Source organism: Parambassis ranga, chromosome 15 (genome assembly GCF_900634625.1).
Source record: "Parambassis ranga chromosome 15, fParRan2.1, whole genome shotgun sequence".
NCBI lineage: Eukaryota > Metazoa > Chordata > Actinopteri > Ambassidae > Parambassis > Parambassis ranga.
Window position 1 is genome coordinate 15,340,558 of NC_041035.1, and position 120,020 is coordinate 15,460,577.

The following is a 120,020-nucleotide window of genomic DNA, read 5'->3' on the forward strand; positions in this document are numbered from 1 at the left end:
TCATCACACGTCCTAAATCATCATTTCTAACACATTAACATGCTGTTTTTAAATATAGAAAATTGAAGATCTGTTATATTATGTTATATTATTCAGAATCTGTGGCATGCAAAGCTGCAGCCTGGTAGCTTAGCTTAGCTTTACAGGAAAGAAGGGGGAAACAGGGACAGAGCTAGGCCCTAGGCTAATTAGTTTTTCAGTAATTTTTCCCCAAACGTTCATCTACTGATCTTCCAAAACACTGATGAGGAAAAAAAGATCCACTTATTTATTTCCTTAGTGTGTGTTTTTTGTTTTTAATTTTCCTTCCTGCATACTGGAGCAGGAATGTTTGAATTATGATCCACATACACCTGCTGATAATACAGACTCGCTAACATCCATGAGCCATATCTACTCTGTAAGTTTTTTTTGTTGTTGTTTTTTTTTAATTTCCCGCCACCTGCTGCAGCTCTTCCATTGTACACAGTAACTGTGTTGAAGGTAACATGTTCATTAAGGAGCAGGATCAGCATTAAAACATCCCTGTAACTGACAAAACCCAAGGAAGCATACAGGTCTGTAATGAGATATGAAATTTGTAATAAATAAATATATTCTGAAATCTGAGGTAAACCTGGGTTAACATGATGTGACTCATGATTAACTTGCTGTAACACAATAAAAACATTTTTTTTCCTAAAATTCTACATGCTACAAATATTACAACAATTTCTACAGATAGCTTTCATTAAATGGCTGGTGAACCATTGACATCATGACATGACATGACATGTTGTGTTAGGCTAACACAGCGGTCTGAACACATGAAGATTTTCCAAACCGAGGATTGTTTCCCTGTTTTTCTTAGTGAGCTTTGTGCTCTTGGGGCATTTTTGGCATGCTTGGTCATAAAAATGTGATCTCGCCTGAATTAAGTGACTCTGTATTGGATCAGTTTTAATTGATTTTGTTTATTAAGTGGCAGAAAAACAGCTGCTCAGAGTGTTTTCTCTATGCAGCCGCCACGTCTAAGCCAGTGATCTATGTCGAGACAGACAGCCCACCTTCACTCCACTGAGTCCTTCTACTTAAGTGGCATCTCTCATGATGTGCACACAAAGGACAGAGCGACTGTTTGTGGAGCTTCAGCGGCATGTCTGCTGGCCAGCCACTGTTCAAACAAAGACTTACTTACTGACTTTCAGAGGCCATGGCCTCAGGGAGTTAGGAGAGGGCGGGGTGCAGTGTCCAGGTTTGTCCCTGAAAACAGCAGAACTGTCAGAACTGTGCCACCCAGCTCTTTATGTTTTAGGTGACTCTTTAGCATCTCTACATTAGGTAATGTAAAGGTCATATCTTTCACAAACCAGGCTACAAAGAGCATTAGTATTAGTTGCTTAGAGACAAAACTATTTAGAGGATTTACTTCCATGTTTTTGCAGAGAATTGTCAAACTATAGGTTCTGTAGGACATTGAAAAAAAAAACCGCTGTAGTGAAATCACAAATTATTTTAGTCTAATCCGACAACTTTCACATCTATTATTTTTTTTCTCTGCAAATCCTGTTTGATCTGTCCATGCTCGGTTCCCAGAAAATGTAATGCGTGGATTATATGAGTGTGTCCTCAGCAAGACAAATGAAGTAGGAGTCTGAAAACATCTGCAATGTCTTTTCACTCGGATTGTGCAATAGAACGTAACTACACCGGGGTCGGATATTTTGTTTATCACTGTTTATTTGAGGAAGAAAGTGAACCATGAAACAAAAACAGTTTGAACATTCACTGCTTGGAACAGGTGGGGGAGGTTGCTAATTACTTTAGCTTTCAGCAAATAATTCATTTCTGAAATCAGAAAATAAGTAGTCTTCTATTAGGTGAGCCTGAAAAGTAACATGCTCGCGTGAAGGAAACATGAGGGCACGAATAGCCATACCATAATCCAGCTGCAGCACAAATCAAACAGAGGAGTTAGGATAGTGGATGGACGTCTGCTGTGGGTGCTGTAGAATTAAGTGCTTAAAGAGGCTGCTCAGAGAAAGCAGTGTAACTCTTAACACGTGCAAAGAAGAAAGGAGTGTACATCCTGTCCAGGTCGAATGCATTGACAACTGTTTCCCCAGTCAGCCTAAAAAAAAAAAATAAACAATCACTGTCAGGTATGAGTCAAAATACAAAGAGCCCTTCTGTCATACATCACTGTTACTACTGAGCTGTCTTACTTGTACGTGATGTGGCAGGAGTGGTGGATCCACACCAGCTTACTGAAACTCTGACGCCCCCCAGAGGACAGTTGCAGTCCCACATGGAAGATGTGCTCAGCCTCTGGAGCTGGGTTCCGCCTGCAGAACCGATTCCTTTGAAACTCGGCTGCTTTCTGTCAACAATTAAAGGAGCAGAGCTGTTATGTAACCGAATATATGGAAAACCTGAACTCACTTAACCACATTCCCATTTGTATCGTACACGTTAAGCTGCTCACTTAAATTGCCCCTTGGGGACAAATGAAGTTTTCTGAATCTGAATTTGTCTTTACTAAGGCTGTGATTACAGCAGTTCATTCTGCATTTGTTGTTAACAAGTTCAGGAAGATGTTGAATAAGCATGTTTTAAAACCTAACATGTGTATAAGCATATAACACTTTTTAGAGTCATTTCTTTTCTTAAATTAAAAGTTAAGTGTAGGGGCCAAATTTGGCCACTGAAAAAATAAAATAAACCCTTGACAACAGACAAAAGTGCAACAACTCCTCTGTTTGTGCAGCAGCTGGATTATGGTGTTGCCATTTGAACCCTCATGTTTTCTCACACAAGCATGTTACATTTCAGGCTGCACCATTTGTATTCATAGAAGTACGAGGCAGCCTCTTCAGTGAACGTGCTACACTCTGACCTTCTCAAAATAACGACGTACTGTTTCCTGTATGTATTTATTTCACCACAAAGAAGCATCCTCACCTCCTCCTTCTTCTTCTTGCAGACAACAGCAAAAACTTTGGTTTGATTATCCGTCTCCTGTGACAGACGGAAATGGCCGAGCAGGACAGAATCCATTCTGTGAAATCAAACACAATTCACAATAACTCTGAAAAGCCGCCACACTTAAGGTGTCTTGGATGTGTTAAGATTTAGCACAGTTGTACCTGGTGTTTCGAGTACGCAAGCGTGGAACAACGCACAGGGGATCCTCAGGGGTAGTGAGCATGATCACATGGCCATCAGGGAAGAACCGGAGGTACCTGTAGTACTCAACATGGTGCCAAGCCCTATAAAATCCATCCAGTGACTCCTCTCCTTGACGAATGTATGACGTCTTGCTGATATAGACACCTGTGCAGAAAATTATAGAAATTAAAAACTTTGCCAGTGTATTATCAGTCAGTAACGTTGGCATTGAGATCAGTCTAATACTGTCACAGACATTTTGCTGAAAGAAGCATCAGAAAACTTGCCATCAAAACGAACGCGCGGCCTTCGCAGGAACATCTCTCTCCAGGATTTGAAAGGTATGAGCTTGGTGCAGTTCCTTCCCCACACCTTTAAACAGGCTAACCTCCAAATCTCAGGGTCCCTGCAGAGAAATAAAGAGGGAAATTAAACATTTTTATCTACTGCACAGTGACAACCTGAGATTGCATCATTCTAAGTCAGCAATTTTAAAGGGTACAACCTGAGAAAAGCAAAATGTTAACAGGCAAGTTGTCACATAACTGATGTGTTATGACAGCAGGGCTGACCTTGCACAAATGTAAAACCCACGGCAAACCAAAGACAGCTGCTCCAGGGCTCGCATGTCCAGATCACTTGACACAACCCAGCGAAATATGTACATCAGGATTTCCCGTGGCAAGGCTACAGTCCAATTAAACATGAAGCAAAGTAATGTTTACACACAGATGATCACTTCTGACACAGATCTGATCCAGTAAGAGGCAGGATTTTTACCTGAAATGTGCACCTGAGTCATTTCTAGCTCAGGTGAACAGATCTTTGGAAAGGCGCTCTCCAGAGTGAGCTGCTGCTCAAAGTAGGCCAGTAGATTCTCGATGTCACCGTTGGCATCATTATCCTCCATGCTACAAACACAGAACACAGTGTGTTATGATTATTTAAGAATACAAAACCCTACACAGCAAAAACAAAAACAGCAGCTTACAAGTTCCCTCCACCTCGGTCTGCATCAGGAGGGCGGCTGTAGTTGATTTTAAACTCAATGTCAGGAACAAGCTGCATAGCCATGCGGTAGAATTTGATAGCTGCAAAAAAATGATGACAGGAAAATGAAAAAATACATATTTAACAATGAAATACCCAGGAACTACATGGGTGGCATGAGATGCATTAGCTGTTAAAATGCCAGATCAGTTTGTGGTTAAACTTTTCACTCTTTCACTAGCGATGTATGATTCTGCATGCATACCTTCATAGACAGCTCCATTCTGCTCTTCCTGAACAGCTCTCAAAAACAGCTCTGTGGCCTAAAGAAAGATGACTCAAATCAGTCATTATGCAGCTTGGTCATATTAAAAGCTGGTCCTTTTACAATAACCTCACTTCTTGTATTAAACTTACCTTTTCTTCCCGAGCAATTTCCTGGCTCCTCTTCTGCCCTTGAGCCCGCAGCAGTCGGTCACTCAATCCACTCACTCCAGAGCTCGGCTTGAGTTCAGACATCCATTGAGCTCTGAACACATTGAGCTCCACCTGAAAGCCAGATAAAACATTATTAAATGAGTGAGCGAGGCCTGTACACCTATCACTGGAGAAGAGGATGGGTACAACCTGGGCATGTCATATGTCTATTTCAGTGACTTGTTGCATGCGGGTTGCAGAGCCAATCACTGAACTGGCATATAAATATTTACTTAGCCTTTATTTATAGAGGGTGGGGTGAACAAACATGCTCTTTAAACACTTTTAAATGTACTTGTTTCAAAGAACTACAAAATAAATAAAAAAACACAAGAGTTAGGTTTAGACTCTAAGTGGGTTTGACATTAAAATAGTCAATAATGTAGAAACAGCACACCTGAAGGTCTGGGTCATCTGAACTTTCATCTTCATCCTCTATGGTACATCCAATATCTGCATTTTCGTCAGCCTGTAGACACACAGAAAAATATTTCAAAATAAATTATTTAAAGTTTAAGAAGTAGTTTGTTCAGGATCAAATGGGACTGATACTAAATTATTTCTACTGTAATATGATCGAATGATGCAGTTCAGATATACTACTAGGCACTTACGTGTGACCATTTTATTAACTGTCCACCAGAGAGCACTGTTAAGTTGTACTTTGAAGCATTATAATGATCATTTTCTGGTCTGTTAATTAAGGAAACTTCTGCCACTAAAAATACAATGGTTGACTGTCAGCATTCAAATAGCATCTCCTTGAGTTTTATTTTTCAAGCTTAACTGTAAAATCAACAGGGAAAACCACAGTACAGCTATTTGTCGCCGTTTTGAATTGTACTTTATCCTTCCTGCACTGGGCACAGCAACACTCATCAGGGTTCCTACACATTTTCAAATTTAAAAGTCCAGACTTTTTCCATACTCAAATTCTCAGATTTTGGAGACACATGCTCATATTGTGGCATATCATTAAAATGCACATCATATTTAGCTGGGCCTAAAACTTGTATCAGTGCCCTGTCTTTTGTCATCACTATATACCTATATACCAGATGAGTAGAGTATACTTATTGAATGCAACTTTGCAAAATGAACAGGAATATTTTTCTGAACCGTATGGAACTTGGTGGTGAATGGGACTCGATGTTACGCTGATTTTACATGCCAGCAGGGCAATGTCACTTTCTCTGCTGTACTGAGGGTGAACCCATTGATTTGCTAGAACGTTATTGTCTGCACTGGCAAACTAGATGGCTATCCAGGTAGGCCTACTTATCTTCATGTCAGTCATTACTCACATGGGCTCTGAAGCATTGAAAATGTAATTATTATTATATTGATATAATATTATGGGGGGTCTGGGGGTCCACCAATGAAGTGAAATTGGATCGCGACGTCTGTGATTATAAATGATGATAAATTGTTTAACATGTCAGCAACAACAACAACAAACCTTTACAAAACCCTGAAAGGAGTTAAATCTCTTTCGAAAAAAGTTTGTTTGATTGCGGCATGTGAACCTAACCCTCATTTGCATAACGTTCATCTCCTCTCGACTCGCTGCTTACGTCACAATTGACAGTTTCAGAACACAGAACACCGCGTTTAACGAATTCCGTTGGTCTATATTTCTCAAAGTTGAGCTGCATTTTATAATGTAGCGGCAAAGGTCTGGAAATGCAAATATTTTTCCATACCCTGATTTCCCTTTTTCATACTTTTACAGACCTGGAAAACACTAAAATCAAATTCCACACTTTTCCATACTGCGTAGGAACCCTGACTAATGTAGTATCACCTCTGCATGTGTCTATAGCTCCATGAATCTACTCTTCCCCATTTATTACAGTCACTGAACAATTTTTTACGTTTTATTTTACACTTTATTAGCACATAAGGATTAACAAGTAGTTTCTCTAAATTCTCCTATCTCACATGTTTTATTTATCTCCTGCACAGTCAGGTAATGCCTGTGCAGAAGTGCACATCAAAGATATGTAATATTCCATTATTAATGAGTTGCTACATGTCAGAGATTGTGCAGTTGTAAACAAGTTGACACTCAACTAACGATAATGACGCTGATGCAAATCAGAAACTCTCCAACCAGGTAAAGAGTGCAGCTAAACCCTAATGCTAAATAACGTATGCTAAACACCTATTCTACTGCACCCTGATGCAAGCATGCAATTAACTTAAGGTATCTGTGGCTACATTTAATTACAATTTGAGGTTTAATACCTAGTTAACCCCTGCAGGGACACGTGGACCAAAGCTTAACTACGGGTAACTAGGTGACGTTAGCTAAATTAGCTAGATAGCTAGCTGGCTAACACGCTTCTCCCCCGAATAACTGGATAAAACCAGGTGACTCACCATGACACCTTGGCCAGTACTGTCTCCGTATTTATCTTCACAAGCGGTCAGCGCTACCGTTTACAGTTCACGGTCGGAGAAACGGACGACACAACGAACATATTTACGAGCTCGCAGGAACGCAGCCATTTCGCTGAGTGGCCCGGAGCCTCAGTGACAGTGACACAGGAAGTCAGGAAGAGCGCTGAAGTTGGAGAGAGACGGGGAAGAGAGAGGCGTGCTTTATGTGTGAGCTCTTTATATGGACTTGATATGATATTCCCAATATATTATCACCTACATGAAATATACACACACATATATGTCGAATTATCCACAGCGGTGGGATGTACTGAGTCATACTTGTTAATGTGGAAGCTGTTTCTACTACAAAGTACGACAGAAACATTTGTTTTGCTTGCTTATTAATAAGATAACTGGTAATAACAAGCTCATGCTCTCACTAATTCAATGCACTGCAACGTCAGATAGCACTCCCCCAAGCACCAAAAAATAATCATAATCAATCTGACAGCGCATGTACTGCAAATACAAACAATTATCACATTTATACTGAAATATATGCTGCAAGTAATGCAAACAAACGTCTTAAATTGGTCATTTGCCATTTATTAGCCTGCCAAAAAAATATATATATCACAAAACTTCTTTGACTTTTTGTGAAAAACTGAAATTGTGACTTATATTTTTTTTTCTTTCACTTAAATACATTTTGTACTGAATTACTCCTGTTGTCTGCGTTGATTTATTACTTCGGGGGTCCTTGCAGTGCGTCGCAGATTTAACCAAAGAAGAAGAAGAACACGGCGCAAGCGCACTGGCTCCCACTCACTTCCGGTTTTGTTTTTCGATACTTCCTTCTTGTTTGGATTATATGTTTCTAATATCATTGTTTTTATTGTGTCGTTGCTACAGATAGGTTTTGCCATTACGTTTTTATTTAATGCTTTGTTTTAAATTGAACGTTTTGTTTGTGAATCACAGACGTGCAGTGATTTATTGGTGTCCATCTGTGATTTGCTGTTGTTTGTTTTTTTTTTTTTTTTTTTTTAAAGCAACGCGAGATTGTGGTGGTCTCTGACGGAGGGGCCTAGCTGGAAATATTTACGTTGTGTGTTACAGGCACACTGGTTGCGGTCTATGGTTGGTGCCAATTAGCTGATGACTGCAGTAAGACATTTGTTGAACATCCACTGCTAATGCTCGGCTATGACTTGGTGTCGGTTTGACGCGACGAGGGTGAGTCTTATGTGTTGCTTTTATTTTCAGCTACTTTGTTTTGTTGTGATCGCTCAGTCCTCTACACCAAATCCACTGTTGTCTGCGAAGCGATGCGATTTTTCTTCACTAGTAGCGTCACAGAATAATACGCCTTATGCCTATATGTATACATATATGCGGGCATCACCTGTGTCAGTACTAGTTAAAGATTAACCGAAGCCACACAGAGCTAGTTGTAGTATCAAAGCTAGAAAATCTGACGTAGCATCATTGTGGAGCCACCTAACATTACGTACAAATAAGAGACGATGTCTGCTCAAAAATGCTTTATGTTAGCCTTCACTTTGTATAATTAAAAACAAAATTACAAATGGGATAAAGCACACCAATTAGTAGAACATTAAGCTTTGTGTATTTTACTTCTTACAGCTCCATTAAAGTAGCTGTAACATAAGATAGCTCACACCAACGTATAAACCTTACTGTATTTAAACAGCATTAACAGGCAACCCATCAGTTTTCATCCATGTTTGTATGTCACAGGGTGATACGCCAGAAGTATGGATTTTAATGTTAAATAACATACATATATTATTTACATGATTTGTGAATCTGTTTTCACTTCATTATTTGCTGCCTATAACAACACAAAAATACACAAAAAAAGTGCAAGATTTAAAGTGTCTCCTGAATATGTATGAATATCATTATTATTCTATATAGATAAGGGCTAAAACATACGATCACCATGAGTGACAAAAAATTCTAAATTTGTGCCATCAGATGCAGCAAGGTTTCAGGAAACAGATTCTTCCTTGATACAAAGTTGTAATTGTGTGTATCTTTCAATGGTTTGTGTATGTATTTGTATGAGATACAAATATAGTCCAGAAACATCATCCTTCCCTCCACCATGAGTACGCCACTTCTTATGTCCTTTTAGCCCCTTTTAGTCCTCCTGCTGTTGTCTGGTTTCATTCCACAGTAGGAAGTGAACACATCTCTGTTTCCCACCCAATTATTATCAGCCCCCAGATGATGCTATGGAAGGACAAGCATAATGAATAGATACACCACCATCAGACAGCTCGGGGATGGCACCTACGGCTCAGTCATCCTCGGCCGCAGTCTGGAGTCTGGAGAGCTAGTCGCCATAAAGAAGTGAGTATCCTGAAATTGTGTGTGTGAACGGTGAACTAGAGCAGCTCAAATTTATCCTGCAATTAAATTTGCATGTAGCATCAAACAAATTAGTCAGCAGAAATGTTATTTTTTCAGAATGAAAAGGAAGTTCTACTCCTGGGAAGAATGCATGAACCTCCGTGAAGTCAAGGTAAGTGCACACCTCACAGAGGAAAAATCACAATAGGTCTATAGTCATAACAATCTGTATAATGTTGTAATCTGTTTCAGTTCTTCTTTCTGTGTAGAAATGTCATTATAATGTGGGTTTTCCAGTAATGATGTACATTTTAGTCCAGCTGTGGTATAATGAAAACCTTTCTGTCATTTCTTTTTAAACCACTTCAGTACGTTACTGTCTAAATGTCCTCACAGCTCAATGTCACACACCAGCACTAAGAGCAGAAGGTGATTCTTGTGTGCTGTTAGTTTTGAGCTCTGGTTCCCACCCCCGGCCTACACACTCCCTTTTTTTAGAGCTTACTGCAGAAGAACATGTGTCGAACTTGCTGCTCCTTAGAGTCCTGCTGAGTAGATTAAAAATACAGCATGCCACCATAAAATATCAACACCCCCATTTAACAGCTCCCAACCCCCCTACTAAAAATTAGCATGGTTAAACCTGAATCATCCCAGTGCATGGGAAAAGTTATATTTTTTCCATCATGCTTTATTCTGTATTTCTTTTCCCTTTTTAAACTACAAGCATAAATCCCACCTTGGCAGCATTTACCCCAAACTACATTGTGTTCTTACTCGACCCATGTTTTAACAACAAGGCTTTTCTTATTAGTTGTAGGACGTGCTTCTGAATGTGCTGTAACCTGTGTGTGTGTTGCGCAGCATGGTTAAATTTATCAGTTGTTCATACCTTTGAGTTGTCTTTGTACACCTATCGTTACACAATGTCTTTATTTATCCTTACAGTCCCTGAAGAAACTTAACCATGCAAATGTCATCAAACTGAAGGAGGTGATTCGAGAAAATGATCACTTGTACTTCATTTTTGAGTATATGAAGGAAAACTTATATCAGCTAATGAAAGACAGGTGGTTATTGATCATTTTTTTGGGATTAATGTTTCCACATTTTAAATTATGTTTGATAAAATCTTAATCTGATTGTTTCTTCCTGCAGGACCAGATTGTTTCCTGAGTCTGCTGTAAGAAATATTATGTTTCAGATACTCCAAGGGCTTGCATTCATTCATAAACATGGTACGTCTTTTCACCACTCAAGTGGGCAAACTTAGAGGACCCATGTGAAGGATTTGAAGAATCTGTTCTAGCAGAAATGAAGTGTGTAGTCCATAATTATCTTTTCAGATGTCTGGTCCGCACTGGTCCTTCAAATATCACTCAACTCATATAATCTTCCAGCCGAGACGGTGACACACTGCGTCTCTGTTTAGGATTTTTTCACAGGGACATGAAACCCGAGAATCTTCTGTGCATGGGCCCAGAGCTGGTGAAAATAGCCGACTTTGGGCTTGCCCGTGAGATCAGATCTCAACCACCATACACAGATTATGTCTCGACTAGATGGTGGGTTTGTAAACATATTATACATATACCCTTAAAAAAGGTTGGTTTATCCTATTATTCCTCTTTGTGCACCAGGTACAGAGCTCCAGAGGTGCTGCTCAGGTCCACATCCTACAGTTCACCCATAGACCACTGGGCAGTCGGCTGCATCATGGCAGAGCTTTACACCCTCAGGCCTCTTTTCCCAGGCTCCAGTGAGGTGGACACCATATTCAAGATTTGCCAAGTCTTGGGTACGCCAAAGAAGGTAATTTCTTATGATTTATTTAGACTAACACATTAGTGTTACATAAATATGTAATATTATATCTAATGTGCCTATCTAGAGCGATTGGCCGGAGGGGTACCAGCTGGCTAGTGCTATGAATTTCCGTTGGCCTCAGTGTGTTCCCAGTAATCTGAAGACACTGATCCCAAATGCTAGTCCTGAAGCTATCCATCTGATGACTGACCTGCTTCAGTGGGATCCCAAAAAGAGGCCGTCTTCTGCCCAGGTGCTGCCCCTTTCCATACTTGTGTAGTTTTCACACCTCTAGAATTAAAGCTGATCTTGTTTATCTGTACAGGCTCTCAGGTACTCGTACTTCAATGTGGGCCAGGCTTTGGGCACTCCTCAACAGATCCTGGAGCAGGGCAGACCACAGCCGGGCCATGTCCCGCTGCAGGCACCTTTACAGTCACAACAGACACTACAGCAACAGCAGCCTCTGCTGCTCAAACCTGTGCCCCCTTCCCAGCCTCCTCCTTCCAACCAGCACTGCTCCCCCTCTAGGCCTCTCCAGCAGATCCAGCCCTCCCCTACATCAGCAGCTGCCCAGGCAGCGGCATACCAGCGGCACACAGGGCTGATGCGAGAGCAGCACCAGCCAAAGCACATCCTGAAGCAGGAACAGACAGAAGGAACACCACAGAGCCATCTTCCTTACATTGTCGACAAGAGTCTCCAGAGCAAGGTGGGGCTCGGCGTTGGTTTTAAAGTATTAGTGTGTATATCTGGTGGTGTTATAAATGTGTGATTATTTGCTGGCATTTGTTGATTGTAGCAAACGAGACAGGAGTCAGAAAATGCAAACCTGCTAAGCTACCAGCTAAAACCTAAAGGAGGAGGACGCCGGCGCTGGGGCCACAACACGGGTCACCTTAAGGGTGAAGACTGGGACGACTACGAAGACTCCGACCTGACTTCTATAAGTATTCTCGGAAAGAGCAACTTCTCCACAGCAAAGTCGAGGCAGGGGGAGGATGCACTGAGCAGGTGAGGCTGCTATAGTTTAGTGCTGTCTAATATGAAATGACATGCAGTCACAAGCCAGTGTTACGCCTCTTGTCTTTTAGATATGGAACTGTTCTGGACTTCAGTCGACCTAATGGAAAAGAAGATGCACCTTTAAACCTGAACAAGACTGCAGCCTATCAAGAGCCATTGAGAACTGCCTCTGCTAAACAGCACTACCTGAGGCAGTCAAGATATTTACCTGGTAATATACTCTATACTATTCAGCAAGGACTTCTTTTATTTGTGTAATTATCATTATTATGTGTTATACCTGTTATTTTCCTGCCTTCTTTAGGCATTAGTACAAAGAAGAATGTGGCCATAAATGCTACTAAAGACTTCTCTGGAAGCCATCTTTGGGGCAGCAGTAGTATTCCTTTCGGAGGGACTCTGCCAAGCAGAGGCGCTCATGGTAGTTATGCTCATGGTAACTTGTCCTGATTGTACATTTTTGTTCTTGGAGTCGAGGGGAGCTCAGGTTAATTGATCTGTTTATGTTTAGGCACAAATACAATCCCAGGTGGATACATGCCGTCATTTTACAAAAAGGACGGCGGCTCTGGTGGTCACAGGGGTCATCAGGGTCCATCAGTGGAAACAACAGCATCAAGTGAGCATACCTGTGTTTTTCGACTGCAGACACTTTAGACCTGGGTTTATACACTTTGTATTTTTATACTAAATTCTTTGTTCAAAGGTTGGTTATTGTTCCTGTTTCAGATTATGCAACATGGCGGTCCAGCCGGAGCCAGATGAACGCCTCTGCCAACATACCATTGGCTAACAAAAGCACCCCTGGTCTGCTGCCCCGCCCCCCGCCGCAGACCATTCATGGGCGTACAGATTGGTCTGCCAAATATGGACACCGCTAGTGGCCTCACAAGAGCTCTGACCTGTGCCCTGAGAACTGTTTCACCTCCAAAGAGTAGGCCTAGTTGTTTTATAATCAAAGTCTGTACATAAATCTTACACAGCAATAACTTTTGTTGCATTGTGTGTACTCTGGATGTTGTGAGTTGTTAAAATATTTAAGTGTGTGGGTTAAAGCAACCGGCCAAAATGAGAAACATGCTCAGTGTTTTATTTCTGTAATAATAATCTTGCTGTCCTGCAGGCCCTTGGTTGGTTTCTATCTTATCATTGATTGTTGATCTGCAACTTATAAATATTATGCATATTATACCTTTTATAAATCATTCACTGTGACCTGCTTATTACTTTGCTTTTGTACAGTACAGTCATTTTTTTTACATTTCTCTTCTTTTTTATATTATGATCATGTTTTTAATCAGGTAACTATTATTTGTTGATGTTTTTGATTCAATGCAGTGCTTTAATGTCACTGAACAATGCAAATGATCCCCATGTTGTATAGATCTGTTTCAGTTTGTATTTGACTCCTCTTGGCCAAACGTATGAGTATGAGTATGAATATTGAATTGCAGGTATTACATATAATTAAACTTTTGAATGACTACTGCTGACATGTTAAGTGTTTTTTTTTGTTGTAATTCATTTGCTTGAATATTACCTTGCAGTTTATGTTCTACTTGAAGCTCACAGCTGCTGCAGGATGAGAACAGCAGGCAGAAGGATTAGTCTGTTGCTGGAAATTAATCCAGTCTCACGTGCTGGTGTATCTGCAAGATGGATTTTATTAGAGTGGGTTCATATGCACGGTCTGTCTGCACCTGTACTGTTGTCAACACAAGTAAAGGCTTATGTTATATTATAACATACTCAGTAATAGTAACATCTCTTAATGTTATTCTCATCTCTTAATGTTTTTGCATATCAACTAATTTGTCTTTACAATTGCTAAACAGCACCACCTACTGGTGGACAAATGAACATTAGAATAAACATTGATTGGTTGATTATTTGTAATATAATAATATTATATATTATAATTATTGTATATTGAGAGTTAATTGTAAATTCAACTATTGTACAAATTTAAAAAGTAAGGCAGACTGCCACGTGCAGCGCCACATTTGGATGTGTCTGAAGCATGGAGCTTGACTTCCCTACGTTTCTCCTAGGCCTTGAGCTTGTTTGGAGGTTCTAGCAGGGAGCGCAGCTACTGGTATACCGATGAATGGTCGTCCGCCGCGGGGGGACGTCGTCCTCTTCCACCGAGCGCGGAGCGTCGGGAGGGACACACATGGAGCGGTGAGGGAGGAAGGGGACACCCGCCTAGCCAGCCAGATCAGCCGAATCAACCCTAGCGATCAATGGGGTGACAGATGTCGCAGCCAGATCGCCCTCACATCCAAGTACGAAAGGCGGGGCCACCAATATACATGGCTCCACTTGGGTCTACCATTCTCCCTTATGGTGCTCCAAAACGAGCTCGGGCTTGCATATCGTCTATATATATATCGCCTGGGTTGTTTATCGATGTTTTTGGTTTTACTTTGTCAACCGTTTGGAAAAGCGATCGCTTAAAACGAACAACTTAGTTTTTACCCATGATGTTTAGCGGCAATGTGTTAATAAGCTGTTTCAATTGGCCAGAACCGACCAATCACCGCCTTTGCACGGCTTCTCCGCCTTCGACGTCTCCCCTGCTGGTAAAAAAAAGGGGAAAAGAAAAAGTTACATAAGTCGCACTTTTACTCCAGTCAGACTTCTGAACTGTGGTCATTTGGTGCGCAGGTAGGAGACCTCTACACTCAGGTAACAGCCGCGTTTTTAAGCATTAAAATGTCATGTTTGTGACTGAGTTCTGTGTTTAGTTTTGCAGGTTTTCAGTTGCATTTAAAACAACAGTCATGTCTGAAAGGGTTGTACTGCACTATTTCAATGGGAGAGGGAAAATGGAATCAATCCGTTGGCTCTTGACAGTTGCTGAGGTGGAGGTAAGAAAAGGGTGTGGTGAAGTTACTCTCAAGAGTTTTCTGTCTGTATGTGTTCTAAATCAGTTTTATACTTTCACGTTAACAGTTTGATGAGATGTATCTGACAACCAGAGAACAGTATGAAAAACTCCTGAGTGGTAAGTTACAAAAATGTATGGCTGGATATGATTAAGTATTTGTTAACTTCATCCAATATATGACGCAATCTGGGATGAGCTGGCAGTTTGAAATCAAAGGGCTGAAATAAAAAATTATGACCTCTAGTCACAAGGTCAGTGAATGTTTGCTCTGCATTACCTGCTGCTGTTTTCTCCTCAGATGGAGCACTCATGTTTCAGCAGGTTCCCATGGTGGAAATTGATGGCATGAAGCTTGTTCAAACAAAGGCCATCTTACATTACATCGCAGGAAAGTACAACCTCCATGGAAAAGATCTCAAAGAACGAGTCATGTAAGGCCCTCCTGTTTGATCAGTTAATCTCCACCTGTATTGTGGCTGTGGTCAGACAAAACTTGTAATTGTTTTTTTTTTTTAGGATCAACATGTACTCAGAGGGACTGACTGACCTCATGGAAATGATAATGATGCTGCCTTTTACCGCTGACCCCAAACCAAAACTGGACAACATTCAGACCAAAGCCAAAGAACGCTACCTTCCTGTGTTTGAAAAGGTATACTGATTTATTTTGTGTCTGTAAAGATAAAACACTGGCCTGATGATGCTCGCATGTTACAACATAATGTGTGTTCTCAGGCTCTGACTGGACCTGTGTACTTGGTGGGAGGTAAACTGAGCCTTGCAGATGTGCTGCTGCTTGAATGCACCCTGATGCTGGAGGAGAAGTTTCCTGGGATTCTTGCAGACTTTCCCAACACCAAGGTGAAAACTTTCTGCACAGCTGAATGAAGATGTATTCGCTGTATGCTTTTAACATACCTTTTTTTTTTTTTTTTTTGGCATCCTCCCTTACAGGCTTTCCAGGGCAGGATGACACTTATTCCTGCCATCAGCAGGTTTCTGCAGCCAGGCAGCAAGAGGAAGCCACAGCCAGATGGAAATTACACAAAGACTATTATGGAAGTGTTCAAAATCACCATACCATAAACTCTGTACAAGAAATCTGGCACATTCCATGATTGGACAAACCTTACACTATCAACAAAACCATTTAGCATGAGAACAAATAAGAAATCTGTTATAACATCATATAGGAGCTGTGACAAAATGATTTGAACTAAATAAATTGTTTATTTTTGAGCAATTTTGTGAATCTGCACTGTTTTTGCTTCTGGTTCTTAAACCACACACATTTTTCTATGAATCACATTTTATTTAGTGCTGCTACAAAAATTATACTGATATATTTTGTTCTCTGAAAGATATGATAGGAATGAAGTCAAGAATACAAACTTTACTCTTTTTCAGTAATCTAACTAATGACAAGCAGTGCACATATCATGAGGTTTACATTCATAAAGCCTCATAAAGTTTATATCTTAAAAATTAAAAAAGGGCTTATGTTTATGTATTTTAATTGGATGTATGATGGTCCCTTTAAAAAGCGTGTGGTCCTCAGTCACGCTATGATCAGCAGTAACAAGCGAAACACCATGAGCAAACTGTAGGGAAGAGACCACACACGTTAATAAATGCCAAATCAGCAAAGTGTGCAATAAATAGTTCCTTCATGTTCTGACCTTAACCCAGCCATAATCCCAGCAGGCATCAGTTTCCCAGACTTTTTGTATCTCATTCCCATGATGACCGATAGGACGCCAGAGGCAACTGAAAGAACAGGAAAACACCATGACACGACATGTACATGACTGAAGCCCTAATAGCCCATGAAATACTCACGCAGTGAGATCTTGATGTCCTTTGTATCCAAAGAGATGTTAAAGGCACCATAAGCAGACAATCCACCAAAAACTAAACCAGCCATCAGAGACATCACACTGCCTGCAGTGAAACAGAGACCCACAGAGACAATCGGTGTGTTTTAGCCAGGATTAAAAGAAAAAGTTAAGATCATCAAATGTGAGCTTTTAACCTTTTCTCTTGTATCCCATAAATCCTCCAAAGACGATGGCTGCAGCATAGCTAAATCCAATCCAGTCCACTGCCATCACAAACCTGAAACACAGAAATGCTAAGATTTAGGTATGCTGGGTGCTCATGTTTAAGTCGGATTTTTAACAGCAAAACTTGGGCTAGCTAGAATATACACAAGTTAGATTATAGCAGCAACATAATGTATCTTCCCGTGTAGTCCTAAAATCACAGTAGTTGAAAAAAGCCCTCTAGATGTCACTGTGAACCTTTGATTCAAACTAAAAACAACAGAAGAAGGCTACAGACAAACACATTTGCGCCTATGAACCTAATGAGTAATTTAACATTACGTCATTGCCATCTCACTGTCATAATACTTTATTTTGCTTCGTTTCGCTTCATTTTACACACCTTAAATCACACCAAGTGAGCAGCGACTGCAGGTAAAAACACAAACGTCTTCTTCAATTCGTGACTGCACTTCCTTGTTACTGCCCACTAACCGTAGTGTGCATGCGCCATGTGTTCCGTGCCATGTTCGCTGTCCGCTAATAAAGTGGGAAAGTAGCTTTTTGGTTTAGATTCTGTTTCAAATGAACCCATAAAGAGGTCAAATGTGCTATATCTACTCACACATAAACCTGGTTTTATGGTGTGCCGCCATGAAGTCCACTGTATTTGTATATGTTCTTGTAAATTGGACTGAAATTGCTTTATCCAACAGATACGCGTTTATCCGTTTGACTAATTGATGATGATATTATAGCACCACCTATTGGTTGTGTGGGGGTAAAACATTATATCCAATCTGCGAGTATTGTGACATGCACGGTAACAACTCAACTCAACTCAACTTTATTTATAGAGCACTTTAAAATCAACCAAGTTGGCCAAAGTGCTGTCCACAAATATAAAAGCATATAAAACACATGAAGATAAAAAAACAATAAAAACATAGTAAAAACATAAGACAGTAAAAGTCAACATCTCAGACTGAGTTAAAAGCCAAAGAGAAAAGGTAGGTTTTCAAAGAGGATTTAAAAGCTACAAGAGAGTCAGCCTGCCTAATGTGCAGGGGCAGATTGTTCCATAGTTTGGGGGCAGTGACTGCGAAAGCACAATCACATCTGGATTTCCTCTTTGTTTGTGGGACTATTAAAAGAGACTGATCTGCCGACCTGAGAGAGCGTGAGGGAGTGTATGGCTGAAGCAGGTCAGACAGATACTGTGGGGCGAGGCCATTAAGACATTTAAAAACAAATAAAAGAATTTTAAAATCAATCCTAAAATGCACTGGGAGCCAATGAATGGAAGCTAAAACCGGAGTGATGTGCTCAAATTGTTTGGTAGCTGTTAAAAGGCTGCAGCGTTTTGAATTAATTGCAGACGAGACAGCAGCGTCTGGCTGAGCCCAACATAAAGTGCATTACAGTAGTCAAGTCTACATGAGATAAAAGCATGGATTAAAATCTCAAAGTGATGTCTTGATAAAAATGGCTTGACTTTGGCTAGTTGTCGTAAATGATAAAAACTGGACTTGACAACTGATTTGATCTGCACATCGAATTTCAGACCACTGTCCATTTTTACCCCCAGATTTGTGGCTGTTTCTGTCACATGTTGACTCAGAGGACCCAGATCCACATGAACTTTGGAAGCATCACAAGGGCTGAACAACATGACTTCAGTTTTTTCGTCATTCAGGCTGAGAAAGTTTAATGACATCCATGCCTTAATCTCTGCAATACACTCTAAAAATTTGTCTAAACAAGAAGCCTCTCCCTGTTTTAGTGGCAGATACATTTGACAGTCATCAGCATAACAGTGAAATGTGACACCATGCTTTCTGAAAATAGATCCAAGAGGAAGTATATACAGGGAGAAAAGAAGAGGGCCAAGTATAGAGCCTTGAGGAACGCCACACCTGAGAGGTGCTGCACGTGACTCCGCTGTTCCAAGTTGTTCTCCCTGTTAGGTAGGACCTGAACCAGTCTAAAGCACATCAACTCGGATATACCGCGTGTCACGTACAAGCAGATCTACCAATATCTAAATTTATAAATGCATTTTTTTCAGTTTTCAACCAGTAATAGCAGTCGAGTTGTATTTATTACACTATATGGTATAAAATCTTTATACCCAGTCAACATCATATGGAACCACTCACCCTTTGTTTTGCTAAATGAGAATTAATTCACTTGTTGTAGCTGTTAGTTCTCATTTAATAACTTAAAAAGTGACTGATTAATTGCGCTGCAAGATCAGGTGCTTGTTCCAAGTTCAACCAATCAATATCAAATATTGTAGCAGTGATACTTATACACAAGTATATCTGAGTAAACAAGAAAAAAAAAACACTCAACTTTCCCCAAAGAAAACCACTTTATTTCAATCCGACCCCTTGTTTCCATTCCTTATGCATGTTAAAGGTTTTATCATTTAATAATAGTCCTCAAAAAGTGTAAATCAATGCATTCTTAGAGCAAAATAAGCCACTATGATCTGTAGACAATGTGACCACACACTGCAGTCAGCAGCAGCAGCAGCAGCTCCAGCGGAGCGCCTCTGTACGGTCACCTGGTGGAAAAAGAGCCACTGTGGCCCTCCATGAGCCGGCTGAGGAGTGACTCCTCCAAAGAGAAGGCACACGTTTCCAAAAACAGTTGGCATTTAAATACGGTCTACGCAGAGTTTCCTGATGAGTTACAGTATTGATCTTGTCAGGATATAAATGACTATAAAATGGCTGACAAGGGTCATTTTAAGAACGAGGAAGAATTAGTTAAGTGAGGTATTGGAGTGACATGTAAAACCATGAGATTACTGTACCAACATCCACATAAGGGAAACGATGCTAACTCTAGAGGACAAGGTCGAAGACACGTATGTAAAGTGACTCGTGGAAAATGCAATGGTTTCACTTGAGTAAACAACAATGGATGTACAGTGCATTTAACAATACAGTGATGCTTATAATACAAATGGCTTTGAGTGCACAGGAACCTGTGATATACTGTTAACATGGCTTTCTGTTAGGTAGATAGTTTAACATGGTACTCAAAGTAACAAATGCATATAAAAGTTATGAAACTGAATGCCATTATATTTATCTATAAAATCAAATCAATAGAGTAGACATTAAGCTTGTTTGCTGTCATCATGGCTGGCAATAAAACAAAATATTGCTTAACGTAAAAACACATTGTTAATTCACCAGATTTTGGCAATTCCTTTAGTAATATTTTACATTGGTAGAACCTATTTAAAGCATACATTCCTCTATTATGAGCTTCAGTGACTTCTCAAAAAATGTTGGATTTTTGTGAGGGGATACAAACAAGTTTTAACGGCTACATTCATCGTCATTAAACAAAGTGATGTCGGTGTGAGTACGAATGGTAAACAATGCAGCTGGTGTCATGTTAGGAGCCACTGTAGAGGACTGTATGCTGTTTTGTTTAGGCTTACCAAAGTAAAAACATTTCATGTGAAAGAAATGCATAACTCTCCTGGTTGTGGGTATGGCATAAAAACAGACAGCCGATATTTACAGAAAAGAGGTTTAGGGTCCATGTAAAAATATGACTTTTTGTCAGAAATTCCAACTTTTCTCCCAATTCTGTGAGTTTCTGCCCCTGATTTTAAGCTGTATAGAATTTTTAGACCCCCTCTTCTGGTGTAAATTTCAGAATTCTGAGATTCACTTTTTCTGTGAGAAAAACATTACAATTGTGATGATTTTTTGCAACTAAACTGGAAAAAGTCACAGTTCTCTGTTTAATCCAGATTTCTGAAATTATAATCCTAACTGCAGATTGGTTTTTTGAGAGTTCTGAGGAAACAAGTCAACAAAACAAAGAATATTTTCACAGAAATCTGATATTACAGTTAGAATGTCATTTTTTATACAATGTCCCTAACAGTCTTCTGTAAAGATCAGCGAGTCAGTGCACTTTATCAATAATACTTCATCATCAGTAGGCTTGTGTAATGTCAGTTACAGCTGATCATGATCATTAAATATGTTTTTAATATTTAGAGCTCTTAAACTGGCCAATGACTGATGGAAAAGCATGCAAGAATACTATTGTGGTTAAATCTGATGATGGGGAATAGTTTTAATGTTTTTTTTTTTATTATTATTTTATTGCTTAGGTTTAGAAGTATCTCTTAGAATTTCTCTAATTTTTTTAGCACTCATAATTTTAGGCTGCAAATCCAAATAACGTGAGGGAACAAGTAGGACAAAAAGCTTATTTCTCAGTATCTCCGGTCAACAGTTGAACAGACAGACTTCTGAGCCTCGTATCAGACTCTGCTCTGCATCTGGAACACTCCTCGTGTTGCTGTGATACAGGAAAAATGGCACCTCCTAGTCTTTTGTGCGTCTCATCTTGACAGCCTTTTGCCCTGCTTGTTAAGGGAAAAAGTTCACCCACAGCCAGCCCAGCAGTGTCCCATACACCCAGGTTCTCACATAAATTTTCCTGCCATTCTCTGTCAGCAGTAGTGGCAGTGTCAGCCCCCCCAGGATCATCACGGAGGGGAGGGTTTTCGAGAGCGTCAGCGGAGAAGGTTTGCCCTGCCCAGGGAACTGGCAGATTTTGTCTGGATCCTGCGACTCGTAGAAATCCGTCAGCAGCCTTTAGAAAAAGACGGATAAGTCTCTGAGGATTTCAGCAGGTCTGAGAAATGCATAAAACAACACACACACACACACACCCGGATGTTTACAGCACACGCACACACCGCACTCACTCACAATCAGGGCTTTTTTGTTGCTTGTCTGGCGTCATGAAATTTGAGATCAATAGATTGCTACCTTCTGTAATATAAATACAGCGTCCCTGCAAACACTCAGTTTACAGTTTAACGGTGTGTTTTCTGTCGTGTCTCCAGTGAAAACTGACGGCAGGGCAGCATGAGAATGTTGATGTGTTCCATCAAAACACGAAACAAAAGGAAGCTGTTGGTCGTTTTTTAGCATATAGGAGCTGCTCCCTATCTTTATAAAATAGTACAGTAAAGGATTTTGTTTGGGTTTTGCACCAAAAAAACAACTCCAAGATGATATGCTGCGCCTACAGCTGTTGAGACGGGGAAGAAAAACCTCACTGTTCACATATTGATCTGATCATGCAATTTCAACATGATTAATTGCTCTCTTTACACATACACACACACAAAGACAAACACACACTTACCGGTCCTTGATTTCGAACCGATCGTGCAGCCACCTGCGGAAAAACAGCGGCTCGGAAGGGATTTCCTTTATGTCTACACGGTCGAAGTGTATGTGGATGCGGGGGCATTCTTTGCACAGGAATTCTGTCGAACACACAAAAATAAAGAGACTAAACAAAAAACAGGAAGAGCCTTTCAGCAACACGGCACGTACAGTAAGCACTTTAAATCAACACGAGGTGACAGTGATGGAGGAGAGCTTCTGTGACGGTGTCCTGCAACAACCTGAAGGCTGAAGAAAGCCAAGAGCAAGGAAAGAAAGGAGCTGCTAACAAGACTGAATAACATTTCCACTCAAATATAATTTGTTTATAGAGGTAAATTTAACAAAAACTATTTTTTACAGTAAATAGTCAAATAGGATTTGGGTCTCTAGCCAAAAGAAATTGTCAGGGCACAAAGACGAGCAAAGTGTCTGAGAAGGTCAGACATAAAAATGTCTGACCTGAGCCTTCACATAGAAAAAAAAAAGTGTGAAGGCTCAAGGCTACATATGTATCCCCAGAGACCTTCAAGTTCCTGTTTCCACAACATGCAATACTGTCAGGAAATGTGGCACCATGGCCAGAAAAGGAAACCTGATCGAAGTCAGCAGCGAAAGACTGATTCATCAGCTACTGCACAGATTTAAACTGCCCCTAATTAAAGTGGAGGGTCAGCAGGACTGGCACACGTGCAGAAGTCATTCTCCTTTCTCAAGCATTTGGCACCACAACATAAGACTCTTAAAATATTTCATAAATCAGCGAAGGGCCTATTAACAGAAACCTCACAGCTTCCAGCGCAGGTCGTGTGTGTTTGTGCAGAGCAATGTTCCAAAACAACCACCTGGAACAGACGACGGAAATCAGCTCTTTACTCCGGAGTGACAAACAACACCTCATGATCTAAATCCCTTTAATAACCTCTAATGAAGCTGAAAGAATCTTTAATATGTTCAGTCACCAGCAGCAACTAGAGACTGAATTCTCAACCGCTGAGACGTGGTTCAATGTTTAAATCAGGAGAGGGTTAACTATATGTACCAGTTTAACCAAAAACTTTTTCTGAATGGCCTATCTGAGCTAAAATAAGGACAGGTGTGTTTTTACACATCTTTTTTTTTTTTTTAAATTAAGTTTTATGTTTAACATAATTGAATTATGTCCTAGAACCACATGGCAGTAAATGCTAATACATGAGACTGACAAGGCATTGAAATAACACCAACATAATTAACGAGCCTTTCTAAATCTGACAACATACTGCTGCTCTCATACATTTCATTAAGTACACTAATACATATTAATAATAACTATTTTTGCTTATTGTGCAGTTTATGCATTACATACATGAAAGGTACCTGCAGAGCTGACATGTGAGCCCTCATATGGATTTAAATTAATATTAACTGATGTGGTAAGAGAAAAGAGGTCTTTGTGACTCTGTAATGACTTTGTAATTTAATACACAAGTAATCTGATTTGTTTTAATTTCAAACGAACAGTGTTACTTAAGGCCTTGTTCTATCACTGTTTATTAAATTCGTTTCTTTTAGTGTGTTATGTCCTACCAGCTTGGATTTTGCAGTGACCTCAGGCCACAGCAATATATAAAAAGTACTGTGATTAAGGAACATATTATGCACCTTTCACGTTCACATCACTTGATGAATTTTTTAGTTTCTAACATGATATGTTTTTAGAGCTGATGACTCATCCTACACTAGTTTTGTATCCAATTAAAAAGTTTCCCACATTTTTGCCCCTTCACCAGCAGAGCTTAAGACATTGGAGTCAATCAATCAGACTGGAATATTCAGCACAGTGTAGCCTCTCTTTGAATCCCTGAATTGAAAGTAACCAGTGGACGTAAACTGTGACGCGAGTTCTCGTAGTTGCAATGTCTACGCTGCCCGGAGTCACTTCCACCTTTTTATGAAATCAGTAAAGTCACCTTCTCCCCATGAGACCAGGATGTGCGTGATGAGAGGAATGCTTTTCTGTTCTCTCCTTTGTTTGCTAGAAAAGCATCAATGTTTATTCCTGACTCAAACGGGATGTTTTTTTTCTCTTTAACATTCAAACAGTGCTCGTCTGACAACCGGGAACACGGAATAATCAAAGACTCCAAAACACGGAGTCACTGTGTTTACAGGAAGGCAGGATTGTTAATAGGTGATGTTTGCTATGTGATTAATTACCGGGGCGAGCTTGTACACAGTGTTGCTGGATTGATAGGACAACATGTTTATGGATACACTGATTAACACGACAAGAGGCAACACGACCGGAGCTGCAGGTCTGCATTCATATCTGACATTAAAACACCTCTATAAACTGACTGACAATTACAAGCAGCTTTTGCATTATTAAGTTAAAATGACAGCTTTAAACAGAGTGTATTGGTTTGTTTGTTTTTTTTACTTCTACTGATCACTATCAGCTTTGGCTCTTTAATGCTGCATTATGTTGTTTTTGATTGATGTGCTTTCCTTCTATTGCATTTAGTATTTTTTTTGTCAAGTTGCAGCCGTTTCATTTGTAAATGGGTTTAACCAGCATTCATTTTATGTTGAGCAGGCCCTCAATGTGAACACATTTTTAAATAAAAATGTCACAATCCAGCACAGAGAAATCATGTTACACTTTAACTTTCTAAATGACTTATGCAGGTATTACTCTTCCTGTGTAAGTTCAGGTGACATAAATATCATCTGCTAGACTCTGCCCACAGGAGGCACAGCAGGAAGGTGCTGCATCTATCTACAAACTGTTTTTAATAGAATATGAAAAAAAGTGCAAAGAACGTTTAAGACAGAGAAGCGTGTGTGCAAACTATACCTTCCTATAGACTTGGCACAGTGGGTTGAGGTCTATAGTGCTATATGCCACTTATATGTCATAGGTTTCTGTGAGTCTAATTTGTAGGTGAATAATCAGCCATACTTGCTTGCATGTTTGCGTGGCATTACATCCACCTTTTAGAGGTTGCTGCTTACCTGGCATCGATGGGGCGGGTTTCCTTTGACCTGAGCTGCCCAACGTCCCCTCATAGGCCACTGTGATGTCATACACAGCATCTAGATGGCCCTTCATGGTTTCGACAGCTACGTGAGAAGCTTTCATTCTGGGTGTTAGGGTGTGATTCAGAATGGCCAGCCCTGAAAAAAAGGATTTTATAGCTGTAATAAAATTCAATTATCAGCCTGTATAATACAGTGCAGTTCATAGTAGTAATTGCTGATATGACCATCTCCTCTTTGCACTACTAAAATCCCACAGAATATTTTGATTTACAAATGAAGTAGTTCTGTGAATACTTGACTGTGCCAGTCACTGCTCACAGTCACCATCCTCTGCTCACTAATACCTCACTAATAGCAGATAATGTCATGTGCCCATGTCAGCTCTGCAGAGCGATTTATTTGGATTAATGGGGGAAGGTGATATTCAGAGCTGTGGCCCAGAGATAGGCTTAATCTCTGCAGTATCGATGCAGTTTGTGAGCCAATAGAAAACACCCAGCTGCACAATGGAAACATAATTATAATACAGATGCAAACAAATGTAAAAAAGCTCTAAAACACTAGAGCCTCAGGAAGTGAAAATTAAAGCCGCATGTAATTTCACTTCCTCATGGTAGAAAAATAAATCTAATATAGCACTGCATGCTAATGCAGTGAATGAGTGCTACATTCCTATCAACAAGCAGCAAGTCCAGTTATTCCTCAGAACTCTGAGCTGCACAAGCTGAAATATTTAATAAGCAGCTGACTGCTTCCTGCCTCCACAGCAGAATTATTTATTTATTTTGGAGTTAACAAAGGCGATATTGAGGTTCCTAAATCTCTAATAATTTACTTAGTGTTTGGAAAAAATATCCATGAAAGTTCTACTTTCATGCATATTTGAAAGAGTTTTTGAGGATGTAAACCCATTAACCCCGATCAATGTTCAAGATCAGTGTGCCTCTATAATTCAGAATTTTAAAAAGTAAAAAGTGAACTAGCAACTTTTGAAACTGTATAAATATGTATGTAAATGATGCTCACTAGTTGAACAATTTCCTGCAAGTTTGACCACAGGTCATACAACAAAACTTGCTCAGCTGTTTTGCCGATCGAGTGGGCTGTGTTGAATTAGTATGCACCAGAACAGCAGTATCCTGCCTCTACCTTCTTTTGTAGCAAAAGCCTGACTGTCAGCGATAACATTCTTGAGCTCTGGATTATACCGAGTTCCTTCTGGGAAGATGACAAGGTACATCTGCGGGGAGAAAAAAAAAAGAAAAAAAAACATGAATTGAAAGCTTCAGTGTTGGTGTCTGCTAAAAAAAGAGGAATTTCCAACATTTGAGTAAAACACCTGAATGTGTCCTAGAAACGTGAACTTTACTCCAGTTTGCACACAAATAAGCAATTCTGCCGCACAATAAATTCAAAACTTATTTTTTTAATAAGTAATTTAACTTGTTTTTTTAAGGAGTGTACTGGCCAGGACATGTGACAACTATTACAAATACAAAGAGTCAACACAACAGAAACACAAGAACGCATTTGTATATTTAAGAGGAATAAGTCCTGAAAGCAAAGAAAAACTTCCTCCACTTGTTTTCAAGGATGTAAATTTCCACATGTAAAATTAATCCAGACCCAGAGAAGCTTTACAAATGGAGTCAGGCATCTGACCTTGGCGCACAGCAAGGTGAATAAGGGTATTACAATTTGTAATAAAAGTCAGCCCTCTATGGTGAACAGCATCCAGTGCTGCTCATGTATGTAACATCTGCATAATCCGACAAAACAGCCAAGTGGGATTAAATTATTTAAGTCAGAGAGTTTATTATTGACAATGTCAATAGTGTCGCAAGTGCTCTCATTTCAAGTACAAATGCCAAAACTAAGTCCTACTGTTTTGTTTTTGTAACAACTGATTATGTTAAACTTCAGCAAAGAACTTCACAATGGAGCTTTCAGACTACATTTAGGTCACCAGGACGAGTTCTATCAGAAACACACTCCCTAATCCCCCACAGCCCGAGCCAAAAAACGCGATTAAAAACAACCCCCTTCTACACAACAGACGCTACAGTTGAAATGTCTGATTATCCATTTCATCTCATTGCTGCTGCCGTTATCAGATTTTCAAGTACCACAAACTATGGTGCTGCCTGTGAAACATAGGAACACAGAAGTCCACAACATTATGTAGAACATAAAGTAATGTTTGGACATCAGGCCCTGGAAAATTAAACCAACCTATGGGTTCACAAAAACACTTTTATCTGAAATGGCCTAAAACAAGTTGTGTTGAGGATGTTAAAATGTGAAACCTACAGTGACACAAAACACAACGTAAGATGTAATTCTGTTTGGAAAAGAAATCCTGACTTTACCATTAAACTTTCTCTTCTGTTTGACTCTACAGAAAAATTAAAAGAGAACTTTTATGAAATGTTCTTACTGGTGCGCCACATTGAGTCTGTCTGAGCAGCTTCTTCCTCATCGCCTTTTCATTAAACTTAGCGCTTCGTTTCACGTAGACTCCCCCATGCTGTAAAAATAAATAAAAAGTTTAGTTACTTACAAGTTGTAATGGTGTATGTGATTCAAGTTATTGTCATATCTTTACTTTACAAAACAACATCCTCATACTCACACAGTTGCATTACCTGAGCGAAATACCATCCGTAAAGTGGGAGCCACTTGAGACCATCTTTAAGGACGTATCTGACATGACCAAGAGCGCTCTGTCTGATGGCAAGCATGTCAGCAATGATCCAGTCAGCTACAAAAAAAAAGAGGTTAGTTATTTTAATAGTGTTTCACAGAGGACTCTTTAAAGCAGCATATTCAAAATGCTTTACCTGTACATTGATGATTGGACAGGTAGATCACATTCTCTTTGTTCTTTGGTATATCGCCGTATATAACAATCTACACAGAAATACAATGTAGGTCAAAAGTGAGAAGATAAATGTCGCAACAGTCATCAGTATATTAAAGTATTCTTCAGGGGAGCATTTTTTGTTCTTTTCAAACAGCCCTAGTTCAGCACTTTTTTTTCAAGTGACAACCAAACGTGGGATGAATTTATTAAGCATCATCTACTGATGTGACCTTTGGTTGAGGACTTATTACAGGAAATTTACAGTACTAACGACATGGATTACCTTGTTTTCTACACACCCTAACGTACAAGAACACCAACTGTGCCAGGTGTGGTAACAATAGAGCAACAGAATGCAGATTTTCTTGTTCATCAGCCTGACAATCTGGTTCTAGGGTGGCACCCCAACACGTACACAATTTTTTTTTGCATTTACATCGTTTTAACACAATACAGAAACAAACTAAACTGAGTGTTCTGTTAAGTTTATTGTGACATGTTATTGCTTAAATTAGAGTACATATTTGCAGAAAGAGATAATTTCACTTTAAGATCACTTACCTCCACTCCTGTGTAGTTTTCAAAGAAGAACAGGACCATACTCTGGTAGATACAGTACAGCCGGTCATCAAGCCTGTGATACAGTCTCGCTGGTAAAACACTTGACAGTAAACGCCAGGTACCCCAGGACAGCAGATATGCTGGAGCTGTCCCCAGCATGATAGTGGCTGGTAACCAGTACCGCAGCGAGTATGTGTGCACCACCAAAGAGAGCAGCATGTTTCTACCTCTGGCTGTTCTTAAATCCCTGCTGGACTACACTCAGTGAACACTGTGTGTTAATTCACAGTGCAGCCTATCTACCCCCCACCACAACTGGCCTACTTTCCCCACACCTGTCCTGACAAGTCAGCATAAGAAAGTGAGAAAGCTGCAGTAAGAGAGAAGTGAACAGCTAGTCGGCTAAAGCTAATTTTAACCTTGTGTGCAAAACGTAGTTTGCAAGCTCGGTAAAAGCGCTAAGGTAAACTCATCCTGTAATTCATAAAAACAAAATAAACCTCAGTTATCGGAACAATACAGACATCCCAGAACAAACCGGAACACGACCTCAAACCGAACTCCATGCATTAATTCTATAAGTTAAAAAAAGCGTTAGCCTACAACTGAACGTGTTTGCCAAGACAGGAAGTTTCACCTACCGCTACATTTAACATAAACTACCTGCTCTTACGTGTCAACAATGATAAAGTTCAACCTAAAGTCAAATAAAGTGCTCAAATAGAAATATTCTCTATTTTCTCCCACAGTTCTTCATCTTTATCCGGCTAACTGATCACAAACTAGCTTCTAGCAGCAAATGTCACACACGCCTCCCTACGTAACACCACTCCGCAACATCGACGCAGCTGATTGGCCGAGTGACGTAAAAATATGAACCAATGGGAATAAGATATACCGCGACCTTAGTGTGTTGCCATATTAAAGGAGCATACCGTCTCTTTCCCCCTTTTCCACTAAATTTAAAGCCCCATACCTCAATTCAATGTCATGCAGTGAATTTATTTTCTTAAATTTAAGTTATGACAAGGAATTCAATATGACACAGGTGCACATTTTGGTAATATTTGCACTACAGGAGGACAGATAACAGAGGTGTGGTGAAATCCACTGTGCTATCAGTTATATTGTGCTGACTTCAACACTGATAAAGATATTTATTTTACCAGGCTAGGCCTGATAAACTGTCCAAACATTTGGAAAAAGACCTGTAAATATTACCAGTATATACATGTAGTAGTTGTTTAAATATAGCATGTTTTTTATTTATGCTTTATGAACCTATAAAACTACATGTCTTGGATGAACAAAATGTTTCAGTAACACTAACAGCAGTACAATATAACTCCACAGCTTGTCAGAAAATAAGAAAACCAATGATAAAATAAAACTAATTTATTAATTATGATAAAACACAGTGATAAAGTGACTTGGCAAGAATTTCTAAAATCACAGCTATAAATGAAAAACAATATCACAGTAGTGGTTGCTACAATAAGAAGAAATATACAAACAACAGATACACTTAAAGTATGTAAAAGTAGTTTTTATGTTTCACAGTTACACAGTTTTTAAACACTCCATAATTCTGAGATGTAGCATGTTTCTATGGTAATCAGGGACTAAAAAGTATGAATAACTGAATATTTGAGAGGATTTATGTAAAGCCTCTGAAGATACTTGCACGCCAAGATGGTAAACCTGCATAAAACATTTTACTGTATAAAATAAATTAAAAATCTATAACCTTCACAGTCAAAAAAGTATTAAGCAGCAGTCACTCCAAGGTGTAGCTCTCATAGGACAGCTGCTTCAGATGTGTGATACTATCTGTAATAAAAACACACAAAAAGGGAGAAACCGAAATGAGAGGCATGATAAATAAACTCCCACATTTATCGCAGTGATAAGCAGAACGAATCTCACCCAGGACCCACTGCTCAGACAGAATCCTGCTTCCTTCTGGTCTTCTGCCGTTGTACTTCCCAATGCAGAGGCCCGCCTGCCGCACAGTTCTGCAGACTGTTCCTCCACAGAGCTCGATCAGCTCCACCAGACTCTGAGTGGGCGGCTGGGAGTGCTGAGACACAAACATAGGTGGCTGCCCTTGGAAAAGGTCCTGCTGGTGCTCCCCTGCAGACAGGTGCCTCTGGAGGCGACATATCTGGGAATGGAAACTGACAGTTTAACACCTTACTGCAGCACCATTCCTTCTAAGGTCAGATCAGGGCTTAAGCAAGCTTCTCTGTTCAATATTTGATCAGTAAACATTTCCAGAATTTAGCTTCATCTGATTTCCTGCCATCTGTTAGATGAGACTACAAATTTTTGTGTTCTAAATTAAAAGTTGATGCAAAAAGGTGATGCCAGTTAATTTAGTATAAAGACATAAAGAGGCAGCTATACTTGCACAAAATCCACCAACAAGAACCTCTGGGGCTCCTGCTCAGAGAAAAGCTCATGTTTTAGCATTAATATTAAATGTGAATCAGCTATATTCCAGAGGTTTTCCTATGATATTATTAACTACCTGTGATTTACCAACTGTGATATGAGACATGTAAAACTCTGGATTGTTGACAGACATAGCTGGCATACTTCCTAGTATTCAGGAGTATTCAGTGTTCAGGAAACCTTCATGTCTTGAATGGAAATTCAAGTTTCCCACGTTTAATGGATGTGTCTAAAGTGAAATATTTACTTTAAAGTGAGGAGCCTAATTTAGAACTCTTCACAGCCACAAATGTTTATACCTTCCAGCCAGTTTTATTATGAAGTACTGAAACTAGCCTGAAGGTGGCTGCCAGAGTGCAGCAGAGGCTTAACAACAGAACCTGAAATGCCACTAGTGAAAGACTAATGCTACCATGAAAGCCTATTTAAATATTAAAGCCTGTTTATTAGTAGAATGAACAGTTTACAGTGGAATATAATGAGCACATTCTAGCTATTTTAATTAACCTAAAATTAAAGTGAACAATGATCAGCTCTACCTCTAAGTTGAAATTGCAACAAATCTGTTTAGACTGGTAACTCAAAGCTGAAGTATACTGCCATCCTATGTGCCTGGTCGTATTTCTACAGTCCTTTCTGTTGTCAGGGTGTTGTCAGCTCTGTCTGACTCAATGAGAGCATGTGAATCTTTGTGAAGGTCTGTTTCTGAGGTGAGTTTTGCTAAGTGCTGCTCTGAGCCATCACTACAGGCATGCTTTGTATCCCGCAGGGGTCAGTTCATAAACTGAAGGAGACAATCTGCTCTATTCTAAGTCAAATGCCTAAAGAGAGAAGCTTTAGGGTTTAAAATCTTTGTCAATGTTCACACAGGTTTCACTTTAGGTCAAGAAAGCAGGGACAGGTCAGAGGTTCCAGCTTAACATTAACCCACTTTTAAGGGAATGATTGAATCCCACATGTGAGGTCTTCTATAGGAGGAAAAACAGACACAAGACAAAAGATAATCTATACGACAAAAACAATGTAACTCTGCTTTTAACAACACTCCTGACAAGACTATGAAAGTGGTTTGAAAATATAGCATTTCTGTCATGGTTTGCCAATGTGTAAAACACCAGGCAGGCAAGGACAAGAACCTCCACTCTATTAGACTCCACTGATTGGACTTTAACACTGATATTTAGTGAAAACACTAACAATGAAGTCAATAGTTGCTCTGCCGCTGAAAATAAACAATTCAAAACACATAAATTAGCATCTTTTAGCTTCAGTGTCCGTGAACTCTTGCTCTTGCCAACTTTTCTCCTTTCTTTTTTTTTGATTCTTCATAATTATCTCAGCTGGCCCACAACACACTGTAACACTCACTCCTTTAGCTCTGAACAAGTCTAAGGGTAGAAACAAGTCTGTTTTTGCATAAAATAGATGCCTGTTGGTGCCCAACAGTGACATTATGACAGCAGAGACTGATCCAAAACAACAAAATCACATACCAGAAAGCTTAAGTAAAACTGCAGTTCAACAGTATAAGGCACCCAAGTTGTCATCTTTGTCATTTGGTACATTCATGTAGTGAAATAACAGCTATTTAAACTGCTGTAATATGACTAAAATGTTCATTAAATAGCTAAGCTGAAGCATGAATGCTGCATTTGTGTGCATAATTGTGCTGGATTTTTCATATCTCCAGAGAATGGTTTGTGAAGATGCCAGTCATAACAAGCTGTCAGTGATAAACACTCTTGAAATTGTTGAAGCTTAAATGAATTGCATTTTATTGTGCCAGCGGCAATAATGCATGTGTTGTTAAAATGGAAAAGGGCCACCTCTTCACTCTGACAACCTGATCGATACACCTGTCACCTAACAGTGCAGTTACATTTTTCTTAGTGTGCAGAGTGGAAGCAGTAACCAGGCTAGAACACATGGACGGTCACAACATGAGGGAAGTGTGTGCTGCGTGTTGTATACATAAGATGTGGCTCGATGATGAACTCAATGAATGAATGGTCCCTGGAAGTGATGTCTTTCTAACTGAATCACAGTGTTCTTCCTTCCCTCTCCTGTGCTTTTATTAACCATAAAACAAAGTGACACACAAACACACAGACGCAGATGAATCGGTATTCATCCAAAGCATCTGACAAAGTCAATGTTTTTGGAATGACGACAAGTCCTTCCTGTTTGGTAATGTGCCTTAAATATGTTGCATTTCCTTTATACGGTAACTATTACATCAGCCTACTTCCTACAATTCTGTTTCTATATTACTGCAAAGAGCCGGTCTGAAGTTTTCCTGTCAGAGAATGAAATATGCAGCAACTTAAAGGCAGCAATATCAAGAGAAAGCTTCAGTAGATGATAAAACACAGTACTGCATTTTCACTGACTGCAAAAACATGCTGCAATTACATACAAAAATCTAAACTTGTTGTATGCAGTATTTTGATTGTAACAAGTAAGGTGTGTGTGCGATCACCGTATGTTTTTGGGAGCCAGCCTTGAAATTTTCCAGTAAACATAACCCCAGGGTGATCCACTTCTTTAAGCCACATAAAAAAACAAGTTACAAACAAAGCATTTCAGGCATGTTGTTTACGAAGGATGTCTGCAAATACGCCTCTTAACAACAACAGAACATGCCACAATGATGTCCGTGGTAAGTCAGGAAAACAAAAATATTAGTTCAATTTAATCAGTTACCACTTCACACTTAAAAAATAATGTGAAATCTGTGTGGGATCACTGTGTTATTTTAGGCAAGTGCAGAAATGAATGGGCCAGGATACAGAAAACACCCACAAGCAGCCCACACATCCAAAACCTGACACAATCGCCAATCTGACAAAGCTGGCTGGACTTACAGAAATACAATATACATTTTTTATAATGAGAAAAAAACAAAGAAGCAAACTCTCCCACTAATTTTGTGGTCAGAAGTGATCAAATGGGAAGTTAATTTTTATACAAAGCAGATAGTATCAGGGGTTTATAAGCCTAAAGGAAGAGCTAGGAATCTTTGGATTGTTTTATGGCATTGTGAAATAAACCCCAACTGAAATAAAAGAAAAAAGAGGAGACAGAGAAGGAGGTACAATGATTGGAGACTATGTGATACTTAAAGAGTTTTTTTATTAACAATGATGAAGGCGTCTTCCTTTGAATATCCCATTCAAAGTGCTTGTGTGTTATTTGGTAGGCTGGGAAATATTTTTCAATGAATGGGATGGACACGGCTACTATCAAAGCATGTGCTGAAGGTGGACAGCTGCATCCTGAGTGACTGTTCAACCGGAGCAGAAAAAAAAACATGTGGGTATTGTAGAGGATATAGTGGAAGATGTGTAGTTTGTGCATCTGCCGCTGTGTGTTGTTTAGCGAGTGTGTACTGAAAAGAATCTCCACTTCACTGCTCTTCACAGTGACTGGCCACAGTGAGGGGGAGTGGTTTATTCTCACAGTTAGCAAGTTTAAACCACTTTAGCAAGTGGTCGGGGGCTTGATGAAAGGAGAGCACATGCAGTCTGGCACCAGTAACCTCAGGACACACTACCTCTAATTCCTGATGGCTTTTTCTCCTCCTACCACTGAGAGGTAATAAAGGGAACCTGCAGAACCTCAGGACAACTGTTTACACTTGGATGGTTCTAGGGAAAGACATCCAATTATTCAGAGAAGATTATATAAACCCAGAAAATCCAAAGGGCTTATAATTGCACTTGACGTTATTTTTAGGTAAACAGCTCTGCTCTGAAGATGCTGAAAGTGGACTTACTAGTTTTAAGTTTCTGCCTTGGCCTGGGATACAGTGCTGCTGCTAAGAGACAGTATCAGATCCAAAACGGTCCATGCAGCTATACATTTCTGCTGCCTGAGCAGGACAGCTGCCAGACCAACAACTACAACTACCCAATTCAAGAAGATGGACCTGTGGACAACGAGTCGACTCAGAGGCTGGAACAACTGGAGAGCATCATGGAAAATAACACACAGTGGCTGCTTAAGGTAAAGATGTGCAGTACAATATTACTATAATACCACTGACTGTAATGGAAAAAACAGAATGTGCAGGTATCTAAGAAACACTGCAATTACATGTAAGAGCACGAATTGTGCTGAAAAGCCTCCACATAGCTGTCAGGGAAAAAAAATCTCACTTCTACTGTAATTTTCGGTGCCCAGAAGGGTCAGGATTTTTCAGAAAACCCAACAACTAGAGTGCATTTTACAAGTAATTTGAATGAAATGTTGTGTAGAAGTACTGAATATACCCCTGCAAATAATCCTCATTTTATGTGATGGACAGGTAGTTTGCACCCAAAATAAATCTCTGCCTCTTGTCAGTGACATTAGCGAAGTTTGGCCAATGCCACAAAAAACCCAAAATACAAGTCTTAAAAAAGATGTGGGATTGTTTGATAAGATTTATGTTTGCTTGCTATCAGGGTTTGAAGTACCAAAAAAAAATCAATAGTCATAGGTTAAAAAAAATTGATTTAATGATGGTGGAAAGACAAAAAATTTACCAAGTGCCTTTGAGACACTTAATCACCAGAAAAAGACACAATGGGTTTGACAACCGACAAAGACGCAACACAGGTGTTCACAGGCGGGATGCCTTCTCTTCTTTCAGTTTGCTGAGCCATTACTTGTTGAAGTGAAAGAAATGCGGCTGCTTCTTTTCTTATCTCCCTCTCATCACTTGTCATTGCACAGCATGATTAATGATTAGATCTAGACAAGATGAGCCAGACAAAGCAACTCACATCTAACAGCATGATCAAACAATTCCTGTCTTAAAGACTGTGATCCTTTTTCACAGGATTCCAACCAGGCTCAGGTGGTTCAACACTTACACACAAAAAACTAATATTCTGCCACAAAGTCTATTTACAAAACATTATAATCCAACACTACATGCAACACACTGATAAGTGACACATTTATAATTAACACAGAAGATTGCTGATCGTATTTAGCTGAACCCGTATCAGCATATTTTGTCTGTATTATTATTTTGTGTAAATATTGTCCAACTACCCCCAATTAGACATCAGGTGATTTAATAGAAAAACAGCTATGGTGTGAAGACCAAAAAGCACATTCAAAGTGCTGGATCAAAGTTAAAGGCAAGACTTTGTAAACGTCTATCATTAGTGCGAGGTGTGGTAAAGTCAGCCATCCCTGAATCACACCTCTCTTAATGTTATGCAGTAAAATATTGATCTACCCTAGTAGCTGTAGACAAACATTTTAATACTAAGGTAGTTGGTTCCAACCTTCAATTCTTACATGTTTACACTATTGATTAAAAGTACAGCTGGGTAAAATGAACTTGCGCCGTGCTGAGAAGGTTTCCGCTCCTCATGACCTTGAGGAGCAATAAACAGGTAGAAAAAGAATTTATTACTTAATCTCAGTAGTGCCTTAGGACGAACGGGGGAGACAGCCACAGAATTAAGAGTGTTACAAAACTTTACAATGGTGCTGTATTAACAAAAATATGCCTTCACAGCAACCATATTTTTCCAATGATCTCAATTGATTAAAAAAAGTTTCAAATCAAGCTTGATTTAGTTTTCACTCTTCATCACATTCTATTCATTTTCTCACCATCTAAAAATAACATTTATGTTTCACAAGCTGATGATAAAAAAAAATTTGCCGTCACCCTCTCGTGTGAACAAGCAACAACAACATCACAAACAATCACTCCTTACTGACGCCTTCAAGGCACACGGAGTAAACAACTGATTAGATCATGTACTGTCAATGGGACATCCTGACAGCCATTCAAATGACAACCTTACACATGTGCGAGTATCCAAGAACGGAAGACAAACAAAATCAGCACTAATTGCAGATGTTCGGTTGTATTTGCATAAAAAAGGTAACATGTTTTAAATATTATTACAGGAGCATTTTTGCATCACTGACTGTTGAGTAAACAACAAAAGTGATTATGCATGTGTATGTGTAGATGACAAAGACATTCAGCGGAAGCTAGTTTCCAGTTGCACACAAGTCACACTGTCATGAAGGATGTAACTCCTCACTCAACACTTCCATCCTGTTTACGAGTAGTGTGACCTGATTGCCACTCAGGAACACCATGCAGGAAATAACTTAATGATTGGTCTTGGTCTAAATTGGGCAATACTATAAGGTAGATGAGACCAAATCTTGCAACGATTTATAATATGTGCATTAGAGTCTCTTCAGAAAGTGTATTCATTATGTCATTACTGTGCAAGGAAGACATTTGTTTCATGTTTGGCCTTCAGAAGAATAAACATTAAACAGTACAGAATAAAGCCTATTTAAAAACCCTTACAATGGCCCAGTTCCGTTAATTTTTATTCCTTAAATAATAATGCAATATAGGTGCGCTGGACCAAGAGGTTTTAGTTACCTCCTGAGAGTTAACTTTCCTCTAAGTAGACAAGTATTTGATCACTCAAAGTCACTGAAAGTTCTTCTTGCATTGAGAAAGTATCGACCTGGAAATAGAAGCTAAAAAAAGACCATGAAAAAACCCTGATTTCTAAGAACTATGATTCTCAGTTCCTGCAGTGCGGACACACAAAAAGTATTTCCTCCAACAGCTGTAGAAACTCTGAAGAGTCCCCATGGACTGAACGCAGTAAATGGTGCTGCATCATTTTGCTGTAGTACTGAGACGGCTCCTACTATCCAAATAGGATGTTAGACACACATTTTCTCTCTAAACATATAAACTAATAAAATAAAACTAATGTTTTGGAAAAACCTGTGCACTGTGAATCTTTGGTGTGGAAGACAAAAACATCTCTCATAAAGTGTCTCAAAGTAACTGTAATTTTTGTGTTGCAGCTGGAGAACTACATACAGGACAGCATGAAGCAGGACATGGTCCAAATCCAACAGACTGCTGTACAGAACCATACAGCCACAATGATTGAAATTGGGACAAACCTGCTGAGTCAAACTGCTGAGCAAACAAGGAAACTCACTAATGTGGAGGCACAGGTGGGTTGCTGCACGTTCTATTTATTTATTGTAAATAACAGTGGAAACACAATGATGTTCGATGTGTTTGCTCTGCTTTTAAAGACCAATGCCTAAAATGTGCTCTGAGACACATTGCAATGAGTAATGTAGCTTCAGAGTGTTAAAAAATAAGCAGAGGGAAAAACAGGCATGATGGCGTCAGTTTATTATTGTGGCTACACGTCAATGACCTTATGTGAGCCAACTGTACAGCATTTCCTGTTATTAGCACACTCGTATTCCCAGAGAAAGGGTCTATCAGTTTGTCACAATCAGACATCCGTCTGTTCAAAGACATCAACAGCTCCATTGGAGACACATAGCTAGAATCCATGTAAACACCCTGCTTTTTGCTGAGTTCAGTTCCTCTGAACTGGGAAATTAGTGGCAAGGTCCCCAACCCCAGAATTTAGTTTAATACGTCACTGTGAAAATACATGGATTTTAAAAGTTTCCCCTGGTCCAGGTATGTGTGCTGTGTTGGAATATGATGTGTTCTATGCTGTCCTGTTTTTCCATCCTGCAAAAGGTTGTCTGTTCACTCTAGAATAGCATTCTGGACTTTCTAGGATTTTTCCAGCTTTTTTTATATCATCTTAGAAGTTGAAAGTTATTTCTGACTAGTTTCTAAAATCTTCCACTTATTCAATCGTTGACTTTACAACAGTATATGATGTAAATGTTACATCATAATCTGGAGTAGTGAAATGTTGGAAGACTTATGAACCATCAAAACTGCTGGATAAACGGTTTCATGTCATTCTTTGGGTTTTAGGTAATTCATCACACAACTCGACTTGAACGCCAGCTCCTTGAAAATTCCATATCAACCAACAAGTTGGAAAAACAACTAATTGTCCAAACAAATGAAATAAATAAACTGAATGACAAAAACAGGTGAGCCTGATCCATTTTTAGGGTTAGTAACTGTAGGGTTTTCGGCTAAGGAAACTCAACTCAACTCACTGCTAAACGTTCTCTGCTTCAGTTTTCTGGAGAAGAAAGTGGAAGAGATGGATGAGCAGAGGCAGGTAGAGCTGAAGATGCTTCGAGAAGAAAAGGTGCAGCTCCAGACTTTAATACTGAGACAGACCGCCATCATAGGCAAGCTAGAACAGCAGCTGCTCAGAGTCTCCTCCAACAACACCATACTACAGCAGCAGCAGCAGGAGCTACTGGACACAGTGAACAACCTCATTCACACCATCTCTGATGGCTCTACTGGAAGTGAGTCAAAGATTGAGACCTCTGTAAACTCTTTACCATATAGTTGTTAATAAAAAACTCTTTAAGTATCACATAGTCTCCTCTGCCAGATCAATCGCAGATAGAGACAACTGTAGTAGCCAATGAATATTTGCCAAAGTCAAAACATTTTAAAAGAATACTTTGGCACAAAAGTTAATTTGCTGCATGTCCCACTGAGTTAGACAGGAAGACAATACCACTTTTGTATGTCTATTCTTGGTTACGATTATTATTATTATTATTACACATATAATTAAACCACTTGAAATACTTCTGTCATTTACATCAGTGATGAACAGTGAAAAAGGGGGTGCTGGGCTTTGGGCTTTTCCTCATGGCAGTCGCGCATGCATCTGTCCAGATTAACATGCCATTTTTCTTCTGCAGAGACCAAAACTGCCATGATGCAGGACAATCCTACCACATACATGGACTGTGCTGCTGTCTACAAGTCAGGAAACACTCACAGTGGTGTTTATACTCTCACATTACCCAACAGTACAATGGAGGTTAAGGTAAAGAAAGACGTATTTACGTTTTACCCTAACTGAGCCTGTTACTAGAGCGGTCAGAATGACTCCGCATGTATTGTATGCCTGAGTGCACACCTAAATAAATGTCATGGCAGAGCACCGAACATGCCCTGACCTACCCTCAATTACACGACCTTGTACAACATCATTCATTAAAAAAGTACAGGGTAGTTAAATAAAATATTCTTAGACTTCTGTTAATGATAGGCATGCTTCAGCTAAATCTATGATCTCCTTAGATACTTTTCAGCCAGCTTCCTTTCCAAACCCTTTCTCTGTAAAATAACAATAGTTTTAATTAAACTCTAATAAGGCAGTATTGTTAAATTACACATGAGCATAAATTCTTTACCGAGCTCAATTTTTTTAATTATTAATCACTGCAACCCCTTATTCCCTCGTGTTTGAAGGCTTTCTGTGACATGGAGACAGATGGTGGTGGCTGGACAGTACTACAAAAACGCTTTGACGGCCATGTTGACTTTCACCGTACGTGGCAAGAGTACAAAAAGGTAAAAAGCTAAAAAGAAGAAGAAAATTCTTCCCTCACAAAAATATAGCCTAGGCTACGGTTTTCATTCCAAATGCACATAACAGTGGCCAGATTTGGTCAGGGCCTTTTCAGGACATGAGGAAATTACTAAATGCTCTCCTAAGAAAGAACACAAGCCAACACGCAGACCTTGATTTGTGCTATCTACAGCAGCAGATTCAACCAAAGAGGATTTTTCTGTTGGACGAAAAAATGTTCCTCATCATTATAACAATAGTGACCAGCACTGACAATGCTAAGTAGAACATAACACTGTGGCACACAGTGTGATTTCAACAACTAAACATTAAGTAAAGCATGTAATTTCCTACTACAATGCGGGTTCAGTTAGAACTGTATAGTTTTCTGATGATGTTTGTATTGAAGTCTAAAAACTGTGCAGAATACAATTCTCCTCTGTTGGTCTGTTCTTTTGTTAATCAAAAAGCAATCTCTGCATTTCTACTAACAGGCTTTCCCAAAGTTTGATGTTTCTTTTGTGTCTTTCTAGGGATTTGGAGAACCTTCAGGTGAATTTTGGTTAGGAAATGATTTTGTCTCCAGACTGACAAATCAACAGATGTACAAACTAAGGATCCAGCTAAATGACTGGGAAGGAAACTCAGGATACTCACAATATGATCAGTTTTCTCTTGACAATGAAGCACAAAATTACAGGTATATTGTCCTGACACCATCAAAGACATTTTCCTTATTAATAAATATGTAGCATATAGAGTTTTTTAATGTTTGGCGCAATATTTCACAGTTCGTGTATTAAGGACAGAGAAGCCCATCAGCAAATTATGCTTCCTTCTTATGATGTTTTTGAAGTCTATCCTGAACACATAACAAAAACTGATTCAATTCTCAACTAAGAAACATGATTAAAGCACAGCCTCAGAACTCAACAGCCCAGAGAACTCAGGGCTTTGCAATTATTGCAAAGAAACTGTGTTAACACTCAACCAGACTATAAACAAGTGCATTGTTACAAATTAAAAGCATCTATGAGGCGCCGTCTTTAGAAGACGTCTCGTACCTCAGTACTGAAGCTAAAACTTACAAGCCTGTATTATTTCATCTCAAAACTTTCTTGTATTTTCTAAACGTCTGCTCTGCCTCTGACTGTCATGTTAATGTTCTGCAGTCAGTTCATCGGCAACAAGGATGAGATGACACTAACAGTGCCTGTGGAGATTTTGGACAGAATTGTCTCTGCTTGTATCATAATGAAGCATAAGAGTTTACACTAAGTAAGAAGTAATTACACAGTCTTTTATAATTTATTCTGACAGAGTTTCCCAGGGCCATATTGTATTATGCCTGGAAAATACTTTGAAAAGACATAAGTGCTGACCAGTGACTAAAAGCAAGACACATAACAGAAATTCCTCTGGATGGTGCCTCTTGCCATTTAAGACTATATACTTCCTCAAAATGATGTTCTGGCATCAGCCCAAAGCAAATGTTATAAAGCTGGTCAGTGTCTGAAAAATAGGAAGTACATAAAATGTCTTCATTTTTTGACAATAAGTCTGCAATTCCTGGCAACAACACAAGCTTCAGATGTATTTTTGTTTCCAAACCTAAGCTGACTTCAGAAGTGGAATGGATACTTCCTTTCAGTTTGACAAACAGACCTTGAAATGCCCCAAAAGTTCTTTTCGGGTCGTGAGTTTGCTTAACTATCCGTCAGTCTGCAAATCATTGGTTCAGTAATGCCAAACAACTAAGGAATATCTTAGTTAGAAGGCAATAGACAAATCATGTGACGTGAAAATTCACATAGGAGAAAACTATTTACGGGTCCTGTACTAGTAAAAGCTGCAACAAAATAACTGTATGAGAGCTGAGTGCTGCCTTTGAGGAACAGCAATCATGGACTTCCTCCTCCTTCATTTTTCCTTTTCCATTCTACAGGATACACCTTAAAGGCTACAGTGGAACAGCAGGCAAAATAAGCAGCATCGGGCAGCCAGGAAGTGATTTCAGTACAAAGGATGCAGACAACGACAAATGTGTTTGCAAATGTTCACAACTGACAACAGGAGGTAAGAAACACATTTTTCTAAACCAATTGTGATTTAGAAACATTTTGCTGACTGTAAAGAAAATAGAATAATCTTGTCAATTAATGATGGGTACTTTGTTGTGAAACATATTCCCACCCACACAAATCCCGGTCTTCACCCCGACAAATATTCAAGGGCATTTTAAAGGCTGCAGTACTTTTGTGGCGATGTCAAAGAGCACAATTAGCTCAGACTTAATCACTGATCAACTCATTGGGGAATTCAGCCCCTACAATGGCTGACATTAATAGCCTGGGAAAAGAGCTTTTCCCTCTCTCCTCTTGTAGCTTAAAGGTCCTCCTCCAGTCCCCTGTAAGTGACTCTGCTGCCAGAAGTTTGCCTCCCTCTGTGTCAGGGTCTGCCAAGTGAGCATGAAAGCATGAAAACCCCAACCCTATCCCTTTTTCCCATGAGGGGTCTCTCACAGGGAACTCCACAGACAAAATATACACAATTGTGACTGTGTGGCACTGGGTCAGTAAAAACAGTACAGTTGGACAATATGCTATTTTGAACAAGCAAAGATTATGTAACAAAAATGCATTTTAAAAGGCAAACCAGCTGCAGCATTATATGTTAACATTACAAGGTCTCTGTCCTGCTCTCCCAATACAAATTATGTGCACTTGCAATGTGTACAGATTGAAGAAATTTACAAATCCTAATCTCCAATTTTGCCCTGTGATCATGAGAAATCTTCTATCTCACTGTCTACTACTTGCTGCAATCAAAATCTCTTTCTTACACACAGCTGTATGCAGTATTCTCTTTGACAACATTGCCTTCAAATGTTTTGATATTCTAGGATGGTGGTTTGATGCCTGCGGTCCATCCAATTTGAACGGGATGTATTACCAGCATGGCCAAAACTCAAACCGCTTCAATGGAATCAAATGGTACTACTGGAAAGGCTCAGGCTACTCACTGAAGTCCACTACAATGATGATCAGACCAGCAGACTTCTCAGGTTCCCTTTGAACTGTCACTTGCTGATAAAGCAAAGTGGGAAGGAAATTCTGCCTTGAGCAACAAATATCAAAACCAAAAACAATTATCTCATGGAATCCAAAGCACTTCATGGAAATATTTTTTATACATCTTTGTGCATGTTTAATATTTGAATCAAATGTTTTGATAATTATAAAAGTGGCTCTCGTACATATCTAAATAAAAATACTTATGATGGTGGCATGTGCAAATAACATTTAGTCATTAATAGCTAGCTAAACAGACAGGAGAGGAAAATGTGACATCAATTTTAATATAGTTTAAGCACCTGTTTTCGCTCCCCATGTAATTGTTGTACAAAACAGACAGATGGTACAATATGCAGATAAATAATTGGCTTAAAGTGACTTTTATGTGTTGTGGGCAATATTCATTTTAATGTCTAAAATGCCACAAAAATGTTTCTCTTAGATAACATTATTTTTGCTCCAGAGATTGTATGTACATTTGCTGTTTAATTTATATGTAGATTTTAAGGATATTTATCTGTATTATATACATGACAGAGATGTGTTACAGATAGTTGCTAGCTACTTATTGATTTAATTGCACAAAAAAGTTACCTTTCCATGTGCTTGTACATGATGTTGATGACCTGTATGTAGTGTTTTCAGAAGGTATTTTAGTCATAGGTTTTTGTAATGTTTCTTTTAAAGCTACAACAAGCAGTGTTCATAAAAAGGTTAAACAAACAGGGATGCTGGTCAGCAGCTGTAGACTATACTGCTCTCCCAGCTGTTATATACCTGAAGTTGAATATTAAACGCCATCCTCAAGGCAGAGAGCTTAACTCTGATGAGTCAGATTTAAGCCTTCAGTCCATCCAACAAGAATGAACAGCCTGCTGGAACATTTTTGGCATCTAGTACACTACATAATACATTACGAAATGCTGCAAATGTTTGCTTTTTGTTTTTGTTTAAAAAATACAAAATTGGCATGATGATTCAGGCATAGGAAATACATGTTAATATTTCATGGCAGAGTGAATACTGAGGAGAGATCAATTGAGAATCTACTAATGGATCTAATAGATGCATATGTATGGTTACTTCCTATTGATCACACATCCACAAATTAAAGTAATTCATCAAAATGATGTAAATCTCCTGTCAGTATATTATAGCAACCCTAGGGTCTTACATTGGAAAACAACATATACAAATATATATCTTAGTACCAATCCACTGAGACCACGTATTTAAATATCATTTGAGTCAGTTACTGCTAATACTACTAAATCTTTACCAGTATTAGTGACAAAAGAAAATGCCACATGCTCCATGGGGAACAAGGCCTGAATAAATCAGGGAAGCATGTGGTTTGTCAAATTCTGTATGGGCCCTTAAGAATAGAGGAATGGAAGAAATGCCGTTGGGACATAAAAATATTTTGTCTGTCACAACAAAAGCCATCATGTAATTTCAAGAGGAAATATGCTGAAATTTGTCTAGATCAAGACCACATGTCTTTCCTCGCAGTGGCAGGAGAGGACAGTGATTCATGGATGACAAGTCCAGGAAGAGGCAACATCCACATATGACACAGGAAGCTTCAGAAAAACAGGCAGATTGTAAATGAATCACTGTTAACCAAAATGAGCAGGTTGTTGTCCAGCATCATTGGTTTTAGTTTTACTACTTTTTTGTTTGAGTCTTAAAAAAGTGTTATTAATCACATTCTAACTATTACTTGTTGTCACTAGTCTGACTCAGACATTTTTTACTAGTGTAATTTGACTACTGTCTGCACTTACGGTACCTGTGCTGCTGGAAAATGGTCTGAGAGTTCATACGGTTCCTCTGGAATCCACTGTCTTTGCTCCAAACACCAGAGAATCTAATTGAAGAAAGCATATTTTAAAGACAATTAACTCTAAATAACAATATGCAATGGCCTAATAACTATTTACAACCAAACATACCCATTCAAAAGACAGGATCCAGCAGCCACGAGCTATACCCAGCAGAATATTGAGAGTCCTTCTGGGTTCCCCGGACACGACATGAGTTGTGCTTTCACACACTTGGTCTACAATTGCAAACCCACCCAATGATTCCACCACCTGAATCACTGTGTGCTGCTTCCTATGAAAGATTTAACAAAAAAAATCATAATTTTCACCAACACATGAAAATTAAGGTATATAAAAAGCATTCATCAATCTGCACTTACTCAGTGGGCAGGCTCGTCATGACCAGCGTTCTCATAGCCTGCCACAATGACAAAACACACAGGGGTAAAAGGTTTTTAGAACCACATTACAGTTCGGATTAATGATCAGAAACTGCTCAACAAAAAAGTACAAATAACTGATTAACAGTGTCTGTGGTTAATACTTTGCATCTCACACCTTTTTTGTAGGAACAATATACTGTGTCACAACATTCACATATATTGCTATATAGTGTTAATAAAAGCACATTATTTGTATCCTGGCTTTGGTTTTCTAGAAGCAGAAACCTGTGAGCTGTTCCAATTTGCATATTCGTAGGCAGAAAATACTACTACTACAAAAAAAAGACACCTGGAAATTGAATAAAAGTTGTAGTACAGCCATGTACGTTGGCACCCATACAACAAGGCACCATCAACACAAACACCTGAGCTACAGTAACAAACAGGACCACCAGGCCCTTCCTGCCTCATATCTGGTCCCCCAGCTGCGAGTCAGGGGTTAAGGCCTGTTGAGCACAGTGCTGCCAAAACAGAACGAGAGCCGCACCCACGCCTGTCAAACATCACATTATCCCTGACACGGCAGGTTGGGAAGTCACTGAATGGGTACGTCACTGCCTGGTTGTCCTGCCAGAGGTTTATTTCAAAGGCAAATGTTGATATTCCAATTAGTTGATGAGCTACAACTGTGTTACCTTCTGTTGACACCCCTGGACTGAAAAAAATCCAGGGGTGTCTTTCAAACTAAGTCAAACAAATCAAAATACAGGCAGCAATTCACAAGGTTCCTCAAAGGGGACTTTGGCTTATCTTATACAGTGGACATGTTCTGGCACCAGTACAAGAGCCAGGCACTGAAGAATGAGTTGCACATAATAAGCCTTTGACAAAGAGCTGGTGTGAACTGCAGCACAGCCTCTGAGCCCAAACACTCCCAGTACAAATGAAGGAAATTCTTCACAGTATGACTAGGACTCCTTGATGGCTCCTATTCTACGCACATTGGAAATGACTTTAGACAATCAAACAGAGATGGGGTCCCTAGAGTGTGCAAAACCTGAGAACTGGAGTGGTGTTCAGCAAGGGAATCTTCTATAATTATCAGTGAATCATATGACATATTCTGTGTTAAATACCTGCAATTTGAACACCCCTAAAAGTGTTAGCAATCCACAGCATATCTGCACAAAAGAATTGAAAATGAAGCCTTCACCATAATATTGATAGCACCAGGAGAACAACTACAACCTCTCTGTAGCCAGGCTAACCAAAGATAACCAATAAAGTAACCCCAGAGGGGGATATGACATCATGTTTGGCTTTGTTTTTATGCTACAGCTTGTTGAGGTTATCAGTGTAACGAAAACACAGCCCAGGTGCAATTTCACAAGCAAGGAAGTTGTATGCTACCATCACAGAGGCAAAACACAGGAAACCCTCAGGACTACACAGAAGCTCTTAGCTACGTAGATGTGTCAAATGCCCAGTTATGGAAGTGTATGAGCTTACAGAGGAAATACTTAAGAAAAGGAATTTCTCTTTCTCACACACATTAAAGGTTTTGTTTACTTCCTAAAAAAATATTATTAAAAAATTAATATTTTTTGAAACTGTCCTTTTTTATATAAGTAATGCAATGTACAACAATCAGACAACTTGCACAACAAAGTATACAAAACAGTATCAAAGAAGGACATTTGTAAAAATAAATGCAAACAAATAACTAATCTTTCAACTCGTAGCATCCTGTTTTTCCATATTCATTAAACCATGGGTACTTAGTGCTCTTTAAATCCAATCATTGGCAGAAAGTATACTAGACCTTTTATTTCAGTTACATTTAAAAACAAGCATGGTACTCTCTTACCGTTGTTTTGTTAACCATTTTCTGAAGACACACGCTGACTTGTCTGTTGGGATTTTCTTCAGCTTCGGAGGGGACCTCTGTGAAACCAGCTGTAACTGTGCATTCATTTCCTTTACCTACATTTGAAAACAAGACACACAATTTAAAACAAAGCAGAGAGGGGGGGGGCATCTCAGTGAAACTATCACGCAGCAGGTACTGCTGTTCTTTGTTTGTGTTCATGCCATTTCCTTTACATCAGGCTAAAAACATAAATGTTACAACTTCAATCACCACAGTTGAGTAATATAAATTTAACCGAGGCTCATATATTTATAAACATGCAAAAGGTTAACAACAGTAATGACTTCAACAGCAAAGAAAGCTTAGCTTTTAATTATGATCAGGCAATACAAATCATGTGCTTATTTGCTGTCCAGTTTAAGTCTAGTAATTATGTTCAGGGTCTTAAGGCCTCAGCATACAAAGGGCAAGGCACATGTCAGCAGTCTATCGCATACTGTCTGAAAAAATGCATATATATGCGAAAATTGCATTTTTTTTTAACTGTAGAGATAAACTAGAGGAAAGCCATAGAAATCTAAATTGCAAATCTGGCCTTTGAAAAGACACAGACATGATATTACAAAAACAGTTGTATAAATGGCCTCATTTATTTATTTATTAACCTCTTTGATGTGACATCCAGAAAGAAAATAAAAATCCTTCATACAGGCTTGGCTGAGTTATTTACTGCCTGAAACAATCATTATGTTGCAAATCACATACAACACCAAGGATTATGAAAATGAAAAAAACCTACAATTTCATGAGACGTGTACTTTGTTTTGCTCAGTTCATAATGATAAATATGACAGAGGAACTCTGGGTACTGACTGTGCTTTCTAAAGTCTGACATCCTCGCACTACTCACTTTTCAAGGTGTGAGAAAGAACATCAAAATCAGAGTTTTCCTGCAGCTCTGCTTTATCTTCTCTTGACTGAACTAACGATGATGATCTTCTCCGTTTTAATGTATCACTTGCAGTTTTAGTGGTGCATGTAAATGCCAAAGTACTTTGTCTTCGTCTTTTATTCATTAATGTTACATCAGTACTTAGACTATCCAACACAGGCAGAGATTCTTTAACATCCGCTTGATGAGGCTTGTTTCTTGCATCAGACTGCTGATGATGGACATTTTTTCCACTCTGACTTTCATCTAGCTTCCTCTTTTTTTTAGTTTCAAAGCTCTCACTTCTCCTTTGCTTTCTCTTCACTGGGACAGGATCCAGTTCAAAAGGTATCTGAAGGTCGTTGCCCACAGGTAGGTTTGGCAGAAGCTGTCTTTTTGATCTCTGAAGGTGGTTAGCTGGAGAGAAATAGTCCTCAAACACATCCTCATCTCCATCAGTGGTGTCTAAGGCAGCACTTTTAGACTCCCCTGATAGTGAAAAAGATTTCACTAATGCAGAAAGTGACAGTCTGGCTCGTTTGGGTGTTTTCTGTTCCATTTTCTGTGTTGGGTCAGCAGCTTGTTTTAACATGTCAGCTTGTGCAACACCTAAAGTGACTGATGAAGAAGGATTCAAAGTGTCAGAATAAATACGGGATTTAGTCTCTGTAACAGATTTAGCAGCTGCAGTTTTTTGCTTTCCCTTTTCAGATTTATCAGGTAATGAGCTAGATGATGCTGTCTGACTTTTTTCTTTATGAAACTCCTTACTGCTTTTGTCCTGACAAGGGCTTTCAATATCTACAGATTTGTGTTTCTCTGCTGCCTTCCTTCTAACAGATGTCCTTCGTGACATCTTTTGTGTATTCCCTTTTCTATCTTCTTTCTTTGTAAAGTCAGGACAGTCAGACATAGCGGAAATCTGTTTGCTTTCTGGCACATTATGGCAGGATGACAGCCAGGGCTTCATAGAATCTTTTGTGTGGGACTGTTGAAAATGGTCAAGGTCTCCAACATCAAGGTGTGTTCTCCCTTCTTCCTTATCAGGTGAGCACCCAGGTTCAGCAACAGACGCACTGGAATCGTCATCTGACTGGTTGACTGTGTTGGAGAAAAAATAAGAAAACATTTCAGGCAGAAGCTGAAATTTCACGATAGAGCAGTATTTTTTAAATCAAAAGTATTTCGAGCCGTGGTTTGTTTATTGTTTTGTCTCTTGGTGTGCTGAGCTGGAATTGCAAAGGCTCCTACTGACCCCAGCACTGTGTAAAACCACTAGCAGATGCTCGTCCTTCACAACCTCACACATTCAGATTGTACAACCCTCGCCTGCTGTGAAATGGTGAAGAGGTGAAATAAACAAAAGGCTGGGAAAAGAGCTTCTCATGAGGCAATATAGAGAGTGCATTTCTTATGAGCTGAGTAAATAGGAGCTACTGTTGATCATAAGATCTAGTCTATATAGGATTTTGAGGTTTGTCATTACAACTGCTTGTGATCATATTTGTTTAGTTAACTGATGTCGCCAAATCAAGACAAAGGAACAGAATTAGGCCCACTGCTCTTTATTAATATGCGATTATTCCAAACACAAAGTTTCAGTTCCTTGTGTGTATATGAATGCTTGGCCAAATAAAGATGATTTTGATTTTCCATAGATTATAATTTGATATTGAAGACCTACAGATGTCCAACTAGAACTGAAATCTAACAGATTGTTCCAAAGACTCTTGTTACATTTAAACTGTCCTTTGATATCACATTTCCTAAGTTGGTATGCAGACAAACTACACAACTGTACATTGATCAATGAGAAGGAAATTTTCTTACACATCAGTTTGAAGACAGTTGGTGTGCTCCCGAGAGAAGGATTTAATCCTGGTGGCGAGCAGGATTCAACCATTTGAGAAGCTGAAAGGCAGTGACATTTATATGAATCAGCTGTCATTTCAGAGGCACACAAATGTTTTAAGTCTTTGTTAAACCATCAGCCTCTATGCCTGCTGTTGCACATACCTGTAGGAGAAAGGTTTTCCCTTTTGTCCTTCATGTCTTTCAAACGTTGGGCCATATAATCCGACCTTTTCCATGCAGGACTATAAACTATGCCATTCTCCTCGTCTATAATGATGGGTGACACATCTGTAACTATGAATAAAAAAAGGGTGTGAGATAGAAAGTTACTTTCAAATGCCTGAATAAAAGATTACGATGCAGTGATAACATCTTACCCAGAGGCTGTTTTGGTGCCAGGTCTTTCATCATCTTGTCTAATTTTTTCTTCATGCGCCTGTCATTTTCAGGAGTCTTTACTGGAGTATCTTTTGGCTGCATACACCGATGCTACATGAATCCAACAAAAAAGAATGTTTTAAAAAGGAAGCCACATAAAGTCAAATTACATACTTTAAAGGGAAAACTGCTCAGATTCCCCCCTCTGTGTAGTAATAATAATAATAATAATAATATACATGATATTCATGTATATACATTGTGGTTAAAAACTAATGGATCAGACTGGAGTAAACCAGTCCGACATAGTCTTAGAAATTAGAAAGGAGCTTCTACCAAACTAGACCTACAGGAGGCCGCATGCATCCCAAGCATACCCACAGCAAAAATGTTCAAACAAAGAGGACGCCATTAAAGTTTATATCCAGTTACTCTGTCACAAGTACAAGCCTCTCATGATTGGTAACTGCCTTCTGACAAGTTCTATGGTTGTTGGGTAAAGAATGTTTCCTACATGAAATTACTATCATAAAAGTCAGAGAATTTTCTATTGATTTTCAGTTTTTAGCACCACAAGCTGAGTACCATCTTGTTCCATTATACTGCAGAGACGGCAGAAATCTCTACAGCAGATATCTCCCCACACTGTCACTCGCATCAAAACAATCTAGATCACAACACAACAATAGCTCTGCAGGCAAAGAAAAAATATGTTAACAGTTGTAAACAGTTGCATTGTGTGAATCTGATTACTCACTTTCTTGTTCTTCAGCACAGGATTGCTTTCGTCATTTAAGGCTGGATATAACTCCTCGTCAACATGCATCCCATCTTCATGACACCTGGGCATTATGTCATTAAAAGTTATGAATGATTTTTTGTAATGATAAAAATTAAACATTATTTCATCCAAACTATGTTTAGGAACACAAGAAGTATTATTCTTACTTGCTGACCCACAGAACAGAGACAAGCCGCACATCGCTTTTCTTGGCTTTTCTCCATGTAGCCAGATGACCATTGTTGAAGACAACATGTGTGACTTGTTTATTAAAAGATTTTGTTACCTGAAAAAAAAGCAATTCGTTTTTATAAAGTACACATGTGCCACATCTGTAGCCACAGCACGCATAATGTAGTGAAAATGTTGCCTCACCTGAGCTCCCATTTCTTGCAGCTGCTGAACAAATGGTTTCGAACAATTTGCCATTTTGTCAGAGGACCACACATCAACATAGGCAACAACATCTGCAGACACATCCAACAGAAGCATAACCTACACATCAGGTACTGCCCGACTTCACTTTATTAAAATTATGGTGATGTATAATACCTTTAAGAACTGAGGAGTTGTTGGTTGTGGTCATTATTTGCTTCTTCTGTATTTGAGATTCAGCTGCTAGAGAATCCAGACATTTTATAACACAGAAGATAACATGAATTTTACTTCAATTGTGGCCATTAACTCAAAAATGTACACATGTCATGATAATGTTTCCAATATGTGCTGAATGTTGATACTGATAATATGAATGATAATGAGCATCCTACCATACTGGCTATTCCACCCACTACTGTGCTGCTACTGGTTTTGCACTGATAGATTTAAATCTTATGTATTAATATATTTATTGTATACTGTACCTCTTTACAAAAAACTGCCTCTTGATTGTATGCTGCCAAGTCACCTATTGACTAACCATATCTGAAACGAAAACACAGGCTAAACACAGTGCAGCAACACGTTTAAACACTTCACGACTATTCTTAGACCGGCTAACTCCATGCAGCAACATGTTAAAACACTTCACGACTACTCTTAGATCATTTCGCTTATTGTTCTTATGCTACCACACCATTACCACCGAAGTCTACCTAAGGCAATGTTTCAGTATTGTATCCAAAAAAAAATAAAAATACATCGACTGAAAAGGGAAAGTGGTCGTAATTATCTGGTTATGATAACTTGCACATGGTAAACACAAAAACAAAGTGTATATATAACACCAGCCAAGATATTAATACTTGTCTATTACGTCGCAACCTCCTACATTAACGCTATCACAGTTGCTATTTTGCCATTAAGCTAGTTATGTACGCAACGTAATGCTGCTACATTAGCGAGCTAACCAGTCTGGTGCGTTAAAGTTAGCATCAAGCTGGAGTTGTCAGTCGTAAATAATACTTCCGTTAATGTGCTGAAATAATTATTACACGTATTTTAACCATTGACAGTACACAGACATCATGCAGTGGTTATGACAATTATATTTTAGTGACTGTCGCTTACTTACTTTATGAGAAAGTGACTTTTAACTGAGTAGTTAGTAGTTAGAAAAAACAACGACGACGTACATTGTTCGCGCGTGCAGTTTGTCATGCAATGCATTCTGGGGCAAGGGGCAGCCATTGGCTGATGGGTCGTTACGTCACTTCCAACCCAGAAATAAAACAGCAGGAGCACCGTAATAGGAAGGGTTCATAAAAAGTAAACTCAGACGTCTTTTATGCAGAGACAGCATTCTGCTTCTTCTTGTATGTGTGTTGTGTGTGTGTACATTTTTAATTTCTTTATCAATATTCTATTCACCACACTGTGAGTCAAGGTATTTCCAGCCTGCCCCTCCGTGTCCACAGTGCAGCACAGAATGGACAGGTAACCTGTGGAATTAAAGAACCCTTTAGGTCTGACAGAAGTTTTTTTATCGTGACGTGATACATAGAAATGAGGATATTGGATGGTATTTTACGGATTATCATCCAACCAGCCCCTTTATGACCATGAAGACCCCTTTAAAGGGTCAATTAACCTCAAAATTATTGTTTTGTCCACCTGCCAAAAATGATTAAATATCCCAATCCCGATTTTTGAGGTCTTCATGGATATAAAGGGGGTTGGTTGAATTATATTTTCTTCTATGTGATAGCCGAGAATGAATTCAAGTCATTTGGAGACAGAACTAACCCCAGGAGGGGAGCACACTTTATAGGCAGTAATCTTTTTTTTGGCTGGTTAAAAATCAGCACCTTACAGAGTGTACTGGCCCTTTCTATTGATAAAATAAAATATAATGGTTATTAAATGACAGCATGTGTTTAAATAAAGGAAAGTAAGACCAACAACGATACATTTTCTCCCCTTTATTCATAACCATAAGCACCTGATATCAATACCAGCCTCTATTATTAGACACAGCAGCCTCAGAAATCCTACAAACAAAAGTGTACAAGCATGACAAACTGCAACCTTTACCTGGACTATTTCTGTTTCACAAACTTTACCATTTCACAACTCATCTCATAACTCATAACTCATAACTCATCTGCTATAAGTTACAAGTATGTGTGTGCTGCAACAGTATGGATGAGACAAAGAGCTGTAGCTCAAGCTACAGACACTCTGTGATGCAGCTTTAAGGCTCTGTGCACGCTCCTGTGATGGAAATCACTTTTTGGCACAACACCGGATCAGCACAAGATGGCAAAGAAAATACCACCAGAAAAAGGCTTGATGTAGAAAGGTGTGAAACAAGAGTGGACTTTTTCATAGCTGGTGATAAACTCTTGGAGCAGAAGTGGCTACAAGTAAGTGATGCGATTGTAGCCACATTATGAGCCATAGTCATGCATGGATAAGTGCTGTGCACTGTGCATCGAGGCTTATGTCCCAATTAAACCACTGACCTACAGTTTCACACACACACATTAACATTTATAAATAAACCAATACATTTTGAGTTCTTCTTAACGTGTAAAAGCTCAAACACATTTCACAGCAAGAGCCAGAAGCACAAAAGAGGCATAAATAAAACAAAATACTACATTAATCCACAAGAGATAATATTTAACATGTATGTCCGTTTTTTTCAGGTCCGCATGCTGTACAATTAAAAACCAATATACAGTTAAATATTATATTCCAAAAGTTTTAGAATGAAAGCATTAAAAGTCTTTAAATCAGAACCATCCATCATTAAAACTATTAGTAACACATGTGCTTCATTTACAGGTGAAATGCAGAGAAAGCTGTCAATCAAATGGAAATGGGATGATTTGAATGAATGCATCTGCTTTTGTTATATTCTAATGTGTACCTTGCTTCCAAAAATACTGACAAATGTGAAATTATTTTGAGATATAATGACAATTTAGTATAGCTCTCTCAAGTATAAATATATTACAACAAACAGGATGTAGCATAAATTTCAGACACAGAAACAGCTCATTATTCAGTGCAGTACCTTCTTGTTTTTCATCAGGCTTTTACAATTCATGTTAACGAAAAATTACTGGTCTCAAAACCAACAATGTAGAAGACACTTCACTTTAAACCAATAACAAAATATTGCACCTTAAACCACTGTTAGAGCATAATATTTTCAGTCCTCCATGGAAAGTGTACCTGAATGCTAAATCAAAGCAATCAGCTGGAAGATGTCTTGATGACTTCTAACCCACATGCCTCATCAGTTCTAATAGACTACTGTGAGTCACAGCACTGAAATCAATAAAGTAATCAAAGGAACTACAATGAAGAACCTAAAAGGCTGCTTCATTGCCTCAGAGTCCACTTTGACCCAGACATAAACAGAACAATGCAGCATGTGTGTGAGGCCTTTTTGGATGAGAGAAACCACCTGCCCTTGTTTTAACATTTACATACACACAACAGCTGTACACAGCAAAAAGTCAGTCCCGCATCTGTACAGAAATGTGACTTTTAAGCTGTAGCATCAACTTCAGACAGAGTTGCTCCTGCACTGGAGAGGCACCGAGGTGCGGGACACTTCCATGTGCACTGTGGACATGGGGAAATGCTCACACTCTTCTTCTACTGGGAAACAGCAGCAGCGCTGGAGAACCTCTCTCACCTCTTGCCGAAAGTTGGAGTTGAGAAAGCCATAAATGACAGGGTTGATGCAGGTGGAGGACATGGCCAGGAGGTGGCAGAGGGAGAACAGCAGGTTGTGGTGGCAGATCGGCAGAGCATCCTGGTTCCAGTCTGACACCACATTGAAAATGGTGAGTGGGAGCCAGCACAGAGCAAAGGCTGTTATGAGAGCAACCAGCATGATGTTAATACGGCGGCTGTGGCTCATCCGCTGGCTCTCAGTGGTCCTGGCGCGGTCCAGCATATCCTTGCGTTGGCGAAGGCGCACAAAAACTCTAACATAACAGAGCAGAACCAACAGTAATGGACCACAGTACTGGAACAGCAGGAGCCACGTGGTGTAGGCGACCCTGTGCTCCTGGGAGGGCCAGTGCTCAACACAGGCTTCCATATGTGGGGATGTAGGGATATAAGAGAACAGGGTGCGGTATGAATTAGGGAGCACAGATGTGTTTTTTTGTGTGTAGGAGACAGACTGAGGTGGAGATGCATTGAGATAAGCCTGAGGAGAAGCTTGGTGATGGAGAGGCAAGATTACATTGGCATAAGGCTCATTTGTGAGCACCTGAAAGGCCAAGAAAGGTGAGGAGGTTGAGCAGGCCAGAATCCAAATGAGAGTGACAGTTATGTAGGCCTGATGGATACTTGGTTTCCACCCAGAGGGGTTAATGATGAGCTGGTGTCTTTCTAAAGCGATGAACACTAGAGACAACACAGACACAGTCACAGACATACACTGGATGAATGGCACCAGCCGGCACAACAGTGAACCAAACACCCAGTGGTCCATGAGCGTATATATGACAGTGAAGGGCAGACAGAAGACGCACACCAGAATGTCAGAGAAGGACAGGTTGCAGATGAAAATACTAGTGACGTTGATTTTTTCTCTGCGACGGGTGATGATGCAAATGAGGCCGGTGTTCCCCACCAGCCCCAATACCATGGTGACACTGTACCACACAACCAGACATGCTGCAAGGACAGGAGACATATGGCACTGCTCATCATGCCCAAGAACAGAGAGGTCTGAGAGGAGCTGGGTGTTGTTGCTTGGCCACTCCTGCAGAGACTCTGGCCAGGACTGTTCTTTCTCCCATGGTAGTGAAAGCAGAGCGCTGGAGCTGTTGAAGACCAAAGGTGATGTTGATAAAGACTGCTGGCTTGTGTTGCCACTCAAGGACATCTCATCAGGATCAAACTGTCCATCCCAGTCCTCTGAAAACATGCACCTGAGACAAAAAAGACATTTTGCTCTGAGAACAATCATTCTTCAATGGCTCTGTTCATGTGTGAAAGAAGAGCAGAGTAAGGTTAAACCAGCGAGTACAGTGAATTCAGTGTGACATTTGATGTTCTTCAAATGTTGTAGATTAATTTGTGGTCTCCAGAGGATTAATCCAAAAGGCCTACTTGGTGGTGGCCCGCCTGTCTTTTTATCTAGCACTACCAGAAGGTTGATATTTGGGTTATTTAACTAAATGTCAAGCAACAGCAGCTACTCTAGTTCTCTAAATAATAGCCCACTTTGCCTTATACTTAGGTGTTTCAGTCTATTTCTTAGGACTATAGCACATTAACATTGTCATTGCCTGAACATTTAGCTATCCTATACACACTCTCAAATCAAATTGTTTAATTGGGTCAGTTAGAAAAATTAGGAAAAGTTTTGCTGGTGTCAGATTATCGTGTGTCCATCATAATGGTGATGGACACAAGTGACAGCCTTCAGGACTAATTGGGTTTTTGAGCCTTATCTTGTTATCATATTGTTTATTTTGTTATTTAGTTATCAGTTTATTTCTTCTCTGTCTCTCCCTCTGGTCATCTTCTTTCTTCTCTTCCTCTTCCTCTTTCTCTGCTCCTCCTCAGTCCTTCCCTCTCTCCTTCTGTTCCTCCGCCCTGATTATCAGCTCCTCCCTGATTGTTTTCACCTGTGCCTCACCCTCCTTATTTAAGCCTTGTGTTTTCCTTTGTCCTTGTCGGATCATTGTTTGTCGTCCCAGTGTGCTGTACTCCGTTGTTCCTCCATGCTCCTCTGGTTACCCTTCATCTCCTGGTTAGTTTTGAGTTATTTTACCCTGGTATTTACTTTGTACTTTATGAACTCTAGTTTGCCTTTTGGACTTGGCTTCAGTTTTTTAGGAGCTCACCTTTTGTTCACCTGCTCTCCTCATCTGTATTTAGTTGTTTTGCTGGAATAAAGCTCCCTTTTGTTCCACTTTGATTTTGTCTGCGTTTGGGTCCTTAAACACTCCACATGACACTAATATGAAAGTGTTACAAATTGCAGGTCCCCCAGCAGCCCTATAATCCCATGGGGGGGGGGACTATTTTTATTTTAATTACTCATAATTATGGGTGTGGCAACCTTGAGAGACAGGTTGACTCAAGTGCAAGCTTCTTGCTTCTGTGGCGTTTTTGTAGATAGGCAGACTGTGACCCTGTCAACACAGCGAAAAGGGACTCCAAACAGGTCTTCAGAAACCTGCAGGTGACCAGATGCTCTAGACTCTGGTTGGATGGGCTTCCTGTGAAGTTATGTCCTGTGCCCCAACATACTCTAGGGATGCCTCTGCTAACAGAAGTCCCCAGAGAACTTCATCATCTCACATTTTAGAATCATTTATTACTTTAGGTGATGCGGTCCAATACGCCTGACTTGACAGGTGTTCTTTTTAGAGAATACACCTGGGAAGTCTTCCTTGGAGACTGTGGAAAGAAAAGGCAGTTTCAAACTCAAACATTTTCTATGAGACCTTGTGAGTTTACAAAGAAAGGTAACAAAACTAAATTTTGCCATAATTTAAAGATTAACCAGATACTGAATATACAGTTTTGGGATATGACAATATTTTTATTCTTTATTTTCAGCATTTTGCACAAAGCACCAACACACTAGTGTCAGTATTTTGTCTAACAGTAACAATGACTCTCTCTCATTTCATCTAAGATCTTGTCATCACGCTGCCCACGAATCCTGCAGTCAGGTTTCAAGGCTGAAAATAATAGCTTAATGACAGTAAAATTGCCATGTATTTACACTAGAGCAGAGACTTTTATCTCTTCATGTACACAGTAACTGCTGTTGTACATCAAAGTGAGAGGGCATGACATTGTCAGAATCCTAAAAATGGATTCAAGCTCCCTCCCCCGAAACCTCTGCCATGTGCTGTGAAAACCAGCATCACAAAGAAAATGGGACTGTCACTTTCCATTAACAGCACACACACTTAGCTATCAGTCACTTCACGCTGCATCATTACTAACCTATTCTGTCAGTGTGTTGAGTGAGCTGCAGGCAGGGTGGCACAGGATTGATCATGCTTTGTTCGGAGATGAAAAGGAAGTGTGACGTCACCAATAAACAGATGTAACAAGCAGCTGGAGCATGGCGGAGGAATTTACGGGGAAACAAAGAAATAAGTGCCTGTCAATAGCCACCTGAAGGATGGGATGCTATATAGGATCCACACCCAGCAAGTTGTTGTGTCTCTGTAAGGGCCCCACTCAAGGCCAAGAGCTCTGTAGGGTAAAGAACACTGTGACCTGGCTCCATTTGGTCCATCCTATTCTTTTCTGCCTCAGCAGAGTGTCCTCCATCTCTGGGAAAATAGCTGACATTGAAATGAAGGAATGGCTGAATGTAATTTTCCTTGGACTAGTGTCACCTTGATTTTCTCTTTAAAAGATGTTCTCTGCACTGAATCACAGTGAGAATAATTCTATTGCAAATTCACTACAACATGTGAAATAGGCAGTTATATTTAGTAATATGTACTAAAAGGTTTCTTTGTAATGTATTTTTCATGTATGAAAACTTAAGTTTAAATAGATGTGTGTCAATAAGAAGGGCTCAGTGACTCAATAGACAAGCTTACAAATGTGCACATGCTTGATTGAGAAAAACTATTTACAGTGTAATTACTGTTTTTCTGTCTATTCCCATAAAACATCTATTTAAAAAATGTATCATGTTGCTTCTTTTGCCTACTATCACATTTGCAGCCACACACTCCATCAGTGGGACTATTCAGAAAGAATTGTCTCTCCTCTTGCCTCCTGCCTGAGGAGGATCAGGGTTACAGGAGCAAAAACTGTGCAGTGTGCTCAACCTCGGATAATGACCCGAGCGTCATTGTTCTCTGCTGAGGGTGTCAGGAAATGTGGCTAAAACTTGTCTAGGCATTACCATCATGGATACTCCAGGGTTTTCCAGATAGTACATGATAGATGAATGTAAACCAGGGCTGTATTTCCCCTGGTTTTGCTGCTGAAATTTGAATTAGATACTCCCTGCTGTTGAGTGCTATTGTTTGAATGAACCGTTCACAAACATTTTTTTTTAAAGATGAGACACAAAAACACCTGCATGTCTGGACAATATGAAAGGCAGACAGTCGGGCAACAACATATTTCATAACTGATTAAATAAAGCACAATACTAATTTCCAATTACTGTATTCAATAGATCATTAATATGTGTGAAAACAAAAAATGAAAGACTCACGTGGAGGTGACTGAATAAAGAGTTTCTGTGATGCCAAGATTCTAGATGCCAGAAAACGATGATCGGAACAGGTGCGAATCCACAGAAATGAAAGTTGGAGACGGAGATGAACATCATAGCAACCAGAACGGTTCTGTCAGAGACAGCAGCAGCGTGAGGAGCGCAGCTATAATTGGGCTGTTAGAGCCCTTTGGGAGCTGGAGACCCTCAGAGCATCGAGCTCTGCTGTCACATAGTGGTGGATTCATTCAATTACACCCTGAAAACAACACCTGGTACAAGTGTGAGAAAAGAAACTGAGACAGCACAAATGAATGCTTCATCTTATAAAAAGACATATGGTGTGTTCACAGAGGGTTACACTCTCTTACACTCCACAACCTGGAAAGACCAGGTTTGCTTATCTACAACCAGCGCCTGCTCCTTGGAAACATTTCTCATTTCTGATGTAAGGATCATCATAATGGACACAGGGTCAAGAAAAGAAAAATACATTTCCTTTTAATATAGTTATGCACGAATGAGGTAATGTACAATATCAGTTATCTGGAATGTGGAATGGGGTGGTTACTGTACTATACTGCAGTTTGATAGCACACCTCTTAGACTTCTAACACTTTAATAAATGTGTTAATTTATTCACACGAGTAGTGAGAAAGTAGCCAATTAAATGACTGCTCAGTAAGATTAAAATGGAATTTTTTTATTGCTGAGCCAGTAAAATCAGACCACTGTGATACGCCTGATGGTGTTTTTTGGACATGTCTTCAGAGAAAAACCTGGGATCATCGGGTCTTCAATCGTCAGACATCCTCACCCAGGCAACCCAGAGTAATCAGTCCCTGACTTGTTTCTACGTGACCCACTTCACCATGAATCCTCTGTTTGGATCCATAACCCCACCAGAATGGGATTAGTGAACTGATGAAGCTGCTCCTCCAAGCAGCTTCAAGCACTTGAATGAAAATGAACTGGATGACAGAGAATCTTCATCGCCATGCTGAAACATCCAGGTTTTAAATTGACCCACCACCTGCTGCAAGTGATGTTAGAAAGAAACTGAGCCAGCAAAGATGAATGTCTCAACTTTATTAGTCTGTTGTCAATTTACACACCATCAGCTAGCTGATACAATGTGAAACACAAACACAGGCGTTTCCAGTTGGTGTGTTCACAGAGGGCTACACTCTTTAGTTTTGTCTGATTTCATCACAACCTGGGCAGAGCAGGTCTCCTTATTCACAACCAGCTCACACTCCTCAGGGATATCCACAGTGTCTGCATCAGGAATCCTGAGGAATACAGGGAAAGAAAATATAGCTTTGCACAAATTAATTACCCTCACTTATTATTTTTATTGTATATTCTTGTACATATATTTAGAATAATCATTCACTTTTAACCTGAACTTAGCTAAACATGCTAATATTTGAAGATATAGAAATCTTACCTGCTGCAGCAGCTCAAACCCTCAGCTGTGCATGAACATGCCACGCAGTCTTTCTCCCATTCAGAGCCGAAATCATGCAGCTTTCCATCATTATCCACACACCCTGCATGCAAACACATGAGAGCACTGTTCAGAGGATTTCTAATCATGCTGTGATACATTTGCAGCAGTGACTAATTGCATGTTGATTTGTGGATAGACGCAGTGTGTTAGGTAAACAGACAAATTTGGTTCAAATCGTCAAAGTAGGGAAACAATATGACGACAAAATGTCAACATAACAAGTGTGGTGCTGCAAACTGTAGGCATGTGACTCACCTTTTGGAGGATTGTCCAGATCTTCAACCATTAACTTTTGGAAGCTGCAGTCAGAGTGACACAGGGCGACCAGTCCCATAAAACAAACAAAGACATGAAAGGAGCCCTGGAAGAGCAAACAGAAATGTTCATCAGTGAACACCGTGCAGGGCTGTAGAATTTTAAAGGCTAAATATTCCAAAGCAAGAAAATCAATGAGGTTTTATCATTGAAGCTATTGCATGCAAATTTGATTGATTAATTCCCAATAGTCCAGCACTGATCATAAGGGTAATTTATGTTTTGTAATGCAAGACACTTCATGTAAAAATAAGGTTTGTTTCATTCATTCTGCAGATTTGTTAACTATTACATTTTAGATTTACATTGATTGACTTTAATTGATTAACTTGATTGTAATCATTTCTGTAAAAATAAATTATACTGAATTCACCTCCAGGGAAAACTGGAGTTGACAAACTCAGAAAGCCAAATAAAAGATAAAAATGCAATATAAAAAACTTGAAAACACAAGAACAAAAACTATTCACTCTTTGTGCAGATTTCCTTTAGAGCAAATGATAAAATACGTACCATCTTCAGATGTGATGCGACCAGTCAACGGGAAAAAGACTGTATGAAAATCCTGTAACAAGGTGTGCACTTTTATATACTGTATCTACATCAATATTTGAATAGTGACTTGTATTGATATTTGTTTTAAGGTGGGGAGTTTGATTGCACGCACCTTTGGAATTATAACACTTATGTTCTAATATGATGATGTGTTTTTCACATGCGTGGCAAGACAGCAGTCAAAAAAGTGATGTTAGAAAGAAACAGAGCCAGCAAAGATGAATGCTTGAACTTTATTAGTCTTTAGTCAATTTACACACCACCAGCTAGCTGATACAATGTGAAACACAAAAACAGGCGTTTCCAGCTGGTGTGTTCACAGAGGGATACACTCTTTAGTTCAATCATGAGAGACTCAGCGAACTGAATGAGAAATATTTATTAAGTACAAAGTTTGAATGTGCATTGGCGTCCTAGACCCCGTCGTGAAGACCACATCCGAAAAGGGGGGAAAACGCAAGAGGAGAGGCCGCTGGATCATAAGATCCCCCCGGGGTCTAGACCTAGTGGTGGTAGAGAGCTGGAGGGCAGGAGATAGGATGCCTGAACTGGCATGGATCTGGTTGTGCTTGGGGTGGAGGAGGGTTGCCGGGTTCGATCAGAAGAAAGCTGGAGAGGAGATGGAGACTTTTAAATTTCGTGCTAAATTGGTCAGGAGAGGGATGGAAAGCGACAGCTGATTGGTGAGGGAGGTGCTTTCTATTAAGCTCCTGACTAAGAGAGCGGAAAAGAGGGGGAGTAGAGGAGTGAGGGATAGAGGGAGAAAGATTAGGAAGCAGATAGGGATAAATGGTGAATGATGGGAAACAGAGTCTTCCTGATTGAACTTACGCTAAGAGCTAAATTTTTGTCTGATTTTATCACAACCTGGACAGAGCAGGTGTCCTTATTCACAACCAGCTCACACTCCGCAGGGATATCCACAGTGTGTGCATCAGGAATTGTACATTATTGTAGAATAGAATAGAATATACTTTATCAATCCCTTTGGGAAGGTCCCTCAGGGAAATTTGGGTACCAGCAGCAATACAACACCGACAGTCAGAGCAAGAGTTAAATAGAATAAAATAGAATATAGTACAGTAAAAAATAAAAGATAAGAGGAATTATGTACAAACATTGCACACCAGCATAAATGGTACAGATGGATTATTGCACATATAAATTGTTGCACGTGTGTTGTATCAGGCAGGCTGTACTCCTCCCTCCTTCTCCCCCTCCTGCCAAAAGCAGAGTTGTAAAGTTTGATGGATCGGGGGACAAAGGATTCTCTGAGTCTGTTGGTCCTGCTCTGCAGAGGATGACTGGCATCGTCCACAATGGCCAGAAGTTTTCTTAGTGTTCTCCTCTCTGCCACTGTCACCAGGGAGTCCAGCTTCATGCCGACCACAGAGCCGTCAACGCAGTCTTTCTCCCAATCAGAGCCAAAATCATGCAGCTTTCCATCATTATCCACACACCCTGCATGCAAACACATGAGAGCACTGTTCAGAGGATTTCTTATCATGCTGTGATACATTTGCAGCAGTGACTAATTGCATGTTGATTTGTGGATAGACGCAAAATTTGGTTCAAATCGTCAAAGTAGGGAAACAATATGACGACAAAATGTCAACATAACAAGTGTGGCGCTGCAAACTGTAGGCATGTGACTCACCTTTTGGAGGATTGTCCAGATCTTCAACCATTAACTCCTGGAAGCTGCAGTCAGAGTGACACAGGGCGACCAGTCCCATAAAACAAACAAAAACACGAAAGGAGCCCTGGAAGAGCAAACAGAAATGTTCATGATTTACATTGATTGACTTTAATTGATTAACTTGACTGTAATCATTTCTGTAAAAATAAATTATACTGAATTCAACTCCAGGGAAAACTGGAGTTGACAATAAAAGATAAAAATGCAATATAAAAAACGTGAAAACACAAATCACTGTGAACAATATATATTGGCATAATATAAAAAACAAAAACTATTCGCTCTTTGTGCAGATTTCCTTGTGACTTATTATATATTTTATATTATTATATATTATATATTATATAATATTTGTTTTAAGGTGGGGAGTTTGATCGCACGCACCTTTGGAATTATAACACTTATGTTCTAATATGATGATGTGTTTTTCACATGCGTGGCAAGACAGCAGTAAAAAAAAACTAATTCAAAAGTTTTTAAATCTATAATTTTTTATTGTTTAGCCAAAGGCACAAATAAATTATTTGCAGCAAAATAAGGCCACACTGTAAACAGTTAAAAAAATAATACTTTGGATCAGCCATGAGAGAGTAAACAATTGTAGCTAATTGCTTTTCAGCAGCTATCAGTCAGTCATTACACAATGCAACAGAAGAAACTCTACATGTATCTATTATATAGTTAATTAAAATAAAAATAGTACAAAAACTCTAAAACAAATTAGGATAAAGAAGTAATTACAGCCAGGGTTGGAAGGCATTTGAACATAGAATGAATGTTCATATATTTGGTTGAGTTCAAGTCTAAAAGTAGAAAACGGTACTATCCAGGGACTTTATCAAATAGAAGAAACCTGCGTAGGCAAGATGAAAATGAGGGTGTTCTTATACCAAAAAAAACAAAATCATTTTTTTTTTGTTCATCAATAGACATGATAGCTCTGTTGGTATTAGATATCACCCAGGTTTTAAATCTCTGAACAGCAAAACAACACGAGTGCCAACACCAAAACACCAGCATCAAACTGCATCACAGCAATGATTTGATTTTTCCCTAAAAAATACAAAGTGAGACTAAGTCACCACCCAAGTCACCAGTGAACAGTAAACATCCCCAAAGTGAAAGCAAAAAATGCCACAAGTGACAAACTAGCGTAATCCCAAAGAGAAGATCCATACCTGCAGCTTTGAGGGCTAAAAATAAACACATTTCCTTTGTTTTACTTTGGCAGCGTGCAATTAAATTTAAAGCACCTATTCAACATTTTTCACCTACTGACACCATGTTAATACTAAATATGAAGCTACATCTTGCAGCCATTACACTTAGCATAGCTTAGAATAAAGCCTGGAAACAGTCAAACCAAAGGTAAAACAACAGTGAGAACACATAACACACAAACGAAATACATTTCCAGTTTCAAATCTCCCTGTTTCCAGTATCCATGCTAAGCTAAGCTATGTAATTTTGCATACAGAGCATACATGAGAGTGGTGTCAGCCACAACTGTCAAAAATATTCCTTTAACATAAGATTAGACAAAAATAAAGATCATCCACCCTGAAATTGAGGGAGAAAAACTTGCACATAATAAATTAAAATGTTTCTCATTGCAGCATTAATGTCACAGTCCATGCACATCACATCACATCCATGAAAGTTCTTTATCCAATTAGAGTTTTCATGAAGGCGGGTTTGTTGAAGGGCCAGTGGTACTGGTTGGGGACGGGTCCGTTCACATTGCACTCGAAGAATGAGAACATGGGGAACCATATGCGCGCCCTGCGGCTGTGCTGGTAGGCGCGAGTGTTGGCTAAGGTGTGGTAGTAAAGGAAGAGGCGAGTGGTGATGTAGAAGGCGATGAACACGTCGATGGAGTAGTGTTCATGACCTGCCAGGATGAAGAAAATCCCAAACAGGTTCAACACCCAGGAGATGGTGTGAATCAGATTCCAGGTACGTGGAGTGTCTGAAATAAAAAGATGCAAAGCGTGTCATCAATTTCCCACTGACCTACAAACACTGAGCCATATTTGAATATCAGCACTGCAGTTTATTCCAGTGTGTACACATCTATCTTGCTTGCTGGAATAGCATCAACACTCACATTCAGTCACAAAGAAGTTGAGCATTGTGATGACAACAGTGTGTCCACTGAACATGTAGTCTCCACAGGTCTGGACGCCTGTCAGAGTCATCCCAAATCCACTCCAGATTGTTAAAGCTCTCTGAAACTTTCCCCAGGTATCACTGTATGTCTGAAGGACACACACACACACACAGCATTCAGTTAGAATGTGAATCTCAGAGGGAGCTGCTCATCAGATATCAGTCAAACACTGCTTCCCACCTTGCTCGCACATTTCAGGTGCTGCCCGGGCACAGAGAGGGATGTGACAAACATGGTGCAGCAGCGGAGCAAAAACACAGTTCCCATCAGAGAACACAGTCGCCTGAAGAGGATGGATCTGAAACAAAAGAACAACTACATTAGGTCTATATGCATTAGAAGGCAGCGTCGACTGATGTTATGTAAACTACCTGTGTTTGTGAAGGAGCAGGATCAATAGAAACATGTAACACAAGATGAGGCCACAGGCTTCAGCCATTGCAAAAGCCCAAGGGATTCTGGGAACGCTGTGAGAATACAAAAACATCTGTATCAGCATGTAGATTAGATATGAGTGTAGGGGGATGTGTACATGAACTATGGAGCTGAGGTTCATCAACAGGAATTATAATGTAGGTGTTTACGGATGATAGTCGGTCGAAAACATGCATACCTGTCTAGGAATATGTCAGGTAGTGGTGGGTATGTCCTCATGTCTGGGACACGCTCATGTACGATGACCATGACAAAAGATGTGAATCCAAACACAAAAAACACATATATGCAACTGACGACTGTCTTCCACAACTCAGGGTCCAGTCTACCAGCCAGGTGCTGCCTACACCTCCCATTGGAGTGTGTATGACACAACACTGCTCCAGAACTGCATTCAGATCTATTGCTGTTCCTCAAGCGCAGTTCAGTCCCATTACACAGGCGGTCTGCTCCATTACACCTCCTGTCAGCACCATCACAGCTCCACTCGACTGCTGCAGGAACCACAGAGAGCCCAGCAGGAAGTCCCAGCTCCTCCAGCTGGTCTCGGTTCTGTCTCTGGAGCCGGCGCAGGGCGATGGTCAACCTTTTGATGTCTCCAAGCACAGTGAGGCCCAACGGAGGACCCCGCAGGTCGGCCTCGGTCAGAGCCAGCAGACTGAGGCCGTCCAGGCGGTGCTGTGTGCACAGTAACTCCACATACTGCCCGAAGCCTTCCTCCTGCAACCACTCGGCCACCTGCTTACAGCTCCAGGCACTCACACTGTCCTCTGACGGTGCCATGCTGCTGCAAACACACACACACAAGCAGTCATGTATAGGGTTTGACAAAGAAAAGAGCTGACACAGGTGTATTCAGAAAATAAAGCACACGTACAGATGTGCTGTTCTGACTGATCAAAGGCTGCTGAACACTCATCACTTATTCCTCCACTGTGGTTTCATCACTTGACTTCATTACTGTCTTTGTCACTGTCTGAGCTCTCGTCTAAATGCAAAACTGCCTGAAACTCCCCCACTTACATGAGCACCCAATTTGCATACTATTGATCACAACCACTCTACAAAGGCGACTGCAGGCCACTGAGTACTGACAAATGTGCTCATCATCCTCCAGTCCACTTAATTTTGGGTAAGGGCCTACTTTAAAGGAGATTCAGTTCCAGAAAATCCTCACATTGAAGGAAGAGGCACTGGATTATCAAGAAGCAACTAATGATTCTAGCTTTCTGATGTATTTATTCAGTTTGTAGCTGACTCAAAACTAATTGAAAGGAAATCATTTTTTATTTAAAAAAAAACACATTTGTCTAATATACATTTAATCAAAAAAGTCATTTAATGAAAAAATGTCTGAAATCTTTAATTATAAAAATAATTTTTTTAAGGTGAAATATTCTCAATTCTTTTCTTTTTGTCATTGAAAACTGATTATAAAATGTGTTCTTTTTCTTTTACATACTCTAATGTTTATATCGGTCCCTTTCTGTTGGTGATAACATTAGTTTTAGTGCTATAAGTGATTAAATCAGTGTGACTTACCAGGGTGCATTCAGTGGTAATCTGCTATGGGGCTGTGCTCTTATTCCACGTGACACAGCCCCACATGCTGCAGGCTAGTTAGTGCTATTACATCATCTGTGTTCCGGTCAATGACTGCAGAGCGTGTGTGTCTGTCATCTCAGTATCAGCTATGATTTATATGTCAAACCAAACCTGAATCCAGCATTAGTATATCCACCCTATGTGCATGATCAGTGAGTCACTAACCATCCAAATGAGCAGAGTAAGTTCCTCTTCTGCACTCCCCGATGAATCACGCTTGTTTGCTCTTTGACCTTCTGATAATCTCACCACTCTACGCTGATCACCCTTCACTCCCTACTGCTCCAAAGGTCTGCAGGACTCAACCAACATGAGCAGCAGTCTGTATCTACTGAAACTTGGACACTTGCTGATACAGACTTTTAAATTACACAAGTAAGCAGCTTGTGCTCAGTATGGCGTTAGACATCATTAGACATGACTTGTGGCAGCTATTAGACTTATTACGTAAAAAAGAAACAATATATCTGGAAGACTGTTTTCATTATAGGCTAACCTGCTGACTTTATCACAGCAAATCGATTATCGATTTTCTAATTTTGCTGAGTTAAAATAAGAAAATAGGCCAATCCGGTCTAAAGTTGAGATCCGTTAATTAATCAATTAGCGGATGGAGAGGAGGACTGGCAGCAATTCTGATCACTGAATAACACAAGTGGAACATAAATGCTACAAACTGGAAAAGAAAATATTTATTCTTCAAACTTTTCTGGCGTTAAATATAACAATCCATTAATCAGAAGATTAACTGTACCTTAATTGAATTAGGACCTTAAAATGTGGGGCCCTACTTAAAATAAAAATGAGCTTCTGTTGACTAATTGCTGTGAATGCTTTGATCATTTTAATATTTTAACACAATAAAAACAACCTTTGGATTAACAACCACTCACAATTTAGATGACATTACTTCACTGATACAATGTTTTCACAAACCAAATAATAATCTTAAAATCTCAGCTACTGAGCTGACCCACATTAAACATTTAGATGTCTGCAACCTTCAGTAACTCACCAGTGAATCTGTCGCTCTGCTCCCCTAAAGAGAAATAAGTTATCTTTGACCAGGCTGTGGACTTTACTGGCAACGTCCTGCAGCTTGCCTGGCCTGTGGCTTTACTTGAGATTCATAAGTGCCATGTCAGCTTGTTTGGCTGGCTTACAGTGAGTCATGCAGTGAGCAGTGACACACAGCTGTGAGAGAGAAAGCTCTTCAGTGTGTGTGTGAGAGAGACAGTGTGACAAAGGGCTCACAGTCTGTTCGCCACCAAGACACAATCTTACGACTGCCACATTGTATTACCTAAATTCTATTTCTATGATGGGTTAGAAAAATAAACCAAAAAAGTAGACAGGATCAATTTAAAACTAATAACTGACAGGAAGTTGTCCCAAACTTTTGAAGACTTTTAAAAAAATGTATCTCTCTTACCAGAAATCCACTGTCGCTGTGCTGTCAGAGGGTGTGGATGAGCTGTCTGACTACTTGTACAGACATAGGAGTATTTCATGGCCAACATGCTTCTGACAACTAGGCAACACCAAACAGGAAGAGCTGCTAATAAACAACAGCAGTAAAGAGAAGCTGGTGGCCTCATTCAGGCCTGCAGCTTACAGCACAGTGACATCTTCTGGCCAAACTGTGGAAAAAAAACTGAATGTGAACACAAACAAACCTAAAATCTAAAAAATAAAACGTAAAAAATACATGTTGTGATTTGTTTTTCTTTGTTAAAAATGACATATAGTTAGATTCAATCTGTCTCAGTTAACACATTGCCACAAATAAGTGTCAGATTCAGACCCTGTGCCAAAGTGCTGCACCTGTTTATGACAGTCAGAACCTGAGTGAAGTGGAACTGCTGCCCACTCTGTTAAAGAACAGAGCAGAACTCACATCGCAGACTTTGCAATGGCAGACAGAAAGTCATCCTCGGCGGTGACATGTGATTCACAGAGAAACGTGAGTGACACCCACTCAGAGGACGAAGAAAAGTCTGCATGTGAGACAGGGTGTTCCAAAAGGAAGTCGATGATCCTGTCCCTCCAGGAGCTCGAACAGGTTTTACATTCAGCACCGCCATCCTGTCGCCATGGAGATGAAGTGTGGCCGAACCTGTATCTGGGAGACATGTAAGCACCCTGTGCTGCTGATAAGTTCACATAATACTTGTTATTAGACAGCTGTGTTTTTCAAACATATGGATGGTGATTAGTCTGAAGGAGCAGACCAGAGTGTAGACACAGAAAAAAAAACTATCAACTAATGTAGACGCAGTAAGTAGCAACACTTATTTTAGCCACTTGATCAATATGAGTTCACATTTAGAATGTTCTCACCACTTGACCTTGTTGTTAGAGAGCTTTTTCAGATCAAAGTCATTGTAATAATCTCAACACTTTTCAAACCACCAGGGTCAATAGATTAATGCAGTTATTTACCTCCAGTTAGGTGAAAAGGAGGTATATTACATAATTTAAACAGATGTTAAGTATACAATGTTGTATACGTCTGCTGTCTGGTGGACTCCTGTCTGCATCTCCAAACTATAGGCATGCCAACCACCATCCACTGAAGGTAATACACTGACCTCAGAGGAATACAACTCTCCCTGTGCTGCACTGTGTTTGTATCAGGTTTATGTCTCATGACAAGTTTGGGCTCTACCAGCTGGGCATCACTCACGTCCTGAACGCAGCTCATGGAAAACTCTGCTGCAAGGGAAGCGATGATTTCTACGGAACCACGGTGAAATACTACGGAGTCCCCGCCAATGACCTGCCAACGTTTGACCTTTCACCTTTTTTCTACCAGGCAGCTGAGTTCATTCACCAGGCTTTGACTACAGGAGGTATACTGCCATCTGACACACAGGTGTTCAGAGAGGGTACAGATCTGTGCTTTTAGCACCTCTTTATGTCATTTCCAGGGAAGGTTTTTGTGCACTGTGCTGTGGGTGTGAGCCGGTCAGCTGCGTTGGTCCTAGCCTACCTGATGATCCACCATCACCTCAGTCTTCTATCTTCTATCCGCTGTGTGCAACAGAAGCGCTGGATTTTCCCTAACAGAGGCTTCCTGCGACAGCTGATCAGCCTGGACCAAAAACTGCAGGAGGAAGCCTTAAATGAGCCAAGAGGAGCGACTTTTTAGAATAAATCCAGAAATTGTTTAATACTGTGTATAAACTAAAGTGCACAACTATGTCCTCTTCATGTGTCCTCTGTAGTGAGAGGCCCTGTCTCTCCCGCCCTGCTGTTTGGCATCAGCATCCAGACCAATCAATGGAACAGCTACATTAAACAACTGCATCCAGTCAGAGAGAACACACTGAGCACACAGGGAGCTAATTTTGGAGCCAGGCAGCATTCAAACAGCCACCTGCTCATGCCTCTCACTGAGTTGTGGTCTGTGGTGGTGACGGGAGCAGGCTCAGTGCTGGGGGTCTGCTGAAGGAGCACTCTGCGTCTCCGGGAGAATGTCAGGGAGCAGCCAGCTACAGGACCTGGTGCTCATTAAAGAACTGGAGCTCATCTTGGATTCCTGCACACTGGAGCTCACACCAGTGGATGAAGTCTGGCCCAACCTGTACATAGGAAATGTGTGAGTGTCACAGCATCATCCTGAGCCTGATGATAACACTTTCCAGTGTTATATTTCACCTTTAAAGGTTAACTGAGGCTACTCCTTCCTCTTTATTTCCTGTTTTTTTTCTTGTGTGTTGTCCAGGGCTGCAGCACAGAGCAGAAAGACATTACACAAGCTTAGCATCACTCATGTCCTGAATGCAGCTCACGCCAAGCAGGGCAGCATCGGTGACCAGAGGTTTTATGGAGACACTTGCGTTTACTATGGCATCCCAGCAGAGGATTCAAACCACTTTGACCTCAGTCAGTACTTCAGATCTGCAGCTGAATTCGTACACAAAGCCCTGAAGAGCAAAGATGGTAAAATGATACTCTCTATTTAAACCATATGTTTGTTGTCGCTATCTCACTCATACTCTGCATGTTTTCCAGGAAAAGTGCTGGTGCATTGCATCATGGGAGTGAGTCGATCAGCGACCCTGGTCCTGGCGTACTTGATGTTGCAGCAGCACCTCTCTCTGAGGGATGCTCTGAGGCATGTTGTCCAAAAACGACCCATTTATCCCAACCGGAACTTCCTGTCCCTTTTACTTAAACTGGATGAACAGCTGACACGAAAAAGGAGGTTGTGTCCTCTTCTCTGACCTCTTTCTCTCTGCTTCTTCATTTCTTTAGTCCTCTACACTCTTCTTTGTATTGTAAATAATCCTCAGCATGTGTTTGCTGGCATGATATTTCCATACTTTTAATTTCCAGCAGTACTGTGATTTGTCTCCTTTTATCATTGAAATACAAATAGACTCACATAGGTCTGTCATATTTCTCCGGGTTTTGGTCAAATTGTATATGCAAATCTGTAAAATGCAGCTTTTTGCTGATGATAATATCAAATAAAGACACATTATTATATCTCAATAACATTGGCTGCAAGTAAAGTTATCAAATCACTACTGGAGAGCTTTTTATAATAATAACGTTTCAGGGAACAGCAGCAGTCTGGATGGCAACACAGACACATGGGTGTATTATATAAGTGTCTGCTGCACTGTAGTCATCGTGGAAACAAGTGGGCTAATGCTAAAGTTGACAGGATGATGCCTCATTGTTTGTATGAATGAGACCTCAGGCACGAAATACTCCGAATGGATTAGATGTGTTTTAAAGTGCCTGAATGCAGTCTGCAGGATGTGTGTTACAAATGAGAAATAGGCTACTGAGTGTGTGTGTGTGGTGTGTGTGTGTGTGTGTGAGAGAGAGAGAGAGAGAGAGAGAGAGAGAGAGAGAGACCATGTGGTTGATGGAGGAATCAAAGCAGGCACTGTGGGAGAGTTCGCACCCTGCTGAAGGTAAGCTCAAATGATTCGGAGGAGAAATGTGTCAGTCTGTCAACTCAAGAAGTCAGCCTCTTCATTAAATGCAACTAATATGTTATAAATATCTTTTCATTTACTTGATACTGTACTCTTTGTTGGTGTACAGTCTGGTTTATAGAATGATGTTACAGTAACATTAAAAATTAGGTCTGTATTCACAAATATTACAAATAGTATCAGGAAAATACATTTTTATTATTATAATTCCAGGTTCAAACTCTGTATCAGCTTTACAATGCAGAAGTAATGCCTCTGAGACAATTCCCACATCTCGCGAGAGTTTACTGTTACGTATGCGGAAGTTTACATTCAGCGGAGGAAAACGTGCTGCTCGTGGCAGCCGGTTTATTTCACACGTCTCTGCTCCTGGCAGACTAACACAATGTATCCAGTTTTAATTAACGCGGTCTTGTCCAGCTCCCCGGACTTCGACCTTTTGTTTGAAACTCTGTCTTGGCCCAATGAGTCGTGGCCGGAGACGGAGCGGGTGGAAGCTTTGACAGCTTTCATTGAAGGACTCGGACCACTTTTGGCCGACTCGGACTCAGCTGTGCTTACAGGTTCAAAAGGGCGCTGTCTTCAAGATAAAATTGAGTCGGTTATTTGGACGAAATGTCTGCCTTTCCTCTCTAGGATATCAGCGGAGCTCGGTGATGGTGTGCGCTGCAGGGAGAGCGTCGCCGCCGCTTGCAGGCTTGTGAGTGTTTGTGTACCTCTGTGTGATGAAGCGCTGTGGAGGCGAGCGTTGGTCTCCATCCTACCGTCTTTGCAGCTATCAGAGGAGGAGCTGCCCGGTCCGGGGGTACTCAGTGTGGAGGTTGCTTGTGAAGTCATAGCTGTTCTCATACCATTTCTGTCAGCGGATGAACAGCTGACACACGCCACCTTGTCATCTGCCCTGTCCTCCATCAAAACACTGCCTGACGCGCTGGTGTCCAAAATCATAGTCAGGATTGTCTTAACCCTGCTGAGCTGCTCCAACGGTGCGACGTTACAAAACCTCCTACAGATGATCCTGGATGATTTGTGTAGCTGGCACTGCACCGAGCGCACACCTGTGGTTACAGAGCGCACACTACTGTGTTTGACCGCCCTGTCTGACCACCTCCTTAAACCTCACAGCCTCCCGTCTTCCTCCTCCTCCTCCTCCTCCTGTGAGCCAGACCCTCGCCTGTCCCTGCAGTTCTGGAGGATGATCCAGGATGGGCTGATTCATAGAGACAGCCTGTCACGTAAGAGGGCATTGTACCTGCTGAAAAGGTGCACGGCCCTGTCAGAAGAGGAGGGGTTAGACTGCCCCCTCTGTCCATCAGAGGAAGGTACTCACACTGCGCTGACACCAAATCAGATTTAAGTGTTTACGTGTGTGTGTTTTTTCCTGAAAATATTTGAACGCTTTTGCAGATGAGATCTTGTTTAAATGGGATTTCAACAAGAGTAAGGTGCTCAGAGAGTTTTGGGAGGATTATGCACTGGTGATGGAGACCCTGGAGGAGAACCAGGTAAGATCTCTCAGATCACATGCTCCACAGAGGTGGGCATCATGATCATACAGCTTTGTACCATTCATTTTCTTTCCTCTGCAGGTTCATGTCGTCCGGCCAGTTTTAAACAGAATAGACACGCTGATCCAAACAACAGTAAATGACAGTCAAGGTAACACTAGAATTGTTTCTAACAGGTTTATGTCAAAGGTTCTGGTTTTGTTTAGGTGTAGGTCAGATGTGGTTGTACATTTTGTTTATCTGCTTTAGGTCAAGGGCTCCTCCACCCGTCCTGGCTCCTCTGTGTGTACCAGCGCATGTTCCACAGTGAGAATAAGTCCTTAATGAGAGAAGGAGTGTGTCATCTGCTCGAGCTGAAAGTCCTTCAGCGGTCAGACTTCGCTTTGTCGTTTTCTCAGGTACAAACTCATTTGAATGTTTTTTCCCTGTGATTCTCAGTGAATTTTAATGAGGGGAATTAAAGTATCCTGTTTTGTTGCATTGCTCTGAAGTTTATCGTTGGCCCCTTTATGGATGTCCTCTCTGAAACATCACTCTTCCACAGGTGAGGATAGAACATCATTTAACCAAGGGTTACTGTATGTTTTTAAGTACTGCTTTTCACCAGCCTGAATGAAAGCAGCTGCTGTGCTTATGTAGGTCAGTTGGGCAGAGTGTTGGTGAGTGTCCTGAAGTGGCGGTTAAACTACAAGACTTTTTGGCCACCTTTTTCAGCAGCCTCCCGTCACAGGAAAAAGGTAGCGGCTTCACATTTGCACATCTGTGACTGGTAAATGCAGATGGCTATCGCTCATGATTGGTGTGTTTGCTCTGTAGGCTGTGTGTTGCTGCAGCTGATTCAGCAGCTGGGGTCTAAGCACTGGTGTGCAGTGCCTCTCTTCTTTCTCTCACAGGCCTTGTCCAAACTCCCACCAAGTCCTCTGCTTGGAATCAGTGGGCTAACTGCTCTAAGGTAAATCATTGTGTCCACAATGAGACCTCCTGTGATGAAGCACTTAACATTTTAGCTCACTTTCTGTGTTGTACAGGGAGGTGCTGCGCAGCACCATGATCACTCATCAAGTCCTGTTGAGAGGAGCTGCACAATGCTTTCTGCTGGACTGTGCCCTCCGTCTTACAGTGGTGGTGAGACAGAAATAGGGCTGAATGTAATAGACATAACTGCAACACTATAGGATTACATGTTTTGCTTCTTTTTCAGAGTGAAGTGACTTTTGATGATATTTTCAGTTTCCTGATGCATTTCCGTGCAGACGAGTCACTGTGTAGAGGGACCCAGCTCTGGAATCAGGTACGGTGCAAACCGAACCTGTAATGAAACAGCATGTTGGAGCAGTTGTATGGCTGATTTACGGTGACCATAAATGTTTCTGATTTCACTGCAGCTGTGCGATTGGCTCTTGGACAATGAAGGCAGTTTCAAGCCCAGGATTATAGATGGAGATTGTACTGGTACTTCCACAGATAAGGAAAGTGTCAGAGCTTATGTTCGAGACGAGATGCTCTCATATCTCCGAGTCCCAGCAAGCACCGGTAATGCTGAATTCATAGAAAGTAAATCATTTTGCAGGAGATGTTATTTTTACATGATACATTTTAAAGTTGTTTTCCTGCTTCCCAGGTCAGACTGAGAGGTTACCCGACTCTAGAGAGGCTGATAAATTGGCCAGAGCCATTCTGCTGTGTGTGGACATGAAGAAGAGTCGACCTGGAACAGACATCAGTAACACTCTGGAGGCATTACTGTCTCCTCTACTGGACACCCTGAGCAGAGTCAGCACCAATATCTACCTGCCTCTGCGTAAGAGTGACAAAAGCCTGCAGCTTGTGCTCAGGCTGTTGCAGCTCGGAGTGGTGCCAAGCAGTCTGCATGTGGACAGGGAGCAAGGTCTGTTACAATACCACTGATTCTTTGTTAGAGCTGTCAACTCTGCCCTCAGTTAATACACAATAGGTTGGATGCTTAATAAGAACACATGCCAGCCTCAGGATTTGTCAACTACACTTCTCACTTTTTTGTTTCCCAGGTGATGATGTGATGGTTGCCATGGAAAATATCATTGTGAAATTTGTTGATCCAATCCAGGACTTTATCATGAGGCGGCTGTGTGGGGAACTGCAAGAGGTAAACAGCAAATCAAGTAGATCGCTATCACTCCAATTACCGGGTGGCTGACTGTTCTCTGATATACAGCTGTTTGACGTGGAGCGAGCAGAGCTGTATCTTTGCGTCTTGACGCAACTGGTCAGCATGTGCAAATCTACGCCCCACAATAACATTCAGAAGAACTGCTTCCCTAAACTCATCAAGTACAGCCTGACGGTCCTGCAGGAGCCAAGCCAGCAGGTACCAGCAGGTCACTGTCATCAAACAGAGTTTTCAGTCAGCTTTGTTTTTTGGCTGTTTCAATACTTTGTTATTTTTTTCCTGTTTCCAGATCCCATCTGTGCCAAACCAGGTGGCTAGAGCAGTTGCCATGGCAACCCTGGCCACAGTATGTGGACTTGTGGAGCAGGAAGTGAATGATATACGACCAGAGACTTATTCTGCTCTCAAGTCACTAAATGATTACTTCTACAGTCCAACATCCTTTTCATCACAAAGTCCTGCATCTCCAGGAAATGTCAATAAGCGCCTGCTTAAACCACAGATAAAGGACAGTTCAAGGTCAGTGGAATAATCCAGAATACACATGTTGTTTTATAAGCAGGCTGCCATAAGTGTTTCTTTGTGGGTTTTTTTGTAGTGATCTAGAAGCTCAAAGTCTTATGCAGCAGGATTGGGGACGCATCGCTGCCAACTTTATGCGGGATCAGTGGATTTGTCTGAACTTCCTGATTCGGACTGTTGGGATTCCTCAATCTGTAGAGACCCCCGGGTCATCAGAGACTCTTACGGTTGCTCTAAGTTGCAGTGTGGAGGCCTTGGCTCTGCTGCCCAGTGATCTGGTTTTACCTGTGCTTACCTTTATGGAGACACTGCTGCCACAAGTGAGCCTCACTCAACCTCTGCACAATAAGAATAAGGTTTTTAGCTTGGTTCTAATATGAAGCGTTTTTTTTTTTACTTAAATTTTCTATTTTTCAGTTAGTACATGATGCTGAGGCCCTCTGTGTTGAAGCTGTGACCCTGAGCTGGGAGTTGGTACAGGGGCTGAGCACTAATGCCCACGACTTCTGGCCAGCCCTAAAAGGCTTCATCACCATGGCCTTCCACCACAAACTTCTTTTGTTGACTCACACTCAGGCTCCAACCCTTACAACCAACCTGAAACAGGTGATTCAACATATTCTGCTTAAAAGAAAGAAGCAAATCCTTTGCATTTTCACCTTATATTTTCTTCAGTGTATAAATTTGTGTTGTTTTTAGGTGGCCGCTAATCTGATGGAGCTGTCTCAGTCAAAGAGTGGAGTGTTTGGTGTGCTGCTACAACACTGCTGTCAGACGTGGCTGCCCCTGGCTGGAGGCAGCGCTGAGCAGGCTGACACTGTGTTTTCTAGTGTTTTCAACCACATGAACATTCTCGCAGAGGCTTGTGTGTACGGACCAGTATTCAGGAGAGATCAGCGGTAAGCCTTAACAGCACTTTAAAGGTTGATCAGCTGAATTAAGTGTTTTTATTTAAAACTCTTTTATCTTTGTAAGACTCATCCAGGATGTCCAGATATATGTGGAGCAACTTGGTGAAAAGTGTGCTGCCAATGTGGCAGTTAAAAGGTACCTGTCTCCCTGCAGCTTTGATTCTAAATACTGCCACCAGAGGGAGTTCTTGCTTTCTTAACTTAAGTACTGGTTTTATTTTTCAGTGATGACAGGGACGACCAGTTGCCTCGCACATGTGCAGTGTCTTTCCTGAGTCGCTTGAATCCATCTAATAAGCAGCATGAAAAACTAATAGAAGAACTAGTTATTGATTTGTTGAAGAAGGTGGGTTGTGAGTCAGTATAGGCTGAAATAGATTGATTCAGGTCACCTTAATTTAACACGCTTTCCATTCTCTTCTCACTCCATTACCCCAGGACAGTGACATATCCAAGTCAAAAGTGCGTTACTATAGCAACTCTTTGCAGCATCGTGTCAAAAACAGAGTATGGCAAACCCTGCTGCTGTTGTTGCCCAAACTCAGAGAGGTAAGACCTTTATCCTCTAAGTCACACAGGAAATAACTACTGAGAAGATAAACATTTCTTTCTTTGTGTGTGTGTGTGTGTATGTATGTGTGTGTGTGTGCAGGAGTTTGTTGCCACTTTGCTGAACCACGTGTTTGAAGCTGGATTTTGCAGTAACCAGGCATCAGTAAAGTATCTGATTGAGTGGATGATGATTCTGATTCTTGTACAGTATCCACAACACATCAACAGCTTTTGGGCCTGCTTCAACATGGTGAGCTTCCGCTCTGAATACTTACACATTGCATTATGAGTGAAACTCTTAAATAATTCAGCAGTGTCTGTTTTCCCTGTGCAGGATCATGAACAGACTAAGACAAGTGTCTGCACCTTCTTATCTGTCCTGGTGCACTTTAATGTCATCATCCCTAATATTAAGGATAAGGTAAAGCTTCAAAGCTTTTTTTTATTTCTGGACTTCAATGGCATTTTTCTCCTGTCACTTCTCATTATTTACAGCATCCTATCTCTGTCCTTTAAGGCAGTGCAGTTGCGAAAAGCACTTGACGTCATCCTGCAGTCTTGTTTCAATCACAACTTCAGTGTGCGTCTGTATGCCTTACTGGCACTGAAGAGAGTGTGGAGCTTGGCAGAACAGCAGTCAGAAGAAGAGGCAGCAGCTTTTGGAGGGCTGTCCTCTGTAGTCAAGGCCTGTCTGAACCAGGCTGAAGCTATGCAGAGCACTGGGTGAGAGCAGAGCAGCTGCAGCAGTTGCAAGATGTTTTTTTCATCATACTGATGCACGTGTTTTCTGTCTCATATTTAGTAACGCTAACAAGAACTGGATAAGGATACAGGAGCACTTCTTCTTTGGTGCATTTCATCCTGTGCGGGATTACAGTGTGGAGGTGCGCTGGTTTGTTTCTGCAGCACAGATGCAGATACAGGAACACAGTTTAACTAACAGGCGTTCTGTCCTCATTTTGCTTTTTAGACCATCTTCCATACTTTTCCCAGTCTATCAGAGTTGGCTGATGATGAGTGGATACCAGCCTGGAAGTTTGAGAAACTATCATGTTTCTCTGAACGTGCAGCTCTTCCCTTGAGAAATCCTGTTCCTGATTTAAACCAGCTGCAGCCTGGAAACTGGATACAGCAAGATAGAAGTATAGTACACACAGTATCACACTCTTATCCTGCATTTACTGGGTAGTTAGTTTTGGCGTTGTATCTGTCAGGTGAGCAGGATAAGGAGGAGCGCTGGGCTGAGGTGCAGAAGAAGATTACACCCTGGAAGTTGGGCATCCAGGAGCAGGAGCTTGAACTTCAGCTAGTTCCCCCACAGAGGGCTGCTCGCCTGGGCAAAATGCACGGGAACCTGCTGGTTGTGGCCTCGCTAATCGACAAGCCCACCAATTTAGGAGGTCAGGAAATGCTGAACCTGTCACATTGTTTCTGGTCTGTTTGTAATCCTGTTGCATAATGATGATCCAGGTCACCACTTGAATGCTCTTATCAGACGTCAGACAGGGAATGTGGTCGTCAGACACACATTATACATTCAGTGCAGCTTCAGTCCTGTCTAATGATAAGAGGCCGAAACAATCAGAGTTTGTTTATAAAAGAAAATCTCTATTCTCCAAAAACAATATTGACACTGAGTGATGTAAGCGAGAACATTTGCTTGGTTGTTGCTGTAAATGTTTAACTTGGAATCACCCATTCTATTACCAGTGCAGGTCTGTTTTTTTAATCTGTCTGTGCTGATGATGACAAACGAGTTGCCCTTTGAGCTGAATCATCACTGCTGCAATGACTCAGGACTAAAAACAGCCCGCATGGAATGAAATAAATGAAAGGAACAGTGACATTCTTCCCTTCAAAAGTAAAATAAATTGTTATGTATCATTTTATTGTTGTAGGTCTGTGTCGGACATGTGAGATATTTGGTGCCAGTGCTCTTGTTCTGGATAGCCTGCGACATGTCAGCGACAAACACTTTCAGGCACTCAGCGTCTCGTCCGAGCTGTGGCTTCCTCTGTTGGAGGTGAACTGCATTTCATTTCCATGACCATCTTAGACAAAGTGTCATTAAGATAGGGTTGGCAAGCTTGGGGTTAATTCCACAAATATCAACAATACAAGCACACAGGAGTCAGATGCTGACGGCAGTACAGCTGTAAGATGTAGTTTTCTTAATAGCTTCCTGTACTGCTGTGAGCAGAAAACTGTAAAGAGACCTGTCAGCATCTTTTTTCAGTTTCAGTCTTTTTTTCTCAGGTCTGTAATCAGAGATATGAAGTAGCATGATGTTCTGATGTGGCCTGTCACCTCTTAGTTTCACACGAAGTGCCAATTCAGTGCTCTGACTAACTCACGTCGAGTTAGCAGTCCCTCCTTGAACAAGCTCTCAGAATGTGTTACATGATGCTCTTTGAAACCTGCTCATTCCCTGATGTACCTCCCTGTCTCTGGCATCGTGTTGTCCCCCATATGGAGCAGAAAATGCTGATGATAGTACTTGAATCCATTTAGTCCAGCAGGCTGACTGATTGGTCTGGCATTATGACATGAAACAGACTCTCTGTCCAGTGAGTGTTTCAGGACCGCTAACACTTAGCCAGCCAGTGCCGTTGGCAGGACTAACGCCATTACCAAGCTGTTTGCGAGCTGTGCACTTGAAGATGACAGCCTCTAGCATTAGGAGCATGATGTTTAACAGGTTTTTTAATTGCTGACTAAAATCACACAATGTCTGTCCTTCAGGTGAAGCCAGTGGAGCTTACTGACTTCTTGCAGGTGAAGAAGAGTGAAGGGTACTGTATAGTTGGAGTAGAGCAGACAGCCAACAGCCACAGTCTGCAGGATTACCAGTTCCCTGAGAAGACTCTGCTACTTCTGGGGTATGACCAATTTAAATATGACCTAAAACCATGAAAAAGTCATGTTTTTCCATCTGTGCAGCCACTTTACACACGACCAGTTGTGCATGAATGCATGCACGTCTCCATCTTCCCATGCCCCTGTGACTTTCACACAGATAAAGGTGTGAGCTGACGAGGCTATTTAATGTTATCTCTGCGCTTTAGTGTGGCTCCCTGTGGCGCACGTACTTCTCCTCTCCATTGTGTACCTGTCGGGGCATGCTGGTCTGTAATTGGCCGCCCCCGGGGACTTGAGAGCAAAAGAAATTAAATACACCAACCAATACAAGCAGTGGGATGAAGACAGCACTTTATTTTGTAGTGTTGGTTGTATGTCTTCAGTTAGTTGGACATATATAATTAATCTAAATATGTGCAGAGAAAGACTTAGATTATTATTGCCTCACTCTGTGTTAGTATCCTGCTTTGTATCAGTCACAGGTTTGAGCAGCTCCCCATATGTGGGCTCCATCTTGAGTGCTTTCAGCTGTACACTCCTCAGCACAGCGTGTCTTGACTCTAATTTCTCATCAGGTAGCTATTACCTCACCCAGTTGCACTCAAGATAAATGCAACTCTCTCAAATCGTGCTTTCCTTACTGTGTGGCACACTCGGCAGAGATCGAACTCATTACCTCTTTATGTTTGCTTTGTGCACCCCATGCTGCTGGGGCTCACTATAGACTCAGTCAATCACAGTTTGAATTGCTCCTGCTCTCTTGTTTAATCTATAAAAAGAGCTTATTGCTGATCATTAAAGATGGCTTAATTAAATCACATTTAATATTTAAAGTAGTAAACATTAATACATTTTTTGTGTGTATTCTGTTCTCTCTTTTATTTTAAAGCAATGAACGCGAAGGGATTCCTGCCAACTTACTTCAAATGCTGGATGTGTGTGTGGAGATCCCTCAACAAGGGGTCATCCGCTCGCTCAACGTGCACGTTAGCGCCGCCTTGTTGATTTGGGAATATACGCGACAACATCTCTCCTCCTCTGGATCAAATTAAATCAAAATGAGGAAACCAGCAGTGCCGCCTGGTGCGACATCAGTCAATTCCAGATGTTTTTTTTATACTTCAGCTTCTGAAGCTGCTCAACACAATTAAATGTCATGGCATTTAAGGACTTCCATGCTGTGGGGAGAGTGGCCTCTGTCCTTTCAGGTTTCAGTGTCGGCCAGCACTGCTCTTGTGCCTTAATGAGAGTCATGAATAAAGATCAGTTCTGGTTAATACATTGAAAGGTTCCACTTGGCGTGCTGTTATATTAATGAGTGTTGGCAGAGCAGCAGAAATGGAAAGTTTCCTCTTTGAGGAGGAAGTGTGTTGTTTATCTGAGAATCAGCTCTGCATGTGCACCTAATGAATTCTGATAACACTCTTTTTAGAAGGATTTTCCTTGGCTTTTGTTTTGTTGCTGTTTTTGGCTTGAAGTTGAAACTTTTTTTAATACATTCATAGAAATAAAAGCTCCCTTTTAAAAAAAAATAATTATTGACCTGTGTTTATTTCCTTTATTGATTATATTAACAAAACAAAGCACACGGAACACTGAAAGGGTTAAATGTGATGCAGGTGTTGATGCGTCCTCCTCCCTCCCTTTACAAAAATACATTCACCTGGAGACCCTCTGATCTGAACTGGAGCAGCAGATGGAGCAAAGTCATTTATTATCCATCACGTAAAGCCTGTTTTGTTTTAGCCGTCATGTGAGGACAGTAGCTATTTGAGCAGGATATGGACAGTGTGGATGGCTCCTTGTTGGAGCCCGGGTCACCTCTGCTGGATGTTGCGCTAGTGCCGGCGGCGGCTACAGCGGCTGCAGCAATCAACGCAAGCGGGACTGGAGGCGCAGAGCTCGGTGTGTCCGGGCGCACAAAGCTGGTCCTGGAGATTATCATGGTGCTGATGTGTTTAGGCGCTGTGACAGGTACAGACCGATCTGTTGATACTTTGTTTAATTATTTAAACATGTCTTAGACATTTTAATTCATATAGTATAAAATCACATGCTACATTTTGATAAGTTTCAGGCTACTCACAAAAAAAGTCTTAAATTCTGCTGGAACACGGAGAGACTAATGCAGCCAACAATTGTCTTTAAAAGTTTTGCTGTGAGGGGACGTTTTTTGTGTTTCCATGCACACCTGTTTCCTTTTGTTCCCATGGTTATTCATTAACACACACACACATACATAGACTGTGTGTGTTAAAACAACATTATTTGTTGGACTGCATTTTAATATGAAGAGTTTACACAGTGTGTGGGACAACGCATTGTTAAAGATTAGGCAGTGTGTAGCTGGGATATGTCAACAGCTCCACCACTCAGCCCACTCAGGTTTAAAGATGGTTATATCTGCAGTCCATGCTGCGTGTATAAAGTGTCGCTGTGTGTGTCTGTGCAGGTAATATTCTTGTCATTGTCATTGTGGCTGCCAACAAGACTTTCCACTCGGTGACCTCGGTACTGATCATGAACCTGGCCATCAGTGACCTCCTGGTGGCCATTGGTGTTATGCCTTTTGTTGCTCTGTCCATCATGAGCCACGGATGGGTGAATTGCAACGTATGTCACTTCCTTATTAAATGTTATTAGTCGAGGTTATTGCATTTGACTTCTAAAGCCATGGTGTTGAGGTTCCCTCTCTCTCTCCTTTCTGATAGGACCTCTGCTTGTATGTGGGTTACACCTCCTCTGTGTACTGTACAGCCTCTGTGCTGACAATAGCTGCTATTGCCCTGGACCGCTACCACTCCATCGTGGATTGCCTACGCTACAGCTCCCGCTGTACCGTGTGGAGGACCTGTGCTGTGGTCCTGTGGATCTGGCTGCAGGCCTTGGCCACCAGCTGCCCTCCCCTCCTGGGCTGGAGCTCTGTCAGCTACGTAGGTCCCATGTACAGCTGTGCAGTAAACTGGGCCAGCAGTCCCAGCTACACTGCTTTCATGGCTGCACTCTGCTACCTCATACCTGCTGTGGTCATCCTCTTCTGCTATGTGAACATTGTGAAAGTGGCCCGCAGCCATGCCAGGAGGATTCACACTCTTGAGGACTCAGTGCAGCGCAGCAGGAATCCAAACTCTTCCCTAGCGCCTGTGGATTCATCTCACCAGCACTGTCAGAACCTCCATAGCCCCTCCAGACTGATCTGTCACATAAGTGGACAGTTTGTGTCTCAAGTCAGCACAGAGGGAGAGGATTATATCAACCCTGTTCTTCCTGATGCTATAACAGATAGCAACCCTGCATCCAGGCGTTTCTTCTCCTTTCTGGCTCAGAGCACCTCCCAGCCAGCTCTGCAGAGCTCCCAGCAGCACAATAACCATGGAGTGGTGCGTCTTTTCTTGGTCATCTCAGCCTTCTTCCTCTGTTGGACTCCTTACATCGGCGTAGCTCTGGTCCAGGCTGCAGAAACTGCAATTTCAGGCCAGTCCACCCTTGTGCCATCCTCTGCTGTCACCTTCTCTTACTGGCTGGTGTTGCTGAACTCTGACATCAATCCTCTGCTGTATGCTCTGCTCAGCAAGCGTTTCCAGAGCGCTCTCCAGGGACTCAGGCAAAAAATGAGAGCTCGACTGGGGAGTATTGTAGGCAGGGGAGCGGAGGTCAGACCAGAGGGAGAGGACGGCAGGAGCAGCGACCCGTGCACTCTGACCACCACACACGCCAGTCTGCCTTCCAGCTCTGAGAGTTTGACCTCTTCCTCTTCGATTTTTACTGTTAGTGCTGACTTTAAACAATCTGAGGAGCATCTATGCAAAGTGTGTAATTCTGGGAATACTTCCTCATCCTCAGTTTGGCAACATGCTTGTGGTGACAGGAGGGTGGACTGCCTGCAGGTCCCTTCTAGGACACAAGGGGGCAGCAGACTACCTTTTTCTGCTCTGACAGAGGAACGGGAGGCCACTTTTTTCTATGGCCAGATAACAGTGAGGGTGGAGCACGATGTTTGTTGATATATTTGTCATCGGACTGAGGCTATAACCAATATTTATTTCCAACATTGCTTTATCAGTTACAGATCATCGCCATTACACAAAGCTCAAGTTTGAATCTAATCAAATCCAGATTTATAATTCAGACTTTTTTTTGCTTGCCACATCATTTTGGATTCATATAAAAGGCTCATTTCACATCTAATGGATATAGAGCGGATACAGTATGGCTGCAGCAAGGCTGTTAATCTGAAAATTATGTCCTAGTTTCCCTGATTATTCATTTAGTTTACAAAACATTAGGCTTAATATCTCATCACAACTCTGTCTTGTTATATCTCAGCAATATTTCCCACGTAAAAATAAGAATGCCTGCACAACAGTCCCAGCAAATGTCGCATTTTCTTGACTAAAGATGCTGAGCAAGAACAAAACCTGGACAAGGAAAGTGTATTGAAAAGAAATCTTTTTATATAGTACATGTGATTACACTTGAAGAACAGTAGATCTAATAAACCCCTCTTTTATTTACGCTCTTAAATATCTCTTCCTCAAATGTGATAATCATATGTTGCATCTCAGTGTAAAAATCATCATTCCTTACAAAGGTTTACATTTATATCTAGCAATAATTCCAGAGGAATACAATATTATTATTTATTGTCATAGAGAATGACAATGGGAAACAGTGCTAATGTACTCTATTGCGAAACAAAGAAAAGGCAGTGAAGTGGACTCTTCAGCTGTATCTGCTGGGACAGTACGTGCATGCTCATTCTGCGACTCCCCCATCGTTAGTCAGCAACCAAATGCAAGAAGAAGAAAAAAAACATTAGAAAAAACGTCCTGTGTGATGCATTGAAAGTTTGTTTGGGGGAGGAAAATCATTCAGATGAGAAGTATTAAAGAGTCTCTCTGCAGCAGTCTGTAGTGGAACTGTAAAAAAACAACAAAGCAAAACAAAAACGATAGCAACATGTGGTCGAGTGATGTTCATACATTCACAACAAGGCAGAGTTTACACCTTTGCAAGCCACGTGCCTCAGTTGCTCTTGGGTTCATCTTGGTTGGTTGAAAAAAAGTCACAGATGAAGACAGATACAGTAAAAGTGGAGAGTCGTCCTCGTGTGTGAGCACAGCTCTCCTCAAACCACAGTGAGATAGTTTGTTATTTTAATAAATTGCCACACATTTTTTTTTTTGCGTGTGCACAGGAATCCAGAATGTGACAGGAATTGAAGGGGAGGCTCAGTGAAAGCTGGTTCATATTTTCAAAGTAATTAAAGGGGTAGTTCCAATTTTTCCATGAAGCCAGTCTTATTATGAGCTCTTAGAATGTTTAGCCCACTCAAAGCATGACATACTTTAAGCATTAAGATTATTTGACCACACATAAACATGACCTGCATTGCATTGTTAATAGACTGTTAATACTGTTTTCAGTGTGTAGAAAATGTGAGACATGGATTGACTAGAAGCCCTCACACCTTCTTTTAAAACCACAAATGCATGGTTTAGATATCTCGTGACTAAACTGCAGGTTTGAGCATTGACAGAGTGGGAATGCACCCGCAGGAAAGCACATAACCACAGGGAGCCAATCAGTGTGGTTTAAAAAGAACCTGACCTCTCCTCTCAGGATGAGCAAAGAGAAAGCTTGATCCTCAGATATTCAGACAGGTCTCTTCACACCACATCAGCCCATCGGGTCCAACACTTCAGGACATCCAAGGTGTGAAACATAGCAATGTACAGTGCACAGAAGGCAGGTATTTGTTATTTAAGTTTACACCTGAGGGATACCGCTCAGGCCTCCCTTTTATTTTCAGGCATTCAGCATTTTTAGGCATTCTTCTTTGGATCTTAAAGGTATGTGAATGTCTTTTAAAGCCAGCTGGTCTACATAGTGTTGGGCCTGCCTTGAAAGATATCTGTTGCTATTTAATCTTTTAAGTTTCAGGCAAGTTGGCAAGTCTTCCCAGGCGCAAGGAGGATGTAATGCATCGATGGAATGGTTTAGAGGTACAGAAAAATCAGTCAGTCAGTTATACCTGATCATTTTGAGGGGTAAAAAGGATTACAATTTGAGTCCATGCACTGACTCGGATAGCTTCTGAGTGGAATGGACGCCAAATGCATGACACACAATCTGTGCCACCTCCATCTTCCCCCTTTTGGTTGAAATGTTAATCGATCAGAGGGGAGTCCAAAGTTTTTGTTTTCCAGCCAGGGAGCCGTGTGAAACAGAAGGCAGGTCGTCTGTGTTCATGTATCTCCCTCCCTGTGTCTGCATGTGTGTGTGTTTCATTTTGTATGGTGATGTTTCATGGAGTCAATGTGCAAATGTTGACATGGAGGTCCTGCTTCTCCCTCTCCAGTTGAGCCCTGTGGTGGCGCCCGCATCTGCGCTGCTCTCTGCTGGCTCGTCACGTTTGCGCAGCTTTGTGCTGAGCTGGATGATGCACTGATCCCAGTCCTCCGGTAAAAGCAGCATAAGGAAACCCAGGCAGATGATGGACACAGCAATGAGGCGCACTGTGTTGAAATGAATTTCACATGTGTAGAGGTCCACCACTGCAAATATAAAGGGAATTTGTAAATATTGTAATAACAGTGTCACCTTGTCAAATAAAATGAAAAGTTTAATAGTAACTGGGTTTAAATAGTTGAGACTTACAGGCATTTACAGGAACACTTAGGACAATGCCAAGGGAAATTAATGTTGGGTATGTTATCGCAATGCCAAAGTTCACCAGGATATTGAAAGCTGTGTGAAGAAGCAAAGTCAGAATTCATAAAAAAATCATGAAAACGTATTTGTGAACTTGGTTTGTGCAAAAATCTTTCATATTTACCAAAAAGCAGGGCTGCGACCCCACAGAGGTAGGCCCAGGGGATATCTTCAGGTGAGCCAATATACTCCACGTGAGTAAAATACAGGATTACTGGCACAAAGCTCATGAAAACAAAATTGGCACTACCAACGACGCTCAGAAATAGTGCCGCCTCTCCGAATTTGGCACTGCCCAGAACCATCTTGAAGAGCACCTGAGGACAAAGAGGGAGGAGAGGGGTTGAATGTATAATATCTGTCCTCATAAGGAGGTGAAGGATATTACACAGCATGCACCTGCCAAGCACCTGCCCTGGCTCTGGCTCAGGGCCACTGTTGTCTGTTTATCGCATTAGGCAGAAACAGACCCTGTCAAAATATAGAATATCTGTGCCGTAACCTCCTTGTTAAGGACACACACACACACATATCGCACACGTCTGTCAGCTGAGTCTTACATTTCATCATCTCCTCCTGTCGTCTGCCACCTGGTTACATAAACAAACGGGAGCTAGTCCAGGATTTCTTATATAAGACAAGACTATTCACTATATGTTTAGCTATTTTCATTTTTTTGTTTCAATGCAAATAAAAGTGACACAGACGAGGGTTATGGAAATACATGAGCTTTAAAATACCTTGTAGAGAGCTGACATTGAAGCAGAGGCCACGACCAAAGCGATGCCGATGACTGAGTGACTGTGGAATCCATCAGCATAGGTCATCATTACTATGCCTGCTATGGCTAAGATAGCAGCAACTATCTGTCGAGAGAGAGAGGGACAGAGACAGAACATCAGTGATGAACGACATGCTGCTCGCAGTGGGGTGATAAAGACGCCCGATCCATTTCCCACCGTGTTGGAACACAGCAGGCACACATGGCTTCTACGTTGTTGCTCAGCACAGAAATCACAAGCCTCAAAGCACTACAAGGGCTTTTTTTAATGGTGTAATTACTGTGCAATGATTATTTTATAGTGTCTGGATGTTTATACTCTCACACGTGCAAACACTGGTTCTCAGATTCAAATGCTTCCAGTGCAGGACGGGCAGGTTCTACAATGATGCTTGTCTGACATTGATTTCCGTTACACTGCCATCATGTTTACAAACGCATGCATGTTTCACTCACTAAGTGTGAGCGCCTGTGATCATACTAGTGAGGGGGACATCACTTACATGTACTCAGCTGGACTGACTGACTGTCCAGCTGAGTGGATTAGCTCTGCATTAAGGAGGTGTCAGGAAGATAAATGAGCCATTTGTTTTCGCTTGGCCAAAGCCCTTGGGCACCTTTGGCAAAATGGCTCTTTCTGCACTGTAGGCTGCCTGTCAGTCACAGCTACACCTTTCAATCGACTGTTTGCCTACAGGGTCAGCGACAGTGTAAAATGTTTCAGCACAATGTCAGAGAGGGGCGGGGGGAAGATCACAACGTCACCTAATTCTGTGCAGTGTGTTTAGGACACACCTGAACACTGAGTATGGGTTTGCAGCATTAGAGTGTGTGGACTTTACAAATATCCAAACATAAGCCACATGTCAGCCAAAGAGCTCTTCAGTTTATTTATTGAATAGGTCATAACCTCCATTCTGAATCTTGTCCTCCAATAAATCCAACACCCACATCCTTGTTTCACCAGGGTGATTTACTGTCCCCTCATTTCTCTTTCCCTCTCTCTCTCCTTCATTACTTTCAAGCCAAACTCGTCCCTGCATTGCTGCAGACATTCAAACACTGCAATCCCAACCAGCAAGCAAGAGAAAGAGAGAGAAAGAGAGAGAAAGAGAGGGAGGGAGGGAGGGTGTGTATAGGAAGCTGGATTATTACAGTATTTGTCTCTTACTGAGGCTTTTCATCACAAATAATGGGAATGGGGATATGAGTGCATGCACAGGGGAGAGGTGGTGTGGCTGTGAGTAAGTGGGGAAAATGAGGGGAATCCACTCCGCAGAGTGCAGGACAGCTGCAGATATGAAAGCATGTGAAGCGTGCGGTGGAAGAGGAGATACCTCAATTTATAAACCCGTACTCAGCTGTTCCCTCTACTCAAAATCAAGACACACGCACCAGCAGGCACGTTTGAATGACAATGCTATCACTGGTGGGTAATCACACTGTCACACACAAAACCTGCTGCCTGTGCAACTATGTCTATGTGTAGCTCACATCCACTGAGAGACACACACACAGCTTGCAGTTACACACAGATTGTGTTTTTATCATGTGTGAGTTGAGTTCATGCATGCTCACTGCAGGACAAAATGTAAATTAGCTTAGAAGGAATACAATGTGAGGCCAAATCAGAAGCCTAATGGCAAGGGAAGCTTATCATGTAATCGCATGTCATGCATTTTACGGTATTATTCAGTAGCATCACTGGAGTAGGAGGAATGACATTAATGGGCCAATATCATCAGATGACATTGGCTTATCTTCACAACAACACAATGCAAATGGAAACAACTGCACAGGCACACGATTGATAGGACTGTTATTGAAAAGTGCATGCTGACTGACTGTGTGTGTGTCTTGATTTTGTCAAAACAGAGCATGATCAATCACTATTTGGCAACTTTTATTGCCAGAATGTTCTGTGTTCAAATCTTAACTATATTTAATCAGAAACTGCACTATATGCATAAAAGGGCTGACTGACAATTAATAAAAAGATACAATCTCTTCATATTTTAGATTTTAACATGAGGTGAAGTGTATTTTTTTGTTGTTGTTTTTGTTTTTAAGGCAGAAAATCATTGTTCACTACCCCCTTTGTCTTCTGAGGCCTTGGACTTTTCTTTAACACTTTTTGACCTTGGTGGAAAACAGAAGATCTGAACAAAATCCATATGCCTGCTGCATTCCTAACAGGCTTTTCAAGGTGCAAGGTGGCCATTTTTATTCTTAAGATGTAACACTTTTACAAGATGGTCCAGTGACGACCTTAGATTTGTATCGTTATCTCAAGGAAGCAGGACAATGTTAATGACATCAATTACAAACACACAACATGTGGACATACTCACCCTAACCCCCATGAAGCGGTCTCTGAGTACAATCCAAGAGAGCAGGAAAACAAAGGCCTTGTTACAACAGAATAGCGCTGACACATCTGTTGTGTTGATCTTCCTGAGGGCCTGCAGGTACAGGTAGTTGGTGAGGATCCACAGAAGCCCAAAGGGAGCCACCTTGGTGAAAAACACCTTAGGGGTCAGCCCATCATCCCCAAAGAATCTACAGCACTCCCTGTCAAGGAACACAATGTGGCACAATAAGTTGGTAAACATAATTACAGTGTGAGGCCCAACTCAGAGTAATCCCCACATCAGCACATACAAAAGATGTAGGTCCACCATTGTGGTCCATGTAAGACCAACACTACACTACAGAAACATGTAAATATTTAGGAATACAATCTTAATGTCAAAGCTGTCCCCACAGTATGAAATAGGATCGTGCATGATTTGTCTGAGGCAATTTCTGGCTGTTTTCACTGAATATCCATGCAAGAGAGACAACTGCATTTGAGACAACTGTATCAGGCTCTGCAGTGAAGTGGAATCATTTCTGCTGCTGGCCATGAAGTGGTGGTGAGGTAGCTCATTGTTACAAGAGAAAGAAGCTTCTGAAGCATTGTTCATTGTTCATAATATCACTTCCTGGTCACTATGTTGTGGCTAAAATACTTTCTATGAAAATCACATGGCACTGCCAAGGTGAAGTCCAGCATCCACAGTGAACACGCCCTTGATCGTCCTGAATAAATATCACACTCCTCCACAGTGACCCTGCCCACTTTCACTTTGTTTTATTTTATTTTTCCCTATAACAGCATGAATCCTCAAATGATAGCAATCGTGTATTTCTGGCTGCGACTGTTTACAGTTTCCTGAGTTGTACCATTTACCCTGAAAGCATCTGGGCCCTGCGAAAGTGATGAGGCAGCAATAACACAGGAGTGACAGGTAGCAAATTTGCCAGAGTGTCCTGCTGGATATTGAAGAGCAGTGACGCTATGAATCAGCTCCAGAGAGCTGAGTCTGTATTAAAAACACTGCACTATAAACACAACACTAATTCAATGACAAACACATTAAAGTTTATTATCGTTTCATTACAGACACTTGATGCAGCTCCTTCAAATCCAAACCAGCTACAGTGTTCCTGCACAAAGTGATGATATTTTAGCAAATCATCTGCTGGTGTCTGGCATCAGGAAGAGTCAGACTGTTATGTTAACAGCTCGAATTGGACCAAGATGCAGACAACCAGGACACAGGTAGAAGAACAAGGTGAGCTGTTGTTACCAAAAGTCCAAAACTCAAAACATGGACAAAGTACAAACAAAAGAGGGATATCAAACAAAACCAGGACAAAGAACTCAGAAGTATACTGGAAACTTTAGAAACACTAAAGACATGGGAGAACACACACACTGGAATGGACAGAAACAGACAAACTGACAAAGACACAAGGGAGCACAGGGATAACGAGACACAGGTGAGAACACTTAAGATGGGGCAGGTAATCAAGAATGCAGGGAACACAGGAGGAAGTAAAACAAACAGGGACACAAGAGGAGACAGGACTTTCAAAATAAAAGAGGAACCACAATCCAACCAGGACAAAATAAACCAAAACACAGGAAAATATAAATACACCACAATAACCAGGAGTACTAAAAACAAAACACAAACAAAGATTTAAATGAAAACAAACCCAAGTAAACAATGAAATCACAACAAAGACCTTCTCAGACTATATGCACAGCCTCCTTGTGCTGACGTTTCTGCAGATTTATTTGTGTCTACTGCAGCTCCAGAGGAGGAAAAGGAGATGGGCATATTTGCTGCAATGACTTGCAATGCAATTGTGCGCTCTTATTGTGAAAATCCTCCTCACTTGTGCCTGTGAAAGATTACCTCTGTCAGGTCATTGTCTTTAAAGGCAGGTATTACTAAGTGTCATCTTTGGGTTTCTATTTTTCTGCGCTGTCTTTGATTCACCAGCAGGTTAAACAAACACACAGGAAACACAGTGTTTGATATTCAGAGCACAGCAGCTCAGGCCCAGATCCCTGCGTAAAAAATAAAAGAAAGCCTTGCATCACAGAGGTGGGTATACAGAACCAATCTCTCTGCACAGCGGCAACCTCTTTGTCTCTTTGTAGTGAAGCAGCGCAGTGAGTACCAGTGATAAGACTTCTGTCTAAAGACCGTGATTAATGGTGTGTTTCAAGTGTGAAAGCATCTGCACAGCAGCGCACCTAAAGTCGACGCAGGAACTGGATATTCCAAAATAAATAATTGGTGAGCTATTAATAGAATCTGAACAGTGAGAGTGACTGTGCATTACAAAGCAGTAAACACACACAGTAATTGGCATCAGATTGACTGCTGTCCTGAATGATGATTACTGCAAGCAGCTGAAGACGATCAAAAAAGATGTGATTGTTCCCTCATGGAGAAAGACTGAACATGACTGTAGGAAAGCAACAAATTACATTTTGATGTCAAGCTCACACCTACGATGTCAATGAGTTGTTAATAACGCCACCAAATTTATACTCATGGTTTCATCTCAGTGGATATTCTGAAGATTTGAGGAAAATCCTTTTAGTCTCATAAAGTCAATATCTGTTAGAATTTGGTAGTTAGAGTTTAAATGTCCCTCTGAGCCTAAAAAACATATTTGGAGCCATAGCTGAAAAAGTTCATGTGATTTGTGATCCCAGAGGGAAATTCTTTACGGCTGCTGCCAAGCAGTGTCATACAATGACTAGCAAGGCGCGCCACAGGCTAGGGTGTAGTGTCTTGCCCAAGAACACACAACAGTGACTAGGGAGGAGTTGGGATCGAACCACCCTGCTATACCACTGCGCCACTGTTGTCCCCAACGAATACGACAAAACATTCACACAAATGTCTAAGTATAAGACTGTGATAATAGAATGCCTGACTCCTTTCAGTGTGCCACATGGGACCTAAATGTGTAACAGTGGTCAATTGCAGGTTTTCTTTGCAGGTTGTTTCCCTGTTTAATAAATCCTCCTCTCTGTTTATTTTTGGTCTCTAAACTGCAAATAAAGTTTTCTTTGTATTGTAAAAGTCTTCTAACCTGAATCTCTGTCTTGGTGTCTGCCTCTCCGGACTCTTGCACAGGTGGCCGATGTAATAGAGGGGGAAGAAGAGACAGTTCCAGGTGGTGGCGAACCAGGTGAGGGTGAAAGGTGCATCAAACTGCTTAAAGGTCAGTTTGGCCAGCTGGGTGGACCCTGCCCAGGATGAGCACACGCACATCACCATGGCGACTCCCCACAGGGCCTTCCGCACTTGGACGGTTGTAACTCTGATGCAGCAGTGGAGCCTCCGTCTGTTAGAGCTGGACTCTGCTCCCGCTGCACCAGCCGACTGGGCTTCCGTGGTGCCCACCACATTCTCCCTGCTGCGGTCTTCTCCTACGGTAAGACACACACATATTAGACTGATACACAGACACACATACTTTTTTTTTTTAAATTGCTCAAGGAACTTAGCAGGAAGTCAGATTTATAAGTCTCTAGGTCACATGTGTCTTGTCATCTTTTTTTTCCAGATAAAAATATCTCCTTTCATACTTTAATTGACCTCAAAGGTAATCAATCAGACATCTGAGTTAAAAATGTGGTGATCCAGTGTGACAGGCGGCAGCCAAACAGAGGACAAAAGAGGGCAGATCTGATATCCAATCCATGACGACCTCCTCTCCACCTCATGAGCGACAGTGTCGTGTGTGTCTGCCCAAGTTCAAAAAAGGCACACACGGCAACACTTAACTTTTCTATTTGTCCTGTCAAGACCTGACAGCCACCATATTTCTTCAATAATGTGTGACCTGAAGCAAAGCGTTGTTTACTGTCCTGCCCACACCCACTCTGCGCTTCAAACCAAGGTCACTTTGTTCCCTCGAGTCATTAAATTTACTTGCCGATATATTGCCTGTTGCCCTTTTTTCTAATCGTTCAGTTAAAGCTGTACAACCATGTGTGAACGTTAATAAACTAATTACAAATTGCAAAGGTTTAAAAAACAAACATGGCTGCTGTTCATATTATCCAGATGTCACAGGAGACACCAACCAACCACTGCCTCGTCTTTTTCTGCCTTTTTTTCAGAGCCCATATCTTATTTTTTGCCGTCAGGGTGTAAAGACTGTTTCATAGTACATGACAAATAGTGGCCATTGGATAACTTTAACACCATCCTCACGTCCGCTCTGTTGTGTAACTGCTATATAATATGCAGCAAGCGTCTTCTGTAGCTTTCTACGGTTTTTAAGAAATGTGGGATCTCCTTAATGGTGTTTCCAGAAGTAATGATGTGCTGCAGGCTGCCTTTTGCTGATTCATCTGCAGTGTTCGCTGCCGACTGGAAAGCAGAACACTTCAAAAGGCCTCAGCGAGACAATGTTATGCTGTGAAAAGTATTATTTTCAGTGCAGGACAGTGAACTCTCTCATGTTATTGTAGCTGCCCTGTGTACCTGACTACACTGACTCATTCCATTTTAATGTAGTATGTTTAATCAAGGGGACTCCCATCGTTTAATAAGCGACTCGCTGCTCATTTTACAAAGAAGCATCTATCACGTCCAATGAGGAGCCTCATTCTTCCCGGAAGAGGCTGCCTCTGACCTTGCCAGGTGGTCTCATCATACCGTATATTTGCTTCCCTGATGACTATCGCCTCTAATGCTAATGCCTCGGCTTCCCCAGGCTATACCTACTCAATGCACAAGAGATTCAATTCTGTTTATCTATTCCAATTTTTTTTTTTTAAAAAGTGATGCAATTAAAATGAAATTAAGCTGCGCTGTTTGAGCATCCTGAACAATCCCTGCTGCTCAAACAATCACCTGACAGCTCTGGAAGCCCCAAGGCAAATTTGGCAGCTAGGAAAGATGATTCAAGATCATTGTCTGTTATCGCAGGGAAATGATGAATCAGCAAAAGCCAAAAAAAGAGACAGGCACACATGGATGTCTATCAAAAGTCTTGGGTACAAGGGTGAGAATTAAGTTTCTCTATTCTGAGATCCAGAGCCTCTTTGTCTTTGTTGTGAAGGTCATCTGTTGTTTTGCGCCGCCCAGTGTTTGTCCTCTCTGGGCCTCCATCCCACATCCCGTGGCGCCGACCACTTTTCTGTACTGCACCACAGTTTAATCTTCCAAATGCAGCAGTGGACTGAGCCAATCAGCCCACAGACAGGCTCCCAGGCCCAGCTAAGCATTTCCAGCTCTGGCACACTTAGGAGTGTCATGACAACATTAGTGATATTACAGAGCCCACACCATAATGTGCCATAATACAATCTGGTCCATCTTTTATTAAATGAGCCATAAAAGTATTAATTAAAGTTAAATGCTGAGACATCAGAGTTTATCCATTCGTTAGCACCGAAGCACAGACTGATGACTTCAAGGTAACACGCTTCTTTTACATTGTTAGACTGACACTGACTAATGATACCGTGTCAACCTTAACTGCCAGTAATAAACAATATGGAGCAGAGCTGAAGTCATCAGTGTGGGGGAGCAGGGTCAGTGGAGTGGCTGAATGAGATAGGAAGTCTCCTTCGCTTAATGACATTTGAAGCCACCATTACCGAGCATGAAACGCCCAGAAAGGAGTAACCGCAAAGCGATTAACTGGGAGCTCTTACCTTATCAGTTCATAATCAAATGTCAGCTGTCAAGGTCAGCCTGTGACACCAAGGCATTTATAACGCAATCACTGGAACAGTCTTTTATAATTGCATTTAACCTTCCTGTACACTAAAACAGATTAAAACAGGTTTGCTTGATATTAGCAAAGATGTTTAATTTAACTCCAGATGGAAATATCTCCATTCATTCAACCCATTTTATGTCCAAAGGAATCCTAACAGGCGTCTGTGAAATCACTGGAGACAGGAAGAGAGTGTTTGGCATCCTTGTAGGACCGGCTCTTGATCCGCTCTGACAGCTGTGTATTGCTTCACCTTGTTGCCTCCTCAAATGTATTCAGCCCAACCACTCAGCTTTAATAAGCTGCACTAACTCCAGGGGATTTAATACAGGCACAGGTAAAGGTGTTAGTAAATGTTAAGGTGATAATATTTTAGCCCGGTGAGCAATTTTTCACATCAATTTTGGTGACATGGGTCCAACTGTGAGAACATCTGTGGAAGTCTGGTAATGACGTGAGCACAGTAAATCACTGTTTGTCTTATGTGCCTGTAGTATTTTTGTAAACAGAGCGCCTCACAGGCTGCGCATCGGATGTACATCGTACTCCCTGCGGAGTCGAGGCATTTAATCTTGCCATTAAGTAGCCAGTTTTCCATCTTTTCTTCCACCTCAGCTCATGCTTCCCTGCCCCATTCCCACTTCTGCTTCCCTCCTCCCTCCTCCTGCAGTCTCTGCAGTGCAGATCTCTCCTGCTGATAGCTGCAAATCCCAAACGTGCCAGCAGAGCCCTGACGGCCTGCCTGCCCGCCTGACTGCCTGCTCTTACACTTCACAGAACCTGGCCCTGACAGGCCGAAAAAGCCCCACTATGTCCCTCTGTTGCTCCCTGAACAGCCCCCCCACCCCCACCAGGAGCAAGACCTCTGCAGGCAGCGCTGACATTGTCTTGTATTGGGTTTGCCAGGGCATCCATGGACACTTCTCAACTAAGTGGAAGAAACAGACATAAGAGGGAGTTTTGTCTGTTTGGCAACATCTCAGTGGGAGTGAGAATACACTGCAGCTCTGCTTCACTGATTCAAGAGGGTAAACAGATCAATCACCAATACACACTTCAGAGGGGCTCTCTTCTTGTCTCACTGTCTGCTGGCTCAGCCCTGTTGTGAATATGAATCAACATGCACGTCATGATAACACAATATAGTGTATAGTAAGTCCTTGTGTGCCTTCATTGTACAATACCGAGGGGACACATTAAGTGTGAACTAACCCTTTAGTTCAACCTGTTTTAGTGTAACATTCAGTTGGAAAACAAGCAAGCTGGTTTCTGGCTGTCACACCGAATCAGTCATTGAATCAATATGTTAATAAAAATAAATCCTTCAATCTCATGCTGACTTATTTGTTTTGTCATTTCTGACATGTCAAAAATCAAAGGCAGTGTCCTTTGTTTTACATGCAGCCATTTTTATGAGGTATAACCTGCAAATGTGTTATTAGAGAAGGGTGGTAGTTTCAGCACAGGAGGGACAGACAGGCAGCATACAGACAGACAACAGTCACTGTCTTTGTCATCTCAGTGTCTGACAGACAGTGGGAGTCTGTGATACTTGGCTGTGACACTTTTGTCAGGCCAAGCTGTCAGTCAGAGGCCTTTCAACACACCAGAGCCGGCTCATCTGACAAGCCTGTCCCACTCAATAACACAACAGAGAGACAGGCGGAAAACACACCCTGCTGCGTCGACCGGCTGATAGGTGGGACCGCATGGGCTGAGAGGACAAAAAGGGCCAGAAGGGCAGACAAAGGTGGGACAGGTGTTACTGATCCCGCTCTCCTTCGTTCTCGCCTGGTTTCTCCTTCAACCTGAAAGGGCAGCGAAGCCATCTTCTCGTCTAGTGCAGCAAAGTTGTTGTTTGTCTCTGCCCGACCTGCCCAGCTGGTTCAACAGATGCTCATGATACAGGTCAATGCTGTGGCCCTCTCTCGCCTCATTGGTTAGTGACATGACAAAACCCTGCATGCAGTGTGTGTGTATGTGTGTTTGTCTGTGCATGATGTATTACAGCAAGGTAATAACAATCACATTTGGCAGCAGGTATACAGCCCAAAATCCATCAGTCCCTCCTCTCCCATATAACAGTGGATACAGTGTGATGGACCTGCAGCTTAACACACTGGCAGGAGTCCCAGCACTTTCCGCGACAAATCAATATTTAAAAGATTGGCCACAGCGTCGTCCCTGTTGAAGTAATGGATAGGCAACCACTGAAGGTGTATCTCTAAGTGTCTGCCCAAACAGCGGTTTCACTCCCTCTGCGGCGCAAGTCTGCTGATAACACCGGGACTCTATCAGACTTACATAAACCTGAGGTCTGACTTTTTGTAAACACATCTTAACATTTCCATTATGTCACCGCTGCAAACTGACCCCAGTTTGATGACTTATAGTTTTTTTTTTAAATGGCGTCATAAGGAAAAAAGTCAACTCAGTCATTTTCTCAGATTAAATGCGGCGAAGCACACAGTGCACGTTTGTGCTGACACTACTTCCAGGCTGGTCACAATGACTCTACTCAGAGCGAAACATTAAAATATTTTCTTTCAGTATGTTAACTTCTTGTTCTAATTATCCTTCTAGGGACACCATCTGGTCTGCTGGCTGCATTTTGTGAAGACGGGCAGTTTTCCTACACTCTGACAAAAGCTTTCGGATCTGCTCAGTTTAGGATTACAGCTTAAGCACAACCTTTTTACACATTTGTGCTTAAAGGAAAAAATTCAAATGTGATATTTGGCAAAGATGTCTGGCAAAAAAACCCTCAAACATCCTTAAAATGTATTCAGATCTTATTCATTCTTTGTTCTGAGGCAGTCCTTCCTATGATGTTGATAAACCCCTGAGCAAAAGCGTGGCCTCTTAATAAAATAAAAGCCCTCTCATTGTGCATTCATTGCGCAAATATCAAGAAAAAATGCGTCTGTTTCACTGAGCTTTCTAAAGGATGCGTCTGAAACATACAACACCAACATCAAGTGTGATTACACTCAAAAGGATGAACACCAGCCTGTTTTTAAAGGAGCACAGAGGGGAATATTTCAAAATTAAAGTTATCAATGCTCCCGGTGACCTTACGATTGATGTTCAATACACATTACGTGCACATAAGTTTGACCTCTGTGGAGCCCGACTTATCTCCAATACAGAGATGTGAATCTGAACACACATTTACATATAAATAAGACACATGCAAACAAGAGCAAGTCCTCTGTGAGTATGCCTGAAGGGAAAATGTATTTTTATGTTTAACACAGGTGAATACATTTTAGTGCCCTTCATCTGAAAATTATTAATGTTTTAAAGGTGTAATCACGCTCATTCTTCCTGTATTTCTCCAAAACCTCACTGAACTGAATCAGGTCAATTTTAAAGGGCGATTTCTAACATTGTTAGTCTAAATTGTCCATAGCGTGTGAAGCAATAACACACATTATGTTAGACATCCATGTATTTTAGTGCAGAGATATCTACTGAAATTATTGTGCTACGCTAGCTAGCTTCAGAATGTGATACCACATAATACCACTAGATGGACCAGTGAGTCAATTTCAGTCCAACATGAGAGGTAGAAGAGGCTCAGAGGGTATTCCAACTCATTGAACACAGGCTTCAAAGTAAATGGATGTTGAGATCTACAAGATTAAGCTGAATTTACTGCAGAGTATCAGACCTCGGAGGACGGCACATTATGAGCCATGTGTCAGGAAGCAGATGAGTTCTCTAATGTTTGCTCCCTGGACAATAAATGTGGCTATATTCCCCTCTAGTAGACGACCCTGTGGGAGAGTTTTGACGGAGATGTGACTCAGTGATGGAGGCTTTCATGTGCCGCCATTCAGGTCGTCCAGCTCACCTCGTTTTGCTCTGTGCAGTATTGTCAGCTCACAGCTCATCATATTGAACTAACCTCAGTATCTCAGGGTTGCTTAATGGAAGCCCTTTCTAGTGAATATACGAAGCCTTTAGTGGACTTGTCATCTCACTGGAAATCACTTTTTGGGGTCCAGCAGTACTACAAGCAGGTTAATCATCTGTACATCTTGACCTACAGTTGTACTTCTGTGTGTGATTTGGTCATGTGGCTGATGTATAACATATAGTCAAGGTGCCTGAAGCCAAAGTTTTACAGTTCCTTCCACACAGCAAGTGAAATATGACCAGGATCCTCTGGGACGTGTGTACTCTGAATCACTCTTAAGAGATGCCTGTTCTGTTTCAAAGCATGTAATTAAATTATAGAGATTAAAGGGACTTCTATGAATTTCTTACCCATGCCTCTGACAACACAGACATTCCCTGAAGACACAAGCACTGGAAGCACATTTAAAAAGACATCAACATTTATAGTCCATGGGTCAATGGTTGGGCAAATTTGTCACATGGAACATAAAGGTGAAGGTGTGAAGCTGTGAGCAGTTCAGATTAAAATTTGTGTAAGGATGTGTCATGTGGCTGTGACAATATCTCCACACACACACTGCATATATGGATGGTAACTGAACACAAGTGAAAGACAAATAACTTCTTAGCAGCTGGATGCAGATTGTTAGTGAGGAGAACAGAGTTTTTTTGGAGTTTGGTGTGTTACATAAGCTGCAGAGACTCTGAGAAGCTGCGTGCTGATCCGCCATGGCCCCCTGCTATTCCCTCCCCTCCATCAAAGCAGCTGCTGAAACAAGAAGGCGAACGCGCACATCATAAACTTTACAGCTTTGACTCCTCTCAACAGTTTACAATACTGTATCGCCCACCGACACAAACACGTACACGCAGCCCGTGTGTCACGGCGGAGCTTTTGTTTATTCTGCTTGTCAAATACCCGCCCGCCTTCTCAGCTATTCTGAATAAACTGTGAGCTGACATTCATGCTAATAAGCTTAAAATATTTGCTAATCCAGCAGGCAGTGATTATTCTGAGAACGGCCAGTGACTGAATACATATGCAGCAGAGTTTAAACATCTCAGGCTTCTTGTTGGTTAATTTGATAGATTTCTGCAGTGTCCGTATCGAACTGCATAAAAATCCCTCATTCATTTTCCAGCAGCTGGTCTAGTTATAAATTATGAATAATGAAGTACTTCCAGATATTTTCATATTCATGCTCCACACTGTTATGAACACCAGGAGAAACAGACAAGCATCACATGAAGTCTTAGTCAGCAAGCATTCACTGCTTATACTTATGCAGAAGTTCCCCAGGTCTTTCTGTTATTAGAGATACTGACTCTGAGTCACCTGGAAATGGGTTGAAAGGACTGTCTGGGTGAGTGGAATAGGTTTGCATGCCTTAACATCCATGGCTCTTGAGCAAGGCACTCTGGAGCAGCACTCCAGTAAACAGGGCACCTCCTACATACACTGTTTCTGACAGGACAGCAACTTTACAAACAGCTGGTGATCTTGCAGAATATGATGGATTACTGTAAATTAAACTACGGTACCCAAAAGTTCAGGGTGAATGGACATATGTTGGCTATGCAGGGAAAAAAACACTGCAGTAAAGCTACAACACTGCATGAAACCTGTGAAACAGTGAGTTGGACGACTGTTTTTGTGTTGCATGTACACACAACAATTACATTTTTAGAGATTAGTCTCAATTTAAAGTACTGGTGATCCTTATTTTTTGAGCAAACAGGCTTTCCTCAGTTACAAGATGGTTTTCGGTTCTGTTTAAGAATAATGTGAAATGATTGTCGCTCGTGCCAAACGCTGAGACCTTGTGTAGTGCTCTGTGCTGAGGACTGGATTAAAAAAAATGCATAACATTTTTGCATGAGCAGAGGCAGAGCAGAGTATCAGAGGAGGCACAGCCTACTGTACAGGCAGGAATGAGGAGGTGTGACACAAGACATAAAGACAGAGCTGATGCAGCACACACACACACAGAGGGAAGTGTTGTCCCTGATGTCAGTAAGAAATGTGATGTAAGATCAGGGGGACTCTCAGACATGATGATGATGATGATGCCACTGAGGAAGAGTGTCACTGAGCGTTTTTTTTTTACAGGGTCTTCTGCTGAGTTCATGTCAGTTAAGCTGTGATGGGTGGAGGGTGGAGAGTGAGAGGGGAATCCCTGCTGCAATAACAACTTCAGACCCTCCCCAATGGCCAGTAAATTTAACACAGTAGCCACCATGAGTCGCACTTAATCTCACCTCAAAAGAAAAACAGAAAGAAAAAAAAACATCAATGCGTCGGGATATGTACAGATCAATTTCGAGGTTTATTTGATCTTGTCACGTGATTGAACGCAACCATAAATCTGATTAGATTCCGTTTTGAGGTCACCTGTCTGAGGAAAATGGGATGCAGCACAAACATTACATCACAGATGACAAGTTGCGCGTTTGATCGATTCATCCTGCTCTCAGTAAGATTTTCTGAAGTTGATCTTTAAAAACAGTCCAGTCTTATCAGGTTATTTCAGTCTGAAGTCTGGTCTCTAACACAACAGGCTGTCCGGCATACACATCAAAGCAGCAGCCCCAAGCCTGCGCGCTTACAGGCGGAGCAAATGAGACGGGAACTCTCCCTACCTTCCACTTTGGTGAGGGTGAGCACCGGACTGTTGCAGGCGGACAGTGGGGCAACCCTTGCAGAGTGTTTCTTCATGATGATGAGCTCGGATGGGCTGAGCTCCAAACCGCTTCGACTACATCCCTGAAGCTGATTTGGTGCAGACACCAGACCTCTATAATGGGACTCTTGATCTTTCTAGAGCCGGTCTTCTGCCCTCTGTCCCCTCGCATCCATCCAACTCCCTCTTGATAATATGTATAATTTTTTTTCTTCCTCTGTCGTATCCCCCCACCCCCTTCCTTCCTTCACTTGCCTTCCCGCCCCAAATCTGCTGTATCCAGCGCGTCCTGGGTCTCTCTCTCTCTCTCTCTCTCTCTCCTTTACGTACAGTTTGGCACTTGCTGCAATTCGCCAACGTCACGCACTAATCAGTCTCACAACCACGTCCCACCACACCATCCACCACCCCAATCATGAAGTCCTCTCAGACCCCCCGTGGCTGCGTGGTCCCTCCCTCCGGGGTGAAAGGAAGCTCTGCGTGGGACTGAGAGGATGGAGGCGTGCAGGCAAACTCAAGGCTATAAATGGAGCGTGTGACATATTTAATGTGACCAGATCAGCGGAGGGGGCGTTTAAACACACTAAAACTGAAAGACTTTTAATTAAATAATACAACAAAATCTCCACATTTGTAAAGCAGCATTTTGATAAGCTTTCAAATCTATTTTCACATTTATGCTTTATGATTTTTTTCTTTAACTAGGAACGTGTCATCTCCCAGTAGGATCATTCGTGCAGGCTAAGAGCTCATACAGTTCTTTTCATGTAGACATATTACAAGCAAGGAAACACCATATTTGTGTGTTTGTTTTACTTGACTAAATATAAAAATTAGAATTAAAAAGCATCATCCATTATCTGAACCCACTATGTCCTGCAGTGCAGGGTCACAGGGGTCACAGGGGTCAAGGAGCGGATGAGAGGACAGGTCACCAGTCCATCACAGAGTAACATACACACACTAACAACTATTCACACTCACACTCACACTCACACCTAGAGTGACCAATTGGCCTAACAAGCACTTCTTTAGAATGTGGAAGGAAGCCAGAGTTCCTGGAGAAAACACACATAGGCACAGCCGCCCTAAACTAAGCATGTGTAACATTAAATTCTTGCAAAACGCCACCTCATAACAGTATTCTCATAGAAATATGCATTGATTGGAAACTTAAGGTCAGGAATTGGTTTGGCAGTATAAACTGAGTAGACAAAATGATAGCAGAATTATTAAATATGAGGTTTTATTTGTACCAATCGAACATTCAGCACATTTACCTTTCACTCTACATGTATAAACTGTGCAGAGGTTTGATCTCTGTTTTGCTGCACTTTGCATCTTGAACACTGAAGTGTACCATGACAGCAAAGGCATCATCATCCCTGTCAACACAGTGACATAACTTCTTCTTCACCTTAAGGAGAAGGTGAATCTGGTGGGTGCTGAGTTCAATTCTACTTTTCTTGGCCGGTTACTGTGGACCTGTGAGCTGTTGTCCTGAAGGAAAAGCACTCCTCTTGTCAGCTTCATATATACTTGATTTCATCCTGTCTCCACGGATTACCATGTAAGAGTGTGACACTTTTTCAGGTAGTCCACCAGCAGGATTTCAAGGACAACTGCGTGGCTGTAGACCACACAGGTCTAACTTTCTTTTACCACAAAACAAAAAAGAATACCACCGTCTCCTTACAGCCTAGAAAGTTATCAATTACTCTACTCTTTGTTTTGATATTCCGGCTAACTTACCAATAAACTCATCCTCCTGCATTAGACCTATGATTTGTGACTTTTACCTTCACATGTCACCGTTTAAGAGAGTTTTCATGAGGCGAGATGTGCGGAAACACTGCTGAGTGTCCCGTGGCTCTCATTTGTTACGTCTTTGTATTCACAATAGAAACTGGGACTGAAGCCTGAAGTGACAGTTCAGACTTTCACAGTATAACACTCTTAAACTGAGAGCAGTGCAACACAGTGTGGCAGCAGCTGGTCCTCTGAAATTGTGCCCGAGTGTATCTTTGTATCATGTCACTTGTGTTTTACTCCTGAGAAGCTATTATACACAAAGAGATAATACATCAGGAGGAAAGCAGATAGCCGTCAATACTACTCAGTATTGATCTGAGAATGACTCTGCTATCTCTGTGACCCAACACTAATGTATTTAAAGACATACAAGTGTGTGTCTGCATTGGCTCTGCATACAGCTTGTGTCCGCTGAGTGTGAGCAAAGGAAGCTGTGCTGAATAATTCACTGCTTAGACTCTACCTCACACTCATGCAAGAATCCCCTGCCCTGTCTAACTAGGACAGGGAGCTCTAAAAAACACTCTGCCCAGACCCACTCTGTCGTCCCCCAGCAACCCAATCCACTGGATCCTCCACTATTTTCCACCGCTCCCCTCTTCTCCTGTGTTTGGGTTTGAAAACGGGAAATGTCAGGGACAGCGGATGGGAGCTAATGGATGAAGTGCAAGGACTCACAGTGAATGAGCTAAAAGAGCAGCACAGGATGTTTGATGGATAAACATTATAAACATGTCACCTGTGAGTTATATTGTTGTGTGTCACAGTGAAAAATTCCACTTTCTCTTTTCTTTTCTTTTTTCTTAGTGTGTGTTTCTGGTGTATCTGCATGAACCCCATGCCCACAGGCTCTGTCTTTGGGAACTAATGTTGTCAATTGTCAGTATGTTAGTATGGGGAAAAACATGAAGAATCAGAGTGCACATGCTGTTATTGATAGAAAAGACAGGGAGGTGGAGCGGGTGAGATCATTAAAAGATCCCAGTCAGTGACTCATAGACTTTTATCTGCAAACACGTAGGAGGATCAAACCCGTCCATGAGCTGAGACACCACATGACAACTCCCTTTCTCTCTCTCTCTCTTTCTCTCTCTCTCTCTCTCACACACACACACACACAGTACAGGGGTATGAGTAATAACGAAGTGTAAAAAACCCAAATCCTTTGAGGTCCCTGCATCAGCACAGTCTTTTCTTTTGAATCCCTGTTTCTATCCAGAGAGACCGAAAAAAAGCAGATCTGCACCGAGAGCCGATTATTCTTCCATGTAGCTACATTGGAATGTTCTAGTGCGCGCCAAAGTGAGGCTTGTACTTTTCTGTCTTTTGTTTATTCATGCTGAATAATGAGGGAAGCTGCAGTAGCCATTTTTCAGGTCAAACGATCTCTGAATGCAACGCAGTGTGACGCTCCCACTGGTTGATCAAAAAAGCCCTCAAGGACAAATTAACCTTCATATCACAGATGATTTGTAGTTTAGCATTGAGAAGTAGGTATTTATAGGTTTAAATGACAAGAAAGAGATCTGACAAAAGTAAGTTATAACCAAGAAAATTTAAAGCTCACACCCCAGGGAAATATCAGGTCTTTATCACAGGAAAATGAGAATATAATTCAGTCCTCCCCATCAACCACAGGAAGCCCAGACTATGGAAGATGCTGATCACTCTGCTACCCACCAATCAGCTCTACACTGTAATTTTACAGAGCGTGACAGGAAAACAAGGTCTGAAATCTATATTGGCACAAAAGTGCTTCAGCTAGCTGCACATAGACAGTAGAAGATGATTGACTCAGACTGTTAAAAGGTGTAAACGATTTCTTCCTGTTTGATCTAAATTAACCACAGTATGAGTAAATGTGCCAGACTTAATTTGTGTAGTTTGGTACAGGCTGTTAACAGATTTTGTTCTGGTGATACAGAATAATTTAATTAAACTTAATGCTGATTTAAGACAAATCAATTCCTTGTCCAACACCACAAATAGCTACCAAAACAAAACTATGGAGTGTTTTAGCCTCCAAACTACTTCTAAATTCATTGATGGTACATGAACTCACAATATGTTGCATGACTCTTCCGTCTTTGCTCGAGAGCCTGTGTATCGCCTGCACTGGCACTATAGGAAACTTTGGGGTCGGGTAGGAACCCCTAACTAAAAAAGACTACAGCATGTTCCTACTTTATGGGATACGTCACATCCGCCTCCGACGCAAATGGAGTTGGAAGCGACACTGAGATGCAGCAATGTGCATGTGGGCATCCAATCTGCCGGAAATTCACGTGAAGAAGAAGAAGAAGAAGAAGAAGAAGAAGAAGAAGAAGAAGAAGAAGAAGAAGAAGTAGTAGAAGAAGAAGAAGAAGAAGTAGGAAGTAAAGTTCAAAGTCATGGCTGAAGCAACAAATAAACAGAAGTAATTAAAGGTGATGTCTGAGGAGACGAAGAAAGAAAAAGGGAGCGTGATAAAACGAGAGCTCAAACAAGGATAAATATCGTAGAGAGCTGGAAAGAACTGACGTCACAGCGACGCAGGTCCGCGATAATGGCCGCTTCCGTAAACAGGATTTTGTTCCGGTTGGATACAGGTCCATTAGGTACAATAATCATCTTTCTCTTACGTACAGGACTCGTGATTGGGGTGTTAAGCCGAACCTCTTCGGACAGACGACAACAGTGAATCCGCGGATCCTTTAAATGGACACCGGCTAAAATAAGGTAGGCTAATGTTGTCACTTAACTGCTTAAATACATGTTTAAATTGAAGAATGTTTACCTGGTTAAACGCTTATTACTGTCTGTATTCACTGTATTTGCGCAGAAACACTAAAAGCTTCTCAAAGCGCACAGCGACAGTTTACAGTTTACCTGGATATGACACGTTTGTTCACAGTCTGGAGTAATATGGGACGTATTTTAGGCTCAGACACGTTGATAGTGTACGTATTGTAACGGTCTGGGAGAAACGTTGTATTGTTGAGTTATGTAGTTGTGTAGTTTCGCAATGTTTTCTTGAGTTCTGGCATTGATGGTTGTGATTAGCAGCAGGTAAGCAAGCGGCGGTTGTCTTCCGGTGTCATGTCGAGTTTTGCATGCCTGCCGAGAAATGCATCCCCCGTCGCGGGAACGCGCACGCAGCTAAAGCGGAGACTCGTATTTATCAATCACAATAAATAATTGAGAGCCTGCGATTTAAGAAACATTATTATTATTATTATTATTATTATTATTATTATTATTATTATTAAGATAGATTTTGGCATGTCTTCGTCTGAACGTTTCACACATGTTTTAAGATACACTTATACAATGACATTTTAAAACACAATTTATCCCAATAGTGCTCAGACACACTAAATTATTATGTGCTACAGTTTGATAGTGGTGCAGTAGCCCCCCCTCCACCCTTCTATAATAAGCCAGGTGAGTGGTACTACCCTGAAATTTCTCCTGGTGTGCACAGACTACAGTGGCTTATGAGGGAGATTGTTGTTGTGTTGGCGTGGGCTGCTGCTGTGTGTAGATTTATTTGAATAAAACTAAGAAAACAAGAGAACTTAACGGCCTTCTTGTGTGAGAAACATAGCTCCAGCTTTGAAGGAGTTTGCCAGTGGCCTTGGCTGGCTTGTTAACAAATGTGCGTGCAGAAAAAGCTTATGGTAGTTATAGCAGACAATAGTGTTTATCAGACTGTAATTAGCAATTTCTCCAAACCTCCTAGTGCTGCTTTTTCTGCTGTGCTTTCCTCAAATTAAGAAAATCCCACAAATAAATATTAATGTAAAATTTTGGCAGTGCTCATTTTAAAATTGACTGCAGAGAGGATTTTAGTGTTCCCTGTTCTCCAAAAACCAAATAAGATTTTTTTTTGCCCCACTTTTGCCTCTCTCTCTTTCTCCAATGTTCCAATCCAGGTGACATTGTAACTCCCGCTTAACATGGAAAACAAGCAGCTGAGCAGCTAAAATGAGATCAGCAGCTTCATTAAAAAAACTCAAGGTGTCTTGTCTGGCTACTTAAAAACAACTCCCAGGGTAGGACAGCAGAAGAGTTCCCAAAATAAGCTGTAAATAACAGGCTGTTTCAAGTACCAGAAAGGTCAAGTCAAATTAACTTTCTGTCTTCCTGGGTCCTATACATCTTCAGAGCAAACACAGCTCATCTGTGGAGGCAAGCGGCTGTCAGGATACTGCATCCAGCAGCAGTTTACTAGATTAATGGCCTTTGCAGGGTCTCCCTAGGGGGAGAGAGGGAGAAAACAGTTGCCAAAACACTTTTTAGTTGCACTGCAGAGCTGTGTGGTGGCACTTGTATCGATCTCTTATAGCTGTCACATACAGTACACTTTGTAAGACTGTCGGCTTTTGTAATGAAAATAATATTTTAACCTATTCTCTTCAAAGTGATGTTTACTGAGCTGGTGTCTGGGGAAATGAATACCTCTTTTCAATATTGTGATAAATCTGATCTTCTTCTGCAGGATGATAACAGCATGAATATTTTATGACGGCATAAACACTATTAATCCAATCCAAGACATCCATATAACTATACATTTGTGATGTTGCTGTCCGTAGGTGTACAGTCATCTCCACACTAACTGCATTATATCTCTGTTTGTAGAATTCAGCAGCGGCAAGTTTTAAACTTCTCATGCAGAGCTGGTTGGTGTAACTAACTTACAGTAATCACATTAAATAACATTATAACATCATAAAATTGATCACAGGCAGCATCATTTTTAAATTACTTAACTTAAAAAACTTAAAGAAGACAAAGACAATAAATCAATTACTAATTAAATCCAGCTTCATTGTCTCTGCATTGATTGTTCAGCTATTGATCCAGCACTTGATTATGGTACATACACTATCCTGCACATGTACAGTACTCTTAACACAGTCTCTTAGCACTTTGTGTGAGGTGTGTGGGTCAGAGAGCCTATGACCTCCTCCTACTCCCACACACAGTGCAGATCAGGAGAAAGACAGACAGACAGAGAGAGCCACTTTAAAACTTCCTTATGATTACAGCCACAGCTAGTAAAAGCCCAGCAGTATTAATAAAAGCCAGCCAAGTTGTAATATCTTGATAGCAGTTAAAAGCACACACTACCCCGATGGCCCACAGTTAATGAGGAAGCACCCATTAAATTCACAACCTACCAGAGGACTCAGCTCCCAGCAGCACATTTATGCTCTCCAGTTAGGGATGTTTTTATGTCATCATGATTTGTAAATATCATTTGTAAGTATTATTTGGGATATGACAACAATAACTCTGTACAGTGCCTGATACTCATAAAGGCTAAAAAAAACTGGACTCGACACCCACACAGGGGAAACCATATGTCACTTTATGACACCTTTAAATGTAAAAAGACAACAGTGCAGCAAACATTGACTATTCAGGCTCACCTTCACTGGCAGCTAAATCACAGAGTCGACATTCTTGACTACACCCACACACAGTCATCCAGTACCAGCTGTTTTAGTTTGAGGTGCAGTGATCCCATCATCATGACCAGTCTGCAGTTCAGAGAAATTTATGCATCTTGTACAACAGTATCTCCAATTCTATCATGCTGCTCTGGTGACCCACACACCAGCCTCTCAAAAATAACACTAAAAGGAGTAGGGTGTAGCACTAAATTTGGACCTTGGTTCCAGCTTTAGAATGATTCTACTGATTCTACTTTTCTCTAAGAAGGAACCTGACCATTTCACAGCTGCTGGTTACAGTGTGAAGTCTGCCTCTCCTCCACTACATGGCACTGGCTCCCTCTGTTGGCAGGCTGCAGCATGTTTCAACTCCAAGGTGGGGTAACAGTCTGAACAACTTCAGGTTTTATGATATCTGATGGCAACACTGGTTAGTGCATTTATGTATTTTCACTTTGCACCATGTTCAGGGTACATTTAAAGCATTTTTAACAGTCCGGGTTGTCACCCAGCTGTTTTTGCTGAAGCAGCTCCTCTTTGAACTGCATTTGATGCACAGTCGCTTAAAATTATTCAGATTGTTCTCAATTGCTGTAATTATGGAGGAGCTTTTTCCAAAAAGCTTCTCTGCATTTATTTTTTATAAAATCCCTAAAAACCGTGCATGGGCACAGAGTTCAAACAGATGATGTTACACATACTTCTAAAAAACTCATGGAAGGTGTGTTTGTAATTACAAACTCTAGTAACAAATGTGTTTTTACATATAGAACAAAATATGCAATATTTTATGGTGTGGCAGTGTGACACTGATGAAAATGTATGAAAATGTAGGTGTCAGATATAATCTCTTGATTTGACAATAATTACCCCACACTGGATAACTGGATCCTCACACTGCAGAGTGCCAGTGCTGCCTGTAGGGGGCACTGTGACCACATGCAATTGTTGCACCTGTTTAAGGTCTGCAAGAAAAAATGACCAAGAAATCAAACCGCAGCCCAGGAGTGAAAAAGAAATTGGGCTAGCAGTAATAAAAGGTGATGAAATGACCCTCATACAGAGCAGACACAATCACAGCCTGTGCATCATGCTTGTGTAAGGACAGATACACACCTTCAGAAGGAAACAACAAAGAAAAACAACACTCTCCAATCACTCCTCTCCTCCTTGTCCAGTTTTGGAGGCATTGTTACAGCCCTGTCATACTGTGAGGCATTCACTGCCATTTTTTATTTGAGATGTTTTTTTTATTCCCATGGACATCCTTTATAGTGTGGTGACAAACTGAGTGAGTCCAGAATGACCTGAAAAAGCATATACATTTATACATACAAAAGTGGCTAGGTTAATAGTAGTATGTATTTTTGTTAAGTTAGCAAAACTGCAAACACAGACTGTAGTTTAAGCAGCTCTTTCACAATCTGTTGAAAAATTGCATTCAATTTAGGATTAATACAAATTAGCATTTTTGTATTGGTTTGCCACCACCAGTGAGAGGCATGCCGACAGAGTAGCTTCCATGTATTGGTGCATTAAATATTCACACCAAGCGCTTTAAAAAAGGTTAATTTATGAAAAGAGCGAAATGAATTTTAAAAAGACTTCACTAAACTTGTTTCCCTCTCTGAACTTTTTGAAACAGTTTTATTGATCCCTCTGGGCAGGAATGTTTCTTTTATCCTATCCCTCTCTACTTTGATATCCGACACTAAAAAGCTGCTTCTGATTATAAGGGTTACAGAAAGAGTGAGGAGAAATATTTATGGACAAACTGGAGAAACAAGCTGCTACAGCTCTTCATTAAATCTCCAACAAATGAGGAGGATGTGATCAGAACCTGAAGTGTGACTAAGCGAAGAAAGAATGGTGAAATTTGAGGACCTGTTGAAACCTTACATTCAATTATCCACAGAAACAGCTTTTTAACGGTCTCCCCACCGGCACATGGGACCTTAAATGAGTGATTCTACTAATCTTTTTTACAGATGGTGCCATGGAGACTGCTGACAGAACTGTGTGCAAATGAGAGTGGAGAATAACAGTAAAATAATACACCTGAGGCTCTACCCCTCAATTATACAGAGGTTTGGTGATTTGAATCATTTTTGTGGAGTATAATTGAGTCTGGCAGACTCACAAAATTGGATATAGGACTCTGTCTTTTTGTGGTGAATAATTCAAAGCTTGGGAATAGACTCAAAGACCAGAAAAGACACTAGTAGTCAAACTCAGCTGGCACAATAAAAAAAAAAACTACATTCTCAAGAGAGAACTATGTTATTTGTCTAATGCTGAATGAAAAGAGGAGGTTGATTCAGACCTTTATATTCATGTTATCATTAAGCTTCTGATCTGTTTATTTTTGTCTTTGAAGTGTTCAGATTGGTTGCCAGGTCGCTTTCAACCCGGATCAAACTGCTTTCTGATCACTATCTTTTCCATACACTACAGCAGCAGGTGTTTGGAGACCCTTCAAAAGGCCAGCAGGTGTGTGTGTGTGTGTGTGCTGTCAGTAGTGTAAAATTCACACTCTTTCCCTTTCTTCATCTCTCCACTTCTCCGTCCAACCTCAAACAGTAAGGGCACCCAGGCAAATAGTGAGCAGTCAGCGATGAACAAAAATAGGATTTGATGGCCTTGTGCTCCCAAAGCTGTAAGTGCACAGCTTTGTGCACTTGTTATAGGATTTATGGAAGAGATAAAGCTCCCAGAATGAGACCAGCGATCATGTTCAGAGAACAGCTCTCATTATAAAGAAGTTTCCTCATTAGAAGTGTGGTGTAAGCAGTTTGGATACATTACTCTACAGTAATGACCTGTTTTGAGGCCATTGGTCAGGTTGTAAAATCCTTTCAAGCATGTAAGCATGGAGAAAACTCTGTTTATAGTTGACAGGTCAATTAATTTAAAAACTCAAAAACACTACACTCAATTGTATTGTTGTTGTAGATCACAATCTTCAACCCAATATTTCAATCACAAACTGGTCCAAGAGAGTACTGTCCTTTAGGCGTGGAGTGATTGTGCTAAGTGTTTGGGCAATAGGAAGCCAGCACATTGGCTTGATTTAAATAAGCACTGTGATTAAATAGTTGCTCTGTACATGTAGTGGGCTGAGGGATGTGGACCAGTCAGTTCCCTGAGGGGGGAGAGGAGGTTCAAGCCTTCCTGGCTCCTTCTGCACTCCCCCATCGGCTGTCGCCTCTCATCCACGTCCACAGCACCCTTAATTGCCTGATTTCCTGACCCAACGTTGAATACTTTGTACGCTTGGGAGCTGGTTGGGGGGGTTGCAATAATAATGACTTATAGTGACAACCGTGGGGAAGACTCACTCCCTCGGATACCACAGCTCTCACTGACTGACTACAGCCCTATCACAAACCTCTTTGCTTTAATACTCAAATTAAAACCTCATATTAGGCCAAAGCAGAGTGCTTCACACGGCAAATGTTTCTGCTGACACCAAACTTTCAGGTAAAATTAAAATCACAAATTGAAGCAAGACATTGTTTTAAATTGTTCTACCATATAGATATATAAAGAACTGAAGAAAAAGAGGCATGAATAAAATGATCATTTACCAGAAAATACCACTAAACTGCAACATGTCCTCACGAAATAATACAACACATGGTTGTGTTTATGCTAGCAGGACATATAGATGTATTGCCCGACATCATCTGATTAGCCACAGAAGGCAAAGCAAAGAGTAAGGAGGCATGTTGGGGGACTGCTCCCGTTGCACTGTTGCCATTTTCAGCTACCATCGGGGCAAGTCCCACTCTCCATGAACACCTATATATATAAATTTCTTTTTCAAGTTCTGAAATATCGACCTTATGTCATGTTTTACTGGTACATCCAGTGGTGAGATTCACCAGACTGAAACCAACTGATTACCCTTCCTTCCTAAATGCACAGAAGAAAGCACAGTGATCTCATCTATACTAGTTGAATGAAGAGTGTGGGTCCACATATATGCTGATCTTAGTTGATTTACTGTAATTTTGCTATAGGAAATGAATAATCCTAATCCTTATTTTAAGCTTAATATGTGCCAAAATGTCATATATAAGTGTCTTCTTAGCATAAGAGTATGATGTGGTGAGAGCTCAGAGAATTCAGACACTTCCATGTGAGCTCTATCTTATTAATAGAGAAATAATTCCCAACATGACCAACAGCTCACCTACTGAGATTATGAAAATAATTTAGAAACATTTTGAGTCGGAGTCAAGTGGAGCAGGGAAGATACTTTAACACTGACCTCAGCCAGAATATGTACAGTTTTAGACGTGCAATCTGGTTTGACTGATGGTCACTTATTGTTCACCACAGACTTGTGGCGACTGCTATTTGATGGATTGTGATAAATTTGGTGTATATATCAATGCTAGGGTTTTGTTTGTCTGTAGTCTGACATGAAGGAAGGGTACTGTGCCACATTTACCTCAGTATTACACACATTGAAAATAGTGGGTTATGTTGGGTTACATTATTAAACACCTTAATCTCTGGCTAGATGTATCATCAGATTAAAATATGCTGATAATAAATGTGTCAACACATTAAATTACTGTGTAGCTCTACTTATAAAACCATAAAAACCTATCATCACCTAAAAGAAACCTTAATGTTGATGTTTGCTAAGACAAAAGATTCAGCATCTCTTTCTGTATTCCTGACAGCTGCAGGGCTTTGAAACAGTCCGCGAGGGAGGCGGGTGGGAGACATGGAATATCTTTTAAGTCACATCCAGCTCATCATCTTGAACAGTTTGTAACATTCTGCATCAAGACTTTGAAGCACTTTAGATCTACAATAGTAAGGACTCATGAAAATCTGTCATCTGGGGAGTTCTCTATGCACACACAGCGCTATTGTTCAATATTTATGAAACTCTCCATGCAGTCAGGAACCGGAGTGAATGGTTGGATGCTCATAGCTTTCAGATTCCAAAGTAAATCAACTCAAGTTAAATCATCAGTGATACTAAGTGAATGGAAAAGAAGGAAAAAGTGATTCTCTTGCATAATAATCTTATCTATTTCAATGTAACACTCACATTCTAACTAGCCCATAAACACAAGAGATTACCTAAAAAATGAAGGATGACGTGCGTACAGTGTTCAGTAAGGATTAATCCTCTTTGAACTACTTCAGACAGTCACTAGTGATTATTTTTCTTACACACACACACACACCAATTAGCTGGCCTATCATAGCTTATACACGCTACAGACAGAACAGATTCATCTTCTTTGTAGTTGTTTTTTGAAGCCGCCTCCTTCTCCTTAGACTTTTGTGCAGCTTTGGTTACCTTTCTGAGGAACCAAGTCACACCCACTCATTTTACAGTACAGTCTCATCCTCAGTGTCCTATCAGGAAACACTTAAGGGAATTGTTTCATGTCGTGGCAAATATTGGCTGTACTCCTGAAAGTCAGGTGAGAGGACTGACACAAAGCTTATGTGCTGTAAACTATTGCTTCCTGTTCCTCTTATGTTTTAGTACTGTAAGTAGGAAAGATTAGTAAGGAACAAGCTCTATCATAAAGAGTGATGCTCAGTGTCAGTGAGTAGAAAGTAGTAGAAACCAAGCAGAACGTCCTGGAGGTTTAACTGTACTGCTCTTTCTGACCCTGCCACTCCACCACAATAAACCATATTTAAAGACAGAGGCACTTCTACAACATATCATAGTCAGAAACACCTGAGGATGATGAAGTAAGCAAACATCAGACCAAATGAACCAGTTAATCAGAGACGTTGACACAGCATGCATGGCTGCTCCTGTTTGTTCCTCCCCTGCTTTAGAGCCTCGAAAACCCTCCCTAAATTAATCTCAAGTGTCACATGTTGAGCTCAGTTGATTGAGAGTGAGACACAGAGTGGAGGTGAGTGAGGACAGAGAACACGAATAGATTTGTAGCAGGTGGGTTGATCGATGATACTGCAGCTCTCCCCTTATTGCAAGGACTCCGTCATACACAGACACACACATATATAAGAAATGACTGTCAGACAAATGAAAACAGACAAATGGTGCACAAAATTAGAAGATGGCATGAGCAGATGTTGGATGACAGTATGGGGATGAAAAGCAGATAATAATAGCACATGATCAAAGTGGATCCTTGTGGAAAATCAAGCCAGTCTTGCAGCTTTAATGTGTTGTATCATTCTTTTGTAGATAAATCTGTAGAAGTTTTAGGCAGATGGGAAACCCGCAAAAAGGGAAACAGCTGGAAACAGAGGTGAGTTGTTGAGCTGTCAAATACATGAACATAGCTTTGTGCATATTTGCTCCTAGCATAGGATCTTTAGCACGTACACCAACACACAGCAGACAATGCCAGTGGGTCACTGAGTGGCACTGTTTGGCATTTTTTACTTTACTTGCTAAAATGACCACAATGGCAAATCAGACATATTGCATTTTGCTGCATAAAACGTTGATTACAAAGTAACTTTTCAGTTAAAGAAGTACTTTAAATAACAGGTTTTAATGGTTTCCCACTGACGCATGTAGAGATTGTTTTTTCAACAATGCTGTAATCATCTATAATAGAACACTGGACGCCACAGCAGCAACACATAATTTACAGTAAAATACAATCAGCACAGAACATAATCAAGCTTTTTTTTTCTACGCAACGTCCACCAGAACATTTTGTAAATTTGTTTTGCAACATCCACAGTTTATTATGCTTCGAGCCAAAGCTGCAACATTAATTAATGCTTGAAAAAAATACAGTTGCCATCTCTTTACTGCCAGACTGTGGACAACATGAGTCACTAATGGAGAAAAGAGTGTTGATCCTGGGCAAAGGGCAGATTGTGGTTAACAAGTGTTTATGCTCTAGTGGTAAACTGACTCATTTTGGTCACAAGTGATTAATAATTGCTTTTATATGTTTTTTTTTCCTGATTGTCTGAAGGACTGCAGATGATTGTTGTACAGCATGAAGTTATTTCAGCACAGTCGAAAAATTGTACAAAGTTACAGTGCCTGTGGGTTAGTGCTGGATTTTGGAGGATCCGGATGTAAAGCGATGGTCAGCTGTGAGCTAAAGTGCACAAAGGTTGGCTCAAACCCTTTTATGTTGCTCTGGCAGGGTAGGAATGATAATGTGGCGGTGATGTGATATTGGCAGAAAGGAATAAGAAAGTGTGATTGAGCAATTGAAATGGAGAGGGGTTAAAATTGCTCCAAAAAGAGGCACAGGATGTGACAGCAGGGCTCAAGTTTTTATATAACTAGGTCACTTTATACAACGACTTTTTCCCAAACCATCGTTAAAACCACTGGATACAGACACACATTTTTACTCAAGACTTGAATCTGTAGCAAATGTCAAGAGGGAATTCGGTCTCCTCTTCTTAAACCATTTTCTTCTCTTACCATAATGATGTCTGCACTCACTGTTCTGACTGCTATGAGCAGAGCAGTGAGACACAAAATGATATTTTAAGTTTGGCATCTTAAAGGGCCAGTGTGTGGAGTTTTCAAGTGGTGCAACAAACCTTTCTGCCTGCCAACATCCAACCTACGCCAAGAGCCATCACCCAGAGGAGATTGTACTGATAGCCTATTAGAGGGCTGCACATTGACATGTGTCTCTAGTACTGGCTAATTTCTCATTATGCTTTACAGAGACAGCTGCTAAACACAGCCCGTCATCATCAGGATAATGTACCAGTGAAAACGTAACTTACCATCAGGTGAAAACAGCTCACAATGTCAGGGAGACTTGAACCCCGGACTCTTGTGTGAAGGTGCTGCCTGTACTCCCACCATCCCCAACCCTGCCTCCCTTCCTCCCTAACTCCTAATGACTTTTGCAGCTGTGTCAGTCTCATACTTGGATGACATTGGGCAATTCAATCATATAGTCATTAGTACAAATGTAACCATGTGTTGAATCTGAGGGTTGTATTATTTACCATAGGACATTTTTCATGTTGAAACAAACATGTTTCACTGAGCTGTTCTTAGCTGTTGGTGAAAGCTTTGGTTGTTGTGCACCATTGTTAATCACCTTCAAAGTGCCTTTAGCACTCATCTTCCTCCTCCAGCCTCCTAATTACATGTACAACCCCATTTACACTTTGCTCTGCCTCTTCTGTGGCCAACACATACAATGATGTGCTGTGTGCACGGCCGCAGCAGACCCTGTATTAATTACTTGCAGAGGTAAGAGTCATCACTTCACAACTTCTAATTAACAGCAGATGAAAGGAGTGAGGTGAAAAGGGATGACAGCGAGACAGGATTTGGCATTAAACTGGCATTTCCATTACAAGCAAGAGTGAGCACAGAGGACAGCTGTAATTGAGTTACTATTGTTGCCAGGATTAATTCTAAAATGCAGATACAATAGCAAACTGAGGCCAGCTAAGATATTGCATAAGGTATACAGATGCTGTACTACCTAAAACCCTTTCATTTCATTGTGCCCCTCTGCATATCAAAGGGGTTCTTCTGAGACGTATCCACATCCTCTGCATTCATCCAGAGTAATCTTCACCATAGTGGATGGCAC

At 41.0% G+C, this 120,020-nt stretch overlaps 15 protein-coding genes across 23 annotated transcripts; 7 read left to right on the top strand and 8 right to left on the bottom strand.

Moving 5' to 3' along the window:
* Positions 1-1,701: 1,701 nt before the first annotated feature.
* fbxo9 (F-box protein 9) lies at positions 1,702-7,175 on the bottom strand. Its single transcript, XM_028423846.1, has 12 exons — positions 6,997-7,175; positions 5,012-5,083; positions 4,555-4,686; positions 4,403-4,460; positions 4,139-4,238; positions 3,928-4,058; positions 3,720-3,834; positions 3,435-3,553; positions 3,126-3,312; positions 2,941-3,037; positions 2,205-2,359; positions 1,702-2,110 (listed from the first exon to the last, which is right to left on the bottom strand). The coding sequence occupies exons 1-12, from the start codon at positions 6,997-6,999 to the stop codon at positions 2,002-2,004; spliced, it is 1,278 nt and encodes a 425-aa protein (XP_028279647.1). The 5' UTR covers positions 7,000-7,175; the 3' UTR covers positions 1,702-2,001.
* An 858-nt stretch (positions 7,176-8,033) lies between these two features.
* LOC114447517 (serine/threonine-protein kinase ICK-like) lies at positions 8,034-13,696 on the top strand. Of its 3 annotated transcripts, none has more exons than XM_028423834.1 (14): positions 8,035-8,235; positions 9,246-9,378; positions 9,496-9,550; positions 10,327-10,448; positions 10,537-10,616; positions 10,811-10,943; positions 11,019-11,190; positions 11,270-11,437; positions 11,510-11,896; positions 11,987-12,198; positions 12,279-12,421; positions 12,515-12,631; positions 12,722-12,829; positions 12,940-13,696. In XM_028423834.1, exons 2-14 carry the CDS (start codon positions 9,278-9,280, stop codon positions 13,089-13,091), a joined length of 1,950 nt encoding a protein of 649 aa, XP_028279635.1. In that variant the 5' UTR covers positions 8,035-8,235; positions 9,246-9,277; the 3' UTR covers positions 13,092-13,696. The 3 variants fall into 3 exon arrangements, with proteins under 3 accessions (XP_028279636.1, XP_028279635.1, XP_028279634.1); XM_028423833.1 differs by having other exon boundaries at positions 8,036-8,235; positions 12,515-12,646; XM_028423835.1 differs by lacking the exon at positions 12,722-12,829 and having other exon boundaries at positions 8,034-8,235; positions 12,515-12,607; positions 12,980-13,696.
* A 1,088-nt stretch (positions 13,697-14,784) lies between these two features.
* On the top strand, positions 14,785-16,343 carry gsta.1 (glutathione S-transferase, alpha tandem duplicate 1). 2 transcript variants are annotated; one of them, XM_028423854.1, is made up of 7 exons: positions 14,785-14,877; positions 14,958-15,080; positions 15,166-15,217; positions 15,399-15,531; positions 15,617-15,752; positions 15,836-15,961; positions 16,055-16,343. In XM_028423854.1, exons 2-7 carry the CDS (start codon positions 14,994-14,996, stop codon positions 16,184-16,186), a joined length of 666 nt encoding a protein of 221 aa, XP_028279655.1. In that variant the 5' UTR covers positions 14,785-14,877; positions 14,958-14,993; the 3' UTR covers positions 16,187-16,343. The 2 variants fall into 2 exon arrangements, with proteins under 2 accessions (XP_028279655.1, XP_028279656.1); XM_028423855.1 differs by having other exon boundaries at positions 14,823-14,898.
* On the bottom strand, positions 16,311-17,663 carry LOC114447531 (transmembrane protein 14A-like). The gene is made up of 5 exons (XM_028423856.1): positions 17,546-17,663; positions 17,133-17,215; positions 16,940-17,041; positions 16,780-16,867; positions 16,311-16,701 (listed from the first exon to the last, which is right to left on the bottom strand). The coding sequence occupies exons 2-5, from the start codon at positions 17,206-17,208 to the stop codon at positions 16,659-16,661; spliced, it is 309 nt and encodes a 102-aa protein (XP_028279657.1). The 5' UTR covers positions 17,209-17,215; positions 17,546-17,663; the 3' UTR covers positions 16,311-16,658.
* A 3,558-nt stretch (positions 17,664-21,221) lies between these two features.
* On the bottom strand, positions 21,222-29,028 carry agpat5 (1-acylglycerol-3-phosphate O-acyltransferase 5 (lysophosphatidic acid acyltransferase, epsilon)). The gene is made up of 8 exons (XM_028423851.1): positions 28,810-29,028; positions 28,226-28,295; positions 28,031-28,146; positions 27,823-27,912; positions 26,535-26,625; positions 25,359-25,520; positions 22,339-22,462; positions 21,222-21,777 (listed from the first exon to the last, which is right to left on the bottom strand). Exons 1-8 carry the CDS (start codon positions 29,026-29,028, stop codon positions 21,552-21,554), a joined length of 1,098 nt encoding a protein of 365 aa, XP_028279652.1. The 3' UTR covers positions 21,222-21,551.
* A 1,274-nt stretch (positions 29,029-30,302) lies between these two features.
* Positions 30,303-53,264, bottom strand: mcph1 (microcephalin 1). 3 transcript variants are annotated; one of them, XM_028423830.1, is made up of 16 exons: positions 53,194-53,264; positions 52,544-52,604; positions 52,233-52,298; positions 52,056-52,147; positions 51,848-51,966; positions 51,657-51,741; positions 50,899-51,010; positions 50,684-50,815; positions 50,498-50,578; positions 48,647-49,768; positions 47,734-47,849; positions 45,864-45,901; positions 45,613-45,775; positions 45,450-45,527; positions 30,736-30,973; positions 30,303-30,639 (listed from the first exon to the last, which is right to left on the bottom strand). In XM_028423830.1, the coding sequence occupies exons 3-16, from the start codon at positions 52,264-52,266 to the stop codon at positions 30,587-30,589; spliced, it is 2,463 nt and encodes an 820-aa protein (XP_028279631.1). In that variant the 5' UTR covers positions 52,267-52,298; positions 52,544-52,604; positions 53,194-53,264; the 3' UTR covers positions 30,303-30,586. The 3 variants fall into 3 exon arrangements, with proteins under 3 accessions (XP_028279631.1, XP_028279632.1, XP_028279633.1); XM_028423831.1 differs by having other exon boundaries at positions 52,233-52,295; positions 53,194-53,250; XM_028423832.1 differs by lacking the exon at positions 52,544-52,604 and having other exon boundaries at positions 53,194-53,241.
* angpt2a (angiopoietin 2a) lies at positions 34,748-44,035 on the top strand. The gene is made up of 9 exons (XM_028423844.1): positions 34,748-35,268; positions 38,116-38,271; positions 39,068-39,189; positions 39,281-39,519; positions 39,928-40,055; positions 40,484-40,585; positions 41,117-41,283; positions 42,529-42,659; positions 43,486-44,035. Exons 1-9 carry the CDS (start codon positions 35,020-35,022, stop codon positions 43,656-43,658), a joined length of 1,467 nt encoding a protein of 488 aa, XP_028279645.1. The 5' UTR covers positions 34,748-35,019; the 3' UTR covers positions 43,659-44,035.
* Positions 53,265-55,638: 2,374 nt separating the features above from the next.
* On the bottom strand, positions 55,639-56,976 carry LOC114447458 (neuropeptide Y receptor type 4-like). The gene is made up of 2 exons (XM_028423733.1): positions 56,331-56,976; positions 55,639-56,222 (listed from the first exon to the last, which is right to left on the bottom strand). The coding sequence occupies exons 1-2, from the start codon at positions 56,974-56,976 to the stop codon at positions 55,639-55,641; spliced, it is 1,230 nt and encodes a 409-aa protein (XP_028279534.1).
* Positions 56,977-61,370: 4,394 nt separating this feature from the next.
* Positions 61,371-62,696, bottom strand: LOC114447804 (beta-microseminoprotein-like). The gene is made up of 4 exons (XM_028424272.1): positions 62,642-62,696; positions 62,069-62,174; positions 61,751-61,853; positions 61,371-61,592 (listed from the first exon to the last, which is right to left on the bottom strand). Exons 1-4 carry the CDS (start codon positions 62,642-62,644, stop codon positions 61,472-61,474), a joined length of 333 nt encoding a protein of 110 aa, XP_028280073.1. The 5' UTR covers positions 62,645-62,696; the 3' UTR covers positions 61,371-61,471.
* A 2,159-nt stretch (positions 62,697-64,855) lies between these two features.
* LOC114447137 (sphingomyelin synthase-related protein 1-like) lies at positions 64,856-70,139 on the bottom strand. Of its 4 annotated transcripts, none has more exons than XM_028423227.1 (6): positions 70,025-70,139; positions 67,166-67,771; positions 66,924-67,019; positions 66,733-66,850; positions 66,490-66,640; positions 64,856-66,351 (listed from the first exon to the last, which is right to left on the bottom strand). In XM_028423227.1, exons 2-6 carry the CDS (start codon positions 67,768-67,770, stop codon positions 66,047-66,049), a joined length of 1,275 nt encoding a protein of 424 aa, XP_028279028.1. In that variant the 5' UTR covers position 67,771; positions 70,025-70,139; the 3' UTR covers positions 64,856-66,046. The 4 variants fall into 4 exon arrangements, with proteins under 4 accessions (XP_028279028.1, XP_028279027.1, XP_028279030.1 ...); XM_028423226.1 differs by having other exon boundaries at positions 67,166-67,774; XM_028423229.1 differs by lacking the exon at positions 70,025-70,139 and adding an exon at positions 69,608-69,972.
* A 302-nt stretch (positions 70,140-70,441) lies between these two features.
* On the top strand, positions 70,442-71,909 carry LOC114447175 (dual specificity protein phosphatase 13-like). Its single transcript, XM_028423294.1, has 3 exons — positions 70,442-70,725; positions 71,230-71,444; positions 71,523-71,909. Exons 1-3 carry the CDS (start codon positions 70,505-70,507, stop codon positions 71,741-71,743), a joined length of 657 nt encoding a protein of 218 aa, XP_028279095.1. The 5' UTR covers positions 70,442-70,504; the 3' UTR covers positions 71,744-71,909.
* A 128-nt stretch (positions 71,910-72,037) lies between these two features.
* Positions 72,038-73,095, top strand: LOC114447176 (dual specificity protein phosphatase 13-like). Its single transcript, XM_028423295.1, has 3 exons — positions 72,038-72,193; positions 72,320-72,537; positions 72,610-73,095. The coding sequence occupies exons 1-3, from the start codon at positions 72,069-72,071 to the stop codon at positions 72,819-72,821; spliced, it is 555 nt and encodes a 184-aa protein (XP_028279096.1). The 5' UTR covers positions 72,038-72,068; the 3' UTR covers positions 72,822-73,095.
* Positions 73,096-73,857: 762 nt separating this feature from the next.
* tarbp1 (TAR (HIV-1) RNA binding protein 1) lies at positions 73,858-83,580 on the top strand. The gene is made up of 29 exons (XM_028423225.1): positions 73,858-74,869; positions 74,955-75,052; positions 75,137-75,206; positions 75,305-75,453; positions 75,547-75,599; positions 75,695-75,792; positions 75,872-76,007; positions 76,084-76,180; positions 76,257-76,346; positions 76,441-76,588; positions 76,677-76,943; positions 77,083-77,180; positions 77,250-77,402; positions 77,494-77,723; positions 77,803-78,046; positions 78,144-78,332; positions 78,426-78,625; positions 78,702-78,773; positions 78,863-78,983; positions 79,076-79,186; positions 79,290-79,439; positions 79,524-79,610; positions 79,707-79,912; positions 79,992-80,073; positions 80,160-80,331; positions 80,404-80,589; positions 81,088-81,212; positions 81,932-82,068; positions 82,938-83,580. Exons 1-29 carry the CDS (start codon positions 73,933-73,935, stop codon positions 83,098-83,100), a joined length of 4,869 nt encoding a protein of 1,622 aa, XP_028279026.1. The 5' UTR covers positions 73,858-73,932; the 3' UTR covers positions 83,101-83,580.
* A 249-nt stretch (positions 83,581-83,829) lies between these two features.
* Positions 83,830-86,052, top strand: LOC114447654 (5-hydroxytryptamine receptor 1D). The gene is made up of 3 exons (XM_028424042.1): positions 83,830-84,022; positions 84,501-84,661; positions 84,760-86,052. Exons 1-3 carry the CDS (start codon positions 83,830-83,832, stop codon positions 86,050-86,052), a joined length of 1,647 nt encoding a protein of 548 aa, XP_028279843.1.
* A 1,966-nt stretch (positions 86,053-88,018) lies between these two features.
* On the bottom strand, positions 88,019-104,384 carry slc35f3b (solute carrier family 35 member F3b). The gene is made up of 7 exons (XM_028423535.1): positions 104,175-104,384; positions 94,986-95,325; positions 91,895-92,114; positions 89,503-89,628; positions 88,887-89,079; positions 88,709-88,798; positions 88,019-88,605 (listed from the first exon to the last, which is right to left on the bottom strand). Exons 1-7 carry the CDS (start codon positions 104,248-104,250, stop codon positions 88,364-88,366), a joined length of 1,287 nt encoding a protein of 428 aa, XP_028279336.1. The 5' UTR covers positions 104,251-104,384; the 3' UTR covers positions 88,019-88,363.
* Positions 104,385-120,020: the final 15,636 nt, after the last annotated feature.

Bases quoted from the DNA above. Each gene is read 5' to 3' on its own strand.
- fbxo9 (XM_028423846.1), bottom strand. The intron at 4,687-5,011 runs GTGTGCTGTTTC...TCTGGCTTTCAG, and splicing joins CAGATGACCCAGACCTTCAG to GTGGAGCTCAATGTGTTCAG. The intron at 2,111-2,204 runs GTAAGACAGCTC...TTTTTTTTTTAG, and splicing joins TCCTGCCACATCACGTACAA to GCTGACTGGGGAAACAGTTG.
- LOC114447517 (XM_028423833.1), top strand. From the start codon at position 9,278: ATGAATAGATACACCACCATCAGACAGCTCGGGGATGGCACCTACGGC. The intron at 10,617-10,810 runs GTACGTCTTTTC...GTCTCTGTTTAG, and splicing joins TGCATTCATTCATAAACATG to GATTTTTTCACAGGGACATG. The intron at 12,199-12,278 runs GTGAGGCTGCTA...CTTGTCTTTTAG, and splicing joins GGGGAGGATGCACTGAGCAG to ATATGGAACTGTTCTGGACT.
- gsta.1 (XM_028423854.1), top strand. From the start codon at position 14,994: ATGTCTGAAAGGGTTGTACTGCACTATTTCAATGGGAGAGGGAAAATG. The intron at 15,532-15,616 runs GTAAGGCCCTCC...TTTTTTTTTTAG, and splicing joins GATCTCAAAGAACGAGTCAT to GATCAACATGTACTCAGAGG. The intron at 15,753-15,835 runs GTATACTGATTT...GTGTGTTCTCAG, and splicing joins ACCTTCCTGTGTTTGAAAAG to GCTCTGACTGGACCTGTGTA.
- LOC114447531 (XM_028423856.1), bottom strand. From the start codon at position 17,208: ATGGCAGTGGACTGGATTGGATTTAGCTATGCTGCAGCCATCGTCTTT. The intron at 17,042-17,132 runs GTTAAAAGCTCA...GTTTCACTGCAG, and splicing joins TATGGGATACAAGAGAAAAG to GCAGTGTGATGTCTCTGATG. The intron at 16,868-16,939 runs GTGAGTATTTCA...CTGTTCTTTCAG, and splicing joins GGACATCAAGATCTCACTGC to TTGCCTCTGGCGTCCTATCG.
- agpat5 (XM_028423851.1), bottom strand. From the start codon at position 29,028: ATGCTGCTCTCTTTGGTGGTGCACACATACTCGCTGCGGTACTGGTTA. The intron at 25,521-26,534 runs GTAGAGGCAGGA...CCTTTTTTTCAG, and splicing joins GGCTTTTGCTACAAAAGAAG to GGCTGGCCATTCTGAATCAC. The intron at 21,778-22,338 runs GTAAGTGTGTGT...CTTTTTCTAAAG, and splicing joins CGGTTCGAAATCAAGGACCG to GCTGCTGACGGATTTCTACG.
- angpt2a (XM_028423844.1), top strand. From the start codon at position 35,020: ATGCTGAAAGTGGACTTACTAGTTTTAAGTTTCTGCCTTGGCCTGGGA. The intron at 38,272-39,067 runs GTGGGTTGCTGC...TTTGGGTTTTAG, and splicing joins TCACTAATGTGGAGGCACAG to GTAATTCATCACACAACTCG. The intron at 40,056-40,483 runs GTAAAGAAAGAC...TCGTGTTTGAAG, and splicing joins ACAGTACAATGGAGGTTAAG to GCTTTCTGTGACATGGAGAC.
- mcph1 (XM_028423830.1), bottom strand. From the start codon at position 52,266: ATGACCACAACCAACAACTCCTCAGTTCTTAAAG. The intron at 52,148-52,232 runs GTATTATACATC...ATGTGTCTGCAG, and splicing joins CAACTCCTCAGTTCTTAAAG to ATGTTGTTGCCTATGTTGAT. The intron at 30,640-30,735 runs GTGAGATTCGTT...TTTTTATTACAG, and splicing joins GTCTGAGCAGTGGGTCCTGG to ATAGTATCACACATCTGAAG.
- LOC114447458 (XM_028423733.1), bottom strand. From the start codon at position 56,976: ATGTCCTTGAGTGGCAACACAAGCCAGCAGTCTTTATCAACATCACCT. The intron at 56,223-56,330 runs ATGTAATCTTGC...TGCTCCCTAATT, and splicing joins CACAAATGAGCCTTATGCCA to CATACCGCACCCTGTTCTCT.
- LOC114447804 (XM_028424272.1), bottom strand. The intron at 61,854-62,068 runs GTGAGTCACATG...GTTTGCATGCAG, and splicing joins TCTGGACAATCCTCCAAAAG to GGTGTGTGGATAATGATGGA. The intron at 61,593-61,750 runs GTAAGATTTCTA...TGTATTCCTCAG, and splicing joins GGTTTGAGCTGCTGCAGCAG to GATTCCTGATGCAGACACTG.
- LOC114447137 (XM_028423227.1), bottom strand. From the start codon at position 67,770: ATGGCACCGTCAGAGGACAGTGTGAGTGCCTGGAGCTGTAAGCAGGTG. The intron at 66,851-66,923 runs GTAGTTTACATA...CTTTTGTTTCAG, and splicing joins CTGCTCCTTCACAAACACAG to ATCCATCCTCTTCAGGCGAC. The intron at 66,641-66,732 runs GTGGGAAGCAGT...TGTGTCCTTCAG, and splicing joins ACCTGAAATGTGCGAGCAAG to ACATACAGTGATACCTGGGG.
- LOC114447175 (XM_028423294.1), top strand. From the start codon at position 70,505: ATGGCAGACAGAAAGTCATCCTCGGCGGTGACATGTGATTCACAGAGA. The intron at 70,726-71,229 runs GTAAGCACCCTG...TGTTTGTATCAG, and splicing joins AACCTGTATCTGGGAGACAT to GTTTATGTCTCATGACAAGT. The intron at 71,445-71,522 runs GTATACTGCCAT...TGTCATTTCCAG, and splicing joins CCAGGCTTTGACTACAGGAG to GGAAGGTTTTTGTGCACTGT.
- LOC114447176 (XM_028423295.1), top strand. From the start codon at position 72,069: ATGTCAGGGAGCAGCCAGCTACAGGACCTGGTGCTCATTAAAGAACTG. The intron at 72,194-72,319 runs GTGAGTGTCACA...TGTGTTGTCCAG, and splicing joins AACCTGTACATAGGAAATGT to GGCTGCAGCACAGAGCAGAA. The intron at 72,538-72,609 runs GTAAAATGATAC...CATGTTTTCCAG, and splicing joins AGCCCTGAAGAGCAAAGATG to GAAAAGTGCTGGTGCATTGC.
- tarbp1 (XM_028423225.1), top strand. From the start codon at position 73,933: ATGTATCCAGTTTTAATTAACGCGGTCTTGTCCAGCTCCCCGGACTTC. The intron at 75,053-75,136 runs GTAAGATCTCTC...TTTCCTCTGCAG, and splicing joins AGACCCTGGAGGAGAACCAG to GTTCATGTCGTCCGGCCAGT. The intron at 77,181-77,249 runs GTAAACAGCAAA...TCTGATATACAG, and splicing joins TGTGTGGGGAACTGCAAGAG to CTGTTTGACGTGGAGCGAGC.
- LOC114447654 (XM_028424042.1), top strand. From the start codon at position 83,830: ATGGACAGTGTGGATGGCTCCTTGTTGGAGCCCGGGTCACCTCTGCTG. The intron at 84,023-84,500 runs GTACAGACCGAT...GTGTCTGTGCAG, and splicing joins GTGTTTAGGCGCTGTGACAG to GTAATATTCTTGTCATTGTC. The intron at 84,662-84,759 runs GTATGTCACTTC...CCTTTCTGATAG, and splicing joins ACGGATGGGTGAATTGCAAC to GACCTCTGCTTGTATGTGGG.
- slc35f3b (XM_028423535.1), bottom strand. From the start codon at position 104,250: ATGAAGAAACACTCTGCAAGGGTTGCCCCACTGTCCGCCTGCAACAGT. The intron at 92,115-94,985 runs GTTAGAAGACTT...GTTCCTTGACAG, and splicing joins ACACCAAGACAGAGATTCAG to GGAGTGCTGTAGATTCTTTG. The intron at 89,629-91,894 runs GTGAGTATGTCC...CTCTCTCGACAG, and splicing joins ACCGCTTCATGGGGGTTAGG to ATAGTTGCTGCTATCTTAGC.